Source organism: Salvelinus alpinus, chromosome 31 (genome assembly GCF_045679555.1).
Source record: "Salvelinus alpinus chromosome 31, SLU_Salpinus.1, whole genome shotgun sequence".
Taxonomy (NCBI): domain Eukaryota; kingdom Metazoa; phylum Chordata; class Actinopteri; order Salmoniformes; family Salmonidae; genus Salvelinus; species Salvelinus alpinus.
In genome coordinates, this window is record NC_092116.1 from 35,568,003 (window position 1) to 35,712,181 (window position 144,179).

Below are 144,179 nucleotides of genomic sequence, written 5' to 3' on the forward strand. Positions count from 1 at the left end.
GACATCCCAGTCCCATGACTTTGGGCTTACCTGATGTAATTGAGCAGACATCCCAGTCCCATGACTTTGGGCTGACCTGATGTAATTGAGCAGACATCCCAGTCCCATGACTTTGGGCTGACCTGATGTAATTGAGCAGACATCCCAGTCCCATGACTTTGGGCTTACCTGATGTAATTGAGCAGACATCCCAGTCCCATGACTTTGGGCTTACCTGATGTAATTGAGCAGACATCCCAGTCCCATGACTTTGGGCTTACCTGATGTAATTGAGCAGACATCCCAGTCCCATGACTTTGGGCTTACCTGATGTAATTGAGCAGACATCCCAGTAACATGACTTTGGGCTGACCTGATGTAATTGAGCAGACATCCCAGTCCCATGACTTTGGGCTTACCTGATGTAATTGAGCAGACATCCCAGTCCCATGACTTTGGGCTTACCTGATGTAATTGAGCAGACATCCCAGTCCCATGACTTTGGGCTTACCTGATGTAATTGAGCAGACATCCCAGTCCCATGACTTTGGGCTTACCTGATGTAATTGAGCAGACATCCCAGTCCCATGACTTTGGGCTTACCTGATGTAATTGAGCAGACATCCCAGTCCCATGAACTCAGTCACAATGTAGATGGGCTTCTGGTGGGTACACACTCCATACAGCTGCACCAGCTTAGGATGGGAGAGACGCCTGAGACACACACAATGTGGGGATCTCATGGTTACAAACCATTAGAATGTGTGTGTGTTATATATATATATATATATTCGTCTATCGATGTGTGCTGTCTGTCAGCCCGTGTGTGATGTATTCTACTCACATCATAACCTTGGCTTCCTCTATGAAGTCCTCTTCGTACATGGCTCCCTCTCTGATAGCCTTGATGGCTACCTTGTGCTGAGCTCTCCATTTCCCCAGCCGCACCACCCCAAACTGACCGCTGCCCAGCTCCTTCATGAAGGTCAGCTCACAAGGGTTGATCTCCCACTTCTCTGTATGGAGTAGAGTAGAGTAGGGTAGAGTAGAGTAGAGTAGAGTAGAGTAGAGTAGAGTAGAGTAGAGTAGAGTAGAGTAGTGTAGAGTAGAGTAGAGTAGAGTAGAGTAGAGTAGAGTAGAGTAGGGTAGAGTAGAGTAGGGTAGAGTAGAGTAGAGTTGAGTAGAGTAGAGTAGAGTAGAACAGGTTAGAGTAGAGTAGTGTAGAACAGAGTAGAGTAGAGCAGAGTAGTGTAGAATGGAGTAGAGTAGAACAGGGTAGAGTAGTGTAGAGTAGAGTTGAGTAGAGTAGAACAGGTTAGAGTAGAGTAGTGTAGAGTAGAGTAGAGTAGGGTAGAGTAGGGTAGAGTAGAGTAGGGTAGAGTAGAGTTGAGTAGAGTAGAGTAGAACAGGTTAGAGTAGAGTAGTGTAGAGTAGAGTAGAGTAGAGTAAAGTAGGGTAGAGTAGGGTAGAGTAGAACAGGGTAGAGTAGAGTAGAACAGGGTAGAGTAGGGTAGAGTAGAACAGGGTAGAGTAGAACAGGGTATAGTAGAGTAGAGTAGAGCAGAGTAGAGTAGAGTAGATTAGTGTAGAACAGGTTAGAGTAGAGTAGAACAGGGTAGAGTAGAGTAGAGTAGAACAGGGTAGAGTAGAGTAGTGTAGAACAGGTTAGAGTAGAGTAGTGTAGAACAGAGTAGAGTAGAGCAGAGTAGTGTAGAATGGAGTAGAGTAGAACAGGGTAGAGTAGTGCAGAACAGAGTAGAGTAGTGTAGAACGGAGTAGAGTAGTGTAGAACGGAGTAGAGTAGAACAGGGTAGAGTAGAGTAGAACAGAGTAGAGTAGTGTAGAACGGAGTAGAGTAGAACAGGGTAGTGTAGAGTAGAACAGAGTAGAGTAGAACAGAGTAGAGTAGAACAGAACAGAGTAGAGTAGAACAGAGTAGAGTAGAACAGAGTAGTGTAGAACGGAGTAGAGTAGAACAGAACAGAGTAGAGTAGAACAGAGTAGAGTAGAGTAGAGTAGAACAGAGTAGAGTAGAACAGAGTAGTGTAGAACGGAGTAGAGTAGTGTAGAACAGAGTAGAGTAGAACAGAGTAGAGTAGAACAGAGTAGTGTAGAACGGAGTAGAGTAGAACAGAGTAGAGTAGAACAGAGTAGAGTAGAACAGGGTAGAGTAGAGTAGTGTAGAACGGAGTAGTGTAGAACAGTGTAGAGTAGAGTAGTGTAGAACGGAGTAGAGTAGAACAGTGTAGTGTAGAACAGAGTAGAGTAGAACAGAGTAGTGTAGAACGGAGTAGAGTAGAACAGTGTAGAGTAGAGTAGTGTAGAACGGAGTAGAGTAGAACAGTGTAGTGTAGAACAGAGTAGAGTAGAACAGAGTAGAGTAGAACAGAGTAGAGTAGAACAGAGTAGTGTAGAACAGAACAGAGTAGAGTAGAACAGAGTAGAGTAGAGTAGTGTAGAACGGAGTAGAGTAGAACAGAGTAGAGTAGAACGGAGTAGAGTAGAACAGTGTAGTGTAGAGTAGAGTAGAACAGAGTAGAGTAGAACAGGGTAGTGTAGAACGGAGTAGAGTAGAACAGAGTAGAACAGGGTAGTGTAGAACGGAGTAGAGTAGAACAGTGTAGTGTAGAGTAGAACAGAGTAGAGTAGAACAGGGTAGTGTAGAACGGAGTAGAGTAGAACAGAGTAGAGTAGAACAGAGTAGAGTAGAACAGAGTAGAGTAGAACAGGGTAGTGTAGAACGGAGTAGAGTAGAACAGTGTAGAGTAGTGTAGAACGGAGTAGAGTAGAACAGTGTAGTGTAGAGTAGAGTAGAACAGAGTAGTGTAGAACGGAGTAGAGTAGAGTAGAACAGTGTAGTGTAGAGTAGTGTAGTGTAGAACGGAGTAGAGTAGGTTAGAACAGAGTAGAGTAGAACAGAGTAGAGTAGAACAGAGTAGAACAGGGTGGAGAATGTATAGAACAGGGTAGAGTAGAGTAGGGTAGTGTAGTGTAGAACAGGGTAGAGTAGAGTAGTGTAGAACAGGGTAGAGTAGTGTAGTGTAGAACAGGGTAGAGTAGTGTAGTGTAGTGTAGTGTAGAACAGAGTAGAGTAGAGTAGTGTAGAACAGAGTAGAGTAGGGTAGAACAGGGTAGAGTAGTGTTGAACAGGGTAGAGTAGAGTAGGGTAGAACAGAGTAGAGTAGTGTAGGGTAGAACAGGGTAGAGTAGTGTAGAACAGGGTAGAGTAGAGTAGTGTAGAACAGGGTAGAGTAGAGTAGAACAGGGTAGAGTAGAGTAGAGTAGAACAGGGTAGAGTAGAGTAGAACAGGGTAGAGTAGAGTAGAACAGGGTAGAGTAGAACAGGGTAGAGTAGAACAGGGTAGAGTAGAGTAGAACAGGGTAGAGTAGAGTAGAACAGGGTAGAGTAGAGTAGAACAGGGTAGAGTAGAGTAGTGTAGAACAGGGTAGAGTAGTGTAGAACAGGGTAGAGTAGAGTAGAACAGGGTAGAGTAGAGTAGAGTAGAACAGGGTAGAGTAGAGTAGAACAGGGTAGAGTAGAACAGGGTAGAGTAGAGTAGAACAGGGTAGAGTAGAGTAGAACAGGGTAGAGTAAAGTAGAGTAGAACAGGGTAGAGTATAACAGGGTAGAGTAGAACAGGGTAGAGAACAGGGTAGAGTATAACAGGGTAGAGTAGAGTAGAACAGTAGAGTAGGACAGGGTAGAGTAGAGTAGGACAGGGTAGAGTAGAGTAGAGTAGAGTAGAGTAGAACAGGGTAGAGTAGAGTAGAACAGGGTAGAGTAGAACAGGTTAGAGTAGAGTAGAACAGGGTAGAGTAGAGTAGAGTAGAACAGGTTAGAGTAGAGTAGAACAGGGTAGAGTAGAGTAGAACAGGGTAGAGTAGAGTAGAGTAGAGTAGAACAGGGTAGAGTAGGGTAGAGTAGAGTAGAACAGGGTAGAGTAGAATCTCACCGTAGCTGAAGCCTGCTGTGGATGGAGCCAATCTCTCCTTTCCTACTGGATACCTCAACCTGGCTACCAGACCTGAGAGAGGAGAAAAGGGCGAGAGAGGTGAGAAGGGGGAGAGAAAGAGGAGGCGCGAGAGAGAGGGGCGAGAGAGGAGAGAAGGGCGAGAGAAAGAGGAGACGCAAGTGAGGGGCGAGAGAGGAGAGAAGGGCGAGAGAAAGAGGAGGAGCAAGAGAGAGGGGCGAGAGAGGAGAGAAGGGCGAGAGAAAGAGGAGGCGCAAGAGAGAGGGGCGAGAGAGGAGAGAAGGGCGAGAGAGGAGAGAAGGGCGAGAGAAAGAGGAGGCGCAAGAGAGAGGGGCGAGAGAGGAGAGAAGGGCGAGAGAGGAGAGAAGGGCGAGAGAGGCGAGAGAGGAGAGAAGGGCGAGAGAAAGAGGAGACGCAAGTGAGGGGCGAGAGAGGAGAGAAGGGCGAGAGAAAGAGGAGGGGCAAGAGAGAGGGGCGAGAGAGGAGAGAAGGGCGAGAGAAAGAGGAGGCGCAAGAGAGATGGGCGAGGGAGGAGAGAAGGGCGAGAGAAAGAGGAGGCGCAAGAGAGTGGGGCGAGAGAGGAGAGAAGGGCGAGAGAGCAAGGAGAAAAAGGGCGAGAGAGGAGAGAAGGGAGAGAGAGGAAAGAACGGAGAGAGAAAGAGGAGGCGCAAGAGAGAGGAGAGAAGGGTGAGAGAGCAAGGAGAAAAAGGGCGGCGAGAGAGACTTTGGCAATGTTAACATATGTTTGCCATGCCAATACAGAGCCTTGAATTGAAGTGAAAGAGTGTGTGTGTGTCCCTTGGTACATGTGAATACATGTTGATTGTGTGTGTGTGTGTACTCTACCTGCAGCGTTGTGGTTGTGGTACTCTATGAGGTCAGGTATCAAGGTGAACAGGTGTTTTTCAGCCAGGTAGAACTGTCTGGGGCAGCCTGAGGTCTCCTTGATGTGGTAATGCCTGATCGCTGCACCTCCCTCCCTATGACGTTCACACAACAGTTATACAACGTTCCAATGATCCAAACTTTAAACAATGTTTTTTACTGACACAAGAATTGAAACATGCTGACCTAATAGAACATTTAAACAACGTTATAAACTAAGGAACCCCTTTGATGCGTTACCCTGCTGACTTGGTGTACAGGGAGACGGTGTAGGCCCCTGGCTTACTGGAGTCTCTTACCATGAACCCTCCCTCTTTATCCTGTACAGGGAGACAGAGTTACACACACACTACACACACACACACTACACAGTACACACAACCACTACACACACACACACACTACACAGACACACACACACACACCGCAGACAGTATACACACAACACAGACACACACACACACACCACAGACAGTACACACACCCACACACACATTACACACACCCACACACTACACAGACACACACACACACACCGCAGACAGTATACACACAACACAGACACACACACACACACCACAGACAGTACACACACCCACACACACATTACACACACCCACACACTACACAGACACACACACACACACCGCAGACAGTATACACACAACACAGACACACACACACACACCACAGACAGTACACACACCCACACACACATTACACACACCCACACACTACACAGACACACCCACACACACCGCAGACAGTACACACACAACACAGACACTACACACACACACCGCAGACAGTATACACACAACACAGACACACACACACACACCACAGACAGTACACACACATTACACACACCCACACACTACACAGACACACACACACACACCGCAGACAGTATACACACAACACAGACACACACACACACACCACAGACAGTACACACACCCACACACACATTACACACACCCACACACTACACAGACACACCCACACACACCGCAGACAGTACACACACAACACAGACACTACACACACACACCGCAGACAGTATACACACAACACAGACACACACACCACAGACAGTACACACACCCACACACACATTACACACACCCACACACTACACAGACACACACACACACACCGCAGACAGTATACACACAACACAGACACACACACCACAGACATTACACACACCCACACACTACACAGACACACATTTTTGTTTACTCGCCTCTGTCCTCAGTAGTTCCTCAGCTTTGTTCCGGTTGACGTGTTTACTGTACCAGCTGAAACACACTAATCCATTAGTTCCACTGCAATATAACATTTAAAGCCAGACTCACTAAATTCAAATAAAATCTCAAAATGAATTAAATTGTATAATATACACTAAAAAATGGCCAATAGTTTGTGGACACTTGATCGTCGAACATCTCATTCCAAAATCATGGGCATTAATATGGAGTTGGTCCCCCCTTTGCTGCTATAACAGCCTCCATGATTCTGGGAAGTCATTAATATGGAGTTGGTCCCCCCTTTGCTGCTATAACAGCCTCCACTATTCTGGGAAGTCATTAATATGGAGTTGGTCCCCCCTTTGCTGCTATAACAGCCTCCATGATTCTGGGAAGTCATTAATATGGAGTTGGTCCCCCCTTTGCTGCTATAACAGCCTCCACTATTCTGGGAAGTCATTAATATGGAGTTGGTCCCCCCTTTGCTGCTATAACAGCCTCCATGATTCTGGGAAGTCATTAATATGGAGTTGGTCCCCCCTTTGCTGCTATAACAGCCTCCATGATTCTGGGAAGTCATTAATATGGAGTTGGTCCCCCCTTTGCTGCTATAACAGCCTCCATGATTCTGGGAAGTCATTAATATGGAGTTGGTCCCCCCTTTGCTGCTATAACAGCCTCCACTCTTCAGGGCAGTCATTAATATGGAGTTGGTCCCCCCTTTGCTGCTTTAACAGCCTCCATGATTCTGGGAAGTCATTAATATGGAGTTGGTCCCCCCTTTGCTGCTTTAACAGCCTCCATGATTCTGGGAAGTCATTAATATGGAGTTGGTCCCCCCTTTGCTGCTATAACAGCCTCCATGATTCTGGGAAGTCATTAATATGGAGTTGGTCCCCCCTTTGCTGCTATAACAGCCTCCATGATTCTGGGAAGTCATTAATATGGAGTTGGTCCCCCCTTTGCTGCTATAACAGCCTCCACTCTTCAGGGCAGTCATTAATATGGAGTTGGTCCCCCCTTTGCTGCTTTAACAGCCTCCATGATTCTGGGAAGTCATTAATATGGAGTTGGTCCCCCCTTTGCTGCTTTAACAGCCTCCATGATTCTGGGAAGTCATTAATATGGAGTTGGTCCCCCCTTTGCTGCTATAACAGCCTCCACTCTTCAGGGCAGTCATTAATATGGAGTTGGTCCCCCCTTTGCTGCTTTAACAGCCTCCATGATTCTGGGAAGTCATTAATATGGAGTTGGTCCCCCCTTTGCTGCTTTAACAGCCTCCATGATTCTGGGAAGTCATTAATATGGAGTTGGTCCCCCCTTTGCTGCTATAACAGCCTCCACTATTCTGGGAAGTCATTAATATGGAGTTGGTCCCCCTTTAATGCTATAACAGCCTCCACTCTTCTGGGAAGGCTTTCCACTAGATGATGGAACATTGCTGTGGGGACTTGCTTCCATTCAGCCACAAGAGCATTAGTGAGGTCGGCCACTGATGTTGGGCGATTAGGCCTGGCTCGCAGACGCCGTTCCAATTCAGCCCGAAGGTGACCAGTCAAGTTCTTCCACACCGATCTCGACAAACCATTTCTGTATGGACCTCGCTTTGTGCACTGGGGCATTGTCATGCTGAAACAGGTGACGCGGGTCAGACTTCTCCAGGTAATTATGACACGGGTCAGACTTCTCCAGGTAATTATGACACGGGTCAGACTTCTCCAGGTAATTATGACGCGGGTCAGAGTTCTCCAGTTAATTATGACACGGGTCAGACTTCTCCAGGTAATTATGACACGGGTCAGACTTCTCCAGGTAATTATGACGCGGGTCAGACTTCTCCAGGTAATTATGACACGGGTCAGACTTCTCCAGGTAATTATGACGCGGGTCAGATTTCTCCAGGTAATTATGACGCGGGTCAGACTTCTCCAGGTAATTATGACGCGGGTCAGACTTCTCCAGGTAATTATGACGCTGGTCAGACTTCTCCAGGTAATTATGACGCGGGTCAGAGTTCTCCAGGTAATTATGACGCGGGTCAGACTTCTCCAGGTAATTATGACGCTGGTCAGACTTCTCCAGGTAATTATGACGCGGGTCAGACTTCTCCAGGTAATTATGACGCGGGTCAGACTTCTCCAGGTAATTATGACGCGGGTCAGACTTCTCCAGGTAATTATGACGCTGGTCAGACTTCTCCAGGTAATTATGACGCTGGTCAGACTTCTCCAGGTAATTATGACGCGGGTCAGACTTCTCCAGGTAATTATGACGCTGGTCAGACTTCTCCAGGTAATTATGACACGGGTCAGACTTCTCCAGGTAATTATGACGCGGGTCAGAGTTCTCCAGTTAATTATGACACGGGTCAGACTTCTCCAGGTAATTATGACACGGGTCAGACTTCTCCAGGTAATTATGACGCGGGTCAGACTTCTCCAGGTAATTATGACACGGGTCAGAGTTCTCCAGGTAATTATGACGCGGGTCAGATTTCTCCAGGTAATTATGACGCGGGTCAGACTTCTCCAGGTAATTATGACGCGGGTCAGACTTCTCCAGGTAATTATGACGCTGGTCAGACTTCTCCAGTTAATTATGACGCGGGTCAGAGTTCTCCAGGTAATTATGACGCGGGTCAGACTTCTCCAGGTAATTATGACGCTGGTCAGACTTCTCCAGGTAATTATGACGCGGGTCAGACTTCTCCAGGTAATTATGACGCGGGTCAGATTTCTCCAGGTAATTATGACGCGGGTCAGATTTCTCCAGGTAATTATGATGCCTATTGTCCAATTCTATAGGTTGCTCTGACCTACAGCGTCATCTGAATGTGGGCAACAAAAGTTTAACATTCACCTTCTGCTACCATTTCTGTCAAGCCATCTCTGCCAGCAATACCCAAACTAGGGGTCGCGACCCCATGTGGAGGTCGCTTGCTATGAAGAAAAACCCCCAATAACAAATACATTGTGTTTGTAATGTGGCTAACCTTAAAAATCTAAAATAGAGAGAGTGCACTTAGATCTTGGGAAAAGGCCGCACTTGACCATTTGACGCTTGAATTGTAAGCGCAACAGTCCAGATCGGCCGTTCGAGCTGTCATGTGACCGAATGCTGCACACATTCAGTCAGTACGGAGAAGTTTTGATTCCTGACTCAGAAAGGGAATACCCTGCCATCTCCCTCAGAGCATTAAAACTCGTGGTAACCTTCGCCAGCTCATATTTCTGTGAAGCTGGATTCAGCAGTGCTATCGTCTGCATTAAAACCAAATATCCACCCAGGTTCCATGCGACAGCAGATGAGATGAGCACTATTGACCACACCCCCCTGACTTTGAGACGCTTCGACGGAACACCCATCTCATTAGTGGTGGTGAGATATTGGTGCTTTCGAGACCAAATGGGATCTATGGGGGAAAAAAACTAGGTCAAATCACGAAGTATATAACAATAAAATAAGTGTTATTTAGCTGACAAACGCGTGTGGCAATGGTTCTATTGGCTTCTGGCTCTCCGCCTGTCTGTCTACATCCTTTTTTTAGGATGTAGTCCGCCATAAAACCCACAGAAGAAGAAGGCAGGGCATTCCTCACGCACTACTAGTGCCGCTTTCAAGGAGCGGTACACTAATCCGGACGCTTATAAGAAATCCCGCTATGCCCTCAGACGAACCATCAGACAAGCAAAAAGCGTCAATACAGGATTAAGATGTAATCCTACTACACCAGGCTCTGACGCTCGTCGAATGTGGCAGGGATTGAAAACTATTACGGACTACAAAGGGAAACCCAGCCGCGAGCTGCCCAGTGACGCAAGCCTTTATGCTCGCTTCGAGGCAAGCAACACTAACTGACGGCCTACCGAGGAACAGTGGGTTAACTGCCTTGCTCTTTGGCAGAATGACAGATTTTTACCTTGTTAAATCCCCGAGCTGACAAGCTAAAAATCTGTCGTTCTGCCCCTGAACAAGGTAGTTAACCCACTGTTCCTAGGCCTCTCATTGTAAATAAGAATTAGTTCTTAATTGACTTGCCTAGTTAAATAAAAGTTAAATAAAAACATTTAAAAAATAAAGCATGCATGACAGCACTAGCTCTTCTGGACAACAGTGATAATGCTCTCAGTAGCCGATGTGAGCAAGACCTTTTAAACAGGTCAACATTCACAAGGCCGCGGGGCCAGACGGATTACCAGGACGAATACTCAAAGCATGAGCAAACCAACTGGCAAGTGTCTTCACTGACATTTTCAACCTCTCCCTGACCGAGTCTGTAATACCTACATGTTTCAAGCCGACCACCATAGTCCCTGTGCCCAAGGAAGCGAAGGTAAGCTGCCTAAATGATTACCGACCCTTAGCAGTCACGTCTGTAGCCATGAAATGCTTTGAAAGGCTGGTCATGGCTCACATCAACACCATTAACCCAGCAACCCTAGACCCACTCGAATTTGCATACAGCACCAACAGATCATGTAATCTCCATTGCACTCCACACTGCCCTTTCCCACCTGGACAAAATAACACCTATGTGAGAATGCTATTCATTGACTACAGCTCAGCGTTCAACACCATAGTGCCCACAAAGCTCATCACTAAGGTAAGGACCCTGGGACTAAACACCTCCCTCTGCAACTGGATCCTGGACTTCCTGACGGGCCGCCCCCAGGTGGTAAGGGTAGGCAACAACACGTCTGCAATGCTGATTCTCAACACTGGGGCCCCTCAGGGGTGTGTAGTTAGTCCCCTCCTGTACTCCCTGTTCACCTACGACTGCGTGGCCAACATGACTCCAACACCATCATTAAGTTTGCTGACGACACAAGAGTGGTAGGCCTGATCACCGACAATGATGAGACAGCCTATAGGGAGGAGGTCAGAGACCTGGCCGTGTGGTGCCAGGACAACAACCTCTCCCTCAATGTGAGCAAGACAAAGGAGCTGATCGTGGACAACAGGAAAAGGCGGGCCGAACATGACCCAATTAACATCGACGGGGCTGTAGTGGAACGGTTCGAGAGTTTCAAGTTCCTTGGTGTCCACATCACAAACTATCATGGTCCAAACACACCACAACAGTTGTGAAGAGGGCACGACAACACCTTTTCCACCTCAGGAGACTGAAAAGGCTTCGGCATGGGTCCCCAGATCCTCAAAAAGTTCTAGAGCTGCACCATCGAGAGCATCCTGCCCGGTTGCATCACCGCCTGGTATGACAACAGCTCGGCATCTGACCGTAAGGCGCTACAGAGTGTTGTGCGTACGGCCCAGTACATCATATTTTCTTAACTCTTTCTTGAACTGCACTGTTGGTTAAAGGACTTGTAAGTAAGCATTTCACAGTAAGGTCTACACATGTTGTATTCGGCGCACGTGACAAATAAAGTTTGATTTGAAACCGGTGGTGTAGCTTACTATAGCCCCCCCCCCCCCCCCCAAAAAAAATGTTGTGCACTCAGCCTGGTCTCATAGACCAAACGTAACATAGTAAATGTAAATTCAGGACACTCAAATGAGTATGGTATGTTACGTCTGTAATGGTTACATAAGACAGATGGTTACTTAAGGCAAACATAGAAGTAGGGTGATTGGTCGGGGTGGATGGGTAGGCGTATAACGTCAACGTCTAGCAATCCAAAAAGGTTGAGAATTCGAATCTCATCACCGACAACTTTAACGTTTTAGCTGATTAGAAAATGTTCTACTACTTTTTAGCTACATAGCATGTAAGCTAGCCCTTCCCCTAACCTAGCCTAGCTAACGTTAGTCCCCTAGCTAGAATTCGTAAGCTAGCCCTTCCCCTAACCTAGCCCAGCTAACGTTAGTCACCTAGCTAGAATTCGTAAGCTAGCCCTTCCCCTAACCTAGCCTAGCTAACGTTAGTCACCTAGCTAGAATTCGTAACATATAAGTTTAGCAAATTCTTCACAGTGCGTTTTTTCAAATTCGTAACATATAATACGAATTGTAATTCGTAATATATCATACGTAAATGGGTGATGAACGTCTAGCAACCTAAAGGTCTCAGCACCGACAACTTTAGCATTGTAGCAACTTTTCAATGACATACTACTTGTTTAGCTACTTTGCAACTACTTAGCTTAAATCGTTTAGCTAAAAGTGATAGGAGAAGGGGTTAGCTTACATGCTAACTCCTAAATTTAACCATAACCCCAAGCCTAGCTAACGTTAGCCAGCTAACTAAAGTTAGCCACCTAGCTAGAATTTGTTCAAATTTGTAACATATTGTACATTTTTCATGTACAATATTGTAATTCGTAATATATCATATGAAATGGGTGATGGACATAACAACGCACTAATGCTCTGAGACCAGGTTGACTTATTTGCAAACTTTAATGGAATCATTAGCTGGCTAATTGTTTACGCTTGTTTATCCCATGTGTAACTCTGTGTTGTTTGTGTCGTACTGCTTTGCTTTATCTTGGCCAGGTCGCAGTTGTAAATGAGAACTTGTTCTCAACTGGCCTACCTGGTTAACTTCTCTAGGATAGGGGGCAGCATTTTCACATTTGGATGAAAAGCATACCCAAATTCAACTGCCAGCTACTCATCCCCAGACGATAAGATATGCATATTATAGATTTGGATAGAAAACACTCTGAAGTTTCTAAAACTGTTTGAATCATGTCTGTGAGTATAACAGAACTTATTTAGCAGGCGAAACCCCGAGGACTAACCATTCAGATTTTTTTGTTTTTTTGAGGTCACTCTCTTTTCAATGGGATTTCATTGGGAATCCAGATTTCTAATTGACCTTCTTGCAGTTCCTACCGCTTCCACTGGATGTCAACAGTCTTTAGAAATTGGTTGAGGTTTTTTCCTTTGTGTAATGAAGAAGTACAGCCATCTTGAACGAGGGTCACTTGAAGTGTACTGTTAGATAGAGGCGCGTGACCAGAAAGCTAGCTACAGTTTGTTTTAATCCTGTATTGAACACAGGTCATCTCGTCTTCAATTTTATCGATTATTTACGTAAAAAAATACCTAAAGTTGTATTACAAAAGTAGTTTGAAATGTTTTGGCAAAGTTTACAGGTAACTTTTGAGATATTTTGTAGTCACGTTGCACAAGTTGGAACCAGTGTTTTTCTGGATCAAACGCCAAATAAATTGACATTTTGGATATATATTGACGGAATTAATTGAACAAAAGGACCATTTGTGATGTTTATGGGACATATCGGAGTGCCAACAACAGAAGCTCGTCAAAGGTAAGGCAAGAATTATATTTTTTATTTCTGCGTTTTGTGTCGCGCCTGCAGGGTTGAAATATGCTTCTCTCTCTTTGTTTACTATGGTGTTATCATCAGATAATAGCATCGTTTGCTTTCGCCGAAAAGCCGATTTGAAATCTGACATGTTGGCTGGATTCACAACAAGTGTAGCTTTCATTTGGTGTAATGCATGTGTGATTTCATGAAAGTTTGATTTTTATAGTAATTTATTTGAATTTGGCGCTCTGCATTTTTACTGGCTTTTGGCCAAGTGGGACGTTAGCGTCCCACATATCCCAGAGAAGTTAAATAAAATGTTAAAAAAATTGCTGGCCGCTAGACTATCTAAATTTAGTAATCATGATTGAATTACCGACCGGGGGACCCCTTTAAATTTCAGTCTCACTCAGAAAAATTTAAATCTGCAAACATTTCTCTCCATCCTATGGCAAAATGTGGAGAATTTTAGGAAATGAGTTATAAAATTGCTAAATGTTCTCTTCGCCCAGTGGCAAAATGTAGAATTGCATGAAAGGAACTCTAAAAAAAGAGGGGGGATGCTAAAATGTTTTGCTCGCAATGTTGGTGGTGATGGTTATTAAAGTTTTCATTTAAAAAAGGGTTAAGGTTAGGGTTAGGGTAAGGGTAAGGGTATGGACGTCCCAAGGATCCCTCTTAGCATCTACCCTTGTGCTGATGTAAAAGCAACTGAACGTTCTAAAGGTGTTTCTGTACCATGTTCTAGTATTACTCACGCATACTGTTCCAGGTTCCCCAGTTTTTTATCTGTCACGTAGTTGCTGGGGATGTAGCCTTCCTTCCTGCATTTCAACAAACAAATAAACAAACAAATAAACAAATAAACAAACAAACTCAATAGTAGCGGGCCAGCCATAGAAGAAGAAACGACAAAGATGTGCAATGTGAGAGTCTAAAAAGACAAAGATTATACACCAGGGGCCAAGCTACAGTGAGAGATTATACACCAGGGGCCAAGCTACAGTGAGAGATTATACACCAGGGGCCAAGCTACAGTGAGATTATACACCAGGGGCCAAGCTACAGTGAGATTATACACCAGGGGCCAAGCTACAGTGAGATTATACACCAGGGGCCAAGCTACAGTGAGATTATACACCAGGGGCCAAGCTACAGTGAGATTATACACCACGGGCCAAGCTACAGTGAGATTATACACCAGGGGCCAAGCTACAGTGAGATTATATACCAGGGGCCAAGCTACAGTGAGATTATATACCAGGGGCCAAGCTACAGTGAGATTATACACCAGGGGCCAAGCTACAGTGAGATTATACACCAGGGGCCAAGCTACAGTGAGATTATACACCAGGGGCCAAGCTACAGTGAGATTATATACCAGGGGCCAAGCTACAGTGAGATTATACACCAGGGGCCAAGCTACAGTGAGAGATTATACACCAGGGGCCAAGCTACAGTGAGAGATTATACACCAGGGGCCAAGCTACAGTAAGCACAGGCTCACATACACACCGTACTGACCCGTATATGTTGCGGGCCTTGTACCAGTTGATGTCACATTTTTCCAGTATGACGTATTCTCCTCCCTTGGTCATAGTCAGGTCATGTGGTTCAGGACCATAGAAGTCATACAGAGCTATCACAACCTCCTCGACACCACTACCATCATCGTGGCTGTGGACGGGAGGGGGGGGAGGGGGAGGGGGAGGCCGACGAGACTGGAGGAGCAATGAGAATGAAGGAGGACGAAGGGAGGGACAAAGGGAGGGACAAAGGGAGAGACAAAGGGAGGAGAGAAGGGAGGGACAAATCAAATCAAATTTTATTAGTCACATACACATGGTTAGCAGATGTTAATGCGAGTGTAGCGAAATGCTTGTGCTTCTAGTTCCGACAATGCAGTAATAACCAACAAGTAATCTAACCTAACAATTCCACAACTACTACCTTATACACACACAAGTGTAAAGGGATAAAGAATATGTACATAAAGATATATGAATGAGTGGTGGTACAGAACGGCATAGGCAAGATGCAGTAGATGGTATAGAGTACGGTATATACATATGAGATGAGTACTGTAGGGTATGTAAACATAAAGTGGCATAGTTTAAAGTGGCTAGTGGTACATGTATTACATAAAGATGGCAAGATGCAGTAGATGATATAGAGTACAGTATATACATATGAGATGGGTAATGTAGGGTATGTAAACATTATATTAAGTGGCATTGTTTAAAGTGGCTAGTGGTACATTTTTACATAGTTTCCATCAATTCCCATTTTTAAAGTGGCTGGAGTTGAGTCAGTATGTTGGCAGCGGCCGCTAAATGTTAGTGGTGGCTGTTTAACAGTCTGATGGCCTTGAGATAGAAGCTGTTTTTCAGTCTCTCGGTCCCTGCTTTGATGCACCTGTACTGACCTCGCCTTCTGGATGATAGCGGGGTGAACAGGCAGTGGCTTGGGTGGTTGTTGTCCTTGATGATCTTTATGGCCTTCCTGTGACGTCGGGTGGTGTAGGTGTCCTGGAGGGCAGGTAGTTTGCCCCCGGTGATGCGTTCTGCAGACCTCACTACCCTCTGGAGAGCCTTACGGTTGTGGGCGGAGCAGTTGCCGTACCAGGCGGTGATACAGCCCGACAGGATGCTCTCGATTGTGCATCTGTAGAAGTTTGTGAGTGCTTTTGGTGACAAGCCGAATTTCTTCAGCCTCCTGAGGTTGAAGAGGCGCTGCTGCGCCTTCTTCACGACGCTGTCTGTGTGGGTGGACCAATTCAGTTTGTCCGTGATGTGTACACCGAGGAACTTAAAACTTTCCACCTTCTCCACTACTGACCCGTCGATGTGGATAGGGGGGTGCTCCCTCTGCTGTTTCCTGAAGTCCACAATCATCTCCTTTGTTTTGTTGACGTTGAGTGTGAGGTTATTTTCCTGACACCACACTCCGAGGGCCCTCACCTCCTCCCTGTAGGCCGTCTCGTCGTTGTTGGTAATCAAGCCTACCACTGTAGTGTCATCCGCAAACTTGATGATTGAGTTGGAGGCGTGCATGGCCACGCAGTCGTGGGTGAACAGGGAGTACAGGAGAGGGCTCAGAACGCACCCTTGTGGGGCCCCAGTGTTGAGGATCAGCGGGGTGGAGATGTTGTTACCTACCCTCACCACCTGGGGGCGGCCCGTCAGGAAGTCCAGGACCCAGTTGCACAGGGCGGGGTCGAGACCCAGGGTCTCGAGCTTGATGACGAGTTTGGAGGGTACTATGGTGTTAAATGCTGAGCTGTAATCGATGAACAGCATTCTCACATGGGTATTCCTCTTGTCCAGATGGGTTAGGGCAGTGTGCAGTGTGGTTGCGATTGCGTCGTCTGTGGACCTATTGGGTCGGTAAGCAAATTGGAGTGGGTCTAGGGTGTCCGGTAGGGTGGAGGTGATATGGTCCTTGACTAGTCTCTCAAAGCACTTCATGATGACGGAAGTGAGTGCTACGGGGCGGTAGTCGTTTAGCTCAGTTACCTTAGCTTTCTTGGGAACAGGAACAATGGTGGCCCTCTTGAAGCATGTGGGAACAGCAGACTGGGATAAGGATTGATTGAATATGTCCGTAAACACACCAGCCAGCTGGTCTGCGCATGCTCTGAGGACGCGGCTGGGAATGCCGTCTGGGCCTGCAGCCTTGCGAGGGTTAACACGTTTAAATGTTTTACTCACCTCGGCTGCAGTGAAGAAGAGCCCGCAGGTTTTGGTAGGGGGCCGTGTCAGTGGCACTGTATTGTCCTCAAAGTGGGCAAAAAAGTTGTTTAGCCTGTCTGGGAGCAAGACATCCTGGTCCGCGACGGGGCTGGTTTTCTTTTTGTAATCCGTGATTGACTGTAGACCCCGCCACATACCTCTTGTGTCTGAGCTGTTGAATTGCGACTCGATTTTGTCTCTGTACTGGGACTTAGCCTGTTTGATTGCCTTGCGGAGAGAATAGCTACACTGTTTGTATTCAGTCATGCTTCCGGTCATCTTGCCCTGGTTAAAAGCAGTGGTTCGCGCTTTCAGTTTCACGCGAATGCTGCCGTCAATCCACGGTTTCTGGTTTGGGAATGTTTTAATCGTTGCTGTGGGTACGACATCGTCAATGCACTTCCTAATGAACTCGCTCACCGAATCAGCATATTCGTCAATATTGTTGTTGGACGCAATGCGGAACATATTCCAATCCGCGTGATCGAAGCAGTCTTGAAGCGTGGAATCAGATTGGTCGGACCAGCGTTGAACAGACCTGAGCGCGGGAGCTTGTTGTTTTAGTTTCTGTTTGTAGGCTGGAATCAACAAAATGGAGTCGTGGTCAGCTTTTCCGAAAGGGGGGCGGGGGAGGGCCTTATACAGTGGGGAGAACAAGTATTTGATACACTGACGATTTTGCAGGTTTTCCTACTTACAAAGCATGTAGAGGTCTGTCATTTTTATCATAGGTACACTTCAACTGTGAGAGACGGAATCTAAAACAAAAATCCAGAAAATAACATTGTATGATTTTATAATAATTAATTTGCATTTTATTGCATGACATAAGTATTTGATCACCTACCAACCAGTAAGAATTCCGGCTCTCACAGACCTGTTAGTTTTTCTTTAAGAAGCCCTCCTGTTCTCCACTCATTACCTGTGTTAACTGCACCTGTTTGAACTCGTTACCTGTATAAAAGACACCTGTCCACACACTCAATCAAACAGACTCCAACATCTCCGCAATGGCCAAGACCAGAGAGCTGTGTAAGGACATCAGGGATAAAATTGTAGACCTGCACAAGGCTGGGATGGGCTACAGGACAATAGGCAAGCAGCTTGGTGAGAAGTCAACAACTGTTGGCGCAATTATTAGAAAATGGAAGAAGTTCAAGATGACGGTCAATCACCCTCGGTCTGGGGCTCCATGCAAGATCTCACCTCGTGGGGCATCAATGATCATGAGGAAGGTGAGGGATCAGCCCAGAACTACACGGCAGGACCTGGTCAATGACCTGAAGAGAGCTGGGACCACAGTCTCAAAGAAAACCATTAGTAACACACTACGCCGTCATGGATTAAAATCCTGCAGTGCACGCAAGGTCCCCCTGCTCAAGCCAGCGCATGTCTAGGCCCGTCTGAAGTTTGCCAATGACCATCTGGATGATCCAAAGGAGGAATGGGAGAAGGTCATGTGGTCTGATGAGACAAAAATTGAGCTTTTTGGTCTAAACTCCACTCACCGTGTTTGGAGGAAGAAGAAGGATGAGTACAACCCCAAGAACACCATCCCAACCGTGAAGCATGGAGGTGGAAACATAATTCTTTGGGGATGCTTTTCTGCAAAGGGGACAGGACGACTGCACCGTATTGAGGGGAGGATGGATGGGGCCATGTATCGCGAGATCTTGGCCAACAACGTCCTTCCCTCAGTAAGAGCATTGAAGATGGGTCGTGGCTGGGTCTTCCAGCATGACAACAACCCAAAACACACAGCCAGGGCAACTAAGGAGTGGCTCCGTAAGAAGCATCTCAAGGTCCTGGAGTGGCCTAGCCAGTCTCCAGACCTGAACCCAATAGAAAATCTTTGGAGGGAGCTGAAAGTCCGTATTGCCCAGCGACAGCCCCGAAACCTGAAGGATCTGGAGAAGGTCTGTATGGAGGAGTGGGCCAAAATCCCTGCTGCAGTGTGTGCAAACCTGGTCAAGAACTACAGGAAACGTATGATCTCTGTAATTGCAAACAAAGGTTTCTGTACCAAATATTAAGTTCTGCTTCTCTGATGTATCAAATACTTATGTCATGCAATAAGATGCAAATGAATTACTTAAAAATCATACAATGTGATTTTCTGGATTTTTGTTTTAGATTCCGTCTCTCACAGTTGAAGTGTACCTATGATACAAATTACAGACCTCTACATGCTTTGTAAGTAGGAAAACCTGCAAAATCGGCAGTGTATCAAATACTTGTTCTCCCCACTGTATGCGTCGCGGAAATTAGTATAACAATGATCTAGGGTTTTTCCAGCCCTGGTAGCACAATCGATATGCTGATAGAATTTAGGGAGTTTTGTTTTTAGATTAGCCTTGTTAAAATCCCCAGCTACGATGAATGCAGCCTCAGGGTGTGTGGTTTCCAGTTTACAAAGAGTCAGATAAAGTTCGTTCAGGGCCATCGATGTGTCTGCTTGGGGGGGAATATATACGGCTGTGATTATAATTGAAGAGAATTCTCTTGGTAGATAATGCGGTCGACATTTGATTGTGAGGAGTTCTAGATCAGGTGAACAGAATGACTTGAGTTCCTGTGTGTTGTTATGATGATCACACCACGTCTCGTTAATCATAAGGCATACCCCCCCGCCCCTCTTCTTACCAGAAAGATGTTTGTTTCTGTCGGCGCGATGCATGAAGAAACCAGCTGGCTGCACCGACTCCGTTAGCGTCTCTTGAGTTAGCCATGTTTCCGTGAAGCAGAGCACGTTGCAATCCCTGATGTCTCTCTGGAATGCTACCCGTGCTCGGATTTCATCAACCTTATTGTCAAGAGACTGGACATTGGCGAGTAGTATGCTAGGGAGTGGAGCGCGATGTGCCCGTCTCCGAAGCCTGACCAGGAGACCGCCTCGTTTGCCCCTTTTACGGCGTCGCACAGGGTCGCCGGCTGGGATCAGATCCATTGTATTGGGTGGAAGGCAAAACACTGGATCCGTTTCGGGAAAGTCATATTCCTGGTAGGAACGATGATGAGTTGACGTTAATCGTATATTCAGTAGTTCCTCCCGACTGTATGTAATGAAACCTAAGATTACCTGGGGTACCGATGTAAGAAATAACACATAAAAAAAACAAAATACTGCATATTTTCCAAGGAACGCGAAGCGAGGCGGCCATCTCGTGTCGGCGCCGGATGTAAGGGAGGAGGGAGGAGAGAAGGGAGGGGAGAAGGGAGGAGAGAAGAGAGGGACAAAGGGAGGGTCAAAGGGAGGGACAAAAGGAGGAGAGAAGGGAGGAGAGAAGGGAGGGGAGAAGGGACGAAGGGACGAAAAGGGACATTTGTTAACTTTGTTCTGTTTCTGTTGTATCCAGCTTGTCTGGTTGCTAGGGTATGACTCATTTTTGTTATAGCTTACTATTTGTCGGGTAATATTACAACAGAAATTCTAGAAGGCAGAAGGGCCATTCCATGTCATATCAACAAGCCATGATGTCACCCACCATCTCAGATTGTTCTGAAATCGTTTCTGCCGTTAGCAACAGGTAAGATCAGCATTCCTGTAACATTATTTTGATTAAATTTATAATTAGATCTCTGAGAAATAAAGCGAATTGAATTGCACCTAACATCCAATTTGGACCACAAGTCTTCTTCATAACAATGATTAAGACGTCCAATAAAATGTATCAAAATCCCACCCAGGCCCCCCCCCACACCCACACCCCACGCCAATCCCACCCAGGGACCCCCCCCACGCCAATCCCACCCAGGGACCCCCCCCACACCCCACACCAATCCCACCCAGGGACCCCCCCCCCCACACCCCACGCCAATCCCACCCAGGGACCCCCCCCCCCCCACACCAATCCCACCCAGGGACCCCCCCCCACACCCCATGCCAATCCCACCCAGGGACCCCCCCCCCCCACGCCAATCCCACCCAGGGACCCCCCCCACACACCACGCCAATCCCACCCAGGGACCCCCCCCACACCAATCCCACCCAGGGACCCCCCCCCACACCAATCCCACCCCAACAACCAGTATATAGTATTAATTCTCTATGTCTGGCAGGTAGTATGTTGTTGCTTGGAGTATTGCTTCTTCCTCTTATGTAATATATTCCATCTGAATCTGCTGATGTTTTTATTTTCCCCTGTTCAGAGAAGTTAGCCATTGAAGTCAGTGCATTACTTGTCAGACAGAGAACTGATACTGTATACTGGTTGTTGGGGTGGGATTGGTGTGGGGTGTGGAGGGAGGGAGGGGGGGGGTCCCTGGGTGGTTTTTGATACTTTTATTGGATTCCTCATGTCTTACTAATCGTTAGGAATAATTATCGTTAGGAATAATAATTATAATAATTAATTATTATAATTAATTAATCTATAATTATGGTCCAAATTGGATGTTAGGCACTATATTTATTGAAGTTTATATGAATCATATAAATAAATAAATAAAAATGCCAATTTCGGTGCACTCAATTGGCTTCAATTTAAATTTTAACAAAATAATGTTTCAGGAATGCTAATCGTATCGGTTTCTAACTACAGAAACTATTTCAAAAACAATCTGACATGGTCGGTGTCTTAAACCTCTTTCTTGTGCTTGTTGAGGTGGGATGACTCTGAAGGGTTTGTGTGAGTGAGAGTGAGAGTGAAAGACAGACAGACAGACAGACAGACAGACAGACAGACAGACAGACAGACAGACAGACAGACAGACAGACAGACAGAGAGAGACAGAGAGAGACAGAGAGAGACAGAGAGAGAGAGTGTAAAGAGGAAATGGTAGAGAGAGAGAGAGGGAGGGAGAGAGACAGAGAGAGAGAGACAGAGAGAGAGAGACAGAGAGAGAGAGACAGAGAGAGAGAGACAGAGAGCGAGAGACAGAGGAACTAGACAGACAGTGTTCTTACCCTTCCTGTGACCTCCTCTCCAGGTATGGGAGGAAGAAGTTTCCTCGAAACTGAAAAGAGGAAGAGAATTGTTCTTTCATTATTCAAAGTCAACAGCTACAGAGAACATGTACTCATGAGTGTGAGTGAGTGAGTGAGTGAGTGTGAGAGTGTGTGTATATGTGTATTAGTGATATGTAGGTTGACTCATAACCCAAATGCTTTTGGTCAGAAAAAAGTGAAAGCCGTGCTCTATCTATATATATATATATATTTATATCTATATATATATATATATATATATATATCTCTCTCTCCTTTATTTAACCAGGCAGTCCAGATGAGAACAAGTTCTCATTTACAACTGCGACAATATAAAGCAACGCAGTGCGACACAAACAACAGAGTTACACATGGAATAAACAAACATACAGTCAATAATACAATAGAAAACGTCTATATACAGTGTGTGCAAATGGCGTAAGGAGGTAAGGCAATAAATAGGTCATAGTAGCGAAGTAATTACAATTGAGCAAATTAACACCGGAGATATATATGTGCAGATGATGATGTGCAAGTAGAGATACTGGTGTGTAAAAGAGCAAAAAAGTAAATAAAAACAATATGGGGATGAGGTAGGTAGTTAGTTGGATGGGCTATTTACAGACGGACTGTGTACAGCTGCTGCGATCAGTAAGCTGCTCAGATAGCTGATGCTTAAAGTTAGTGAGGCAGATACAAGTCTCCAACTTCAGCGATTTTTGCAATTCGTTCCAGTCATTGGCAGCAGAGAACTGGAAGGAAAGGTGGCCAAAGGAGGTGTTGGCTTTAGGGCTGACCAGTGAGATATACCTGCTGGAGCGCATGCTACGGGTGGGTGTTGCTATGGTGACAGTAGTCTAATGTTATAGAACAGTAGTCTAGTTGACAGTCACAAGACGAGGACTTCAACACGTCAAAGGAACTGTACTGTTCAGATGGGTTAAATGGAATAGTAGCCTGACTGAACTATGGACACTGACTGTAAGTATATAACCTCTCACATATAATATTAACTCCTGGATACATATGTACATTTTGACTCAGTAACTGCAGAAATATGATTTCTTTCAGCATTTTAAGAGTGGAAGAAACCTGCTCACTGCTCTAGCTGGTATCACTGCTCTTGCTAGCATCACAGGATCACTGATCTAGCTAGCATCACAGGATCGCTGATCTAGCTGGCATCACAGTATCACTGCTCTAGCTAGCATCACAGGATCGCTGATCTAGCTAGCGTCACAGGATCGCTGATCTAGCTGGCATCACAGGATCGCTGATCTAGCTGGCATCACAGTATCACTGCTCTAGCTAGCATCACAGTATCACTGCTCTAGCTAGCATCACAGGATCGCTGATCTAGCTGGCATCACAGTATCACTGCTCTAGCTAGTATCACTGCTCTAGCTAGCATCACAGGATCGCCTATCTAGCTGGCATTACAGTATCACTGCTCTAGCTAGCATCACAGGATCGCTGATCTAGCTGGCATCACAGTATCACTGATCTAGCTAGCATCACAGTATCACTGCTCTAGCTAGCATCACAGGATCGCTGATCTAGCTGGCATCACAGTATCACTGCTCTAGCTAGCATCACAGGATCGCTGATCTAGCTAGCATCACAGGATCGCTGATCTAGCTGGCATCACAGTATCACTGCTCTAGCTAGCATCACAGTATCACTGCTCTAGCTAGCATCACAGGATCGCTGATCTAGCTGGCATCACAGTATCACTGCTCTAGCTAGCATCACAGGATCGCTGATCTAGCTGGTATCACAGTATCACTGATCTAGCTAGCATCACTGCTCTAACTAGCAACACAGGATCACAGCTCTAGCTAGCATCACAGTATCACTGCTCTAGCTAGCATCACAGGATCACTGATCTAGCTAGCATCACAGGATCGCTGATCTAGCTGGCATCACAGTATCACTGCTCTAGCTAGCATCACAGGATCACTGATCTAGCGAGCATCACAGGATCACTGCTCTTGCTAGTATCACAGTATCACTGCTCTTGCTAGTGTCACAGTATCACTGCTCTAGCTAGTATCACTGCTCTAGCTAATATCACAGTATCACTGCTCTAGCTAGTATCACTGCTCTAGCTAATATCACAGTATCACTGCTCTAGCTAGTATCACTGCTCTAGCTAATATCCCAGTATCACTGCTCTAGCTAGTATCACTGATCTTGCTAGCTTCACAGTATCACTGCTCTAGCTAGTATCACTGCTCTAGCTAATATCACAGTATCACTGCTCTAGCTAGTATCACTGCTCTTGATAGTATCACTGCTCTTGATAGTATCACTGCTCTTGATAGTATCACTACTCTTGATAGTATCACAGGATCACTGCTCTTGATAGTATCACTGCTCTTGCTAGTATCACTGCTCTTGCTAGTATCACTGCTCTTGATAGTATCACTGCTCTTGATAGTATCACTGCTCTTGCTAGTATCACTGCTCTTGCTAGTATCACTGCTCTTGCTAGTATCACTGCTCTTGATAGTATCACAGTATCACTGCTCTTGTGGGGGTGCTTTGCTGGTGACACAGTCTGTGATATATTCAGAAATCACTTAATCAGCATGGCTACTAGAGGTCGACATAGCCGATTAATTAGGGCCGATTTCAAGTTTTCATAACAAATCGGTAATCTGCCTTTTTGGATGCCGATTATGGCCGATTACCTTGCAATCCACGAGGAGGCTGCGTGGCAGGCTGACCACCTGTTATGCGAGTTCATTATTAAAAGGACCTTGTGGCTGCAAGGAGCCATGGTAAATTGCTAGCTAGCATTAAACGTATCTTATTATAAAAAAATCAATCTTCACATAATCACTAATTAACCTAGTAATATCATCAACCATGTGTAGTTAACTAGCTTGTCCTGCGTTGCATATAACCAATGCGGTGCCTGTTAATTTATCATCGAATCAGTCTACTTCATCTTCGCCAAACGGGTGATGATTTAACAAAAGCGCATTCGCGAAAAAAGCACAATCGTTGCACGAATGTACCTAACCATAAGCATCAGTGCCTTTCTTAAAATCAATACACAGAAGTATATATTTTTAGTGTATTTTTAAACCTGCATATTTGGTTAAAAGAAATTCATGTTAGTATTAAACTAGGGAAATTGTATCACTTCTCTTGCGGTCAGTGCAAGCAGAGTCAGGGTATATGTAACAGTCTGGGCCGCCTGGCTCGTTGCGAACAGTGAACTAATTTGCCTGAATTTTACATAATTATGACATAACATTGAAGGTTGTACAATGTAACAGCAATATTTAGACTTATGGATGCCACCCGTTCGATAAAATACGGAATGGTTTCGTATTTCAGTGGAAGAATAAACATTTAGTTTTTATTAACATTTGACCATATTAATGACCAAAGGCTCGTATTTCAGTGTGTTATTATATTATAATTAAGTCTGATTTGATAGAGCAGTCTGACTGAGCGGTGGTAGGCAGCAGCAGGCTCGTAAGCATTCATTCAAACAGCACTTTACTGCGTTTGCCAGCAGCCCTTAGCAATGTTTGAGGCACAACGCTGTTTATGACTTCAAGCCTATCAACTCCTGAGATTAGACTGGCAATACTAAAGTGCCTATAAGAACATCTAATAGTCAAAGGTGTATATGAAATACAAATGGTATAGAGAGAAATATTTGACGTGTCATAATTCCTATAACTACAACCTAAAACTTCTTAACTGGGAATATTGAATTTGTGTATTATATTAAGTCAAAATAAAAGTGTTCATTCAGTATTGTTGTAAATGTCATTTTTACAAATACATAAAAAAACAATCAAATAAAATACAATAAAAAAAATAGGCAGATTAAATCAGTATCGGCTTTTTTGGTCCTCCAATAAATCGGTATCAGTATCGGCGTTGAAGAATTATAAATCGGTCGACCTCTAATGGCTACCACAGCATTCTGCAGCGATACGCCATCCCATCTGGTTTGTGCTTAGTGGGACTATCATTTGTTTTTCAACAGGACAATGACGCAACACACCTCCAGGCTGTGTAAGGGCTATTTGACCAAGAAGGAGAGTGATGGAGTGCTGCATCAGATTACCTGGCCTCCACAATCACCCGACCTCAACCTAATTGAGATGGTTTGGGATGAGTAGGATCGCAGAGTGAAGAAAAACAGCCCAAAAGTGCTCAGCATATGTGGGAACTCCTTAAAGTCTGTTGGAAAAGCATTCCAGGTAAAGCTGGTTGAGAGAATGCCAAGAGTGTACAAAGCTGCCACAACGCAAAGGGTGGCTACTTTGAAGAATCTCAAATATATTTGGATTTGTTTAATACTTTTTTGGTTACTAAACTCAGCAAAATAAACATCCTCTCACTGTCAACACAGTGAGAGGATGTTCCACAGACATGTGACTAACAGAAATTGAATAATGTGTCCCTGAACAAAGGGGGGGATCAAAATCAAAAGTAACAGTCAGTATCTGGTGTGGCCACCAGCTGCATTAAGTACTGCAGTGCATCTCCTCCTCATGGACTGCACCAGATTTGCCAGTTCTTGCTGTGAGATGTTACCCCACTCTTCCACCAAGGTACCTGCAAGTTCCTGGACATTTCTGGGGGAAATGGCCCTAGCCCTCATCCTCCGATCCTACAGGTCCCAGACGTGCTCAATGGGATTGAGGCCCGGGCTCTTCGCTGGCCATGGCAGAACACTGACATTACTGTCTTGCAGGAAATCACGCACAGAATGAGCAGTATGGCTGGTGGCATTGTCATGCTGGAGGGTCATGTCAGGATGAGCCTGCAGGAAGGGTACCACATGAGTGAGGAGGATGTCTTCCCTGTAACGCACAGCATTGAGATTGCCTGCAATGACAACAAGCTCAGTCCGATGATGCTGTGACACACCGCCCCAGACCATGACGGACCCTCCACCTGCAAATCGAGCCCGCTCCAGAGTACAGGCCTCGGTGTAACGCTCATTCCTTCAACGATAAAAGCGAATCCGACCATCACCCGTTGAGACAAAACCACGACTCGTCAGTGAAGAGCATTTTTTGCCAGTCCTGTCTGGACCAGCGACGGTGGGTTTGTGCCCATAGGCGACGTTGTTGCCGGTTATATCTGTTGAGGACCTGCCTTACAACAGGCCTAAAAGCCCTCAGTCCAGCCTCTCTCAGCCTATTGTGAACAGTCTGATGGAGGGATTGTGCGTTCCTGGTGTAACTCGGGCAGTTGTTGCTATCCTGTACCTGTCCCACAGGTGTGATGTTCGGATGTACCAATCCTGTGCAGGTGTTGTTACACGTGGTCTGCCACTGCGAGAACGATCAGCTGTCCGTCCTGTCTCCCCGTAGCGCTGTCTTAGGCGTCTCACAGTATGGACATTGCAATTTATTGCTCTGGCCCCATCTGCAGTCCTCATGCCTCCTTGCAGCATACCTAAGGCGCGTTCACGCAGATGAGCAGGGACCCTGGGCATCTTTCTTTTGGTGTTTTTCAGAGTCAGTAGAAAGGCCTTTTTAGTGTCCTAAATTTTCATAACTGTGACCTTAATTGCCTACCGTCTGTAAGCTGTTAGTGTCTTAACGACCGTTCCACAGGTACATGTTCATTCATTGTTTATGGTTCATTGAACAAGCATGGGAAACAGTGTTTAAACCCTTTACAATGAAGATCTGTGAAGTTATTTGGATTTTTACGAATTATCTTTGAAAGACAGGGTCCTGAACACTATCACTGGGTCCTGAAAAAGGGACGTTTCTTTTTTTTGCTCAGTTTACATGATTCCATATGTGTTATTTCATAGTTGTGATGTCTTCACTATTATTCTACAATGTAGAAAATAGTTTTAAAAAATAAAGAAAAACCCTTGAATGAGTATGCGTGTCCAAACTTTTGGCTGGTACTGTATATCTCAAGTGTTTCCATTAGGAAAATGTGGCGCCTGACAACATGATCGGGAAGATTTTAATTGATCAGACATTTGAGAAATGTACCATATGCATTGGGTGCGTGACCTGATTAGGGTCGTCCAACCACAGTCTTCAGAATGACAGAAATCACATTTAGATTATGGTAACTCATATTAAAACATAACATTTATGTAAAGAAGCAGATAATTTTAAAAAATGACATTTTCAAACATTTGCCAAAAAAAATGCAATTTGCAGGGAAAACACCACTCTAAAACAGTGCATCTGGGATAACACCACTCTAAAACAGTGCATCTGGGATAACACCACTCTAAAACAGTGCATCAGGGATAACACCACTCTAAAACAGTGCATCGGGGATAACACCACTCTAAAACAGTGCATCGGGGATAACACCACTCTAAAACAGTGCATCAGGGATAACACCACTCTAAAACAGTGCATCAGGGATAACACCACTCTAAAACAGTGCATCTGGGATAACACCACTCTAAAACAGTGCATCTGGGATAACACCACTCTAAAACAGTGCATCAGGGATAACACCACTCTAAAACAGTGCATCAGGGATAACACCACTCTAAAACAGTGCATCTGGGATAACACCACTCTAAAACAGTGCATCAGGGATAACACCACTCTAAAACAGTGCATCAGGGATAACACCACTCTAAAACAGTGCATCTGGGATAACACCACTCTAAAATAGTGCATCTGGGATAACACCACTCTAAAACAGTGCATCTGGGATAACACCACTCTAAAACAGTGCATCAGGGATAACACCACTCTAAAACAGTGCATCTGGGATAACACCACTCTAAACAGTGCATCTGGGATAACACCACTCTAAAACAGTGCATCGGGGATAACACCACTCTAAAACAGTGCATCTGGGATAACACCACTCTAAAACAGTGCATCTGGGATAACACCACTCTAAACAGTGCATCTGGGATAACACCACTCTAAAACAGTGCATCTGGGATAACACCACTCTAAAACAGTGCATCAGGGATAACACCACTCTAAAACAGTGCATCAGGGATAACACCACTCTAAAACAGTGCATCTGGGATAACACCACTCTAAAACAGTGCATCTGGGATAACACCACTCTAAAACAGTGCATCTGGGATAACACCACTCTAAACAGTGCATCTGGGATAACACCACTCTAAACAGTGCATCTGGGATAACACCACTCTAAAACAGTGCATCGGGGATAACACCACTCTAAAACAGTGCATCGGGGATAACACCACTCTAAAACAGTGCATCTGGGATAACACCACTCTAAAACAGTGCATCAGGGATAACACCACTCTAAAACAGTGCATCAGGGATAACACCACTCTAAAACAGTGCATCGGGGATAACACCACTCTAAAACAGTGCATCAGGGATAACACCACTCTAAAACAGTGCATCAGGGATAACACCACTCTAAAACAGTGCATCAGGGATAACACCACTCTAAAACAGTGCATCTGGGATAACACCACTCTAAAACAGTGCATCAGGGATAACACCACTCTAAAACAGTGCATCAGGGATAACACCACTCTAAAACAGTGCATCTGGGATAACACCACTCTAAAACAGTGCATCAGGGATAACACCACTCTAAAACAGTGCATCAGGGATAACACCACTCTAAAACAGTGCATCTGGGATAACACCACTCTAAAATAGTGCATCTGGGATAACACCACTCTAAAACAGTGCATCTGGGATAACACCACTCTAAAACAGTGCATCAGGGATAACACCACTCTAAAACAGTGCATCTGGGATAACACCACTCTAAACAGTGCATCTGGGATAACACCACTCTAAAACAGTGCATCGGGGATAACACCACTCTAAAACAGTGCATCTGGGATAACACCACTCTAAAACAGTGCATCTGGGATAACACCACTCTAAACAGTGCATCTGGGATAACACCACTCTAAAACAGTGCATCTGGGATAACACCACTCTAAAACAGTGCATCTGGGATAACACCACTCTAAAACAGTGCATCAGGGATAACACCACTCTAAAACAGTGCATCGGGGATAACACCACTCTAAACAGTGCATCTGGGATAACACCACTCTAAACAGTGCATCTGGGATAACACCACTCTAAACAGTGCATCAGGGATAACACCACTCTAAACAGTGCATCTGGGATAACACCACTCTAAAACAGTGCATCTGGGATAACACCACTCTAAAACAGTGCATCTGGGATAACACCACTAAAACAGTGCATCGGGGATAACACCACTCTAAAACAGTGCATCGGGGATAACACCACTCTAAAACAGTGCATCGGGGATAACACCACTCTAAAACAGTGCATCGGGGATAACACCACTCTAAAACAGTGCATCTGGGATAACACCACTCTAAAACAGTGCATCTGGGATAACACCACTCTAAACAGTGCATCTGGGATAACACCACTCTAAAACAGTGCATCGGGGATAACACCACTCTAAAACAGTGCATCGGGGATAACACCACTCTAAAACAGTGCATCTGGGATAACACCACTCTAAAACAGTGCATCTGGGATAACACCACTCTAAAACAGTGCATCTGGGATAACACCACTCTAAAACAGTGCATCTGGGATAACACCACTCTAAACAGTGCATCTGGGATAACACCACTCTAAACAGTGCATCTGGGATAACACCACTCTAAAACAGTGCATCAGGGATAACACCACTCTAAAACAGTGCATCGGGGATAACACCACTCTAAAACAGTGCATCGGGGATAACACCACTCTAAAACAGTGCATCTGGGATAACACCACTCTAAAACAGTGCATCGGGGATAACACCACTCTAAAACAGTGCATCTGGGATAACACCACTCTAAAACAGTGCATCTGGGATAACACCACTCTAAACAGTGCATCTGGGATAACACCACTCTAAAACAGTGCATCGGGGATAACACCACTCTAAAACAGTGCATCGGGGATAACACCACTCTAAAACAGTGCATCTGGGATAACACCACTCTAAAACAGTGCATCTGGGATAACACCACTCTAAAACAGTGCATCGGGGATAACACCACTCTAAACAGTGCATCTGGGATAACACCACTCTAAACAGTGCATCTGGGATAACACCACTCTAAACAGTGCATCAGGGATAACACCACTCTAAAACAGTGCATCTGGGATAACACCACTCTAAAACAGTGCATCAGGGATAACACCACTCTAAAACAGTGCATCAGGGATAACACCACTCTAAAACAGTGCATCAGGGATAACACCACTCTAAAACAGTGCATCGGGGATAACACCACTCTAAAACAGTGCATCTGGGATAACACCACTCTAAAACAGTGCATCGGGGATAACACCACTCTAAAACAGTGCATCAGGGATAACACCACTCTAAACAGTGCATCTGGGATAACACCACTCTAAACAGTGCATCTGGGATAACACCACTCTAAAACAGTGCATCGGGGATAACACCACTCTAAAACAGTGCATCGGGGATAACACCACTCTAAAACAGTGCATCTGGGATAACACCACTCTAAAACAGTGCATCTGGGATAACACCACTCTAAAACAGTGCATCGGGGATAACACCACTCTAAAACAGTGCATCAGGGATAACACCACTCTAAACAGTGCATCTGGGATAACACCACTCTAAACAGTGCATCTGGGATAACACCACTCTAAACAGTGCATCTGGGATAACACCACTCTAAACAGTGCATCAGGGATAACACCACTCTAAAACAGTGCATCGGGGATAACACCACTCTAAAACAGTGCATCGGGGATAACACCACTCTAAAACAGTGCATCTGGGATAACACCACTCTAAAACAGTGCATCGGGGATAACACCACTCTAAAACAGTGCATCGGGGATAACACCACTCTAAAACAGTGCATCTGGGATAACACCACTCTAAAACAGTGCATCTGGGATAACACCACTCTAAAACAGTGCATCTGGGATAACACCACTCTAAAACAGTGCATCGGGGATAACACCACTCTAAAACAGTGCATCTGGGATAACACCACTCTAAAACAGTGCATCTGGGATAACACCACTCTAAAACAGTGCATCTGGGATAACACCACTCTAAAACAGTGCATCTGGGATAACACCACTCTAAAACAGTGCATCGGGGATAACACCACTCTAAACAGTGCATCTGGGATAACACCACTCTAAACAGTGCATCTGGGATAACACCACTCTAAACAGTGCATCTGGGATAACACCACTCTAAACAGTGCATCTGGGATAACACCACTCTAAAACAGTGCATCTGGGATAACACCACTCTAAAACAGTGCATCGGGGAGAACACCACTCTAAAACAGTGCATCGGGGATAACACCACTCTAAAACAGTGCATCGGGGATAACACCACTCTAAAACAGTGCATCGGGGATAACACCACTCTAAAACAGTGCATCGGGGATAACACCACTCTAAAACAGTGCATCTGGGATAACACCACTCTAAAACAGTGCATCTGGGATAACACCACTCTAAAACAGTGCATCTGGGATAACACCACTCTAAAACAGTGCATCTGGGATAACACCACTCTAAAACAGTGCATCTGGGATAACACCACTCTAAACAGTGCATCTGGGATAACACCACTCTAAACAGTGCATCGGGGATAACACCACTCTAAACAGTGCATCGGGGATAACACCACTCTAAACAGTGCATCGGGGATAACACCACTCTAAAACAGTGCATCGGGGATAACACCACTCTAAAACAGTGCATCAGGGATAACACCACTCTAAAACAGTGCATCTGGGATAACACCACTCTAAACAGTGCATCTGGGATAACACCACTCTAAACAGTGCATCTGGGATAACACCACTCTAAAACAGTGCATCTGGGATAACACCACTCTAAAACAGTGCATCTGGGATAACACCACTCTAAAACAGTGTATCAGGGATAACACCACTCTAAAACAGTGCATCGGGGATAACACCACTCTAAAACAGTGCATCGGGGATAACACCACTCTAAAACAGTGCATCGGGGATAACACCACTCTAAAACAGTGCATCGGGGATAACACCACTCTAAAACAGTGCATCTGGGATAACATCACTCTAAAACAGTGCATCTGGGATAACACCACTCTAAAACAGTGCATCTGGGATAACACCACTCTAAAACAGTGCATCGGGGATAACACCACTCTAAAACAGTGCATCGGGGATAACACCACTCTAAACAGTGCATCTGGGATAACACCACTCTAAACAGTGCATCAGGGATAACACCACTCTAAACAGTGCATCAGGGATAACACCACTCTAAACAGTGCATCTGGGATAACACCACTCTAAAACAGTGCATCTGGGATAACACCACTCTAAAACAGTGCATCGGGGATAACACCACTCTAAAACAGTGCATCGGGGATAACACCACTCTAAAACAGTGCATCTGGGATAACACCACTCTAAAACAGTGCATCTTGGATAACACCACTCTAAACAGTGCATCTGGGATAACACCACTCTAAAACAGTGCATCGGGGATAACACCACTCTAAAACAGTGCATCGGGGATAACACCACTCTAAAACAGTGCATCTGGGATAACACCACTCTAAAACAGTGCATCTGGGATAACACCACTCTAAAACAGTGCATCGGGGATAACACCACTCTAAACAGTGCATCTGGGATAACACCACTCTAAACAGTGCATCTGGGATAACACCACTCTAAACAGTGCATCTAGGGATAACACCACTCTAAAACAGTGCATCTGGGATAACACCACTCTAAAACAGTGCATCAGGGATAACACCACTCTAAAACAGTGCATCTGGGATAACACCACTCTAAAACAGTGCATCGGGGATAACACCACTCTAAAACAGTGCATCTGGGATAACACCACTCTAAAACAGTGCATCGGGGATAACACCACTCTAAAACAGTGCATCTGGGATAACACCACTCTAAAACAGTGCATCTGGGATAACACCACTCTAAAACAGTGCATCTGGGATAACACCACTCTAAAACAGTGCATCTGGGATAACACCACTCTAAAACAGTGCATCTGGGATAACACCACTCTAAAACAGTGCATCTGGGATAACACCACTCTAAACAGTGCATCTGGGATAACACCACTCTAAACAGTGCATCTGGGATAACACCACTCTAAAACAGTGCATCGGGGATAACACCACTCTAAAACAGTGCATCGGGGATAACACCACTCTAAAACAGTGCATCGGGGATAACACCACTCTAAAACAGTGCATCAGGGATAACACCACTCTAAAACAGTGCATCTGGGATAACACCACTCTAAAACAGTGCATCTGGGATAACACCACTCTAAACAGTGCATCTGGGATAACACCACTCTAAAACAGTGCATCGGGGATAACACCACTCTAAACAGTGCATCGGGGATAACACCACTCTAAAACAGTGCATCTGGGATAACACCACTCTAAAACAGTGCATCGGGGATAACACCACTCTAAAACAGTGCATCGGGGATAACACCACTCTAAAACAGTGCATCGGGGATAACACCACTCTAAAACAGTGCATCTGGGATAACACCACTCTAAAACAGTGCATCGGGGATAACACCACTCTAAAACAGTGCATCTGGGATAACACCACTCTAAAACAGTGCATCTGGGATAACACCACTCTAAAACAGTGCATCTGGGATAACACCACTCTAAACAGTGCATCTGGGATAACACCACTCTAAACAGTGCATCTGGGATAACACCACTCTAAACAGTGCATCAGGGATAACACCACTCTAAAACAGTGCATCAGGGATAACACCACTCTAAAACAGTGCATCAGGGATAACACCACTCTAAAACAGTGCATCAGGGATAACACCACTCTAAAACAGTGCATCAGGGATAACACCACTCTAAAACAGTGCATCAGGGATAACACCACTCTAAAACAGTGCATCAGGGATAACACCACTCTAAAACAGTGCATCAGGGATAACACCACTCTAAAACAGTGCATCAGGGATAACACCACTCTAAAACAGTGCATCAGGGATAACACCACTCTAAAACAGTGCATCAGGGATAACACCACTCTAAAACAGTGCATCGGGGATAACACCACTCTAAAACAGTGCATCAGGGATAACACCACTCTAAAACAGTGCATCAGGGATAACACCACTCTAAAACAGTGCATCAGGGATAACACCACTCTAAAACAGTGCATCAGGGATAACACCACTCTAAAACAGTGCATCTGGGATAACACCACTCTAAAACAGTGCATCAGGGATAACACCACTCTAAAACAGTGCATCTGGGATAACACCACTCTAAAACAGTGCATCAGGGATAACCCCACTCTAAAACAGTGCATCTGGGATAACAGCACTCTAAAACAGTGCATCAGGGATAACACCACTCTAAAACAGTGCATCAGGGATAACACCACTCTAAAACAGTGCATCAGGGATAACACCACTCTAAAACAGTGCATCTGGGATAACACCACTCTAAAACAGTGCATCTGGGATAACACCACTCTAAAACAGTGCATCAGGGATAACACCACTCTAAAACAGTGCATCAGGGATAACACCACTCTAAAACAGTGCATCTGGGATAACACCACTCTAAAACAGTGCATCGGGGATAACACCACTCTAAAACAGTGCATCAGGGATAACACCACTCTAAAACAGTGCATCTGGGATAACACCACTCTAAAACAGTGCATCAGGGATAACACCACTCTAAAACAGTGCATCGGGGATAACACCACTCTAAAACAGTGCATCAGGGATAACACCACTCTAAAACAGTGCATCAGGGATAACACCACTCTAAAACAGTGCATCAGGGATAACACCACTCTAAAACAGTGCATCAGGGATAACACCACTCTAAAACAGTGCATCTGGGATAACACCACTCTAAAACAGTGCATCTGGGATAACACCACTCTAAAACAGTGCATCAGGGATAACACCACTCTAAAACAGTGCATCTGGGATAACACCACTCTAAACAGTGCATCAGGGATAACACCACTCTAAAACAGTGCATCGGGGATAACACCACTCTAAAACAGTGCATCAGGGATAACACCACTCTAAAACAGTGCATCAGGGATAACACCACTCTAAAACAGTGCATCTGGGAAAACACCACTCTAAAACAGTGCATCGGGGATAACACCACTTCACCAGAAAGCCTTGACTTGATTCCATGGAGGAAGAGGATCAAGAGCTTATTTGAATATTTTTTTAATTTTTTTTGCGGTGGATTGTTTAAAAAAATCACAAGCTCGTAGGCCTTTGCATATTTGGGAAGCCCCCAATTTGATGCAGTACACATTTGTTTAATTTTACCTTTATTTAAATAGGCAAGTCAGATAAGAACAAATTCTTATTTTCAATGACGGCCTACCGGGGAACAGTGGGTTAACTGCCTTGTTCAGGGGCAGAACGACAGATTTTTAAAAAATACAGTCATTCACTGTTCTCAATCTTCGGACTGAAAACGTTGTTTGCAGAGCTGCTACACCTGTGAGAAACAAGTTTTGGTTTATTTCATAACTATCATTTACTAGGAGATTTCCATATTTTCCAAAGTCTTTTTGTTTACAGTGATCCATGCGAGCAATGAACATGTGTCTGTTTTCTCTGATAACGTTGAGGGAGCGCTCGCGCTCACCTGACCACGCATAGAGGTACCTGGCCTGCTGCACGGAAACGTAGGAAAGTGTTATGCAAGGTGTTCGGTGAGGTTGAGGTCAGGGCTCTGTGAAGGCAAGTCAAGTTCTTAAACACTGATCTCGGCAAACCCTTTCTAGTATGGACCTGGCTTTGTGCACGGGGGCTTTGTCATGCTGAAACAGGAAAAGGGCGTTCCCCAAACTGTTACCACAAAGTTGTCACAGAATCGTCTAGAACGTCATTGTATGCTGTATGCTACTGCCAATGTTTGTGTCTATAGAGATTGCATTGCTGTGTGTTCGATTTTATACTCCTGTCAGCAACAGGTGCGACTGAAATAGCCGAAGACACTCATTTGAAAGGGTGTCCAAATACTTCTGGCAATGAGAAGACAGACAGTTTAGATAGGGGATAGATCTTACGGTCTCCAAACAGGTTGTATTCCTCACAGCCCGGGGCCAGTTTCTCTGCCTGACGGCAGCACAGCCACACGCCCTCCATCCAGAACTGAGGATGGAACTTAGCAACGATCACAGAGTTGTCCCTTATCTCTGGAATTACATCCACCACCAACATCAACACACAAGAGAGGAAAAAACATCTGGTTCATCAGATACCTGATAAAACAACATACACCTACCTACAGATGTAGTATCTTAATTTGATCACTCTTTTGTAGCTGACAATTTTCCTTGCACAACACAACTTTTATAGTATTCGAGGTTTAAAAAAGGTTTCTAAAAGCGTTGTGATTTCCACTTTAAAAATGCAGACTTGCTTTGCCCTAACAAAAAAACAAATCGATCAACCCCTACAAAACAATGTCGATTAATGATAATCCACATTATTTTCCTGCTGCAGCAAACTGGCTCAAATAAAGATTCTACATCTGTATGCTGGGACAACAACAGATACAGAGTTTACAGAGTAGGATACAGTAACTAGATGATGTAAAAAAAATGGCTAGTCACTGACCTTCCTTAATGTTTTGGATCCAGATCCTCCTACTCTCATAGCTGGGAGCAAATACATAGAGAGTGCTTGTGTCATACACCACCTGGGGGGGGGGGGGAGAGGCCACCATTAACACTGTACACTAACAGACCACCTGGTAGGGGGGGGGGGGGTCTACCCATCATATTGGCTGTATATGTAACACCACACCTGGAAGGGGTATTTGTTCTGACAGGGTATGACTCCGTCATTCTTCACGATCTCCACACACCTGACTTTCTGCAGGTCGATCGACCCCTTCTTAAACTTCTTCTGTGAACAACGAACAGAGAGACAGAACACGGTGAGGTTTTGGACAGGAGAGAGAGACAGAAGGACAGACCACAGTGAGGTTTTGGACAGGAGAGAGAGACAGAAGGACAGAACACAGTGAGGTTTTGGACAGGAGAGAGACAGAAGGACAGAACACAGTGAGGTTTTGGACAGGAGAGAGACAGAAGGACAGAACACAGTGAGGTTTTGGACAGGAGAGAGAGACAGAAGGACAGAACACAGTGAGGTTTTGGACAGGAGAGAGAGACAGAAGGACAGAACACAGTGAGGTTTTGGACAGGAGAGAGACAGAAGGACAGAACACAGTGAGGTTTTGGACAGGAGAGAGAGACAGAAGGACAGAACACAGTGAGGTTTTGGACAGGAGAGAGAGACAGAAGGACAGAACACAGTGAGGTTTTGGACAGGAGAGAGACAGAAGGACAGAACACAGTGAGGTTTTGGACAGGAGAGAGACAGAAGGACAGAACACAGTGAGGTTTTGGACAGGAGAGAGACAGAAGGACAGAACACAGTGAGGTTTTGGACAGGAGAGAGACAGAAGGACAGAACACAGTGAGGTTTTGGACAGGAGAGAGACAGAAGGACAGAACACAGTGAGGTTTTGGACAGGAGAGAGACAGAAGGACAGAACACGGTGAGGTTTTGGACAACAGAGAGACAGAAGGACAGAACACAGCGAGGTTTTGGACAGGAGAGAGACAGAAGGACAGAACACAGCGAGGTTTTGGACAGGAGAGAGACAGAAGGACAGAACACGGTGAGGTTTTGGACAGGAGAGAAACAGAAGGACAGAACACAGTGAGGTTTTGGACAGGAGAGAGACAGAAGGACAGAACACAGTGAGGTTTTGGACAGGAGAGAGACAGAAGGACAGAACACGGTGAGGTTTTGGACAGGAGAGAGACAGAAGGACAGAACACAGTGAGGTTTTGGACAGGAGAGAGACAGAAGGACAGAACACAGTGAGGTTTTGGACAGGAGAGAGACAGAAGGACAGAACACAGTGAGGTTTTGGACAGGAGAGAGACAGAAGGACAGAACACAGTGAGGTTTTGGACAGGAGAGAGACAGAAGGACAGAACACAGTGAGGTTTTGGACAGGAGAGAGACAGAAGGACAGAACACAGTGAGGTTTTGGACAGGAGAGAGACAGAAGGACAGAACACAGTGAGGTTTTGGACAGGAGAGAGACAGAAGGACAGAACACAGTGAGGTTTTGGACAGGAGAGAGACAGAAGGACAGAACACAGTGAGGTTTTGGACAGGAGAGAGACAGAAGGACAGAACACAGTGAGGTTTTGGACAGGAGAGAGACAGAAGGACAGAACACAGTGAGGTTTTGGACAGGAGAGAAACAGAAGGACAGAACACAGCGAGGTTTTGGACAGGAGAGAAACAGAAGGACAGAACACAGCGAGGTTTTGGACAGGAGAGAGACAGAAGGACAGAACACGGCGAGGTATGTGCATAGCCACACTTGGTAACATTCACACAAGTTATCAAATGGGTCAAAAACACGACATATGTAGAAAAGTAATGGGAAATAAACTAGTTTGACTAACAGGAAATGGGACCAGTCAGACTGGAGACCTAAAGGAAATGGGCCCAGTCAGACAAGAGACCTAAAGGATGTGGGCCCAGTTAGACAGGAGACCTAAAGGATGTGGGCCCAGTTAGACAGGAGACCTAAAGGATGTGGGCCCAGTCAGACAGGAGACCTAAAGGAAATGGGCCCAGTCAGACAAGAGACCTAAAGGATGTGGGCCCAGTTAGACAGGAGACCTAAAGGATGTGGGCCCAGTCAGACAGGAGACCTAAAGGATGTGGGCCCAGTCAGACAGGAGACCTAAAGGAAGTGGGCCCAGTCAGACAAGAGACCTAAAGGATGTGGGCCCAGTTAGACAGGAGACCTAAAGGATGTGGGCCCAGTCAGACTGGAGACCTAAAGGAAATGGGCCCAGTCAGACAGGAGACCTAAAGGAAATGGGCCCAGTCAGACTGGAGACCTAAAGGATGTGGGCCCAGTCAGACTGGAGACCTAAAGGATGTGGGCCCAGTTAGACAGGAGACCTAAAGGATGTGGGCCCAGTCAGACAGGAGACCTAAAGGATGTGGGCCCAGTCAGACAGGAGACCTAAAGGATGTGGGCCCAGTCAGACAGGAGACCTAAAGGAAATGGGCCCAGTCAGACAGGAGACCTAAAGGAAATGGGCCCAGTCAGACAGGAGACCTACAGGAAATGGGCCCAGTCAGACAGGAGACCTACAGGATATGGGCCCAGTCAGACAGGAGACCTACAGAATATGGGCCCAGTCAGACAGGAGACCTAAAGGATATGGAACCAGATATGGGCCCAGTCCATACACCATGCCTCCATCGTACAGGGAACGGTATGTGTCTGCCAGTCTCACCTCAGCTCTGAACTCATAGTATGTGAGCTTGGTCTTGGTGAGGACGAACACTCTCTCCTTGTAGTTCAGCGGCGATGTTAACCTCTTCTGCTGAGACCGCTTGATCAGTGTCTCCTCCAATAGCGTGTCAGCACTCATCTTGGACCCGCCCACTCCCTCCACTCTGCCATCGAATACTGACTGGACCCACCCGGACAGGAGAGGAGAATAGAATACAAGCATATTGTAAAAATGCTACTATACGAAGGTGTTTAATCTGATTGAAAACAACCCCAGGTACTTTGCCCTTTGGTAGGTTGTGATATTAGCTTTGAAGTGATCTGATAATGGTACATTCAGTAGAAGTCCTCTCTCTTTTCTCACTAGATAAATCAATCCTTTACCCTCCTTTATAAAGCACCGCCTTTGGAAAGTTTTCAGACCCCTTGACTTTGTCCACGTTGTTTTTTTTTTAGAAATGTTTGCAAATTTAATCAAATGTACTGAAAATTGAGCTCAGGTGCATCCTGTTTCCATTGATCATCCTTGAGATGTTTCTACAATTTGATTAGAGTTCCACCTGTGGTAAATTCAATTGATTGGACATGATTTGGAAAGGCACACGCCTATATATAAGGTCCCACAGTTGACAGTGAATGTCAGAGCAAAAACCAAGCCATGAGGTCAAAGGAATTGTCCGTAGAGCTCTGAGACAGGATTGTTTCGAGGCACAGATCTGGGGAAGGGTACCAACACATTTCTGCAGCATTGAAGGTCCCCAAGAACGCAGTGGCCTCCATCATTCTTAAATGGAAGAAGTTTGGAACCACCAAGACTCTTCCTAGAGCTGGCCGCCCCGCCAAACTGAGCAATCGGGGGAGAAGGGCCTTGGTCAGTGAGGTGACCAAGAACCTGATGGTCACTCTGACAGAGCTCCAGAGTTCCTGTGTGGAGATGGGAGAACTTTCCAAAAGGACAACCATCTCTGCAGCACTCTACCAATCAGGTCTTTATGGTAGAGTGGCCAGACGGAAGCCACTCCTCAGCGGTAGGGACTGTGTGACTAGTCAGATTCGAGGCAAAGATGAACAGAGCAAAGTACAGAGAGATTGTTGATGAAAACCTGCTCCAGAGCACTCAGGACCTCAGACTGGGGCGACCCTATGCACACAGCCAAGACAACAGTGGAGTGGCTTGAGAGGATCTGCAGAGAAGAATCTGAGAAACTCCCCAAATACAGGTGTGCCAAGCTTGTAGCTTCATACCCAAGAAGACTCTAGGCTGTAATCGCTGCCAAAGGTGCTTCAACAAAGTACTGAGTAAAGGGTCTGAATACTTATGTAAATGTGATATTTCAGTTATTTTTAATTTTTTTATACATTTGCAAACATTTCTGAAAACGTGTTTTTTGCTTTGTCATTTTTGGGTATGGATCAGGATATTAAAAAATATCTATATTATTTTAATCCATTTTAGATTAAAGCTGTAACGTAACAAAATATGGAAAAAGTCTACGGGTCTGAATACTCTGAATGTAATGTACTCTGGCATTAAGCGTCTGAGCAATGAGAGGAAACTGAAATGTTTGTGTCTATCGTGTATTTCCGTTAGCTGATTTTATTTTTATTTTTTATAAAATAAAGAAAAAAAGGCGACCTATAATTAAATTACACCATTTTTTTTGCTCCTATATAGCAAATGGTACGCTTGTATATAGATTGAATGTAGGGCTGTCTCACACAAATGGTACGCTTGTATATAGATTGAATGTAGGGCTGTCTCACACAAATGGTACGCTTGTATATAGATTGAATGTAGGGCTGTCTCACACAAATGGTACGCATGTATGTAGATTGAATGTAGGGCTGTCTCACACTTTGTGCCAGACGTTGTTCAAACTTGGTTTAATTTTTCTGGATGCATTTTTTAAAATATATATATTTTTACTGCTCTAGGGAAATAATTATTCCTTGGATAACCATATTTATTATTATGTATTGATTTCTCCTCATGCGGTGCGCACTGCACAGAACACCAATAAATATCCCAATGTCCCAGGGCAGTGATTGGGGACATTGCCCGTGTAGGGTGCCGTCTTTCGGATGGGATGTTAAACGGGTGTCCTGACTCTCTGTGGTCACTAAAGATCCCATGGTACTTATCGTAAGAGTAGGGGTGTTAACCCCGGTGTCCTGGCTAAATTCCCAATCTGTCCCTCATACCATCACAGTCACCTAATCATCCCCAGTTTACAATCGGCTCATTCATCCCCTCTCCGATGTAACTATTCCCCAGGTTGTTGCTGTCAATGAGAATGTGTTCTCAGTCAACTTACATGGTAAAATAAGGGTAATACATTAAAAAAATATATATGTTTTTTTATGTTTCAATCAATCCCGGGTTGCCAAATGTCATTCATTCATACACACACACCCCCCCACACATCAACAAGCACACAACAGGTGCGTCTGAAACAAAGTTAATCAGTCCCTCAGAGAATACACTGTACTACATGCTGGCCTACTCATGCGTGACAGTGTGTGTAGATCCTTTTAGTTTGTTTTCAGGGGAATGGAACATCCTGTTGGCTTTAAATACATTACACTACATTCTGAAAGTATTCAGACCCCTTGACTTTTTCTACATTTTGTTACATTACAGCCTTGTTCTAAAATGGATTCAATTGTTCCTCTACCCCCTCAAATTTACACACAACAAAACCCCATAATAACAAAGCAAAACTGTACGTTTATTTATTGCTAATTTATATGTTTTTTAAATGAAATCTAATTTACATAAGTATTCAGACCCTTTACTCAGTACTTTGTTGAAGCACCTTTGGCAGCGATTACAGACTCAAGTCTTCTTGGGTCTTTTAGGAACCTTTTGGCAAACTCCCAGCGGGCTGTCATGTGCCTTTAACTGAGGAGTGGTTTCCGTCTGGCCACTCTACCATAAAGGCCTGATTGGTGGAGTGCTGCAGAGATGGTTGTCTTAAAAGCTTCTCCTATCTCCACAGAGGTAAAAGATAAAACATTTATTTTAGTAACTTGTTTCTATTAATTTCTAGCACATCAAGCTAACTTACAGAGTGACCATCGGGGTCTTGGTCACCTCCCTGACCAAGGCCCTTCTCCCCTGATTGCTCAGTTTGGCCGGACAGCCAGCTCTAGGAAGAGTCTTGGTGGTTCCAAACTTCTTCCATTTAAGAATGATGGAGGCCACTGCGTTCCGCAGCTTCGAAGGTCCCCAATAAATGTTTTGGTGCCCTTCCCCAGATCTGTGCTTCGACTCAATCCTGTCTCTGAGCTCTACAGACAGTTCCTTTGAACCTCATGGCTTGGATTTTGCTCTGACATGCTCTGTCAACTGTGGGACCTTATATAGACAGAAACATGTCAACGGAGCTCAATTTCGTGTCTCATCGCAAAGGGTCTGAATACTTATGTAAATAAGGTATTTCAGTTTTGTCTAAAAACCTGTTTTCGCTTTGTCATTATGGGGTATTGTGCGTTCATTGAAGGAAAAATATATGTAATCAATTTTAGAATACGGTTGTAAGGTAATAAAATGTGGGAAACGTGAAGGGGTCTGAATACGTTCAGAATCTGGTGGGCTTTCTGGAATAAGGACAAGCATATATTGTGGTAGAAAGGGCAATAGAGGATTAAAGTAATTTAATTCTCTATTTCTTCGAGGTCACGCGTGTGTGTGCGTGTGGCGCTTTCAGTGTACGGAATCTCCCTCAAACGTCTTTCCTAGTTTCTCTATACTGACCGCTTCTATTTATTTACCCGCACTCCTTTATACAGTCAATTTACAGGGTAGTCCAAAGGCATGTTACTACTTTGTATTTGTGGTACATTTTGACCAAATAAAACATGCTTTACGCGCGGACATAGGCAGTAGGCGACCCGCTGCGATAAGACACGCACTCACACCTGCCGCGGTTGTGATTTCTCTATGGACTTTGAGTAGATCTCCGTAGCCGATTCCGTTCCCTTCCAGACAGAAACCCGGTAGCTAGCCTACATATCTATAATCGCAACTCAGACAAACATTTGTCGGTCGTGTCGACATCTCGTTTATTGCACTGAAAGTAGCCAGTCGTTTCACCCGCAATTTAACTTTCCATGTGATATGATAAAGGAAATGCCCCTTACCTTTGCTTCCGAGAGTGAACTGCTATTCTTCTGACTCACTGACTGTCACTATGTGGCCAGCAGAACCAGGAAGCGACACAGACTGCCCTAGTGTACACTATTTCACGCGGTGCCGCGCGGTGAAACACTACTTCTTATTCATTTTCAATTGAAGGAACGCGGAGAGGACGAGGGACCGTTGGGCGGCGCGGAGGAAGCGATTAAGGTCAACGTTTCCCAACTTTATGCAAATCACCAGCGGCGACCGCTGAGCGATGACCAATCATATCGAGTGGTTTCCATGACGAATTTGACGCAATGCGACCCAAGGTAGGAGACTTTCTTCATCAAAGATGGCGGACAAAAATACTAGGACGTATGCAAATGTAAGTGATTATAACATCATAACAAATCATGTAAAAAAATATACAGTTGAGAGGAATATCTTAGTTAATGTAGAGACAAACGATTATGCATATTTTTTTTCTTCGTAATGTTAATCGACGAAAATCGCTATTTAGCAAGCTAGCTGAGTAGTTAACATTAGCCAGCTAGCTGGTTAGCTTTATGGGTTGTGTGACATGAGTTTGAAATTGTAATTCTGGTTGTTTAATGTTTTAGGGACTCCTAAGAAAACCAGCAAACCAGGCTGTCGTCTTGGGAAACAGTGGATGTAAAGAATCTAGCTTGCATTGCTGATATTTGCCGTGCAATGCAGCTGAAGTAACGTAGCAAGCTAACCATGTTCTTGCTTATTGTGCAGTGGAGGATACAAATGCCTGTATGCCTATGGATGTGTAGCTAGCTATCTAGCCGATCTGTGTATGAACCCTAAAACGTTTGGTATACATATTAGTTCAGAACCTAGCTATGAACCTCAACTATCGTAGCCTGTTGTATCCAATTCAAAACAGTCTGAATGACATTTAATGAAGCCTATGGATTGAGTAGAATATAATATAACTTTGTGCCAAGGATGCAACTCGTAATTACATGTAGTTATTACCATGCACGAGGTCCCCACATTGTAGCCTGTACATTTAATATATTCACTTATCATGTACTCTACCTTGGCAAATAAAGGTGCAGTTTAGGTATGAATGTCTTTGAGATTATTTTTCAGTCATATCCAACACCAAGAGTATCAAACTCCAGTATTTGAATGATGCTGTGTCTGCCTGTATGTATTACAATTATACACTTCAACAGTGTACAAATACTCCTGGTCCTGGAACATCAATGGTTACACATTGTAACTATGCAATAGACTATAAACATGATTTAACTAGTTAAAGGCTGATTTCTAATTCATATATAGAGAAATATAATTGAGGAAAAAAAGTACACTACACTTCCTATGTATCATGTAAATACTCTAAAAAACGGTTCATCTCAATATCTAATTTCCTTCATCTGCATTGATCTGATAAATTAAACTTTATTTGTCACATGCTCCCGAATACAACAGATGTAGACCTTACCATGAAAATATGAATTGGTTTTTAACTGACTTACCTAGTTAAATAAAGGTTCAAAAAAATAATAATCAACAATGCAGTTAAAGAAATAGAGTTAAGAAAATATTTACTAAATAAACGAAAGTTAAAAATAAAAATAAAATAAAAAGTAACATAAGAAAATTACACAACAATAACGATGCTATATACAGGGGGTTACGGTACCGAGTCAATGTGCGGGGGGCATAGGTTATTCGAGGTCATTTGTAAAGTGACTATGCATAGATAATAAACAGCGAGTATCAGCAGTGTAAAAAACAAATGATAGGTGTAGTATTTAATCAAATGAGAGATTTAATTTCAACCAGTAGAGAATGCAGGAAAAAGGAAACCGCACACTACTCTTGATAGTATCACTGATCTTTAATCAGCTTTACGTATCGGCCTCACGGCCTTCGTCAGAGCTTTACGTATCGGCCTCACGGCCTTCGTCAGAGCTTTTGTGACCAGTAGAGAATTCAAAACGCTTTATTGAAAGAAGTTCATTATCCAAGTGTTATAAATACATAATACATGAATTATAAATATTATAATTGTAATATATTATAAATACATTTAGTTTCCATCTCCTGTTTAGAGAGAGAGAGACAGAGAGAGAGAGAGAGAGAGAGAGAGATGCAGGGGTACATCACAAGACAGAAACACTGTAGGGTGTGTGTGTGTGTGTGTGAGGATACATGCAAATCATCCATATAGAAGTGTAGAGATGCGTTGGACTCGAGGGGCTGGTTCCTGTATCTGTGTTGTAAGAAATATTTAACCGTGAACAGCACTGTTGTCATTCCGGTGAGAGCAGGAGCAATAAGGAGAATGTGTCACTGCTACCACAATCACACACGAAGATGGCCTAGGAACAGGTTAAGAGTGGTTTGTGATTTCCTGTCTCTGTCACCGCGACTGCCAACCCTCCATCTCTCTAGTCTGACCACGCACCTGTTTAGTTTCCATCTCCTGTTTAGTTTCCATCTCCTGTTTAGTTTCCATTTAGTTTCCTTCTCTTGTTTAGTTTCCATCTACTGTTTAGTTTCCATTTAGTTTCCTTCTCTTGTTTAGTTTCCATCTACTGTTTAGTTTCCATTTAGTTTCCTTCTCTTGTTCAGTTTCCATTTAGTTTCCATCTACTGTTTAGTTTCCATTTAGTTTCCTTCTCTTGTTCAGTTTCCATTTAGTTTCCATCTCCTGTTCAGTTTCCATCTCCTGTTTAGTTTCCATCTCCTGTTTAGTTTCCATCTACTGTTTAGTTTCCATCTCCTGTTTAGTTTCCATCTACTGTTCAGTTTCCATTTAGTTTCCATCTCCTGTTTAGTTTCCATCTCCTGTTCAGTTTCCATTTAGTTTCCATCTACTGTTTAGTTTCATCTCCTGTTCAGTTTCCATCTCCTGTTTAGTTTCCATCTACTGTTCAGTTTCCATTTAGTTTCCATCTCCTGTTTAGTTTCCATCTCCTGTTCAGTTTCCATTTAGTTTCCATCTACTGTTTAGTTTCATCTCCTGTTCAGTTTCCATCTCCTGTTTAGTTTCCATCTACTGTTCAGTTTCCATTTAGTTTCCATCTCCTGTTTAGTTTCCATCTACTGTTCAGTTTCCATTTAGTTTCCATCTACTGTTTAGTTTCCATTTAGTTTCCTTCTCTTGTTTAGTTTCCATCTACTGTTTAGTTTCCATTTAGTTTCCTTCTCTTGTTTAGTTTCCATCTACTGTTTAGTTTCCATTTAGTTTCCTTCTCCTGTTTAGTTTCCATCTCCTGTTTAGTTTCCATCTCCTGTTTAGTTTACATTTAGTTTCCATCTCCTGTTTAGTTTCCATCTCCTGTTTAGTTTCCATCTACTGTTTAGTTTCCATTTAGTTTCCATCTCTTGTTTAGTTTCCATCTCCTGTTTAGTTTCCATTTAGTATCATTTAGTTTTCATCTCCTGTTTTGACACTGTTTTGTGCTTTGACACTATCCTGTCTCGGTGTTCTACGGACAATTCCTTCTAACCTCATGGCTTGGTTTTTGCTCTGACGTGCACTGTCAACTGTGGGACCTTACATTGGGGAAAAAAAGTATTTAGTCAGCCACCAATTGTGCAAGTTCTCCCACTTAAAAATATGAGAGAGGCCTGTAATTTTCATCATAGGTACACTTCAACTATGACAGACAAAATTAGAAAACAAAATCCAGAAAATCACATTGTAGGATTTTTAATGAATTTATTTGCAAATTATGGTGGAAAATAAGTATTTGGACACCTACAAACAAGCGAGATTTCTGGCTCTCACAGACCTGTAACTTCTTCTTTAAGCGGCTCCTCTGTCCTCCACTCGTTACCTGTATTAATGGCACCTGTTTGAACTTGTTATCAGATAAAAGACACCTGTCCACAACCTCAAACAGTCACACTCCAAACTCCACTATGGCCAAGACCAAAGAGCTGTCAAAGGACACCAGAAACAAAATTGTAGACCTGCACCAGGCTGGTAAGACTGAATCTGCAATAGGTAAGCAGCTTGGTTTGAAGAAATCAACTGTGGGAGCAATTACTAGGAAATGGAAGATATACGAGACCACTGATAATCTCCCTCGATCTGGGGCTCCATGCAAGATCTCACCCCTTACGACCTGAGATAACAGAACCTGGGTGTCGGAGAGAGTGGGAAGCCATGATCTATACCCAGAAAAGGGCCACGTCATGACACCGCATACAAACATGGTCTCTTTTTTTTGCTTTTCTTGAGTAAGGCAGCTCCAAAATGCAGGTGTTTCAGCCTAGCTCAGCGCTTTCTGTGGTGGTGGGGCAGAAAATACCGAGCGAAATATTCTCTAGTTGCGCCGTGATTGGCTCAGTGTTCTGTCACTCATGCGAACAATACGTCACCGCACAATCTACGGGGAGAGCTCAAATATTCAAGCCCCTTGGGTACTGCCATATAGTTACATTAGAAGTGCCCATCCAAGAAGGCTCAAGGTCATTGGCCACAGATAAAAAGACGTCAAATTACGTTATATCTACCGTAGCTTTGATTGGACTGATCATGTCAACATCATACTTTCAAAATATTATCTAGCGAGCTAGACACCAGTCGTCATCATGAATCAAGTCGACAGTTTACTGGCAAATCCTTTTCGATCCTTGTCATATGAAGAGAAATTATAGATAAAACATATCGGTGCTCATCGGTCATTGGACATAAACATTATACAACAAGTTGGAAATCGCAAATTCAACAATGAGTGGTTTGGAAGGAATCAGTGGCTGTAGGTGTTGAAATGCATCACTAACCTGCTATTCAGTGGAGTGGGTGTGTGGTCCATGTCTGGGAATCAATCACTAGCCTGCTATTCAGTGGAGTGGGTGTGTGGTCCATGTCTGGGAATCAATCACTAGCCTGCTATTCAGTGGAGTGGGTGTGTGGTCCAAGTCTGGGAATCAATCCCTAGCCTGCTATTCAGTGGAGTGGGTGTGTGGTCCAAGTCTGGGAATCAATCCCTAGCCTGCTATTCAGTGGAGTGGGTGTGTGGTCCATGTCTGGGAATCAATCCCTAGCCTGCTATTCAGTGGAGAGGATGTGTGGTCCATGTCTGGGAATCAATCCCTAGCCTGCTATTCAGTGGAGTGGGTGTGTGGTCCATGTCTGGGAATCAATCCCTAGCCTGCTATTCAGTGGAGTGGGTCCGTGGTCCATGTCTGGGAATCAATCACTAGCCTGCTATTCAGTGGAGAGGGTGTGTGGTCCAAGTCTGGGAATCAATCACTAGCCTGCTATTCAGTGGAGTGGGTGTGTGGTCCAAGTCTGGGAATCAATCCCTAGCCTGCTATTCAGTGGAGTGGGTGTGTGGTCCAAGTCTGGGAATCAATCACTAGCCTGCTATTCAGTGGAGTGGGTGTGTGGTCCAAGTCTGGGAATCAATCCCTAGCCTGCTATTCAGTGGAGTGGGTGTGTGGTCCAAGTCTGGGAATCAATCCCTAGCCTGCTATTCAGTGGAGTGGGTGTGTGGTCCCAGTCTGGGAATCAATCCCTAGCCTGCTATTCAGTGGAGAGGGTGTGTGGTCCAAGTCTGGGAATCAATCACTATCCTGCTATTCAGTGGAGAGGGTGTGTGGTCCAAGTCTGGGTTTAAGGGTCTCTTTTCCAAGCTTAAAAGAATAAACATTCAACACCATAGGCTAGAAAAGGTTGAATACATTGGCTATGCTGTCAATCCAGCATGACTTCCGCCGTGTTCAAAACAACTGGAAACCCGGGAACAGTTTTCTGTTTTCTAAAGCTTGAATCTGTTACAGAGTGGACTGAGTTTTGTAGACTTTACCCTATGCCAAGTTTCAATGTGCCACAGTTTAAAATGTGCTTTGTTTAGAAAGAGCACTAGTGCGAATTGAGTTATTGTACACAAGCACTTTCCCTAATGGAAATATGCGAATACATGGTAAAACACGCCAATTGGCTCTCGCTAGCTCGTGCTTGGCTCTTGATTAATTGTTTTGCTCAGTATGATTAATTTGCTTCCGAATTGAAATGACAGACTGTGGTCTATCTTGGGTTAGTTATAAAAAATCTTTGCTCATAGTTTATCGAATCCCATTGTGAGACTTTTTTTTTTCCAAGTGGACCCCATTGATTTTGATAGCCATTCTCACTCAGATATGACATTAAGATGGCATAAGTCATTACAAAATGTGTAGAAATGCAGGAGATTAACTTAAAAACGTAAAAAATCCCCCCAAAAGCACAGAGCTGGCCCTGAGTAGAATAGAGTAAAATGTAATAGAAATTCACCAGTATCTGATTGGTTTTGTTAAAGTTGAAAATTACACAAAGGAAAATATCAAAGTAGTTAACTTTTCCTCAAAACCTCCTCATTCACATTCTCAGAGCTCACTACACTGGGCTAGAGAGTAGAGTGATGTTGTTTTTGTGTACACCACCGGAGGTCAGTTGCTACGGGTAACGGCTTTGGTGACACTGGTAATTGTTTTCTAGTTCTCTCATCTCGGATGTCCGGTGCGGCTTTACACCACTGTTTACGTTGATCGTTAAGAGTGATATCGATCTTATAAGGATCTGGGAGTCTTTGTACCGAACATTAGTCCACTAATTGGTCAACAAACCGTTGAAGTTTTTGAAGTCGGCCCGGTGGCTCAGCTGAGTATCCGGAAATTATTTTGGTTCAGAACGTTCACATCAGGAAGTTAGTTCTACTACACGCTATGTATGTGCGCAATCAAACACCTATTGTTTTCATGCAACCATTTGGGCTGTAGACTATGAAATATTTTCTTTCATGCAACAATGTTGAAATGTACAGAACAAGTATTTGGTAAACAATGTTGTTTAGTCTATCTATTCGCAGGTTAGCGTTTTTCGTCCTGGATCTTGTTCTGGAGACAGCTCTGCAGAGTGGTTACTAGCTGACACCAAATCATACCATCTGATTTTAAACCTAACCCTAACCTTAACCACACTGCTAACCCTAATGCCATTTGTTTTTGGGACAATATAGCCATTTTGACATTTGCAGCTGGCCTATCAAAGGGAAAATCGCTCAGTACTGCCTCCAGGACAAGACTCATGACAATAAACGTCAACCTGCTATTTCTTCGTCAGCTGATGTGAGTGTGTGTGTGTGTGTTATATATATATGTATGTATAGTGTGTGTGTATGTCATAGTGTGTGTAGACTAGTGTTTTTTCTATAGAGTGTGTGTTATGGTGTGAGTCTGTTATAGAGTGTGTATTATAGACTTTGTGTGTTGTATTATCAGTGTGTTGTAGCCTAGTGTGTGGGTGCGTGTGTGTGTGTGTGTGTGTGTGTGTGAGTGTCTGTGTCTGTGTTGTAAGATATGCGTGTTGCAGAGTGTGTGTTATAGTATGTGTGTGTGTTATAGAGTGTGTGTTGCAGAGTGTGTGTTATTATAGTGTGTGTCATGGAGAAGTATGAGAACTTGGGTATGGTCGGTGAGGGAAGCTACGGCTCGGTCATGAAGTGTCGCCACAAGGAGAACGGGAGGATCGTGGCCGTTAAGAAGTTTCTGGAGTCAGAGGACGATAAGACAGTCAAGAAGATCGCCTTGAGAGAGATCAAGATGTTGAAGGTAAGGTGGAGTTTAATACAACAGAATCAAATACAACAGAATCAAATACAACAGAATCAAATACAACAAAATGTTATTAGTCACATGCACCGAATATAACAGGTGTAGTAGACCTTACAGTGAAATGCTGAATACAACAGGTGTAGTAGACCTCACAGTGAAATGCTGAATACAACAGGTGTAGTAGACATCACAGTGAAATGCTGAATACAACAGGTGTAGTAGACCTTACAGTGAAATGCTGAATACAACAGGTGTAGTAGACCTCACAGTGAAATGCTGAATACAACAGGTGTAGTAGACCTTACAGTGAAATGCTGAATACAACAGGTGTAGGTAGACCTTACAGTGAAATGCTGAATACAACAGGTGTAGGTAGACCTTACAGTGAAATGCTGAATACAACAGGTGTAGGTAGACCTTACAGTGAAATGCTGAATACAACAGGTGTAGTAGACCTTACAGTGAAATGCTGAATACAACAGGTGTAGTAGACCTCACAGTGAAATGCTGAATACAACAGGTGTAGTAGACCTCACAGTGAAATGCTGAATACAACAGGTGTAGTAGACCTGACAGTGAAATGCTGAATACAACAGGTGTAGTAGACCTGACAGTGAAATGCTGAAAACAACAGGTGTAGTAGACCTTACAGTGAAATGCTGAATACAACAGGTGTAGTAGACCTTACAGTGAAATGCTGAATACAGGTGTAGATAGACCTTACAGTGAAATGCTGAATACAACAGGTGTAGATAGACCTTACAGTGAAATGCTGAATACAACAGGTGTAGATAGACCTTACAGTGAAATGCTGAATACAACAGGTGTAGTAGACCTTACAGTGAAATGCTGAATACAACAGGTGTAGATAGACCTTACAGTGAAATGCTGAATACAACAGGTGTAGATAGACCTTACAGTGAAATGCTGAATACAACAGGTGTAGTAGACCTTACAGTGAAATGCTGAATACAACAGGTGTAGTAGACCTCACAGTGAAATGCTGAATACAACAGGTGTAGGTAGACCTCACAGTGAAATGCTGAATACAACAGGTGTAGTAGACCTTACAGTGAAATGCTGAATACAACAGGTGTAGTAGACCTTACAGTGAAATGCTGAATACAACAGGTGTAGTAGACCTCACAGTGAAATGCTGAATACAACAGGTGTAGTAGACCTTACAGTGAAATGCTGAATACAACAGGTGTAGTAGACCTCACAGTGAAATGCTGAATACAACAGGTGTAGTAGACCTTACAGTGAAATGCTGAATACAACAGGTGTAGTAGACCTCACAGTGAAATGCTGAATACAACAGGTGTAGTAGACCTCACAGTGAAATGCTGAATACAACAGGTGTAGTAGACCTCACAGTGAAATGCTGAATACAACAGGTGTAGTAGACCTCACAGTGAAATGCTGAATACAACAGGTGTAGTAGACCTCACAGTGAAATGCTGAATACAACAGGTGTAGTAGACCTTACAGTGAAATGCTGAATACAACAGGTGTAGTAGACCTTACAGTGAAATGCTGAATACTACAGGTGTAGTAGACCTCACAGTGAAATGCTGAATACAACAGGTGTAGTAGACCTTACAGTGAAATGCTGAATACAACAGGTGTAGTAGACCTCACAGTGAAATGCTGAATACAACAGGTGTAGTAGACCTCACAGTGAAATGCTGAATACAACAGGTGTAGTAGACCTCACAGTGAAATGCTGAATACAACAGGTGTAGTAAACCTTACAGTGAAATGCTGAATATAACAGGTGTAGTAGACCTTACAGTGAAATGCTGAATATAACAGGTGTAGTAGACCTTACAGTGAAATGCTGAATATAACAGGTGTAGTAGACCTTACAGTGAAATGCTGAATATAACAGGTGTAGTAGACCTTACAGTGAAATGCTGAATACAACAGGTGTAGTAGACCTTACAGTGAAATGCTGAATACAACAGGTGTAGTAGACCTCACAGTGAAATGCTGAATACAACAGGTGTAGTAGACATTACAGTGAAATGCTGAATACAACAGGTGTAGTAGACCTCACAGTGAAATGCTGAATACAACAGGTGTAGGTAGACCTTACAGTGAAATGCTGAATACAACAGGTGTAGTAGACCTTACAGTGAAATGCTGAATACAACAGGTGTAGTAGACCTTACAGTGAAATGCTGAATACAACAGGTGTAGTAGACCTTACAGTGAAATGCTGAATACAACAGGTGTAGTAGACCTCACAGTGAAATGCTGAATACAACAGGTGTAGGTAGACCTTACAGTGAAATGCTGAATACAACAGGTGTAGTAGACCTTACAGTGAAATGCTGAATACAACAGGTGTAGTAGACCTTACAGTGAAATGCTGAATACAACAGGTGTAGTAGACCTCACAGTGAAATGCTGAATACAACAGGTGTAGTAGACCTCACAGTGAAATGCTGAATACAACAGGTGTAGTAGACCTTACAGTGAAATGCTGAATACAACAGGTGTAGTAGACCTTACAGTGAAATGCTGACTTACGAGCCCCTAACCGACAATGCAGTTTCAAAAAATACGGATAAGATTAAGAGATAAAAGTAACAAGTAATTAAAGAGGAGCAGTAAAAAATAACAATATATACAGGGGGGTGCCGGGACAGAGTCAATGCGCTCAGCTCTTTTGCTGCCAGTTGCTCTCGGTGTATCCATTATAGCTTAGTGGGTGTAGGTATCGTACAATGCGTCCATATGGCAGAGGGAGACACATTTATAACTAGAGTGGTAGCCTAGTGCGGTGGACTAGTAACCGGAAGGTTGCTAGATCGAATCCCCTGAGCTGACAAGGTAAAAATCTGTCCTTCTGCCCCTGAACAAGGCAGTTAACCCACTGTTCCTAGGCCGTCATTGTAAATAAGAATTTGTTCTTAACTGACTTGCCTGGTTAAATAAAGGTAAAATAACATTTTAAAAAGAAGGAGCCCCATCTGTACTAACCATTCTATCCCATGGAGTCTGTTTTTTGTCGATATAGCTGCGCAGCACACTGAACATCCCCCTGTACCGTTTCATGTTCGAGAATTGTGAGACAGAACAACATGTCCTCGTGAATAGCATCCCCCGACATGTATAGCGAACAAAAGTCGACGCGTGGGAATCTCGGCGCTCACAGCTAACGTCCATTCGGAGAGTAAAAGGTGGGGAGTTTGAGTCGTTCAGTCAGAGTTAGACATCCGTGAAAAATATAGATGAAAACTGTCTTTGTAGATAGTGTGGTCTACAGCTTATCATGAGGTACTCTACCTCAGGTGAGCAGAAACTCGGGACTTCCTTAATATTAGCGATTGCGCACCAGCTGTTGTTGACAGAGACCCCCCCCCCCTCAGTTTACCAGATGCAGCTGTTCTGTCTTGCCGATGTATAGAAAAAAACAGCTAGATTTATATTTTCCGTGTCCTTGTTCAGTCACGACTCTGTGAAACGTAGCATATTCCAGTTCTTCAGATCACGTTGATAGGATAGTCTCCCAACGGAGCTCATCCAGTTTATTTTCCAGTGATTTCACGTTCGTCAATAGAACGGAGGGTAATGACGACTTATCCACTTGCCGTTGCAGTCTCGTTAGATATCCCGCACGGCGACCTCTATAACTCTGCCTCGGCCTCCTCTGAGTGACGGGGATTTGGGAGTTATGTCCTTCGCCTCCGATTTCATGAAATAAAAGTCCTCATCTAAATCGACTGTTTTGATGTCCAGAAGATCAATTCGGACATATGAAATGATGGCCGAAACATTATTTATAAAATAGTTAAGATTAGCGCAAAAAAAACACACAAGATTGTTCAGGAGCCGGTAAAACGGTGGCCATCCCCTCCGGCGCCATTCTCTCACCCGGATCCGCAAGCCACTGTGGCCATAATGAGTTTTTTTGTGACCCCCTCCCCCCATCAAAGTTGCCCATTCCTGACATATACAAATGCTAACTAACTAACCAATCAATCAAAACAACCAATCAATCCATTATTTGTCCCCCCCCCCCCCGTTTCTCCAGCAACTGCGCCATGAGAACCTTGTCAACCTGCTGGAGGTGTGGAAAAAGAGGCGTCGCTGGTACCTGGTGTTTGAGTTCGTAGAACGTACGGTTCTAGATGACCTAGAACAGAGTCCAACGGGACTCGACTACAGCCGCCTAAGAAGATACGTCTACCAGATACTACGGGCTATCTCCTTCTGCCATCAACACAACGTGAGTGGAGTGTGTGTCTGTGTGTGTGTGTGTGTGTGTGTGTCTGTGTGTGTGTGTGTGTGTCTGTGTGTGTGTGTGTGTGTGTGTGTGTGTGTGTGTGTGTGTGTGTGTGTGTGTGTGTGTGTGTGTGTGTGTGTGTGTGTGTGTGTCAGAGGAGGCTGGTAGGAGGAGCTATAGGAGGACGGACTCATTGGAGGACGGGACTTAGTTCCATTTATTCCATTCGACCAAAAATGATTGGAACCCCTGTTTTCAATACTCCAGCACCCCAGAACATAGACAGACAGACAGGAACACAGACAGACAGACAGACAGACAGACAGACAGACAGGAACATAGACAGACTCCCCTTTACGTGGATAACGACACTGAACATTTTCATCTCAAATGTTTTGGGATCTTAGACCGCCATACTAATGTATATATGAATTTATACAGTGCATTCGGAAAGTATTCAGACCCCTTAACTATTTCCACACTTCATATTCCACAAAAAAAACAGGTTTTTCGAAATTTTTGCAAATGTATTAAAAAGTAAAAAACAGAAATACCTTATTTACATAAGTATTCAGACCCTTTGCTATGAGACTCGAAATTGAGCTCCGGTGCATCCTGTTTCCATTGATCATCCTTGTGATGTTTCTACAACTTGGAGTCCACCTGTGGTAAATTCAATTGATTGGACATGATTTGGAAAGGCACACACCTGTCTATATAAGGTCCCACAGTTGTCAGAGCAAAAACCAAGCCATGAGGTCATTTTGTTTGTTGTTTCCTATGTGTTTCCTATATGTTTCATATATGTTTCATATATGTTTCCTTTATATTTCCTATATGTTTCATATATGTTTCATATATGTTTCCTTTATATTTCCTATATGTTTCATATATATTTCATATATATTTCATATATATTTCATATATGTTTCCTTTATATTTCCTATATGTTTCATATATATTTCATATATATTTCATATATATTTCATATATGTTTCCTTTATATTTCCTATATGTTTCATATATATTTCATATATGTTTCCTATATGTATCCTTTTTGTTTTCTCCAGATCATCCATAGGGACATCAAGCCAGAGAACATCCTGGTATCTCAGGGTGGAGTGGTCAAGCTGTGTGACTTCGGGTTCGCCAGGACAATGGCTCCACCAGGAGAGAATTACACGGACTACGTAGCAACACGCTGGTACAGGGCCCCAGAACTACTGGTGGGGGACACCAAGTACGGGAAGTAAGAACAAGACTAGAGACAGAGGGAGGGACGGGGAGAGAGACAGAGAGAGAGACCGAGAGATAGAGAGGAGAGACAGAGAGAGTGAGACAAAGAGAGAGACAGAGAGAGAGAAAGAGAGAGACAGTGGTACGAAAGCCTCCACTGTTATTTGTCTAATACTACTGTGTGTGTGTGTGTGTGTGTGTGTGTGTGTGTGTGTGTGTGTGTGTGTGTGTGTGTGTGGTGGTATGTGTGTGTGGTGGTGTGTGTGTGTGTCTGTGTATGTGGTGGTATGTGTGTGTGGGTTGGTGTGTGTGTGTGTGTGTGGTGGTGTGTGTGTGTGTGTCTGTCTGTGTGTGTGTGTGGTGGTATGTGTGTCTGTGTATGTGTGGTGGTATGTGTGTGTGGGTTGGTGTGTCTGTCTGTGTGTGTGGTGTGTGTGTGTGGGTTGGTGTGTGTGTCTGTGTGTGTGTCTCTGTGTGTGTGTGGTGGTATGTGTGTCTGTGTATGTGTGGTGGTATGTGTGTGTGGGTTGGTGTGTCTGTCTGTGTGTGTGGTGTGTGTGTGTGTGTGTCTGTGTGTGTGTGTGTGTGTGTGTGTGTGTGTGTGTGTGTCTGTCTGTGTGTGTGTGTGTGTCTGTGTGTGTGTCTGTGTGTGTGTCTCTGTGTGTGTGTGTGTGTCTGTGTGTGTGTGTAGGGCGGTAGATGTGTGGGCTGCAGGCTGTCTCTTCGTAGAGATGTTGACAGGAGAACCCCTGTTTCCTGGAGACTCTGACATCGACCAGTTATACCACATCATCAGGTGCTTTGGTGAGGACAGTACACACACACACACACACACACACACACACACACACACACACACACACACACACACACACACACACACACACACACACACACACACGGAGCAATGATTAATTTATTAATATTTTAATGAATTATTAATGAATTTTGCTACTTGTTTATTTTGTTTGTTACCAAGGCAACCTGACCCCTCGCCACCAGGAGTTGTTCTATAAGAACCCAGTGTTTTCAGGAGTCAGTCTACCGGAGGTGACAGAGACAGAGCCTCTACAACAACGCTATCCTAAACTGTCCACAACTACTACAGACCTTACGCAGGTGCACACATCTCCCCCCCCCCCCCCCCTCGGACAGAGCCTCTACAACAACGCTATCCTAAACTGTCCACAACTACTACAGACCTTACGCAGGTGCACACATCTCCCCCCCCCCCCCCCCTCAGACAGAGCCTCTACAACACTACCGCCAGGATGTGGTTCACTCCTTTATCAACATTCATGAACTGTTACCCAGTGCTTTTCTACACCACAGAGACATACTATCTCCTCTAAAAGTACTGTAGCCTTTCAGTAACTAACTATCTCCTCCTAAAGTACTGTAGCCTTTCAGTAACTAACTCTCTCCTCCTAAAGTACTGTAGCCTTTCAGTAACTAACTCTCTATCTCCTCCTAAAGTACTGTAGCCTTTCAGTAACTAACTCTCTCCTCCTAAAGTACTGTAGCCTGTCAGTAACTAACTCTCTCCTCCTAAAGCACTGTAGCCTTTCAGTAACTAACTCTCTCTATCTCCTCCTAAAGTACTGTAGCCTGTCAGTAACTAACTATCTCCTACTAAAGTACTGTAGCCTTTCAGTAACTAACTATCTCCTACTAAAGTACTGTAGCCTTTCAGTAACTAACTCTCTCCTCCTAAAGTACTGTAGCCTTTCAGTAACTAACTCTCTCCTCCTAAAGTACTGTAGCCTTTCAGTAACTAACTCTCTCCTCCTAAAGTACTGTAGCCTTTCAGTAACTAACTCTCTCCTCCTAAAGTACTGTAGCCTTTCAGTAACTAACTCTCTCTATCTCCTCCTAAAGTACTGTAGCCTGTCAGTAACTAACTCTCTCCTCCTAAAGTACTGTAGCCTTTCAGTAACTAACTCTCTCCTCCTAAAGTACTGTAGCCTGTCAGTAACTAACTCTCTCCTCCTAAAGTACTGTAGCCTTTCAGTAACTAACTCTCTCCTCCTAAAGTACTGTAGCCTTTCAGTAACTAACTCTCTCCTCCTAAAGTACTGTAGCCTGTCAGTAACTAACTCTCTCCTCCTAAAGTACTGTAGCCTTTCAGTAACTAACTCTCTCCTCCTAAAGTACTGTAGCCTGTCAGTAACTAACTATCTCCTCCTAAAGTACTGTAGCCTGTCAGTAACTAACTCTCTCCTCCTAAAGTACTATAGCCTGTCAGTAACTAACTCTCTCCTCCTAAAGTACTGTAGCCTTTCAGTAACTAACTCTCTCCTCCTAAAGTACTGTAGCCTTTCAGTAACTAACTCTCTCCTCCTAAAGTACTGTAGCCTTTCAGTAACTAACTCTCTCCTCCTAAAGTACTGTAGCCTGTCAGTAACTAACTCTCTCTATCTCCTCCTAAAGTACTGTAGCCTGTCAGTAACTAACTATCTCCTCCTAAAGTACTGTAGCCTGTCAGTAACTAACTCTCTCCTCCTAAAGTACTGTAGCCTTTCAGTAACTAACTCTCTCCTCCTAAAGTACTGTAGCCTTTCAGTAACTAACTCTCTCCTCCTAAAGTACTGTAGCCTGTCAGTAACTAACTCTCTCTATCTCCTCCTAAAGTACTGTAGCCTTTCAGTAACTAACTATCTCCTCCTAAAGTACTGTAGCCTGTCAGTAACTAACTCTCTCCTCCTAAAGTACTGTAGCCTTTCAGTAACTAACTCTCTATCTCCTCCTAAAGTACTATAGCCTGTCAGTAACTAACTCTCTCCTCCTAAAGTACTGTAGCCTTTCAGTAACTAACTCTCTATCTCCTCCTAAAGTACTATAGCCTGTCAGTAACTAACTCTCTCCTCCTAAAGTACTGTAGCCTTTCAGTAACTAACTCTCTCCTAAAGTACTGTAGCCTTTTAGTAACTAACTCTCTCCTCCTAAAGTACTGTAGCCTTTCAGTAACTAACTCTCTCCTCCTAAAGTACTGTAGCCTGTCAGTAACTAACTCTCTCCTCCTAAAGTACTGTAGCCTGTCAGTAACTAACTCTCTCCTCCTAAAGTACTGTAGCCTTTCAGTAACTAACTCTCTCCTAAAGTACTGTAGCCTTTCAGTAACTAACTCTCTCCTCCTAAAGTACTGTAGCCTGTCAGTAACTAACTCTCTCCTCCTAAAGTACTGTAGCCTGTCAGTAACTAACTCTCTCTATCTCCTCCTAAAGTACTATAGCCTGTCAGTAACTAACTCTCTCCTCCTAAAGTACTGTAGCCTTTCAGTAACTAACTCTCTCCTCCTAAAGTACTGTAGCCTTTCAGTAACTAACTCTCTCCTCCTAAAGTACTGTAGCCTGTCAGTAACTAACTCTCTCCTCCTAAAGTACTGTAGCCTTTCAGTAACTAACTCTCTCCTCCTAAAGTACTGTAGCCTGTCAGTAACTAACTCTCTCCTCCTAAAGTACTGTAGCCTGTCAGTAACTAACTCTCTCTATCTCCTCCTAAAGTACTATAGCCTGTCAGTAACTAACTCTCTCCTCCTAAAGTACTGTAGCCTTTCAGTAACTAACTCTCTCCTCCTAAAGTACTGTAGCCTTTCAGTAACTAACTCTCTCCTCCTAAAGTACTGTAGCCTGTCAGTAACTAACTCTCTCCTCCTAAAGTACTGTAGCCTTTCAGTAACTAACTCTCTCCTCCTAAAGTACTGTAGCCTGTCAGTAACTAACTCTCTCCTCCTAAAGTACTATAGCCTGTCAGTAACTAACTCTCTCCTCCTAAAGTACTGTAGCCTGTCAGTAACTAACTCTCTCCTCCTAAAGTACTGTAGCCTGTCAGTAACTAACTCTCTCCTCCTAAAGTACTGTAGCCTGTCAGTAACTAACTCTCTCCTCCTAAAGTACTGTAGCCTTTCAGTAACTAACTCTCTCCTCCTAAAGTACTGTAGCCTTTCAGTAACTAACTCTCTCCTCCTAAAGTACTATAGCCTGTCAGTAACTAACTCTCTCCTCCTAAAGTACTGTAGCCTGTCAGTAACTAACTCTCTCCTCCTAAAGTACTGTAGCCTTTCAGTAACTAACTCTCTCTATCTCCTCCTAAAGTACTGTAGCCTTTCAGTAACTAACTCTCTCCTCCTAAAGTACTGTAGCCTGTCAGTAACTAACTCTCTCCTCCTAAAGTACTGTAGCCTGTCAGTAACTAACTCTCTCCTCCTAAAGTACTGTAGCCTGTCAGTAACTAACTCTCTCCTCCTAAAGTACTGTAGCCTTTCAGTAACTAACTCTCTCCTCCTAAAGTACTGTAGCCTGTCAGTAACTAACTCTCTCTATCTCCTCCTAAAGTACTGTAGCCTGTCAGTAACTAACTCTCTCCTCCTAAAGTACTGTAGCCTTTCAGTAACTAACTCTCTCCTCCTAAAGTACTGTAGCCTGTCAGTAACTAACTCTCTCTATCTCCTCCTAAAGTACTGTAGCCTTTCAGTAACTAACTATCTCCTCCTAAAGTACTGTAGCCTTTCAGTAACTAACTCTCTCCTCCTAAAGTACTATAGCCTGTCAGTAACTAACTCTCTCCTCCTAAAGTACTGTAGCCTTTCAGTAACTAACTCTCTCCTCCTAAAGTACTGTAGCCTGTCAGTAACTAACTCTCTCCTCCTAAAGTACTGTAGCCTTTCAGTAACTAACTCTCTCCTCCTAAAGTACTGTAGCCTTTCAGTAACTAACTCTCTCCTCCTAAAGTACTGTAGCCTGTCAGTAACTAACTATCTCCTCCTAAAGTACTGTAGCCTGTCAGTAACTAACTCTCTCCTCCTAAAGTACTGTAGCCTTTAAGTAACTAACTCTCTCTATCTCCTCCTAAAGTACTGTAGCCTTTCAGTAACTAACTCTCTCCTCCTAAAGTACTGTAGCCTTTCAGTAACTAACTATCTCCTCCTAAAGTACTGTAGCCTTTCAGTAACTAACTCTCTCCTCCTAAAGTACTGTAGCCTTTCAGTAACTAACTATCTCCTCCTAAAGTACTGTAGCCTTTCAGTAACTAACTATCTCCTCCTAAAGTACTGTAGCCTTTCAGTAACTAACTCTCTCTATCTTCTCTTAAAGTACTGTAGCCTTTCAGTAACTAACTCTCTCTATCTTCTCCTAAAGTACTGTAGCCTGTCAGTAACTAACTCTCTCCTCCTAAAGTACTGTAGCCTGTCAGTAACTAACTCTCTATCTCCTCCTAAAGTACTGTAGCCTTTCAGTAACTAACTCTCTCCTCCTAAAGTACTGTAGCCTGTCAGTAACTAACTCTCTCCTCCTAAAGTACTGTAGCCTTTCAGTAACTAACTCTCTCCTCCTAAAGTACTGTAGCCTGTCAGTAACTAACTCTCTATCTCCTCCTAAAGTACTGTAGCCTTTCAGTAACTAACTATCTCCTCCTAAAGTACTGTAGCCTTTCAGTAACTAACTCTCTCCTCCTAAAGTACTGTAGCCTTTCAGTAACTAACTCTCTCCTCCTAAAGTACTGTAGCCTGTCAGTAACTAACTCTCTATCTCCTCCTAAAGTACTGTAGCCTTTCAGTAACTAACTATCTCCTCCTAAAGTACTGTAGCCTTTCAGTAACTAACTCTCTCCTCCTAAAGTACTGTAGCCTTTCAGTAACTAACTCTCTCCTCCTAAAGTACTGTAGCCTTTCAGTAACTAACTCTCTCCTCCTAAAGTACTGTAGCCTTTCAGTAACTAACTCTCTCCTCCTAAAGTACTGTAGCCTGTCAGTAACTAACTATCTCCTCCTAAAGTACTGTAGCCTGTCAGTAACTAACTCTCTCCTCCTAAAGTACTGTAGCCTTTCAGTAACTAACTCTCTCCTCCTAAAGTACTGTAGCCTTTCAGTAACTAACTCTCTCCTCCTAAAGTACTGTAGCCTTTCAGTAACTAACTCTCTCCTCCTAAAGTACTGTAGCCTGTCAGTAACTAACTCTCTCTATCTCCTCCTAAAGTACTGTAGCCTGTCAGTAACTAACTATCTCCTCCTAAAGTACTGTAGCCTGTCAGTAACTAACTCTCTCCTCCTAAAGTACTGTAGCCTTTCAGTAACTAACTCTCTCCTCCTAAAGTACTGTAGCCTGTCAGTAACTAACTCATCTCCTCCTAAAGTACTGTAGCCTTTCAGTAACTAACTCTCTCCTCCTAAAGTACTGTAGCCTTTCAGTAACTAACTCTCTCTATCTCCTCCTAAAGTACTGTAGCCTTTCAGTAACTAACTCTCTCCTCCTAAAGTACTGTAGCCTGTCAGTAACTAACTCTCTCCTCCTAAAGTACTGTAGCCTGTCAGTAACTAACTCTCTCCTCCTAAAGTACTGTAGCCTTTCAGTAACTAACTCTCTCCTCCTAAAGTACTGTAGCCTGTCAGTAACTAACTCTCTCCTCCTAAAGTACTGTAGCCTGTCAGTAACTAACTCTCTCCTCCTAAAGTACTGTAGCCTGTCAGTAACTAACTCTCTCCTCCTAAAGTACTGTAGCCTTTCAGTAACTAACGCTCTCCTCCTAAAGTACTGTAGCCTGTCAGTAACTAACTCTCTCTTCCTAAAGTACTGTAGCCTTTCAGTAACTAACTCTCTCTATCTCCTCCTAAAGTACTGTAGCCTTTCAGTAACTCTCTATCTCCTCCTAAAGTACTGTAGCCTTTCAGTAACTAACTCTCTCTATCTCCTCCTAAAGTACTGTAGCCTTTCAGTAACTAACTCTCTCCTCCTAAAGTACTATAGCCTGTCAGTAACTAACTCTCTCCTCCTAAAGTACTGTAGCCTGTCAGTAACTAACTCTCTCCTCCTAAAGTACTGTAGCCTTTCAGTAACTAACTCTCTCTATCTCCTCCTAAAGTACTGTAGCCTTTCAGTAACTAACTCTCTCCTCCTAAAGTACTGTAGCCTGTCAGTAACTAACTCTCTCCTCCTAAAGTACTGTAGCCTTTCAGTAACTAACTCTCTCTATCTCCTCCTAAAGTACTGTAGCCTTTCAGTAACTCTCTATCTCCTCCTAAAGTACTGTAGCCTTTCAGTAACTAACTCTCTCCTCCTAAAGTACTATAGCCTGTCAGTAACTAACTCTCTCCTCCTAAAGTACTGTAGCCTGTCAGTAACTAACTCTCTCCTCCTAAAGTACTGTAGCCTTTCAGTAACTAACTCTCTCTATCTCCTCCTAAAGTACTGTAGCCTTTCAGTAACTAACTCTCTCCTCCTAAAGTACTGTAGCCTGTCAGCAACTAACTCTCTCCTCCTAAAGTACTGTAGCCTGTCAGTAACTAACTCTCTCCTCCTAAAGTACTGTAGCCTTTCAGTAACTAACTCTCTCCTCCTAAAGTACTGTAGCCTGTCAGTAACTAACTCTCTCCTCCTAAAGTACTGTAGCCTGGCAGTAACTAACTCTCTCCTCCTAAAGTACTGTAGCCTTTCAGTAACTAACTCTCTCCTCCTAAAGTACTGTAGCCTGTCAGTAACTAACTCTCTCCTCCTAAAGTACTGTAGCCTGTCAGTAACTAACTCTCTCCTCCTAAAGTACTGTAGCCTTTCAGTAACTAACTCTCTCCTCCTAAAGTACTATAGCCTGTCAGTAACTAACTCTCTCTATCTCCTCCTAAAGTACTGTAGCCTGTCAGTAACTAACTATCTCCTCCTAAAGTACTGTAGCCTTTCAGTAACTAACTCTCTCCTCCTAAAGTACTATAGCCTGTCAGTAACTAACTCTCTCCTCCTAAAGTACTGTAGCCTTTCAGTAACTAACTCTCTCCTCCTAAAGTACTGTAGCCTTTCAGTAACTAACTCTCTCCTCCTAAAGTACTGTAGCCTTTCAGTAACTAACTCTCTCCTCCTAAAGTACTGTAGCCTTTCAGTAACTAACTCTCTCCTCCTAAAGTACTGTAGCCTGTCAGTAACTAACTCTCTCCTCCTAAAGTACTGTAGCCTTTCAGTAACTAACTCTCTCCTCCTAAAGTACTGTAGCCTTTCAGTAACTAACTCTCTCCTCCTAAAGTACTGTAGCCTTTCAGTAACTAACTCTCTCCTCCTAAAGTACTGTAGCCTTTCAGTAACTAACTCTCTCCTCCTAAAGTACTGTAGCCTTTCAGTAACTAACTCTCTCCTCCTAAAGTACTGTAGCCTTTCAGTAACTAACTCTCTCCTCCTAAAGTACTATAGCCTGTCAGTAACTAACGCTCTCCTCCTAAAGTACTGTAGCCTTTCAGTAACTAACTCTCTCCTCCTAAAGTACTGTAGCCTGTCAGTAACTAACTCTCTCCTCCTAATGTACTGTAGCCTGTCAGTAACTAACTCTCTCCTCCTAAAGTACTGTAGCCTGTCAGTAACTAACTCTCTCCTCCTAAAGTACTGTAGCCTTTCAGTAACTAACTCTCTACGACTCCCTCTCCCCAACCCCCTCTTTCTCTCTCTCTCTCTATCCCTCCATCTCTCTGTTCTCCTACCAGAGGTGTCTCCAGATGGATCCAGACAGGAGGTCACAGTGTTCTGATCTGCTGCAGCACCAACTCTTCACTAACGATGGCTTCCACCTCAGGTAACACACACCTGGAAACACACACACACGGTCACACACACACCTGGTCACACACACACTCCTGGTAATACACACACCTGGTCACACATACTCCTGGTAACACACACACACCTGGTAACACACACACACCTGGTAACACACACACACCTGGTAACACACACACACACACACACCTGGTAACACACACACACACACCTGGTAACACACACACACACCTGGTAACACACACACACCTGGTAACACACACACACACCTGGTAACACACACACACACACCTGGTAACACACACACACACCTGGTAACACACACACACCTGGTAACACACACCTGGTAACACACACCTGGTAACACACACACCTACCTGGTCACACACTCCTGGTAATATACACACCTGGTAACACACACACTCCTGGTACTCCTGGTAACACACACACACACACACCTGGTCACTCGCACACACCTGGTCACACACACATTTGAGTTGTATTATCTATTAAAGATTTAGGTTAAAAAAAAGTATTTGACTGGCTGTGTTGAACTGTGCAATAACAAAGTGTACTTTTTCAGGTTTGTCCAGGAGTTGAATGCTAAGATCCAGAAGGATCAGAAAGGGAACTCTCCCCTTCCCAAGATGAACAAGATGACCAAGAAAGACAAGGAGGAAGTAGAGGAGAGGACTGGGAAGTACAAGGTCAGACACACACACACACATGGGAGGTAGACACACACACACACACACATGGGAGGTAGACACACACACACACACACACATGGGAGGTAGACACACACACACACACGGGAGGTAGACACACACACACACACACAGGTGGGCACACGCATGCACACACACACCAGTGTTAATTTAGTCAACAATAACAACTATGACGAAAAATACTCGTCAATTTTGTATTTTTCCTGACTAAAACTATAACAATAATAAGACGAGACGCCCTGAAAAGATGCAAACTATTAGAAAATTACTTTTCATTTTAGTCTGACGAAAATATGACAATTACAGAATTCCACGTGAGACTAATGGACAACTAATTTGACATGAAGCTCCTTGTCGTGCAAATGCCCATTGTGGTTGCTTTTTTTTCCTGTGAGAAAAAACAAATGCTATTTGTTAATTATTAGGAGTGCAGTGATACTTATAATAATAAATAGTTCTTAAAATCAAAGTAATAATGTAAGAATGCTGTTTGTCAACTAGCTCATCACTGAGCTGTTGTTGTGTCTGTACTTTATCATTTTGTTCAGTACACAGTACCAGTCAAAAGGTTGGACACACTTACTCATTCCAGGGTTTTTCTTTATTTGTAGTATTTTCTACATTGTAGAATAATAGTGAAGACACTGCACTGTTGGAGCCAGAAACACAAGCATTTAGCCTGGTATCACTGTTGGAGCTAGAAACACAAGCATTTAGCCTGGTATCACTGTTGGAGCTAGAAACACAAGCATTTAGCTAGATATCACTGCACTGTTGGAGCTAGAAACACAAGCATTTAGCTAGGTATCACTGCACTGTTGGAGCTAGAAACACAAGCATTTAGCTAGGTATTAGTGTTGGAGCTAGAAACACAAGCATTTAGCTAGGTATCACTGTTGGAGCTAGAAACACAAGCATTTAGCTAGGTATTAGTGTTGGAGCTAGAAACACAAGCATTTAGTTAGGTATCACTGTTGGAGCTAGAAACACAAGCATTTAGCTAGGTATTAGTGTTGGAGCTAGAAACACAAGCATTTAGCTAGGTATTAGTGTTGGAGCTAGAAACACAAGCATTTAGCTGGGTATTACTGCACTGTTGGAGCTAGAAACACAAGCATTTAGCTAGGTATCACTGTACTGTTGGAGCTAGAAACACAAGCATTTAGCTGGGTATTACTGTACTGTTGGAGATAGAAACACAAGCATTTAGTTAGATATTACTGCACTGTTGGAGCTAGGAACACAAGCATTTAGTTAGATATTACTGCACTGTTGGAGCTAGGAACACAAGCATTTAGTTAGATACTACTGTACTGTTGGAGCTAGAAACACAAGCATTTAGTTAGATATTACTGCACTGTTGGAGCTAGGAACACAAGCATTTATCTAGATATTACTGCACTGTTGGAGCTAGGAACACAAGCATTTAGCTAGGTATTACTGCACTGTTGGAGCTAGAAACACAAGCATTTAGTTAGATATTACTGCACTGTTGGAGCTAGGAACACAAGCATTTATCTAGATATTACTGCACTGTTGGAGCTAGGAACACAAGCATTTAGCTAGGTATTACTGCACTGTTGGAGCTAGAAACACAAGCATTTAGCTAGATATCACTGCACTGTTGGAGCTAGAAACACAAGCATTTAGCTAGATATTACTGTACTGTTGGAGCTAGAAACACAAGCATTTAGTTAGATATTACTGCACTGTTGGAGCTAGGAACACAAGCATTTAGTTAGATACTACTGTACTGTTGGAGCTAGAAACACAAGCATTTAGTTAGATATTACTGCACTGTTGGAGCTAGAAACACAAGCATTTAGTTAGATATTACTGCACTGTTGGAGCTAGGAACACAAGCATTTAGTTAGATATTACTGCACTGTTGGAGCTAGGAACACAAGCATTTAGTTAGATATTACTGCACTGTTGGAGCTAGGAACACAAGCATTTAGTTAGATACTACTGTACTGTTGGAGCTAGAAACACAAGCATTTAGCTAGGTATTAGTGTTGGAGCTAGAAACACAAGCATTTAGCTAGGTATCACTGTTGGAGCTAGAAACACAAGCATTTAGCTAGGTATTAGTGTTGGAGCTAGAAACACAAGCATTTAGTTAGGTATCACTGTTGGAGCTAGAAACACAAGCATTTAGCTAGGTATTAGTGTTGGAGCTAGAAACACAAGCATTTAGCTAGGTATTAGTGTTGGAGCTAGAAACACAAGCATTTAGCTAGGTATTACTGCACTGTTGGAGCTAGAAACACAAGCATTTAGCTAGGTATCACTGTACTGTTGGAGCTAGAAACACAAGCATTTAGCTGGGTATTACTGTACTGTTGGAGATAGAAACACAAGCATTTAGTTAGATATTACTGCACTGTTGGAGCTAGGAACACAAGCATTTAGTTAGATACTACTGTACTGTTGGAGCTAGAAACACAAGCATTTAGTTAGATACTACTGTACTGTTGGAGCTAGAAACACAAGCATTTAGTTAGATATTACTGCACTGTTGGAGCTAGGAACACAAGCATTTATCTAGATTATACTGCACTGTTGGAGCTAGGAACACAAGCATTTAGCTAGGTATTACTGCACTGTTGGAGCTAGAAACACAAGCATTTAGTTAGATATTACTGCACTGTTGGAGCTAGGAACACAAGCATTTATCTAGATATTACTGCACTGTTGGAGCTAGGAACACAAGCATTTAGCTAGGTATTACTGCACTGTTGGAGCTAGAAACACAAGCATTTAGCTAGATATCACTGCACTGTTGGAGCTAGAAACACAAGCATTTAGCTAGATATTACTGTACTGTTGGAGCTAGAAACACAAGCATTTAGTTAGATATTACTGCACTGTTGGAGCTAGGAACACAAGCATTTAGTTAGATACTACTGTACTGTTGGAGCTAGAAACACAAGCATTTAGTTAGATATTACTGCACTGTTGGAGCTAGAAACACAAGCATTTAGTTAGATATTACTGCACTGTTGGAGCTAGGAACACAAGCATTTAGTTAGATATTACTGCACTGTTGGAGCTAGGAACACAAGCATTTAGTTAGATATTACTGCACTGTTGGAGCTAGGAACACAAGCATTTAGTTAGATACTACTGTACTGTTGGAGCTAGAAACACAAGCATTTAGTTAGATATTACTGCACTGTTGGAGCTAGGAACACAAGCATTTAGTTAGATATTACTGCACTGTTGGAGCTAGGAACACAAGCATTTAGTTAGATACTACTGTACTGTTGGAGCTAGAAACACAAGCATTTAGTTAGATACTACTGTACTGTTGGAGCTAGAAACACAAGCATTTAGTTAGATATTACTGCACTGTTGGAGCTAGGAACACAAGCATTTATCTAGATATTACTGCACTGTTGGAGCTAGGAACACAAGCATTTAGCTAGGTATTACTGCACTGTTGGAGCTAGAAACACAAGCATTTAGTTAGATATTACTGCACTGTTGGAGCTAGGAACACAAGCATTTAGTTAGATATTACTGTACTGTTGGAGCTAGAAACACAAGCATTTAGCTAGGTATCACTGTTGGAGTTCGAAACACAAGCATTTAGCTAGGTATCACTGTACTGTTGGAGCTAGAAACACAAGCATTTAGCTAGGTATTACTGTTGGAGCTAGAAACACAAGCATTTAGCTAGGTATTACTGCACTGTTGGAGCTAGGAACATAAGCATTTAGTTAGATACTACTGTACTGTTGGAGCTAGAAACACAAGCATTTAGTTAGGTATTACTGCACTGTTGGAGCTAGGAACACAAGCATTTAGTTTGATATTACTGCACTGTTGGAGCTAGGAACACAAGCATTTAGTTAGATACTACTGTACTGTTGGAGCTAGAAACACAAGCATTTAGTTAGATATTACTGCACTGTTGGAGCTAGGAACACAAGCATTTAGTTAGATATTACTGCACTGTTGGAGCTAGGAACACAAGCATTTAGTTAGATATTACTGCACTGTTGGAGCTAGGAACACAAGCATTTAGTTAGATATTACTGCACTGTTGGAGCTAGGAACACAAGCTTTTATTTAGATACTACTGTACTGTTGGAGCTAGAAACACAAGCATTTAGTTAGATACTACTGTACTGTTGGAGCTAGAAACACAAGCATTTAGTTAGATATTACTGCACTGTTGGAGCTTGGAACACAAGCATTTATCTAGATATTACTGCACTGTTGGAGCTAGGAACACAAGCATTTAGCTAGGTATTACTGCACTGTTGGAGCTAGAAACACAAGCATTTAGCTAGGTATTACTGCACTGTTGGAGCTAGAAACACAAGCATTTAGTTAGATATTACTGCACTGTTGGAGCTAGGAACACAAGCATTTATCTAGATATTACTGCACTGTTGGAGCTAGAAACACAAGCATTTAGCTAGATATCACTGCACTGTTGGAGCTAGAAACACAAGCATTTAGCTAGATATTACTGTACTGTTGGAGCTAGAAACACAAGCATTTAGTTAGATATTACTGTACTGTTGGAGCTAGAAACACAAGCATTTAGTTAGATATTACTGTACTGTTGGAGCTAGAAACACAAGCATTTAGTTAGATATTACTGCACTGTTGGAGCTAGGAACACAAGCATTTAGTTAGATATTACTGTACTGTTGGAGCTAGAAACACAAGCATTTAGCTAGGTATCACTGTTGGAGCTAGAAACACAAGCATTTAGCTAGATATTACTGTACTGTTGGAGCTAGAAACACAAGCATTTAGTTAGATATTACTGTACTGTTGGAGTTAGAAACACAAGCATTTAGTTAGATACTACTGTACTGTTGGAGCTAGAAACACAAGCATTTAGTTAGATATTACTGCACTGTTGGAGCTAGGAACACAAGCATTTAGTTAGATATTACTGCACTGTTGGAGCTAGGAACACAAGCATTTAGTTAGATATTACTGCACTGTTGGAGCTAGGAACACAAGCATTTAGTTAGATACTACTGTACTGTTGGAGCTAGAAACACAAGCATTTAGTTAGATATTACTGCACTGTTGGAGCTAGGAACACAAGCATTTAGTTAGATATTACTGCACTGTTGGAGCTAGGAACACAAGCATTTAGTTAGATACTACTGTACTGTTGGAGCTAGAAACACAAGCATTTAGTTAGATACTACTGTACTGTTGGAGCTAGAAACACAAGCATTTAGTTAGATATTACTGCACTGTTGGAGCTAGGAACACAAGCATTTATCTAGATATTACTGCACTGTTGGAGCTAGGAACACAAGCATTTAGCTAGGTATTACTGCACTGTTGGAGCTAGAAACACAAGCATTTAGTTAGATATTACTGCACTGTTGGAGCTAGGAACACAAGCATTTATCTAGATATTACTGCACTGTTGGAGCTAGGAACACAAGCATTTAGCTAGGTATTACTGCACTGTTGGAGCTAGAAACACAAGCATTTAGCTAGATATCACTGCACTGTTGGAGCTAGAAACACAAGCATTTAGCTAGATATTACTGTACTGTTGGAGCTAGAAACACAAGCATTTAGTTAGATATTACTGTACTGTTGGAGCTAGAAACACAAGCATTTAGTTAGATATTACTGCACTGTTGGAGCTAGGAACACAAGCATTTAGTTAGATATTACTGTACTGTTGGAGCTAGAAACACAAGCATTTAGCTAGGTATCACTGTTGGAGCTCGAAACACAAGCATTTAGCTAGGTATCACTGTACTGTTGGAGCTAGAAACACAAGCATTTAGCTAGGTATTACTGTTGGAGCTAGAAACACAAGCATTTAGCTAGGTATTACTGCACTGTTGGAGCTAGGAACATAAGCATTTAGTTAGATACTACTGTACTGTTGGAGCTAGAAACACAAGCATTTAGTTAGGTATTACTGCACTGTTGGAGCTAGGAACACAAGCATTTAGTTTGATATTACTGCACTGTTGGAGCTAGGAACACAAGCATTTAGTTAGATACTACTGTACTGTTGGAGCTAGAAACACAAGCATTTAGTTAGATATTACTGCACTGTTGGAGCTAGGAACACAAGCATTTAGTTAGATATTACTGCACTGTTGAAGCTAGGAACACAAGCATTTAGTTAGATATTACTGCACTGTTGGAGCTAGGAACACAAGCATTTAGTTAGATATTACTGCACTGTTGGAGCTAGGAACACAAGCTTTTATTTAGATACTACTGTACTGTTGGAGCTAGAAACACAAGCATTTAGTTAGATACTACTGTACTGTTGGAGCTAGAAACACAAGCATTTAGTTAGATATTACTGCACTGTTGGAGCTTGGAACACAAGCATTTATCTAGATATTACTGCACTGTTGGAGCTAGGAACACAAGCATTTAGCTAGGTATTACTGCACTGTTGGAGCTAGAAACACAAGCATTTAGCTAGGTATTACTGCACTGTTGGAGCTAGAAACACAAACATTTAGTTAGATATTACTGCACTGTTGGAGCTAGGAACACAAGCATTTATCTAGATATTACTGCACTGTTGGAGCTAGGAACACAAGCATTTAGCTAGGTATTACTGCACTGTTGGAGCTAGAAACACAAGCATTTAGCTAGATATCACTGCACTGTTGGAGCTAGAAACACAAGCATTTAGCTAGATATTACTGTACTGTTGGAGCTAGAAACACAAGCATTTAGTTAGATATTACTGTACTGTTGGAGCTAGAAACACAAGCATTTAGTTATATATTACTGCACTGTTGGAGCTAGGAACACAAGCATTTAGTTAGATATTACTGTACTGTTGGAGCTAGAAACACAAGCATTTAGCTAGGTATCACTGTTGGAGCTCGAAACACAAGCATTTAGCTAGGTATCACTGTACTGTTGGAGCTAGAAACACAAGCATTTAGCTAGATATTACTGTACTGTTGGAGCTAGAAACACAAGCATTTAGTTAGATATTACTGTACTGTTGGAGTTAGAAACACAAGCATTTAGTTAGATACTACTGTACTGTTGGAGCTAGAAACACAAGCATTTAGTTAGGTATTACTGCACTGTTGGAGCTAGGAACACAAGCATTTAGTTTGATATTACTGCACTGTTGGAGCTAGGAACACAAGCATTTAGTTAGATATTACTGCACTGTTGGAGCTAGGAACACAAGCATTTAGTTAGATACTACTGTACTGTTGGAGCTAGAAACACAAGCATTTAGTTAGATATTACTGCACTGTTGGAGCTAGGAACACAAGCATTTAGTTAGATATTACTGCACTGTTGGAGCTAGGAACACAAGCATTTAGTTAGATACTACTGCATTTAGTTAGATACTACTGTACTGTTGGAGCTAGAAACACAAGCATTTAGTTAGATACTACTGTACTGTTGGAGCTAGAAACACAAGCATTTAGTTAGATATTACTGCACTGTTGGAGCTAGGAACACAAGCATTTATCTAGATATTACTGCACTGTTGGAGCTAGGAACACAAGCATTTAGCTAGGTATTACTGCACTGTTGGAGCTAGAAACACAAGCATTTAGTTAGATATTACTGCACTGTTGGAGCTAGGAACACAAGCATTTATCTAGATATTACTGCACTGTTGGAGCTAGGAACACAAGCATTTAGCTAGGTATTACTGCACTGTTGGAGCTAGAAACACAAGCATTTAGCTAGATATCACTGCACTGTTGGAGCTAGAAACACAAGCATTTAGCTAGGTATTACTGTACTGTTGGAGCTAGAAACACAAGCATTTAGTTAGATATTACTGTACTGTTGGAGCTAGAAACACAAGCATTTAGTTAGATATTACTGCACTGTTGGAGCTAGGAACACAAGCATTTAGTTAGATATTACTGTACTGTTGGAGCTAGAAACACAAGCATTTAGCTAGGTATCACTGTTGGAGCTCGAAACACAAGCATTTAGCTAGGTATCACTGTACTGTTGGAGCTAGAAACACAAGCATTTAGCTAGGTATTACTGTTGGAGCTAGAAACACAAGCATTTAGCTAGGTATTACTGCACTGTTGGAGCTAGGAACATAAGCATTTAGTTAGATACTACTGTACTGTTGGAGCTAGAAACACAAGCATTTAGTTAGGTATTACTGCACTGTTGGAGCTAGGAACACAAGCATTTAGTTTGATATTACTGCACTGTTGGAGCTAGGAACACAAGCATTTAGTTAGATACTACTGTACTGTTGGAGCTAGAAACACAAGCATTTAGTTAGATATTACTGCACTGTTGGAGCTAGGAACACAAGCATTTAGTTAGATATTACTGCACTGTTGGAGCTAGGAACACAAGCATTTAGTTAGATATTACTGCACTGTTGGAGCTAGGAACACAAGCATTTAGTTAGATATTACTGCACTGTTGGAGCTAGGAACACAAGCTTTTATTTAGATACTACTGTACTGTTGGAGCTAGAAACACAAGCATTTAGTTAGATACTACTGTACTGTTGGAGCTAGAAACACAAGCATTTAGTTAGATATTACTGCACTGTTGGAGCTTGGAACACAAGCATTTATCTAGATATTACTGCACTGTTGGAGCTAGGAAAACAAGCATTTAGCTAGGTATTACTGCACTGTTGGAGCTAGAAACACAAGCATTTAGCTAGGTATTACTGCACTGTTGGAGCTAGAAACACAAGCATTTAGTTAGATATTACTGCACTGTTGGAGCTAGGAACACAAGCATTTATCTAGATATTACTGCACTGTTGGAGCTAGGAACACAAGCATTTAGCTAGGTATTACTGCACTGTTGGAGCTAGAAACACAAGCATTTAGCTAGATATCACTGCACTGTTGGAGCTAGAAACACAAGCATTTAGCTAGATATTACTGTACTGTTGGAGCTAGAAACACAAGCATTTAGTTAGATATTACTGTACTGTTGGAGCTAGAAACACAAGCATTTAGTTAGATATTACTGCACTGTTGGAGCTAGGAACACAAGCATTTAGTTAGATATTACTGTACTGTTGGAGCTAGAAACACAAGCATTTAGCTAGGTATCACTGTTGGAGCTCAAAACACAAGCATTTAGCTAGGTATCACTGTACTGTTGGAGCTAGAAACACAAGCATTTAGCTAGGTATTACTGTTGGAGCTAGAAACACAAGCATTTAGCTAGGTATTACTGCACTGTTGGAGCTAGGAACATAAGCATTTAGTTAGATACTACTGTACTGTTGGAGCTAGAAACACAAGCATTTAGTTAGGTATTACTGCACTGTTGGAGCTAGGAACACAAGCATTTAGTTTGATATTACTGCACTGTTGGAGCTAGGAACACAAGCATTTAGTTAGATACTACTGTACTGTTGGAGCTAGAAACACAAGCATTTAGTTAGATATTACTGCACTGTTGGAGCTAGGAACACAAGCATTTAGTTAGATATTACTGCACTGTTGGAGCTAGGAACACAAGCATTTAGTTAGATATTACTGCACTGTTGGAGCTAGGAACACAAGCATTTAGTTAGATATTACTGCACTGTTGGAGCTAGGAACACAAGCTTTTATTTAGATACTACTGTACTGTTGGAGCTAGAAACACAAGCATTTAGTTAGATACTACTGTACTGTTGGAGCTAGAAACACAAGCATTTAGTTAGATATTACTGCACTGTTGGAGCTTGGAACACAAGCATTTATCTAGATATTACTGCACTGTTGGAGCTAGGAAAACAAGCATTTAGCTAGGTATTACTGCACTGTTGGAGCTAGAAACACAAGCATTTAGCTAGGTATTACTGCACTGTTGGAGCTAGAAACACAAGCATTTAGTTAGATATTACTGCACTGTTGGAGCTAGGAACACAAGCATTTATCTAGATATTACTGCACTGTTGGAGCTAGGAACACAAGCATTTAGCTAGGTATTACTGCACTGTTGGAGCTAGAAACACAAGCATTTAGCTAGATATCACTGCACTGTTGGAGCTAGAAACACAAGCATTTAGCTAGATATTACTGTACTGTTGGAGCTAGAAACACAAGCATTTAGTTAGATATTACTGTACTGTTGGAGCTAGAAACACAAGCATTTAGTTAGATATTACTGCACTGTTGGAGCTAGGAACACAAGCATTTAGTTAGATATTACTGTACTGTTGGAGCTAGAAACACAAGCATTTAGCTAGGTATCACTGTTGGAGCTCGAAACACAAGCATTTAGCTAGGTATCACTGTACTGTTGGAGCTAGAAACACAAGCATTTAGCTAGGTATTACTGTTGGAGCTAGAAACACAAGCATTTAGCTAGGTATTACTGCACTGTTGGAGCTAGGAACATAAGCATTTAGTTAGATACTACTGTACTGTTGGAGCTAGAAACACAAGCATTTAGTTAGGTATTACTGCACTGTTGGAGCTAGGAACACAAGCATTTAGTTTGATATTACTGCACTGTTGGAGCTAGGAACACAAGCATTTAGTTAGATACTACTGTACTGTTGGAGCTAGAAACACAAGCATTTAGTTAGATATTACTGCACTGTTGGAGCTAGGAACACAAGCATTTAGTTAGATATTACTGCACTGTTGGAGCTAGGAACACAAGCATTTAGTTAGATATTACTGCACTGTTGGAGCTAGGAACACAAGCATTTAGTTAGATATTACTGCACTGTTGGAGCTAGGAACACAAGCTTTTATTTAGATACTACTGTACTGTTGGAGCTAGAAACACAAGCATTTAGTTAGATACTACTGTACTGTTGGAGCTAGAAACACAAGCATTTAGTTAGATATTACTGCACTGTTGGAGCTTGGAACACAAGCATTTATCTAGATATTACTGCACTGTTGGAGCTAGGAACACAAGCATTTAGCTAGGTATTACTGCACTGTTGGAGCTAGAAACACAAGCATTTAGCTAGGTATTACTGCACTGTTGGAGCTAGAAACACAAGCATTTAGTTAGATATTACTGTACTGTTGGAGCTAGAAACACAAGCATTTAGTTAGATATTACTGTACTGTTGGAGCTAGAAACACAAGCATTTAGTTAGATATTACTGCACTGTTGGAGCTAGGAACACAAGCATTTAGTTAGATATTACTGTACTGTTGGAGCTAGAAACACAAGCATTTAGCTAGGTATCACTGTTGGAGCTAGAAACACAAGCATTTAGCTAGATATTACTGTACTGTTGGAGCTAGAAACACAAGCATTTAGTTAGATATTACTGTACTGTTGGAGCTAGAAACACAAGCATTTAGTTAGATACTACTGTACTGTTGGAGCTAGAAACACAAGCATTTAGCTAGGTATTACTGTTGGAGCTAGAAACACAAGCATTTAGTTAGGTATTACTGCACTGTTGGAGCTAGAAACACAAGCATTTATCTAGATATTACTGCACTGTTGGAGCTAGGAACACAAGCATTTAGTTAGATATTACTGCACTGTTGGAGCTAGGAACACAAGCATTTAGTTAGATACTACTGTACTGTTGGAGCTAGAAACACAAGCATTTAGTTAGATATTACTGCACTGTTGGAGCTAGAAACACAAGCATTTAGTTAGATATTACTGCACTGTTGGAGCTAGGAACACAAGCATTTAGTTAGATATTACTGCACTGTTGGAGCTAGGAACACAAGCATTTAGTTAGATATTACTGCACTGTTGGAGCTAGAAACACAAGCTTTTATTTAGATACTACTGTACTGTTGGAGCTAGGAACACAAGCATTTATCTAGATATTACTGCATGGTTGGAGCTAGGAACACAAGCATTTAGCTAGGTATTACTGCACTGTTGGAGCTAGAAACACAAGCATTTAGTTAGATATTACTGCACTGTTGGAGCTAGAAACACAAGCATTTAGTTAGATATTACTGCACTGTTGGAGCTAGGAACACAAGCATTTAGTTAGATATTACTGCACTGTTGGAGCTAGAAACACAAGCATTTGGGGGTGTCTTGCTAGTTGCCTGTGATTTCCACCTTTTGTCTATTCCATTTGCACGGCAGCATGTGGAAATCGTTGTCAATCGGTGTTGCTTCCTAGGTGGACAGTTTGATTTCACGGAGGTGTGATTGACTTGGAGTTGCGTTGTGTTGTTTGAGTGTTCCCTTTATTTTTTTGAGCAGTGTATATTTGTTTGCCTTCACCTCCCTTATCTCACCTCACTTGCTCACATTGTATATAGACTTATTTTTACTTATATTACTGTTGTGACCAATGAATGTGATTTTATTTCGACATTTATTTATACTTCTGCCATTTTAATAATATCAAGGATGTCCCAGTTATTTATGTTCAGGACACCAGAGCTGTAAATTGTTTAACCTGTAGCCAAGGCTTTATAGGCCAAATGGTTAATAATGGCTGCCATTGGTTACAGACTGTCAGAATATCAATGTTTCCAGCTAAGGTATACGAGGGGATAGTAGGCCTAGTTGGACAAGGTTAGCTGTGCACATGATGAAAGTTGAAGGTAAATATTCATTGTTTAATGAAAAAAAATCACTTTTACGTGACTAAAATGAGTGACTAAAACAAGAAAAAAGATCCAGAGTTTTAATCAACTGATAATAATTAAAACTAGACTAAAATTGTCCAGAGTTTTAGTGGACTGATAATTACTAAAACTAACGAAGGATGAAATGACTAATATGACTAAAACAGCTGCCAAAATAACACAGAAACATACTCTCAACCTCTCCTCTCCTCTCACTCTGCCCTCTCCTCCTCTCCTCTCACCCTGCCCTCTCCTCCTCTCCTCTCACCCTGCCCTCTCCTCCTCTCCTCTCACCCTGCCCTCTCCTCCTCTCCTCTAACCCTCTCATCTAACCCTGCCCTCTCCTCCTCTCCTCTAACCCTCTCCTCTAACCCTGCCCTCTCCTCCTCTCCTCTAACCCTCTCCTCTAACCCTGCCCTCTCCTCCTCTCCTCTAACCCTCTCATCTAACCCTGCCCTCTCCTCCTCTCCTCTAACCCTCTCCTCTAACCCTGCCCTCTCCTCCTCTCCTCTAACCCTCTCATCTAACCCTGCCCTCTCCTCCTCTCCTCTAACCCTCTCATCTAACCCTGCCCTCTCATCTCCTCTCATCTAACCCTGCCCTCTCCTCTCCTCTCATCTAACCCTCTCATCTAACCCTGCCCTCTCCTACTCTCCTCTAACCCTCTCCTCTAACCCTGCCCTCTCCTCCTCTCCTCTAACCCTCTCATCTAACCCTGCCCTCTCCTCCTCTCCTCTAACCCTCTCATCTAACCCTGCCCTCTCATCTCCTCTCATCTAACCCTGCCCTCTCCTCTCCTCTCCTCTAACCCTCTCATCTAACCCTGCCCTCTCCTACTCTCCTCTAACCCTCTCATCTAACCCTGCCCTCTCCTCTCCTCTAACCCTGCCCTAACCCTGCCCTCTCCCCCTCCCCTCTCCCCTCCCCTCCTCTCCAGGACTCCAGCAGTACAACAGTCAAAGGGACCGTCACCAAACCAGACGTCACCAAACTCTCTAAAGCTCCAACCACCACAGAGTCTAAACCCCGAGACCCGGACAAGACAATAGAGTCAACCACTACTATGACCACTACTGCAGCTGTTAAACCCGAGAAGGCTGACTGGAGCACAGAGACCCATGCAGTCACGGTCCACCACGGTCGAACCACCACCGTGTACGTTCAGTTTCAGCATTATTAGCGGTTATTTAAAAAATATATATTATAATAATCTTAATTACTTTTCTGTTACGTTAAAAAAAGACCTACATCTTGAATGAATTGTAGACCATTTTCTTGAGTCCCAAATGGTACCCTATTATTGGTCAAAAGAAGAGTCCTGTAAGCCTGGTCTATAGTAGTGTACTATATAGGGAATAGGGCTCTGGTCTATAGTGGTGCACTATATAGGGAATAGGGTCCTGGTCTATAGTAGTGCACTATATAGGGAATAGGGCTCTGGTCTAAAGTAGTGTACTATATAGGGAATAGGGCCCTGGTCTATAGTAGTGTACTATATAGGGAATAGGGCCCTGGTCTATAGTAGTGTACTATATAGGGAATAGGGCCCTGGTCTAAAGTAGTGCACTATATAGGGAATAGGGCCCTGGTCTAAAGTAGTGCACTATATAGGGAATAGGGCCCTGGTCTATAGTAGTGTACTATATAGGGAATAGGGTGCCATTTTGGATAAATATTACATCTGTTTTGTTTAGGAGTCTGAGCAACACTATCGCCATCAAACCCAGAGCGGAAGAACCAGAGAGGACCGTAGAGGACCACGATCCAACCGTAGGACCAACCCAGGACCAACCTCTACCCCTCATCCCTCCCCTCGCACTCACCTTCACACAGACACCTTCACATAACCTACTGGCTGTCGTCACCCACGGCAACCTGGGCGGAGTTGGGGTGGGGCCTCACCCCGGAACACTCGGTCTGAGGTACAGAACTACAGCTCCCATAATGCATCACACTGAGAATGTTGGACCAGGGTTGAAGAAAAAAACACTTGTTTTTTTTGTTTGTTATTATTTGTTTGTCCTCTCTAGGGTTATAGACAAGGCTTAGACCTAGATTCAATCAGATAGCAGACACACGCATAGTGGATGTTTTGGCGATGTTCGAGGTGGAACTGCGTTGGAGCTGTCAAATCGGTGAGCAGCTGCTCTTATGATCATTGTCACGAAACCACACCCACCCCACTGGCGTTAGAAGTGCAGAATGAGGCCTCCCGAGTGGCGCAGTGGTCCAAGGCACTGCAGTGCCACTAGAGATTCTATATATGCTATATAGAAATAATGACGCTCAAATTGAAAAATCATGAAAGTAAATAAAAGGATTTGTATCAGCCTGATGGAGGTGGTGTAGATTACATCACAGTGCTCCAAGATGGAAACAAGGCAGCCTGGGATGTCTGTTAATGCGACTCCAGCCAATGGCAACGTCCGCTTTAGCCACTTGTGGATTTGACAGCTCCCAATGCAGTTCCACCGCCAACACAACTGCTATGCGGATCTGATTGTATCTAGAGATCTTGGCTAAAGCAGATCTGATTGTAGCGAGAGATCTTGGCTAAAGCAGATCTGATTGTAGCGAGAGATCTTGGCTAAAGCAGATCTGATTGTATCTAGAGATCTTAGCTAAACGAGCCCTAGAGAGTTGGTGACTGTGTGTTTATGTGTTTGTCTGTCTGTCGTCTCTAGGTCAATAGACAAGTCTAAAAGACATGTAAACATTTTCAACAGAATCTCACAGCAATCTCTCTCCAGTCATTTCACTGGCAATCTGATGGCTCAGGTAAGGGTGTGTTTGTGTGTGTGTGTGTGTGTGTGTGTGTGTCTGCTCTTCCACAAGATAGTAGACATTAAACCACTCCTCTGTCTGTCTATATCATCTAACCACTCCTCTGTCTGTCTATATCATCTAACCACTCCTCTGTCTGTCTATATCATCTAACCACTCCTCTAACCACTCCTCTGTCTGTCTATATCGTCTAACCACTCCTCTGTCTGTCTATATCATCTAACCACTCCTCTGTCTGTCTATATCGTCTAACCACTCCTCTGTCTGTCTATATCATCTAACCACTCCTCTGTCTGTCTATATCATCTAACCACTCCTCTGTCTGTCTATATCATCTAACCACTCCTCTGTTGGTTATCATTCTCTCTTCTCTCCTCTCTTCTTCTCTCTGTCCTCTGCAGATGATATCAGAGAAGAGTGTGATCCACGAGCGTTCCTTCCTGTCCGACCGCGAGCGTATTGCTACGGTTGGGAAGAGGAAACCAGACATTCTCTTCCCTGAACTAAGAACCTCTCTGCTGCCTGAGATACGAGGGGCTGAAGGTACGCTCTGTGCACACACACACACACTTGCTTTGTGGATTATATTGACCAGGTCCCCTTGTGTCTTCCAGGTAAACAGACTAAACCCACCAGGACCAGAAGAAGGAGAGACACATCCCCTCTATAGCCACAATGGACCACACCACTACAATACACTACAACACACTACAATACACATCCCCTCTATAGCCACAATGGACCACACCACTACACCACACTACAATACACACCACTACAACACTACAATACACATCCCCTATATAGCTACACTACAATACACACCACAACAACACATACACACTACACACCAACACACTACAACACACACACACACTACAACACACACCATAGCCGATACACACACACACTTTACAACACACACACACCACAGCCGATACACACACACACACTACAAAGGACCCACACCACAGCCGATACACACACACACTTTACAAAGGACCCACAGTATGACGGATACACACCGTCATTGTAAATAATAATTTGTTCTTAACTGACGTGCCTCGTTAAATAAAGGTTAAAATAAAAAATATAAAAAAACACTCAAACAGACCACTTACCCAGAGCCTTTACCCAGAGCCTTTAACCAGAGCCTTTAACCAGAGCCTTTAACCAGAGCCTTTACCCAGAGACTTTACCCAGAGCCTTTAACCAGAGCCTTTAACCAGAGCCTTTACCCAGAGCCTTTAACCAGAGCCTTTACCCAGAGACTTTAACCAGAGACTTTAACCAGAGCCTTTAACCAGAGCTTTTAACCAGAGACTTTAACCAGTCACAACAGCGGTGTATTTTATGATTAATTAATTTAATTTTGATAGATATTTTGATAGTTGATACATATACTAATGTTATATTTGTCATATAATTACAATATTATCTATCCAATAAATGTGTTTTGTAAATGAGACAATGTATGTGCTTCTGAATATGTCCAGCGTCCATACCATATAGAATTGGAATGTATAGAGCGGGCGTCCTCATTCAAGTCTGTGATGGCATAATGGCGACCATTGAGAGTGTAACCATAGAAGCAAAGCAGGAAGTAAAAGCAGGAAGTGTACCCATCAATATGTGCTGTGATTTGTTGAATGAACTCAACTGACATTTAAAAAAAAATACATTCCACAGCATGAGCCACAGCAATTAGCATAATTTGAATAAACATTCTACATTGCCATGGAAGTTATTGCATCACAATACCAGGGATCCTTCCGATTGGCTGAGAGAACAGTCTGTGTCCAGGCAAAAGCCAATGATCAGGGAGTCTGAAACCATTGTGCAAGTTGTAACTGGACAAAGCTGGACTGCAATTGGACAAAAGTTAGGGGGAAGTTCAACTTTGGGAAGGGATGGTTGAGGGGGTGACCAACGGTTTTGGTAAATAGTGGTTGTTTAACATTGTCGTTCTGGTTGTGGTCTTAGCTTTGAGATGTTGGGGGGGTTCACAGGTGACTCCTCTACAGGGTGGTGGTGGTGTGGTTAGGGGGTATGACTCCTCCACAGGGTGGTGGTGTGGTTAGGGGGTATGACTCCTCCACAGGGTGGTGGTGTGGTAGGGGGTATGACTACTCCACAGGGTGGTGGTGTGGTTAGGGGGTATGACTCCTCCACAGGGTGGTGGTGTGGTAGGGGGTATGACTCCTCCACAGGGTGGTGGTGTGGTAGGGGGTATGACTACTCCACAGGGTGGTGGTGTGGTTAGGGGGTATGACTCCTCCACAGGGTGGTGGTGGTGTGGTTAGGGGGTATGACTCCTCAACAGGGTGGTGGTGGTGGTGTGGTTAGGGGGTATGACTCCTCAACAGGGTGGTGGTGGTGGTGTGGTTAGGGGGTATGACTCCTCAACAGGGTGGTGGTGGTGGTGTGGTTAGGGGGTATGACTCCTCAACAGGGTGGTGGTGTGGTTAGGGGGTATGACTCCTACACAGGGTGGTGGTGGTGGTGTGGTTAGGGGGTATGACTCCTCCACAGGGTGGTGGTGTGGTTAGGGGGTATGACTCCTCAACAGGGTGGTGGTGGTTAGGGGGTATGACTCCTCCACAGGGTGGTGGTGTGGTTAGGGGGTATGACTCCTCCACAGGGTGGTGGTGTGGTGAGGGGGTATGACTCCTCCACAGGGTGGTGGTGTGGTGAGGGGGTATGACTCCTACACAGGGTGGTGGTGGTTAGGGGGTATGACTACTCCACAGGGTGGTGGTGTGGTGAGGGGGTATGACTACTCCACAGGGTGGTGGTGGTGGTGGTTAGGGGGTATGACTCCTACACAGGGTGGTGGTGGTGGTATGACTCCTACACAGGGTGGTGGTGGTGTGGTTAGGGGGTATGACTCCTCCACAGGGTGGTGGTGGTTAGGGGGTATGACTCCTCTACAGGGTGGTGGTGGTGTGGTTAGGGGGTATGACTCCTCTACAGGGTGGTGGTGTGGTTAGGGGGTATGACTCCTCTACAGGGAGGGGAGGAGGGAGAGGGGACACTTAACGTATACAACAGTAGCCACTTTAGTGTGTGTGTAGTGTTCCTAAGCGTCTGTTGTCCTCCATGCGATCTCTCTCTCTCCTCTTGCCTCAACGCCGACTAGCAACCCAGAGGAACAGGGTTCCAAACACACACAACCTGATATGCTTACGCTGTGTTGCCATGGACACAAGCCTTAGTCTTTTCATCTGAGGGAATGTTGTGTGTGTGTGTGTTGATACTAAAATATACACAGGAGAGGAAATAGAACAAGTACAAAGTTGATATTACAATTTATTATTTTTGTTTTGCATAATTATCATTGTTATACTGTTCATCACAGGTGGCTGGTGGGGAGGATTGGCTCATAGTTTTGGCATGGGAACAGAATTAAGGGATTGGTAGCAAACACGTGGTGTCCATGTGACTGATGCCATTATTATGCACCGCCCTCCCCTCACCAGCCTCCTGTGCTGTCGATCACGTGTTAGTGTAGAAGTGTTTAAACGGAGTGTTCAAAACGCTAATAGAAACGATGTCTAGGACTGTGTCCTAAACAGCACCCTAGTCCCTTTATAGTAAACTTCTTGTGTCCAGAGTCCTGGGGCCCTGTTCAACAGTAGGGAACAGGGTACCGATTGGGACTCACCTAGGACTACTGCATAAGTATTTAGTATCTGTGTTTACACAGCACCAAATCATCAATATATTTGGTATCAATACACGTTGTGTTGCATCGATAAAACAAATTGCACATCATAAAAAAACAAATGGTTCAAAAATAAATCACAGACATCTTGAGAGATGATTTAAACATCTGTAGATGAGACACATTTGGTGGAGAAATCATTCAATTTATTGGTTTGGCACAATAGTTGTTGGATGATGACCTCTGACCTCTCATGCCTAATTTCACCTTCCGCTTCAATCAAACTTTTGCTCCCTTAACAAGTGTTCTGCGGACACTGACATTTCAGTGGACGTTGGATATTGCAGCATTTCGTTTGAGCGGACAAAGGGGACGGAACAGGAACAGGAAGGTGTACAATAGGCTTAACCTGTGACCCCTGAGCTCTATGTGAACTTCTTGATGAAACGTAGTTTGAGGTACGCGATCGCCAGGAAGATTACGGTCATGATCGCCAGGGCAACGTGATTCTGCCACAGCCCCCACGTGGTGTAGTCGATCCCCTGGTTCTTCAGAAAGTCTTCCCCCGTGCACCTGGACACAGGATAGAAAGGTTCCTACCTCAGAAACAAACACCTCAATTGTGGAGAAACTCACTGAGAGACAGATCTCCCTTGTAAAATAACTCTCCTGACATCAATAGATAATTTAAAAAAGGTATAGTGGGACATTATCACTTACGTCATACCAGGGGGCAAGGTGCCGTTGAGGGGAATGTCTCCACAGAACTGCAGACCTACAAACTCATTAATCTGGAGAGCTGTTAGTCCGTACCGAGGGATGCTGAGGTACTGAAACCAGGCTAGCCAATCAACAATACTGGGCAGGTTCACCAACAGGCCTGAGAAGATCTGATAGGGGAGGGGAGAGGGAGGGGAGAGGGAGAGGGAAGGGAGGAGAGGAGAGGAGAGGAGAGGAGAGGAGAGGAGAGGAGAGGAGAGGAGAGGAGATTTTAGGAGGGGATGGGAAGAGGGGATGGGAAGAGGAGGGAGGAGGGGATGGGAAGAGGAGGGAGGAGGGGATGGGAAAGAGGGAGGAGGGGATGGGAAGATGAGGGGGAGAGGAGGAGAGAGAAGAGGGAGGGGAGGGGAGTGAAGAGGAGGGGAGTGGAGAGAAGAGGAGGGGAGGGGAAGGGAGGAGGGGAGGGGAGGGAGGAGGGGAGGGGAGGGGAGTGAAGAGGAGGGGAGTGGAGAGAAGAGGAGGGGAGGGGAAGGGAGGAGGGGAGGGGAGGAGAGGAGAGGATATTTAGAATATGTGGACAACTACAAATACCTAGGTGTCTGGTTAGACTGTAAACTCTCCTTCCAGACTCACATCAAACATCTCCAATCCAAAGTCAAATCTAGAATTGGCTTCCTATTCCGCAACAAAGCATCCTTTACTCATGCTGCCAAACATACCCTTGTAAAACTGACCATCCTACCAATCCTCGACTTCGGTGATGTCATTTACAAAATAGCCTCCAAAACCCTACTCAATAAATTGTATGCAGTCTATCACAGTGCCATCCGTTTTGTCACCAAAGCCCCATATACTACCCACCACTGCGACCTGTACACTCTCGTTGGCTGGCCCTCGCTTCATACTCGTCGCCAAACCCACTGGTTCCAGGTCATCTACAAGACCCTGCTAGGTAAAGTCCCCCCTTATCTCAGCTCGCTGGTCACCATAGCAGCACCTACCTGTAGCACGCGCTCCAGCAGGTATATCTCTCTAGTCACCCCCAAAACCAATTCCTCCTTTGGACGCCTCTCCTTCCAGTTCTCTGCTGCCAATGACTGGAACGAACTACAAAAATCTCTGAAACTGGAAACACTTATCTCCCTCACTAGCTTTAAGCACCAGCTGTCAGAGCAGCTCATAGATTACTGCACCTGTACATAGCCCATCTATAATTTAGCCCAAACAACTACCTCTTTACCTACTGTATTTATTTATTTATTTATTTATTTTGCTCCTTTGCACCCCATTATTTCTGTCTCTACTTTGCGCTTTCTTCCACTGCAAACCAACCATTCCAGTGTTTTTAGTTTTTATTTTACTTGCTGTGTTGTATTCACTTCGCCTCCATGGCCTTTTTATAATTTTATTTATTTATACATATATTTGTTTGCCTTCATCTCCCTTATCTCACCTCACTTGCTCACATTGTATGTAGACTTATTTTTTTTCACTGTATTATTGACTATATGTTTGTTTTACTCCATGTGTAACTATGTGTTGTTGTATGTGTCGAACTGCTTTGCTTTATCTTGGCCAGGTCGCAATTGTAAATGAGAACGTGTTCTCAACTAGCCTACCTGGTTAAATAAAGGTTAAATAAAATAAAATAAATAAAAAAGGGAGCGAAGAGTAGATTTTAGGAGGGGAGGGGTGAGGAGAGGATGGGAAGATGAGGAGGGGGAGAATGGGAAGAGGAGAGGAAGAGGGGAGAGAACAGGAGGGGAGGAGAAGGAGAGCAACATACATTTTCATGTTTATAATCATCTCATATTAGTGTGTGTGTGTGTGTGTGTGTGTGTGTGTGTGTGTGTGTGTGTGATTTAGTCTCTCTCTCACCATCATGAAGACGAAGGATATGGTCATGAAGATGTTGGCGATCGCCACAACACTCTGGTCAGCTGAAATAGCCATGGTCATTGCAGTAGCTGTATAGGCTACCAGAGCTACGGTCAACATGAACAGGAAGAAGGCCTCCACTGTAGCTTTATACCCTGGAGAATATAGAAATGTAATACTAGATCAGAACAGAATAATATAATACCAGATCAGAACAGAAATATACCAGATCAGAACAGAAATACTAGATCAGACCATATAAATATTATACTAGATCAGAACAGAGTAATATAATACCAAATCAGACCATATACCTTGGCTCATTCATTCCCCCTCCTCTCCCCTAACTATTCCCCAGGTCGTTCTGTAAATTCAACGGCTCAGACACGAGACGTATGTGGCAGGGTCAACAGACAATCACGAACGGATTGGGGCGGCAGGTAGCCTAGTGGTTAGAGCGTTGGACTAGTAACCGAAAGGTTGCTAGATCAAATACTTGAGCTGACAAAGTTAAAATCTGTCTTTCTGCCTCTGAACAAGGCAGTTAACCCCACTGTTCCTAGGCCGTCATTGAAAATAATAATTTGTTCTTAACTGACTTGCCGAGTTAAATAAAAGGTCAAATAAAATAAAAAATTATAAAAAGGAAAAGGACAGGCTGAACACCTTCGCTTGCTATGAGGATGATACAGTGCCACCGCCCCTATTAAGGACTGTGGGCTCTCCTCTGTGGCCGACGTGAGTAAGACACTTAAGCGTGTTAATCCTCGCAAGGCTGCCGGTCCAGACGGCATCCCAAGCCGCGTCCTCAGAGCATGCGCAGACCAGCTGGCTGGTGTGTTTACGGACAAATTCAATCAATCCCTGTCCCAACATGCTTCAAAGATGGCCACCAGTGTCCCTGTACCTAAGAAAGCAAAGGTAATTGAACTAAATGACTATCGCCCCGTAGCACTCACCTGTCATCATGAAGTGCTTTGAGAGACTAGTCAAGAAGCATATCATCTCCACCTTACACCCTAGACCCAATTTTCTTATCGCTCCTACAGGTCCACAGACGATGCAATCGCCACCACACTGCACACTGCCATATTCCATCAGGACAAGAGGAATACCTATGTAAGAATGCTGTTCATTGACTACAGCTCAGCATTCAACACCATAGTACCCTCCAAGCTCATCGTTAAGCTCGGGGCCCTGGGTCTGAACCCCAACCTGTGCAACTGGGTCCTGGACTTCCTGACGGGTCATCCTCAGGTGGTGAAAGGTAGGAAACAACACCCCGTCTTCGCTGATCCTCACCACTGGGGCCCCACAAGGGTGTGTTCTCAGCCCCCTCCTTTACTCCCTGTTCACCCATGACTGCGTGGCCGAGCACACCTCCAACTCAATCATCAAGTTTTGCAGACAACACAACAGTAGTAGCACTCACTTCTGCCATCAATTCTACTTGCTCACATGCAATCAAAACAATTTAATTAATGACCTACGATTACCCTACCAACGGGACAATAAGAACTGTAATATCTTATGTTTCACCGAGTCGTGGCTGAACGACGACCCGGATAATATAGAGCTGGAGGGATTTTCAATGCACCGGCAGAACAGAGAAGCTACTTCTGGTATATTATATATATCTATTCACCACCACAGACCGATACTGGCACTAAGATTGCACTCAACCAAATCAAAAAAAGGCCTAAGCAAACAAGAAAATGCTCACCCAGAAGCTGCGCTCCTAGTGGCCGGGGACTTTAATGCGGGCAAATCAGTTTCACCCCCCCAAAAAAATTCTAGACCACCTTTGACTCACTCAATACGGAAGTGGTCCGATGACGTGGATGCTAAGCTACAGAACTGTTTTGCTAGCACAGACTGGAATATGTTCCAGGATTCATCCAATGGCATTGAGGAGTACACCATCTCAGTCACCAGCTTTATCAATAAGTGCATCGACGACGTCGTCCCCACAGTGACCGTATGTACATATCCCAACCAGAAGTCATGGATTTGAGGCAACATCTGCATCGAGCTAAAGGCTAGAGCTGCAGGTGTCAAGGAGCGGGAGACTAATCCAGATGCCAATAAGAAATCCCGCTATACCCTCAGACGAACCATCAAACAAGCAAAGCGTCAATACAGGATTAAGATTCAATCCTACTACACCAGGCTCTGACGCTCGTCGGATGTGGCAGAGCTTGAAAACTATTACGGACTACAAAGGGAAACCCAGACGCGAGCTGCCCAGTGACGTGAGCCTACCAGACGAGCTAAATGCCCTTTATGCTCGCTTTGAGGCAAGCAACACTGAAGCATACACGAGAGCACCAGCTGTTCTGGATGACTGTGTGATAACGCTCTCGGGAGCCGATGTAAGCGAGACCTTTAAACAGGTCAACATTCACAAAGCTGCAGGGCCAGACGGATTACCAGGACTTGTACTCAAAGCATACGCGCACCAACTGTCAAGTGTCTTCACTGACATGTTCAACCTCTCCCTGACCGAGTCTGTAATACCAACATGTTTCAAGCCGACCACCATAGTCCCTGTGCCCAAATAAGCAAAGGTAACCTGCCTAAATGATTACCGCCCTGTAGCACTCACGTCGGGAGCCATGAAGTGCTTTGAAAGGCTGGTCATGGCTCACATCAACACCATCCTCCCGGATAACCTAGACCCACTGCAATTCGCATACCGCCCCAACGGATCCACAGACGGCGCAATCTCAATCGCACTCCACACTGCTCTTTCCCACCTGGACAAAAGGAACACCTATGTGAGAATGATGTTCATTGACTACAGCTCAGCGTTCAACACCATAGTGCCCACGAAGCTCATCACTAAGCTAAGGACCCTGGGACTAAACACCCTCTGCAACTGGATCCTGGACTTCCTAACAGCCCCCCCCCCCCCCCCCCAGGTGGTAAGGGTAGGCAACAACATGTCTGCCACGCTGATCATCAAATGCTGGGGCTTCTGGGGTGTGTACTTAGTCCCCTCCTGTACTCCTCGTTTACCTACGACTGTGTGGCCAACATGACTCCAACACCATCATTAAGTTTGCTGACGACACAAGAGTGGTAGGCCTGATCACCGACAATGATGAGACGGCCTATAGTGAGGAGGTCAGAGAACTGGCAGTGTGGTGCCAGGACAACAACCTCTCCCTCAATGTGAGCAAGACAAAGGAGCTGATTGTGAACTACAGGAAAAGGCTGGCCGAACAGGCCCCCAATTAACATCAACTGGGCTGTAGTGGAGCAGGTCGAGAGTTTCAAATTCCTTGATGTCCACATCACCAACGATCTATCATGGTCCAAACACACCAAGACAGTAGTGAAGAGGGCATGACCATTTACATTGACCCCCTCCCTTCCATTTGTTTTGTACACTGCTGCTACTCGCTGTTTTATCTATGCGTAGTCACTTCACCCCTACCTACATGTACAAATTACCTCAACTAACCTGTACCCCGGCACACTGACTCGGTACCGGTACCCCTTGTATATAGCCTCGTTATTGTGTTACTTATTAATTAAAAAATGTGTTTGTTTATTTGGTAAATATTTTCTTAACTCTTCTTGAACATCACTGTTGTTTAAGGGCTTGTAAGTTTCATTTCACGGTAAGGTCTACACTATTCGGCGCATGTGACAAAAATAATGATTAGATTTATTAGGCTTGATTACCAACAACGATGAGACAGCCTACAGGGATGAGGTGAGGGATCTGGGAGTGTGGTACCAGAAAAATAACCTCTCACTCAAAGTCAACAAAACTAAGGAGATGATTGTGGACATCAGGAAACAGCAGAGGGAGCACCCGCCTATCCACATCGTCGGGACAGCCGTGGAAAGCTTCAAGTTCCTTGGCGTACACATCACAAACTGAAATGGTCCACCCACACAGACAGTGTGGTGAAGAAGGCGCAACAGCACCTCTTCAACCTCAGGAGGCTAAAGAAATTTGGCTTAACACCTAAAACCCTCACAAACTTTTACAGATGCACAATTGAGAGCATCCTGTCGGGCTGTATCACTGCCTGGTACGGCAACTGCACCACCCACAACTGCAGGGCTCTCCAGAGGGTGGTGAGGTCTGCACAACGCATTACCGGGGGCAAACTTCCCGCCCTCCTGGACACCTACAGCACCCAATGCAATAGGAAGGCCAAAAAGATCATCAAGGACAACAACCACCCAAGCCACTGCCTGTTCACCCCGCTATCATCCAGAAGGCGAGGTCAGTACAGGTGCATCAAAGCGGGGACCGAGAGACTGATAAACAGCTTCTATCTCAAGGCCATCAGACTGATGTGTATATATATATTCTTAATCCATTTCTTACTTAGATTTACGTGTATTTTGGGTATATGTTGTGAAACTGTTAGATTTTACTGCACTGTCGGAGCTAGAAGCACAAGCATTTCGCTACACACGCAATAACATCTGATAAACACGTGTATGTGACCAATAAAATGTGATTTTATGTGAATAAATGAGAATGTGTTCTCAGTCAACTTACCTGGTAAAATAAGGGTTAAATAAAAACATTATACTAGATCAGAACATAGAAATAAAATACTAGATCAGAATATAGAAATTAAATACCAGATCAGAACAGAGTAATATAATACTAGATCAGAACAGAGAAATTAAATACCAGATCAGAACAGAATAATATAATACTAGATCAGAACATAGAAATGAAATACTAGATCAGAACATAGAAATATAATACTAGATCAGAACACAGTCACACACTCTAGAATTATGTGTGTGTGTAGGGTCTACCCAGCGATCATGGTTTAGTGTTCACTGTGTCTACGTGGGTGGAGGGTCTACCCACCGATCATGAAGTAAGCCACACAGCTGAAAAAGATGGCAGGGAGCGTCCTTAAGGTGATGATGTCACTGAGTATCTTACACAGGAAGTAGACTGATACTCTGTAGTAACCGCTGATGTATTCATGACTGGAGATGGAGGAGCGAGGGAGAGAGAGCGAGAGAGAGAGAGAGTTAGACTGATACTCTGTAGTAACCGCTGATGTACTTACTCATGACTGGAGATGGAGAGGAGTGAAAAATGGCTGTGTTTTTCTGTGGCTATGTACTGACCTAATATAAATCGCAAGGTGTGCTTTCGCCGTAAATCCTTTTTGAAATCAGACATGTTGGCTGGATTCACAACAAGTGTAGCTTTAATTTGGTGTCTTTCATGTGTGATTTCATGAAAGTTTGATTTTTATAGTAATTTATTTGAATTTGGCACTCTGCATTTTTACTGGCTTTTGGCCAAGTGGGACGTTAGCGTCCCACATATCCCAGAGAAGTTAAAGGTAACAGATCTCAGTGTTGCCTCTAGTGGAAACCTGCTTAAAGGTAACAGATCTCAGTGTTGCCCCTAGTGGAAACCTGCTTAAAGGTAACAGATCTCAGTGTTGCCTCTAGTGGAAACCTGCTTAAAGGTAACAGATCTCAGTGTTGCCCCTAGTGGAAACCTGCTTAAAGGTAACAGATCTCAGTGTTGCCCCTAGTGGAAACCTGCTTAAAGGTAACAGATCTCAGTGTTGCCCCTAGTGGAAACCTGCTTAAAGGTAACAGATCTCAGTGTTGCCCCTAGTGGAAACCTGCTGAAAGATAACAGGGCTCAGTGTTGCCCCTAGTGGAAACCTGCTTCAAGGTAACAGGGCTCAGTGTTGCCCCTAGTGGAAACCTGCTTAAAGGTAACAGATCTCAGTGTTGCCCCTAGTGGAAACCTGCTTAAAGGTAACAGATCTCAGTGTTGCCCCTAGTGGAAACCTGCTTAAAGGTAACAGATCTCAGTGTTGCCCCTAGTGGAAACCTGCTTAAAGGTAACAGATCTCAGTGTTGCCCCTAGTGGAAACCTGCTTAAAGGTAACAGATCTCAGTGTTGCCCCTAGTGGAAACCTGCCTAAAGGTAACAGGGCTCAGTGTTGCCCCTAGTGGCCGGTTACCACGTCATCTCCTGATGTCCTCAGACATGGATGGATGTCGAATACTGACTTGTATCATGGGTGACCTGGCTGTGTGTGTGTGTGTGTGTGTGTGTGTGTGTGTGTGTGTGTGTGTGTGTGTGTGTGTGTGTGTGTGTGTGTGTGTGTGTGACTCACATGAACAGTTTTCTCTCAGTGATGAAGAGCTCAGCAGAAGACAGGGAACTGAAACACTGATTGGTGGTGATGAAGAATAGAGCACCCATCCTGGTAGAGACAACACACACACACATTAAACACACAAATATTCAACACACACATTGAAACACACACACACTCATACACGTTCAACACACACATAAACACGTTAAATACACAAACATGTTCACACACACACGTTAAACACACGCACTGTGGAACATATACAACAACAATTCCTGCTTAGAGCTGTTGTGGTGACGGTATTACCTCCGAACTGGCAGTCACATGACTCATGACCGTTGTCAAATTCTACATGACTGTTGAGTCACAGTAATCTCCTCTTGTGCACTCTTATACCCAACTCGCTAACGATCATCAGGTCCTTATGGCCTGGTACTCAGGGCTCTATTGTCCCTCCATCAGGTCCTTATGGCCTGGTACTCAGGGCTCTATTGTCCCTCCATCAGGTCCTTATGGCCTGGTACTCAGGGCTCTATTGTCCCTCCATCAGGTCCTTATGGCCTGGTACTCAGGGCTCTATTGTCCCTCCATCAGGTCCTTATGGCCTGGTACTCAGGGCTCTATTGTCCCTCCATCAGGTCCTTATGGCCTGGTACTCAGGGCTCTATTGTCCCTCCATCAGGTCCTTATGGCCTGGTACTCAGGGCTCTATTGTCCCTCCATCAGGTCCTTATGGCCTGGTACTCAGGGCTCTATTGTCCCTCCATCAGGTCCTTATGGCCTGGTACTCAGGGCTCTATTGTCCCTCCATCAGGTCCTTATGGCCTGGTACTCAGGGCTCTATTGTCCCTCCATCAGGTCCTTATGGCCTGGTACTCAGGGCTCTATTGTCCCTCCATCAGGTCCTTATGGCCTGGTACTCAGGGCTCTATTGTCCCTCCATCAGGTCCTTATGGCCTGGTACTCAGGGCTCTATTGTCCCTCCATCAGGTCATAATGGCCTGGTACTCAGGGCTCTATTGTCCCTCCATCAGGTCATAATGACCTGGTACTCAGGGCTCTATTGTCCCTCCATCAGGTCATAATGGCCTGGTACTCAGGGCTCTATTGTCCCTCCATCAGGTCATAATGACCTGGTACTCAGGGCTCTATTGTCCCTCCATCAGGTCCTTATGGCCTGGTACTCAGGGCTCTATTGTCCCTCCATCAGGTCCTTATGGCCTGGTACTCAGGGCTCTATTGTCCCTCCATCGGGTCCTAATGGCCTGGTACTCAGGGCTCTATTGTCCCTCCATCGGGTCCTAATGGCCTGGTACTCAGGGCTCTATTGTCCCTCCATCGGGTCCTTATGACCTGGTACTCAGGGCTCTATTGTCCCTCCATCGGGTCCTTATGGCCTGGTACTCAGGGCTCTATTGTCCCTCCATCGGGTCCTTATGGCCTGGTACTCAGGGCTCTATTGTCCCTCCATCAGGTCCTTATGGCCTGGTACTCAGGGCTCTATTGTCCCTCCATCAGGTCCTTATGGCCTGGTACTCAGGGCTCTATTGTCCCGCAAAAAAAAGTATTTAAAAAAAAAAAAAGAATAATGATTGTGCAGTTATACAATACATAGCCTACCGAATTTGTATTTGATTTTGAATAGCTTAATTATAGTGCATTTTCATAACTAATAAGATGACATATTACCTTTAGCTACTGTGAGTATTCATCCCCTCTCTCCTTCATTCCTTTCTCCAGTGCGCAGAGAGAGGGGCTGTAAACACTTTAATTAAATAGCTTTCGTTTTGAAAACATGTTACTATCGATGTTCCCAAACAGATTTCACTTGGTTTCGCAAATGAGGCACTGGGTAGCTGCAGGAAAAGGGTTGGAGAGCCCATGGTATACAGAATTTGGACGGAATATCACTTGTTGCGCAGCGAAATGACCGGAGTAGTCTACCTGACGTCAGTGGGGGGAAAAAAATAAACTAATAAGTGACCTCCATTCCAGCGCATACTGATGACACGTATTTGTCTTGCCTCTGTTCCTGCCCATTTGATAAAATGGGCCATTCTAAAATCGAAACTAATTTGACATATTAGTAAATACAAGATTAAATTCAGAATAGTTTGATGGGTGAAAATATGATCACTTGATGAGAGAATAGCGGCGCGTGTGTGTGTGTGCAGCCTGACAACGAGGAACGAAGAGCAACCTTTGTTTTTGCGACTCTCGGGAACATCAATATCCTATAGTCGCATCATGCTGCCCATATACGTTTTGCTTTCTGAAGGCATTCTAAGGTTTGTATCATTCACAAAATAAAGTTGACTAAAAAACCTCTAAAACCGGGGTCGAGCACCTGTTTCAAATCATCACTTTTACGCTCAACATAGTCACTTTATATGCGCTCGCTCCCGAATGGGAAAAATATCCTTTCAATTTTATTCTTCATACTATATAATCCTGTAATATAAAATAATGGCACGGGACTTATACGCATATCTAGTCAGCTAAATGAACAAGTCTACAGTCTATATCATAGCCAGATAATATACAGTATCTAGTCTGATAAATGAACAAGCCTACAGTCTATAACATGGAGCATAGCCAGATAACATACAGTAGACCAACTCATATTCTGTTCTTCTGAAATACATTTTCTTCATATCATACTGTTTCTTTAGAACTAAAATAAATAGTGGATTTAAATGTAGATGTTCCATCATCAGCCTGGAGATTCTAAACGTGTTTATGTTAATTAACGGTCAGTTACCATGAGACAGGCAGACTTTTGCAAGACAATAACCAGCTGGCCGCCACAGCCCTATCCCTGCTGGGGCCACCTATAAGAAAAAGGTCGCTATGGAAGAGAGAGTCTGCTAAATGGCATGTATTACTGTATTAAAAACACACATACACACACACCTGTTAAACACACACACACTAAAACATACACACAGACCTGTTCTGTAAGCCACTCTGGTCATTCTTCACTCCAAAGAATATTGCCCCAACGATGAGGGCCAGGAAAACAGTCACTCCAATCTGGGAGAGATAGAGAGATAGAGAGATAGATAGTTAGTAGATAGATTATGTTAATAGTTAGTTAGGTAGGTAGGTAGGTAGGTGGGTAGGTAGGTCAGTCTGTGTGTGTATTTAACATCTGTGTATCAGTCGGTCTATCAGTCTATTATTTTATGTGTGTGTTGGTCGGTGTGTGTGTTTTTAACGTGTTTGTGTCAGTCGGTCTGTTGGTCGGTGTGTTTTTAACATGTTTGTGTCAGTCGGTCTGTTGGTCGGTGTGTGTGTTTTTAACGTGTGAGTATATCGGTCGGTCAACAGACATGGTTCTTTCTGTGAAACAGAATCTTATATATATATTTGACACTGAGTGGACTAAACATTAAGAACACCTTCCTAATATTGAGTTGCACCCCCCTCTTGCCCTCAGAACAGCCTCAGTTGGTCGGGTCATGGACTCTACATGGTGTCGAGAGCGTTCCACATGGATGCTGGTCCACGTCGACTCCAGTGCTTCCCCACAGTTGGCTGGATGTCCATTGGCCATCCACTAACCAATATGACGCCACTGTGGAAAGTGGAGACTGACGAACACGATGGTGTTCTCCGTTCTGCTCTACGACCCCCACAAGTGTCACATGACTCGACTAAATGTAACCCATACAAATAAATAGAAGTATGGATATATATATATATAGATATAGAGATATTAACCCTTAATCTGATGGTAACCCATACAAATGAATAGAAGTATGGATATATATATATATATATAGAGATATTAACCCTTAATCTGATGGTAACCCATACAAATGAATAGAAGTATATATATATATATATATAGAGATATTAACCCTTAATCTGATGGTAACCCATACAAATGAATGTAAGTAGTTTTGTGCCAACAAAAATAAGGGGTTAAATATGTGAAACAAGAAATACATATATACACACTGCTATGAGGGCAGATGAGTCTCATAGCAGTGTGTATGCTGCCTTCAAATGCTCCCTGGAATCTCTTATTTCCCAGTTGTGAGGTCATAAATATATATATATACATTAAACCTTATATATATATATACACAGTACCAGTCAAAAGTTTGGACACACCTACCCATTCAAGGGTTTTTCTTTATTTTTACTATTTTCTACATTGTAGAATAATAGTGAAGACGTCAAAACTATGAAAAAACACAAATCAAAATATATAGTACTGTGTATATATATATATATATGTATCTTTCCTGAGCTTTCTTATATACTACATGATCAAAAGTATGTGGACACCTGCTCCTCAAACATCTCATTCCATTAATATGGAGTTGATCCCCCCTTGGCTGCTATAACAGCCTCCACTCTTCTGGGAAGGCATTAATATGGAGTTGGTCCCCCTTGGCTGCTATAACAGCCTCCACTCTTCTGGGAAGGCATTAATATGGAGTTGGTCCCTCCTTTGCTGCTATAACAGCCTCCACTATTCTGGGAAGGCTTTCCACTAGATGTTGGAACATTGCTGAGGGGACTTGCTTCCATTCAGCCACAAGAGCATTAGTGAGGTTGGGCACTGATTTTAGGCGATTAGGCCTGGCTTGAAGTCGGCGTTGCAATTCATCCCAAAGGTGTTAGATGGGGTTGAGGTCAGGCCTCTGTGCAGACCAGTCAAGTTATTCCACAATGATCTCAACAAACCATTTCTGTATGGACCTGGCTTTGTGCACTGGAGCATTGTCATGCTGAAACAGGAAAGGGAATTCCCCAAACTGTTGCCACAAAGTTGAAAGCACAGAATCATCTAGCATGTCATTGTATGCTGTAGCGTTAAGATTTCCCTTCACTGGAACTAAGGGGCCGAACCATGAAAAACAGCCCCAGACCATTATTCCTCCTCCACCAAACTTTACAGTTCGCTCTATTCCCCCCCAGACACACAGAGAGACGCAGACACACACCTGAGCGAAGGATGTCTGAGGGTTGAGGATGAGGTTAGTAAAGGTTCTCTTCAGGACCCATCTGAACTGAGTAGAGAAGGAGGTGTTGTACGTGATGGTCCGAGAGGGAGTCTTCACACTGGAGAACAACAAGAAGATTGTCCATTAACTTGCAGAGAACAGACAGACAGACAGACAGACAGACAGACAGACAGACAGACAGACAGACAGACAGACAGACAGACACCATAGAGAGATACCATAGAGAGATACCATAGAGAGAGAGAGAAATAGACAGAGAGAGAGTGTTATTACCTGTACTCTCTGTTCATGGTGATGCGTTCTAACTGGGCCTTGGTCTCTCCATAGAACTGACTCCCCCGGTACTCCTGGACCAGATGGTCCTCGATGTTCTGCCTGGAACTGGTTACCCTGTCTGGGTCCGAGTCTGGGGGAGGGGGGGGGTTGGAGAAGACGGAAGGGGAAGGGATAGAGGTGCCAGAACAGAGGTAAATGGAGGGTAAACAAAGTTAGGGAGGGAGAATATGAAGATACAAAATATGTATTCCATTGGATGACCTGACTGATCCCGCCCACTGACTCTGCTCCTTAGCCAATCAGAACTCACCATCTGCTTCCTTTATCTTGTCGTGGGCGATTGCGGTAGAATCTCCATTGATCACATCCAGGAAGAAGTCAGCCGGGTTGTTGTGGGGTTCACAAGTGTACCCTGGGTAATGATGACAGTTATAAATACATTGTTTATAGATACAGATAAGGTTGAAACATTGATACACTGAATGTATCTGAAATGCATCTCATCTTCGTAACCTCTAAAGAGAGACAATAGAATGATGGATATAATACCTGTTTAGTAACTCTAGACATTTCATAACCTGGTTTGCCAGCAGAGAGCTGAGACTACACTGTCTGGTTAGCAGGAGGAGTGTGAATTAGAAATCACTAGAAACGTGACATTTGTAATGACTTAGTCTCACCGATGTTAGAGAAGTAGTCCAGAGCCCTCTGAGCGGGGCCGTGGTAAACCTGTTTACCGCTAACCAGCAGAGTCAGACTGTCAAACAGACGGTAGATGGAATAACGAGGCTGGTGGATGGACAGGATGATGGTACGGCCATGACTAGACATCCTGATAGAGAGAGAGGAGGAGGTTAGTGTTACAATACCCAGACTACAACACCCAGACTACAACACCCAGACTACAACACCCAGACTACAACACCCAGACTACAATACCCAGACTACAATACCCAGACTACAACACCATGACTAGACATCCTGATAGAGAGAGAGGAGGAGGTTAGTGTTACAATACCCAGACTACAACACCCAGACTACAACACCCAGACTACAATACCCAGACTACAATACCCAGACTACAATACCCAGACTACAATACCCAGACTACAACACCATGACTAGACATCCTGATAGAGAGAGAGGAGGAGGTTAGTGTTACAATACCCAGACTGCAACACCCAGACTGCAACACCCAGACTGCAACACCCAGACTGCAACACCCAGACTGCAACACCCAGACTGCAACACCCAGACTGCAACACCCAGTATTAGCACTACAATACCCAGACTAACCCCCAGCATTAGCACTACAATACCCAGACTAACCCCCCAGTATTAGCACTACAATACCCAGACTGCGACACCCAGACTACAATACCCAGACTAACCCCCCAGTATTAGCACTACAATACCCAGACTACAATACCCAGACTGCAATATCCAGACTGCAACATCCAGACTACAACACCCAGACTACAACACCCAGACTACAACACCCAGACTACAACACCCAGTATTAGCACTACAATACCCAGACTAACCCCCCAGTATTAGCACTACAATACCCAGACTGCGACACCCAGACTACAATACCCAGACTAACCCCCCAGTATTAGCACTACAATACCCAGACTGCAATATCCAGACTACAACACCCAGACTACAACACCCAGTATTAGCACTACAATACCCAGACTAACCCCCAGCATTAGCACTACAATACCCAGACTAACCCTCCAGTATTAGCACTACAATACCCAGACTAACCCCCAGCATTAGCACTACAATACCCAGACTAACCCCCAGCATTAGCACTACAATACCCAGACTAACCCCCAGCATTAGCACTACAATACCCAGACTACAATACCCAGACTAACCCCCCAATATTAGCACTACAATACCCAGACTGACCCCCCCAGTATTAGCACTACAATACCCAGACTACAATACCCAGACTACAATACCCAGACTAACCCCCCCCAATATTAGCACTACAATACCCAGACTACCCCCCCCAGTATTAGAACTACAATATTAGAACTACAATACCCAGGTTCTACCTCCTGAGCAGTAGTAGTACAGAGTTAGCTGTGCTAGCGTCCAGGCCGGTTGTTGGTTCATCCAGAAAGGGGACTACAATACCCAGACTAACCCTACAATATTAGAACTACAATACCCAGACGAACACCACACTATTAGAACTACAATACCCAGACTAACCCTACAATATTAGAACTACAATACCCAGACTAACCCTACAATATTAGAACTACAATACCCAGGTTCTACCTCCTGAGCAGTAGTAGTACAGAGTTAGCTGTGCTAGCGTCCAGGCCGGTTGTTGGTTCATCCAGAAAGGGGACTACAATACCCAGACTAACCCTACAATATTAGAACTACAATACCCAGACGAACACCACACTATTAGAACTACAATACCCAGACTAACCCTACAATATTAGAACTACAATACCCAGACTAACCCTACAATATTAGAACTACAATACCCAGGTTCTACCTCCTGAGCAGTAGTAGTACAGAGTTAGCTGTGCTAGCGTCCAGGCCGGTTGTTGGTTCATCCAGAAAGGGGACTACAATACCCAGACTAACCCTACAATATTAGAACTACAATACCCAGACGAACACCACACTATTAGAACTACAATACCCAGACTAACCCTACAATATTAGAACTACAATACCCAGACTAATCCTACAATATTAGAACTACAATACCCAGGTTCTACCTCTTGAGCAGATGTAGTACAGAGTTAGCTGTGCTAGCGTCCAGGCCGGTGGTGGGTTCATCCAGAAAGAGAACAGGAGGGTCGATGATCAGTTCCATACCGATGTTTGTCCTCTTCCTTTCCCCTCCTGATATACCCCTGATCAACTGGGTACCAACCTGGAGACAGAAGACACACATTCATAGTCACACACTCTCTCTGTCCTCTCCCCCCCATCCCCCTCCACACACCCGTCCACACTGACCCGTGAGTCTGCTACTTTAGTGAGGCCCAGTTCTGTGATGAGTCGGTTGACTTTGTCCTCCTTCTCCTTCTGGCTGACGGAGGACGGGAGACGCAACGCAGCAGAGAAACGGAAGTTCTCCCTCACAGTCAGAGTCCCCATCACCACATCATCCTGACGGGGGGTGGGGAGGTACAGCGCGAGAGAAAGAGGGGGGGGGAAGAGAGAGAGAGAGGGGGGGGGGGAGAGAAGACCAGACACTCGTAACTATAGTCTGGTCACTGGTGTGTGTCTGTGTGTGTGTGTGTGTGTGAGTGTGTGTGTGTGTCAGTGTGCAGTCCTCTACCTGGACCACATATCCTGAGAGACATTTGAAGTTGGGAGGTTGAGGAGCTCCGTCTATCAACACCTCTCCAGCCAGACCTGCTGGGTCCTTCCTGGCTGCCAGCACATCCAGAAACCTGCACACAACACAATCTTTACACAACTATAATACATACTTTTTTTAAACAACCACATCACAACCATTAGACATAATGTTAGTTCACAAAGTTCTATGAGAGTCCCAGGTTTGTCTGAATCAACTGAAATGTCACTTACGATGACTTCCCGCTTCCTGTGGCCCCCATGATAGCGTTCAGCCCTGGTTTCATCAGACCGCTTTAGAGAAACAAACATCTGTTAGTGCTGAGCTGGACAACAAATCTGATGCCCCAGCAGATGTCCTCCGAGAGAACGGTTGGCAGTTGATAAAACAGTAACGCCAAAATTACAATCAAATAAAAAAAAATCAAATCAAATCAAATGTATTTATATAGCCCTTCGTACATCAGCTGACATCTCAAAGTGCTGTACAGAAACCCAGCCTAAAACCCCCAAACAGCAAGCAATGCAGGTGTAGAAGCACGGTGGCTAGGAAAAACTCCCTAGAAAGGCAGGAACCTAGGAAGAAACCTAGAGAGGAACCAGGCTATGAGGGGTGGCCAGTCCTCTTCTGGCTGTGCCGGGTGGAGATTATAACAGAACATGGCCAAGATGTTCAAATGTTAATAGATGACCAGCATGGTCAAATACTAATATTCACAGTAATTACTCCCGTCGAAATAAAACCATTCAATATACTTCACCAAGGTGCATGACTTATCCACCCGGGATCATTATTTAACTGTTTTAAATAGCTGTGGGTTGTTGGAAAAGTACAAGTGTGTAAGTCTATGTCTATTTGGAAAGCCCGCGATTTAGGTATTGCTCGTGGCAATAGGTCAATCTGATTGAGTTGATACGGTCAGTGAAAAGGGTTTACAATATGTGAAGATAATGTATCTTGAGTATAGTCTACAATGTTGAAACAAGAAGAAAGGGGGAGGGGTGTTTGGTGAAGATATGGGGTAATCTCTTTCCCAGAATGCATGCACTCAGCTGTCTTCAACCAATTCTTGTGCATTCATTGTTTCATTGTGTGAATTGTTTGCTCTTTAATTGCTTAATTTTTTATCAAGTCTCCATTACATATGTCACCAGTAGGCCTAGTAAATGTTAATCCCCGTCATTTGCATTGATTTATGTTAATACATGCATTTAAATTACAGTAATTTACCGTTCTCATTCATTAATTTCTGTTAATACATGCATTTAAATTACAGTAATTTACCGTTCTCATTCATTAATTTCTGTTAATACATGCATTTAAATTAGTAATTTACCGGTTCTCATTCTCGGACCGGTAACGTTGTTTGCGATGTTCACAACCTGCTACACTTGTGAGAAACATTTTTTTTTATTTCATAACCATTACGAGTTTTGTCATTTTTTTCCCCCCATTGTCTTTTGTTTGGAGTGCTCCATGTGTTGCAATGAGCATGTGTCTGGTTTCCTTTGTCCTGATAAAGTTGGTAGCCCGTGCACCTGAGCACGCACAGAAGTACCTCAGGAGGCTGAAGAAATTCGGCTTGTCACATAAAGCACTCACAAACTTCTACAGATGCACAATCGAGAGCATCCTGTCGGGCTGTATCACCGCCTGGTACGGCAACTGCTCCGCCCACAACCGTAAGGCTCTCCAGAGGGTAGTGAGGTCTGCAGAACGCATCACCAGGGGCAAACTACCTGCCCTCCAGGACACCTACACCACCCGATGTCACAGGAAGGCCATAAAGATCATCAAGGACAACAACCACCCAAGCCACTGCCTGTTCACCCCGCTATCATCCAGAAGGCGAGGTCAGTACAGGTGCATCAAAGCAGGGACCGAGAGACTGAAAAACAGCTTCTATCTCAAGGCCATCAGACTGTTAAACAGCCACCACTAACATTTAGCGGCCGCTGCCAACATACTGACTCAACTCCAGCCACTTTAAAAATGGGAATTGATGGAAATTATGTAAAAATGTACCACTAGCCACTTTAAACAATGCCACTTAATATAATGTTTACATACCCTACATTACCCATCTCATATGTATATACTGTACTCTATATCATCTACTGCATCTTGCCATCTTTATGTAATACATGTACCACTAGCCACTTTAAACTATGCCACTTTATGTTTACACACCCTACAGTACTCATCTCATATGTATATACCGTACTCTATACCATCTACTGCATCTGCCATGCCGTTCTGTACCACCACTCATTCATATATCTTTATGTACATATTCTTTATCCCTTTACACTTGTGTGTGTGTGTAAGGTAGTAGTTGTGGAATTGTTAGGTTAGATTACTTGTTGGTTATTACTGCATTGTCGGAACTAGAAGCACAAGCATTTCGCTACACTCGCATTAACATCTGCTAACCATGTGTATGTGACTAATAAAATTTTATTTGATTTGAAGTAGCCCTACCTACCTTCATGCAGGCAGAGTCATATTACTCTGGGCTCATGCTACTCCGACCACTTCAGATTATCCATCACGTTTAACTTTTTCAGGAGTAGGGCCATTTGAGGATTTTATTCGACAAGTGATGAAATACACATTATTATTTATTTATGTTTTTAAACAAAGAAATGTGATATATTTCACCTCCAAAAGTCATCGAATTTGCTACGTCATAAAAACGCTCAAATTTGTGACAGTCTCTGCGATCCTATAGCTATCAAACAGATTCTCCGATGCTATAAATGCTTTGGCAGTGTTTTTTTCCCCCGTAGTTGCAGTCCACCCCAATTGAAAAGCTCACATTCACTTCAATAACATTTGATCTAGACTACCAACATGTAATATAAACATGCAAAAAATAATAATACAGGATACCTTTACAAAATGTCACTGCTGTTAAAACACAGTACAACGGTTGTTTAAATGAATGATATATCCGGTAGCTTGCTGTTGGTTTCTAATGGTAGTCTTGTCTGTGTTAGCTAGCTAGCTAATTGTACTGTTTATTGTGCTGCACATTTTCTTCTGGTTTCACTGAAGGCCGTTTTCTATCATTACAACATTTGTTTTCAGAATTTAACAAAACAACAATAATAAAAAAGGTCTTTGTCTTTTATTTCCATAATTTACTACAATCCACCAGGATTTACAAAAAAAACTATTTTTAAATGGCATTTATTGTGATCAATAATATTTCACCTGAATTTGACCCTGGAAATATGACTATTATATTTGTCCTTAAAGCTTTTAAGCAATCAACATAATGCCGTGCAGCAATTGTATTTTAATTTCAGTAGCTAAATAAGGAGGTAGGCATATCAGTTTCAGCTAAAGCAACGGAATATTTTGTGCTTCACTACTCCGTACAGTAGGTGGTGGCAGTATGTAACGGATGTGAAATGGCTAGCTAGTTAGCGGGTACGCGCTACTAGCGTTTCAATCAGTTACGTCACTTGCTCTGAAACCTAGAAGTAGTGTTGCACCTTGCTCTGCAAGGGCCGCGGCTTTTGTGGAGCGATAGGTAACGACGCTTCGTGGGTGACTGTTGTTGATGTGTGCAGAGGGTCCCTGGTTCGCGCCCGTGTCGGGGCGAGGGGACGTACTAAAGTTATACTGTTACATTAGTACATCAATAGGTGCCATAAAACCTTATAGAAGAAGATGTTCTAGTTAACATTTACATTTAAGTCATTTAGCAGACGCTCTTATCCAGAGCGACTTACAAATTGGTGCTTTCACCTTATGATATCCAGTGGAACAACCACTTTACAATAGTGCATCTAACTCTTTTAAGGGGGGGGGGGGGGGGGGGGTTAGAAGGATTACTTTATCCTGTCCTAGGTATTCCTTAAAGAGGTGGGGTTTCAGGTGTCTCCGGAAGGTGGTGATTGACTCCGCTGACCTGGCGTCGTGAGGGAGTTTGTTCCACCATTGGGGTGCCAGAGCAGCGAACAGTTTTGACTGGGCTGAGCGGGAACTGTACTTCCTCAGAGGTAGGGAGGCGAGCAGGCCAGAGGTGGATGAACGCAGTGCCCTTGTTTGGGTGTAGGGCCTGATCAGAGCCTGAAGGTACGGAGGTGCCGTTCCCCTCACAGCTCCGTAGGCAAGCACCATGGTCTTCTAGCGGATGCGAGCTTCAACTGGAAGCCAGTGGAGAGAGCGGAGGAGCGGGGTGACGTGAGAGAACTTGGGAAGGTTGAACACCAAACGGGCTGCGGCGTTCTGGATGAGTTGTAGGCGTTTAATGGCACAGGCAGGGAGCCCAGCCAACAGCGAGTTGCAGTAATCCAGACGGGAGATGACAAGTGCCTGGTTAAAACTTGGATTAGAATCTGTGCCTCACGCGCAGGCAGCCTGCTCGAGCGCATTCCTCAATATTCCATACTGCAGTTGGGACAGAGTGCCTGGTAAACTACACAACAGCACTGCTGAAAAACAACGACAGTTGCTCACACAATTTATTTTGAAAAGATTTGACTGCTAAACGGTTAGTCCCTGTTCTCCTTCATTCTCGTTTTACTTTGGTAAGTAGTGGCAGATTGTTGGGGAGAAGAACATCAAGGAAAGATTTGCTAGCTAATTTAGCTGCGTAATTTTAGCGGGGTAATTTTAGCTAGCTAGCTTAGCAGGGTAATTTTAGCTAGCTAGCTTAGCTGGGTAATTTTAGCTAGCTAGCTTAGCAGGGTAATTTTAGCTAGCTAGCTTAGCAGGGTAATTTTAGCTAGCTAGCTTAGCAGGGTAATTTTAGCTAGCTAGCTAACGTTAGCTCTCTGGCTAATCCTCCATGGACATGGTACATTTATATTTGTATCTGTTGTAGGCGTTGGTGTTAGCTAGCTACAATTTAGATTTATGTTTAGTAAATTATAGTGTGAGAGAAAGTGAGATGATTACAATAACTTCAGAAAACATTGTCATTTCAATGTTGTCATGCTAACTATGTGTGTATCTGTGTGTGAGAGATAGTGAGATGGTACATGAATAAGACCATAAACTAGGCTAATTCTTGAAACGTGTACCCCCCCCCCAATGGATGTGAAGATTTTCTTGATTCAGGAGATCTTTGTGTATTTTGTATATGACAATACCATACACGTTGCCTATCCCTGCTCCCCCTCAAAACTCATTCTGACATTACAATTCTTGATCCTCTGTTTTTTTGCAGGACTTTTCTAGCTTGGATGGAAGGTCGGAACAAAGGGAAGGATTAGAGAAGTTATCCAGCCTGCTGACTAAGAAAGTAAATAGACTATGCTTTGCATGTCTAGCTCTCTCAGTCTGTCTGCCTGACTGCCAGATTGCAGAGGGGCAACATAGTCAACGTACTTTCTAGCCTTAGGTAACGGTTAAATCATGATTCGTCGCCGTCTTTACAGTTCCTGAAACACGTCAATGGTCTGATGCATGGCCTCTACAGCAGCGCTTGGCAACCCACTCAGTTACCAGTGACCTATTCTGACACATTAAATCCCTACTCATTGACAGCAAGTTGTGTGCAAAATGTTGGATGTTTGATACTCTGATCGTCAATGTGTATAGATTCCTACTAACCAGCTTGGTAAGAGTTAGGTTTGTACTAGCTATGCTGATGATCATGAATGTTTTTTCTCTGTATTCCCCAGGATACATGCCATTTCAGCTGTCCATGATTGTCTGATCTTACACTCTTAGAAAAAAAGGTGGTACAGTATTCTAGAACCTAAAGAACCCTTTTTCGTTCCAGGTAGAATTATCTTGGGTTCCATGTAGAACCCTTTCCACAGAGGGTTCTACATGGAACCCAAAACGGTTCTACCTGGAACCAAAAAAAGGTTGCCCGATGGGGACAGCCGGAACACCGCTTTGGAAGCCTTTTCTCTCAGAGTGTAGTGTAAGTAGATCCAATTGAAATAGCACCTCTTCTAGTAACATATCAACTTGAAATAGCACCTCTTCTAGTAACATATCAACTTGAAATAGCACCTCTTCTAGTAACATATCAACTTGAAATAGCACCGCTTCTAAAAATATAAGATTGTAAAGCAAATCAAATCCTATTTTAACTCAGCTTTTTTTTTTCCAAGTGCAAAACCATTGTGTCCTGATTCAACAGAATGTAAAGTTTCTCCCATTTCTCTCTAGCTCTTTCTCCCTGTCGCTCACTCAACCACGTGAGCAATTGCAGAGGAAGATAGTTGACAATTACACCCATTTACAACAATGTTTGTTGCAGGTTTCACATGACAGACATAACTTTTGAACAATAATATTTTATTATCTCTTTATTGCCTCTTTACTCACACTTACATTTTTGCATTTAACCTCTGTCCGGGACAATGTCCTCAGGATTATGGAGCTTTATATGGACATTAGAGATAATATAAGACAAAATCTGGGAAACCAGGCCTGGTACTCATAGCTGACTTTGAAAAGGCTTTTGATAAAGTATGGCTGGAATTTATATATAAATGCCTGGACTATTTAACATTTGGAGAATCTCTTATATAAATGGGTTAAAGTTATGTATAGTAACCCTAGGTGTAAAATAGTAAATAAAATGGCTACTTCTCAGAAAGTATTACACTGTCAAGAGGAGTAAAACAAGGTTGTCCACTATCAGCATATATATTTATTATGGCCATCGAAATGTGATCTAACAATAATATCAGGGCTTAAAAACAACAACAAAAAAGGCGTCATTGTACGCTGACGATTCATGTTTTCTTTAAAATCCGCAATTTGGCTTCCTGCACACTCAGAGGATCTCGATATTTTTTCTAAGCTCTCTGAATTAAAATCTAATTTTTTTATTTTATCGAAGTGTACTATATTACATATTGGATCACACAAAAAAATACAACTTTTACATTACCGTGTAGTTCACCAATAGAAATGGACTGACGGGGATGTGGACATACTCGGTAAACATATCCCGAAATAAACAAATGATCTCACTGCAATACATTTTAATAGAAAGTTAGCCAAATTAGATGTCCTTTCTATGGTAGCAAAAGTGTAACACCTGTCTATTTGTGGAAAAATTGCCCTGATTAAATATTTATTCATATCCCAGTTTACCTATTTATTTATGGCCCTGTCTACGACTTGTTTTTTACATTATATTATAAAATTATAAAAATATTCCACTTTTTTTGGAGTGGCAAGCCAGACAAAATTAAACATTATATAATGAATTTGGAGGGCAGAAATGATTCAATATTAAAGCATTAGACCTCTCATTAAAGGCTTCAGTCATACAAAAGCTATACATAAAGCAAAACGGGTTTTCTAGCAGATTAGCATGTTCAATAACGGCCTTTTTCCCTTTATTCAGATTACAATCTCTCACTTCCGGTTATTTGAAAACGTAATTATCTCCAAAATATAGTTATTTTTAAAACAAGCAATATAAAGCTGGTTGCAATTTCAGTTTAATCCACCAGAAAATACAGGACAAATATTGTAGTTAAACTCAAAAATATGAATTGATTAAAAACAAACATTGTTTTTAGATTACCGTTTCTAAAAAATTTATACTTTTTGTAAATTATATCATAAATAGGACTGGTGGAATTATGTAAAAAAAAAATATGGAAATGTCTGCTCTATCCAAAATTACAATCAAATGATTGCCGCATTACATGAAAAATTGAGGAGGAAAGAGGAGAAGGTAAGGAACTTGTCTGTTGGCATTAAAGACCAGAATTGTCTAAAGTAAATTGTGATAAATTTAAAAAAAGAATACCAGTTTCATTTAAGGACCAACACGTTGTACAGCTGCGCCATACAGGAGATTTTCGATGTACCGATTCCATGGCAACATGGAACTGATGCACAAAACAACGCCGGATTCAAAACTTTTAGATTTTCCAATTATTATGCAACCGATTAAATTTTATACATACATACATACATACATATATATATATATATATATATATATGGGAGATACAACATCCCAGCACTGCAGATTTTGCTGCGAACAGACAGAATCATTAGATCACTTGTTTTGGTACTGTTCATATGTAGTTTGTTTTTGGTCGCAAGTTCAGGAATGGCAAACAAAAAAAAAATGCAACATTTACTAGGAGCTACAGTAACGCTGCAAATAGCAATACTGGGTGATTTGAAAAGTCTACGTATACCGTTCAATATTATAATAAGACTTATCAAATGTGTTTAACTTTAATTTACAATCTGTAGAAACTATGAGAATAGAAAGGTTCAGAACTTTTGTGAAACATTCACAGAACAGTTGGAAAATATGGAAATTAGAAAACTGGATGGTGTTCAGAGATAGATGGGAGGGGTTAAGGGGAGCTGAAGGACGGGACTGGATGGTGTTCAGAGATAGATGGGAGGGGTTGAGGGGAGCTGAAGGACGGGACTGGATGGTGTTCAGAGATAGATGGGAGGGGTTGAGGGGAGCTGAAGAACGGGACTGGATGGTGGTCAGAGATAGATGGGAGAAGTTGAGGGGAGCTGAAGAACGGGACTGGATGGTGGTCAGAGATAGATGGGAGGGGTTGAGGGGAGCTGAAGGACGGGACTGGATGGTGTTCAGAGATAGATGGGAGGGGTTGAGGGGAGCTGAAGGATGGGACTGGATGGTCTTCAGAGATAGATGGGAGGGGTTGAGGGGACTGGATGGTGTTAGGAGATAGATGGGAGAGGTTGAGGGGAGCTGAAGGACAGGACTGGTTGGTGTTCAGAGATAGATGGGAGGGGTTGAGGTAGCTGAAGGATGGGACTGGTTGGTGTTCAGAGATAGATGGGAGGGGTTGAGTAGAGCTGAAGGATGGGACGGGACGGCCTTCAGAGATAGATGGGAGAGGTTGAGGTAGGGAGTGTATAATGAGGTATGTCAGGTGATGTTGCTGTAGGTAGGGAGTGTATAATGAGGTATGTCAGGTGATGTTGCTGTAGGTAGGGAGTGTATAATGGGGTATATCAGGTGATGTCGCTGTAGGTAGGGAGTGTATAATGGGGTATGTCAGGTGATGTTCACCTCTCACACACACACGCTATAGTTAATAATTACACACAGCTCCTCAACAAGAAAAAAAGCGGCTGGTTATATGACTATGTAATGCCTACTGTAAACACACAGACTGCTCTCTCTTATGCAACACACAAACACACCTGATCACTCAGGTGAGGGGTCAACACCTACAGCACCTAGAGTTTCTAAAATGGAATCCACCTGTGGGAAATTCAATGAATTGGACATAATTTGGAAAGGTCCAACAGTTGACCGAGCATGTCAGATCAAAACCAAGCCATGAGGTCGAAGAAATTGTCCTTAAAGCTCTGAGACAGGATTGTGTCGAGACACAGATCTGGGGAAGGGTGCCAAAACATTTCTCCAGCACTCAAGGTCCCCAAGAACAGTGGCCTCTTCTTAAATTAAACAAGTTTGGAACCACTCAGATTTTTCGTACAACTGTCCGCCCGGCCAAACTGAGCAATCGGGGTAGAAGGGCCTTGATCAGGGAGGTGACCAAGAACCCGATGGTCACTCTGACAGAGCTCCAGAGTTCCTCTATGGAGATGGGAGAACCTTCCAGAAGTACAACCATGTCGGTAGCATTCCACCAATCAGGTCTTTACGGTAGAGTGGTTGACGGAAGCCACTCCTCAAGAAAAGGCACATCACAGCTCGCTTGGAGTTTGCCAAAAGGCACCTAAAGACTCTCAGACCATGAAAAACAAGATTCTCTGGTCTGATGAAACCAAGATTTAACTCTTTGGCCTGAACGCCAAGCATCACATCTGGAGGAAACCTGGCACCATCCCTACGGTGAAGCATGGTGGTGGCAGAATCATGCTGCTGGGACTGGGAGACTAGTCAGGACCTCAGAATGGGGCGAAGGTTCACCTTCCAACAGGACAACAACCCTAAGCACACAGCCAAGACAACGCAGGAGTGGCTTCGGGACAAGTCTCTGAATGTCCTTGAGTGGCCCAGCCAGAGCCCGGACTTGAACCCGATCAATCTCTGGAGAGACCTGAAAATAGCTGTGTAGCAACACTCCCCATCCAACCTGACAGAGCTTGAGAGGATCTGCAGAGAAGAATGGGATAAACTCCCCAAATACAGGTTTTCCAAGTTTGTAGCGTCATACCCAAGAAGACTCGAGGCTGTAATCGCTGCCAAAGGTGCTTCAACAAAGTACTGAGTAAATGGTCGGGAATACTTACATAAATGTGATATTTCTAAGAACCTGTTTTTGATTTGTCATTATGGGCTATTGTGATGTCATTATGGGGTATTGTGATGTCATTATGGGGTATTGTGTGTAGATTGATGAGGGGGAAATAAGTCTGTAATGTAACAAAATATGGAAAATTCAAGAGGTCTGAATAATTTCTGGAGGCTCTGTTTAAATTATTCTCGTATCTTTCCACACGCTCTCCTCCTCTCAACTTCTTTCCTTCCCTTCCCTGGTGGACTTCAGCTGTCTGTGACCTGGCGAGAAAAAACATTTCCAAGCCAAACCTTCATATCATAACCACTAATCGATACACACAGCCTACATCGTTGTCACGTCAAAGTCAACATAGACACTAAACTGAACGTGTTAGTAAACCCGCTACAATTATGCAGTACAGGTCACAGTCAGCAGCAAGCAGTTTATCAGATACGCTGGCGGGCCCCGGTGGCAATACATTTATAAAACTAAAAGCTTACCTTGACTTGGAAGAGTTCCAGTGTCGGATAGCCATAGCCAGCTAGGTAACATAGCATCCTTCTTTGTTTGATCCGGCTGTTTGAGTAGGCTAAACTAGCTAGCGTCATTTGACACTAGCTAAGCAAGTGAAAACATTTTTTTACTATGAAATATAGCTAGCTTTCTCACTCTCTCGCTCTTTTGCTTCTCCTTAAATTTTGGGAAAAAAATTATTCAAAACTGTTAAACTATTGTCTTTCTCAACTACTCAACACATTTGATGCAATGCAGTGCTAGTAGCTGTAGGTTATGCTTTCAGTACTAGATTCATTCTCTGATCCTTTGATAGATTGGAGGACGCCCTTCAGAAGTTGTCATAATTACTGTGTAAGTCTATGGAAGGGGGTGAGAATCATTAGCCTCCTAAGTTTTGTATTGAAGTCAATGTACCCAGAAGAGGCCAGAAGAGGACGGAAGCTAGCTGTCCTCCGGCTACACCTACAGAGTGCTGTTGAGGCTACTGTAGACCTTCATTGCAAAACAGTGTGTTTCTATCAAGTATTTGGTGATGTGAATATATTTAGTATAGTTTTATCTAAAGTTTTATTACTGTAATTGTAACATCCTAGGTGATCCGCTGGGAGACACGCCTACTCCCATCTCCCATGGTGATCCACTGGGAGACACGCCTACTCCCAGCTCCCATGGTGATCCGCTGGGAGACACGCCTACTCCCAGCTCCCATGGTGATCCACTGGGAGACACGCCTACTCCCAGCTCCCATGGTGATCCACTGGGAGACACGCCTACTCCCAGCTCCCATGGTGATCCACTGGGAGACACGCCTACTCCCAGCTCCCATGGTGATCCACTGGGAGACACGCCTACTCCCAGCTCCCATGGTGATCCGCTGGGAGACACGCCTACTCCCAGCTCCCATGGTGATCCACTGGGAGACACGCCTACTCCCAGCTCCCATGGTGATCCACTGGGAGACACGCCTACTCCCAGCTCCCATGGTGACCCACTGGGAGACACGCCTACTCCCCCTCTCGACGTGACTCCCAGTGGATCAACATGGGAAATTGTTTGTTGTTACATGTTGAAAGTAATTTCCTTATATAACATAATGGACTTATGAAAGCAGGGGGTTTCAGGATAGTATTGGCCCATGACCCCAGCGTGTGTGTGTATAAGTGTGTATAAGTGTGTGTGTGTGTGTGTATATAAGTGTGTATAAGTGTGTGTGTGTGTGTGTATAAGTGTGTATAGGTGTGTGTGTGTGTATAAGTGTGTGTGTGTGTATAAGTGTGTATAAGTGTGTGTGTGTGTGTGTATAAGTGTGTATAAGTGTGTATAAGTGTATGTGTGTGTCCTCCTGCTGAGCCTCTGAACCAGTCCCTTTCCTTCCTCTGATTCAATAGGTATTATTTAGGAAATGTCTGGGTTTAATATTATTTAGGGTAGTGTGTGTGTGTCTCCTCCTGCTGGTCTCCTGAACCTAGAACCTGCTTCCTTCCTCTGATACAGAAGGTAATATTTAGAGTCATGCGTTTGATCTGAGTGGTCTTTTATGTTATCATGTACGTCCCCTCCTCCCCTGGTGGATTCGCTTCACACACACAGGAGCACAACAGATATGTTTAGTCATTTAACAGACACTCTTATCTAGAGCCACTTAAGAGTTAGTTTACATTTCAACCATAGAATTCTAGTCTCCCCATTATAATAGGATCATTATAATGGGATCAGAAAGCATTATCTCAGACTGATATGGTTCCTCGGTAAAGACTACAGTCTATAGTAGACTGATATGGTTCCTCGGTAAAGACTACAGTCTATAGTAGACTGATATGGTTCCTCGGTAAAGGCTGTCGCGTATAGTAGACTGATGTGGTTTGTCTGTAAGGACTACAGCCTATAGTAAATTGATATGGTAGGGATGGTATACAGAAGATAGCCCTATTTGGTAAAAGACCAAGTCCATATTATAGCAAGAACAGCTCAAATAAGCAAAGAGAAATGACAGTCCATCATTACTTTAAGACATGAAGGTCAGTCAATCCGGAAAATTTCAAGAACTTTCAACGTTTCTTCAAGTACAGTCGCAAAAACCATCAAGCGCTATGATGAAACTGGCTCTCATGAGGACCGCCACAGGAAAGAAAGACCCAGAGTTACCTCTGCTGCACAGGATAAGTTCCTTAGAGATACCAGCCTCAGAAATTGCAGCCCAAATAAATGCTTCAGAGTTCAAGTAACAGACACATCTCAACATCAACTGTTCAGATGAGACCGCAAGAATCAGGCCTTCATGGTCAAATTACTGCAAAGAAACCACTACTAAAGGACACCAATAATAAGAAGAGACTTGCTTGGTCCAAGAAACAAGAGCAATAGACATTAGACTGGTGGAAATCTGTCCTTTGGTCTGATGAGTCCAAATTTGAGATTTTAGATTCCAACCGCTGTGTCTTTGTGAGATGCAGAGTAGGTGAACGGATGTTCTCCACATGTGGTTTTCCCACCGTGAAGCATGGAGGAGGAGGTGTGGGGGTGCTTTGTTGGCGACACTGTCAGGGATTTATTTAGAAATCAAGGCACACTTAACCAGCATGGCTACCACAGCATTCTGCAGCGATACACCATCCCATCTGGTTTGGGCTTAGTGGGACTATCATTTGTTTTTCAACAGGACAAAGACCCAAAACACACCTCCCAGGCTGTGTAAGGGCTATTTGGCCAAGAAGGAGAGTGATGGAGTGCTGCATCAGATGACCTGGCCTCCACAATCACCTGACCTCAACCCATTTGAGATGGTTTGGGATGAGTTGGACAGCAAAGTGAAGGAAAAGCAGCCAAATGCTCAGCATATGTGGGAACTCCTTCAAGACTATTGGAAAAGCATTCCTCATGAAGCTGATTGAGAGAATGCCAAGAGTATGAAAAGCTGTCATCAAGGCAAAGGGTGGCAACTTTGAAGAATCAAAAAAAAAAAAAAAAAAAATGTAGTAACCAAAAAAGTGTTTATGATTCCATGTGTTATTTCATAGTTTTGATGTTTTCACTATTATTCTACAATGTAGAAAATATTAAAAATAAAGAAAATCCCTTGAATGAGTAGGTGTGTTCAAACTTTTGACTGGTACTGTATATTATATAGATATATATAGGAGAGAGATATATATAGGCCTGATTAAATCTCAACAACAGTGTCTAGTCGACTTACTTCAGATCTATGAGAATGTCTTTGGTGGTAGTCTTCCTCTTGATACACAGACAGCCGGTCCTCTGCGTCACCTTATAGTGGATGTTATGGAAACTAACGGTTGAACCTTGAAGGGACTTGACAGCATCAATAGACTCATATTTAGGAGTCCCGTTAGTTCCGGTGTCCTCAATCATCTGGCTGCTGTACTGCTCCGACATTCTGACGGTGCTCTCCTATTAGGGAAATGATAGACAGTCTTGAAGGAGTTCCAACATATGCTGAGCACTTGCTCTCCTATTAGGGAAATGATAGGGACATGTCTGTCTGAAATGAGACAGCGAGGTAGCCTGTGGGAATAATTACAGGGACATGTCTGTCAGAAATTAGACAGCGAGGTAGCCTGTGGGAATAATTACAGGGACATGTCTGTCTGAAATGAGACAGCGAGGTAGCCTGTGGGAATAATTACAGGGACATGTCTGTCAGAAATGAGACATCGAGGTAGCCTGTGGGAATAATTACAGGGACATGTCTGTCAGAAATGAGACATCGAGGTAGCCTGTGGGAATAATTACAGGGACATGTCTGTCTGAAATGAGACAGCGAGGTAGCCTGTGGGAATAATTATGACGGGTTCATTTGGCTGGTGCCTTTCTGCTAAGGTAAAGTGATATCATGTAAACATTGCCTATTGCTCTCTACCGTTCCCATCTTTAAGTTAAACAACTGTAGCATTAATTCACATTAATTCAATATCGTTAGAAACAAACATTTTCAGGGCCAATAATTGTTCAATCAAAAATAGGCTGCATATTTAGTGTCACTTACCCCGCGCTTGTAATGGAAAGTTGACGCTAAACTACTAACGTTACTCTGTGTCAATTTATGTAATCCTCCTTGCGGTGGACTTAGAACTGTGTGTTGTCTAACCTAGCTGGAGAGCTATGTATGCACTGTTGTGTCTTCAGCACGTTTTGTAGTTTTACAGCCCTGCGGTGCGGTCAGTTTGATAAGAGGAAACCGCTACATAACAGAAGGACAGCTGCTTGATCAGCGGCAGGATATTTTACGTCCCAAATGGCGCCCTATTGCCTACACAGTGTAAACCACAATATGCTGTCAATGCTCAATTTTTTGTTGTTGAGGAAACCTGTTTTACTTAATATATCTGAGTACAGTTACTAAAAGTGATTTTGTAGTCATTACTCAAACTGATAAGCTTTTTTTGTACAAATGTGAACATTTTGAATAACGCCCCGCCTCCAATATAATTTCCCCACGGCTGAATTTATTAGTGACAGAAGCTAGATTTCCATCCAATTGGCGAAAGATTTCCATGTGAATATTCTGCAGTCCGGCATAAAGAAACGTAGCATTTCCAACAAATGGATTTACCGCTGATGGAAATCAGTGCGTGATGACGTATACACACAACATGTACGTTTTTTTTTTACTTAAGCTTTGACGTAGTAAATAAAAAACAATCTAAAGTTCAACGTTTTGAAATTCTAATATCCATCATCATGTCGCCAGAATAAGACCCTCTATATTTATTGGAAAGGAGAATCAAGATCACTGTGCACTTTCACCCCTCTGTGAAGTTCATCATTATTTATTTGATATGTATGTAGCCGATCAAACTATAGTGAGAGGACCACACACAGTATCATCCCGTGACTCGAAGTTTACTTCGATATGATGGTTATTATATAAATATTTGCGCACAAAGGCCTTTCCGATACAATTTCTCCCATAATTAATTTTACTAACACATCCCACCATGTTGAATAAACAAATTATCTGTTGGCATTTATAAAATTGTACCTGAAACTTCCTGTTTTCATCACAGCTGTTGTGATTGTTTTTTAAAAATACAGTATGACTTTACTTCCATAGAAACTGTGGATGGAAACGTGGTTAGAGACAAGGTGGTTGATTTCGTTCATGTTCAGTCCTGTGGTCTTCACCAAGTGAGTTGTTATTTTTAAGCTTAACCTAATACGGTGGCATGAAACTCATGGTTTACAGGCCACATCAGGCCTGCAAGTAGGGTTGCAAAATTCCATTAACTTTCCCAGATCTTTCAAAAATCCTGGTTGAAGGATTTCCATTTACCTTCCAAACTGGATATTATGAGGGAAAAATTGGAAATTTCCCAGAATTTTGCAACCCTTCCTGCAAGTCAAAGTGGCTTGCAAAGTGATATGTAATTCCTATTTGAATCCAGCCAAGAGTTAGGATATCCAACCGTGTACATTTTTATTATTATTAACCACAAACTGCATTCAGAATGACTGCCAGGGTTAGGAACAGTATGAGGAGACTACCATTTAAACAACAACAAATTATTGGATTAGTTTAGAAAAAAGTATGTTATTTATCTTTGTGTGGCATTAGATTTATCAATCAATCATTCAATGTACATGCAAAAACACAGATATTAAAAACAATCCCCCCCCAAATGTACCTACAGTAGAGCATGCTGGGTAAAAAGTTAATTTGTAATCATAAAATGAAATTGTTTTAGTTTATGTGACTTCTCATTTAGTTTTAAGTCAGTACCACAAACATTTTGAAGTAATAATTACTTTTCATTTACTTTGAGTTAAATTTTCTAAAAGTATTTAAGTTAAAAATGCCTTGGGGTTTATATTTCTGACCAGGGCCCATGTAGGGAATGTGGTGCCATTTTGAATTTAACCATGGCTGTTGGTTTATGACCGGAACACATGTACTCACCTCTGGCTGGCTGTAAAATGGGATTGAATAATTCCCTTTTATAGCGATGGTTTTGTAACAAGAAATATAGGTTATGTTTCTTAACTACACGCGTTGTTGACCTAACGCCCTGGCCCAGTGCTACCTTAAATAAGGGTTACACCTTATTACACACACACACAGTGACACCTGTTTATGGCAGGCATGACCTCTCACACAAAATCCCATTGTGTGTGTGGCCGTGCAGCACTAGGTTCTCTTATACAATGTCAAATGTTGTACAGGTGTTATCTGGCAGGTAGTCTGTATCAGGAGAGTTTGTTCAAAGTACTAAGGGCGTGGACGGGCTCTTCCTTTTGTTAACTACCTATCTGAAGGTGTATCCTAAATTGTATTCTATTCCCTATGTAGTGCACTACTACTGATCAGGGCCCATTGGCATTATATTCCCTATGTAGTACACTACTTTTGTCCAGGGCCCACAGGGTTTTTCCATGGCCAAAGGAAGGGCCCAACATTGTAAAGTACAGTTACACAACCACAATACGTCTCTCTAACATTGAGCCACTAGAGGGTGATATCTATCTATCTATCTATCTCACCACCAGAGAAAGAGAGAGTGCTATCTGTCTGTCCGTCCGTCTGTCCGTCTATCGAACTCACCACCAGCGAAAGAGATAGTGAGAGAGATAGACAGAGAGACAAAGATAAAGAGCTATACAGTATGTACAATTACCAGTCAAAAGTTTGGACACACCTACTCATTCCAGGGTTTTTCTTTATTTTTACTATTTTCTACATTGTAGAATATTAGTGAAGACATCAAAACTATGAAATAACACATATGGAATCATGTGGTAACCAAAAAAGTGTTAAACAAATCGTAATATTTTTTATATTTGAGATTCTTCAAAGTAGCCACCTTTTGCCTTGATGACAGATTGGCTAACTCTTGGCATTCTCTCAACCAGCTTCACATTGAATGTATTTCCAACAGTCTTGAAGGAGTTCCCACATATGCTGAGCACTTGTTGGCTGCTTTTCCTTCACTCTGCGGTCTAACTCATTCCAAACCATCTCAAATGGTTTGAGGTCGGGTGATTGTGGAGGCCAGGTCATCTGATGCAGCACTCAATCACTCTCCTCATTGGTCAAATAGCCCTTACACAGCCTGGAGGTGTGTTGGGTCATTGTCCTGTTGAAAAACAAATGATAGCCCAACTAAGCGCAAACCAGATGGGATGGCGTATTGCAGCAGAATGCTGTGGTAGCCATGCTGGGTAAGTGTGCCTTGAATTCTAAATAAATCACTGACAGTGTCACCAGCAAAGCACCCCCACAACGTGGTACCTTCAGGCGTTTGGAAATTGCTCCTAAGGATGAACCAGACTTGTGGAGGCCTATAAAAAAATCTGAGGTCTTGGCTGATTTCTTTTGATTTTCCCATGATGTCAAGCAAGAGGCACTGAGTTGGAAGGTAGGCCTTGAAATATATCCACAGGTACACCTCATATTGACTCAAATTATGTCAATTAGCCTATGAGAAGCTTCTAAAGACATGACAAAATTTTCTGGAATTTTACAAGCTGTTTAAAGGCACAGTCAACTTAGGGTATGTAAACTTCTGACCCACTGGAATTGTGAATTATAAGTGAAATAATCTGTTTGTAAACAATTGTCGGAAAAATGACTTGTGTCATGCACAAAGTAGATTTCCTAACCCACTTGCCAAAACTATAGTTTGTTAACAAGAAATTTGTGGAGTGGTTGAAAAACAAGTTTTAATGACTCCAACCTAAGTGTATGTAAACTTCCGACTTCAACTGTAGTATTGTTTTTCTCTCAGTATGCTTTGTTCATCTGTATGGTTTCATTATTAAACTCACCTTCTCCACCTGACTCCCGGCGTATTATGTTACAGATGGAAACACTATCTTCCAGACGTAACTTCATCCTCTCCTTTTCCTGTCCAAGCCCTGGATACGCGGCCGTTGGGATCCATGACGCACATCACAGCACCACTCCCCCTCACCGTGGAACCCATGCACCAGGAAAGCCTTCCCTTCCTCATCATCACTGCAGACGTACACAAAGTCATCCTCGGCCTCCCAGGCTCCAACTTCATAACCACACCATCTCCTGGTCGAGGATAAGAATCACCGCCTGAGGACCAGGATAACGGAGGACCTGTTGTCCCGCACCATGTGGTTCCACGTCGATGGAAAGCCCTGTGAGTGTCCTCCAGCCCATCAGTCTGTCCTTCCGTATCGTTGGCCCCGTGTTTTGGGACATGTGGACATCCCCAAGGCTCTGGAGAGGGAACCTGCTCCTGCTACCTGCCCCCCAGAGCACATCTACATCCTCACGGGCTGAGAGATTGGTTGTTGACCTGGGCACACACACCCCTCACCACTTGACACCCAGGTATCACCCGCACCATCCAATCCCTCTCCGATAAGTACTGGTACCCCACCTTGGCGCAGGACATCGCCCGCTAAGTCAACTCCTGTTCAGTATGTGCCCAAACCAAATCCTCCCAGTACGCTCCAGCAGGGAAACTACTTCCCCTTCCCGTGCCTCAGCTGCCTTGGTCACATCTGTCCATAGACTTTGTAACTGATATCCCCCTTTCTGATGGTTTTACCACTACACTGTTAGGTCCCTCCTGGACTCCCAACGTCAGCTCCAGTACCTGGTGGACTGGGATGGGTTTGGCATCTGGTCATCATTACATACACCTGGTCATCATTTTCTCTATGATTACCCCCCATTTATTTAGCCCTCAGTTGACATCAGTCATTATTTATTTCCGTTCTTGCCGAGTTAAATTCTTACTTACAATGACGGCCTAGGAACAGAACGACAGATTTCACCTTGTCAACTCTGGGATTCGATCAAGCAACCTTTCAGTTACTGGCCCAACGCTCTAACCACTAGGCTGCCTGCCGCCCCATTAGGTAGTATTGTTTTTCACTCAGTACGCTTCTCATGTTTGTTCATCTGTATGGTTTCATTATTCAACTCACCTTCTGCACCTGCTTCCTGACTCCCGGCGTATTATGTTACAACAGCAGCAAGATTTGTGAACTGTTGCCTCAAGAAAATTGTAAATACAACCCATATTTAAGTTTATTTATTTTCCCTTTTGTACTTTACCTATTTGCACATCATTGCAACGCTGTATATGGACATAATATGACATGAAATGTCTTTATTCCTTTGGAACTTTTGTGAGTGTAATGTTTACTCTTAATTTGTTATTGTTTATTTCACTTTTGTTTATTATCTATTTCAGTTGCGTTGGCAATGTAAAGATGTTTCCCATGCCAATAAAGCCCATTGAATTAAGAGCGAGGGAGGGTTAGAGAGAGGGGGGGGGGCGTAGAGAGATGGAGGGTCAGAGAGAGCGAGAAAGGTAGAGAGAGAGAGACCAGTGGCATTGATGTTACAAAACCAGATTAATCATAGTTAACTTGGTCTAGTTCTAGTCCCATTATAGTCTTCATATGTACTTGGTCCAGCTCTAGTCCCATTATAGTCTTCATATGTACTTGGTCCAGTTCTAGTCCCATTATAGTCTTCATATGTACTTGGTCCAGTTCTAGTCCCATTATAGTCTTCATATGTACTTGGTCCAGCTCTAGTCCCATTATAGTCTTCATATGTACTTGGTCCAGCTCTAGTCCCATTATAGTCTTCATATGTACTTGGTCCAGCTCTAGTCCCATTATAGTCTTCATATGTACTTGGTCCAGCTCTAGTCCCATTATAGTCTTCATATGTACTTGGTCCAGTTCTAGTCCCATTATAGTCTTCATATGTACTTGGTCCAGTTCTAGTCCCATTATAGTCTTCATATGTACTTGGTCCAGTTCTAGTCCCATTATAGTCTTCATATGTACTTGGTCCAGTTCTAGTCCCATTATAGTCTTCATATGTACTTGGTCCAGCTCTAGTCCCATTATAGTCTTCATATGTACTTGGTCCAGTTCTAGTCCCATTATAGTCTTCATATGTACTTGGTCCAGTTCTAGTCCCATTATAGTCTTCATATGTACTTGGTCCAGTTCTAGTCCCATTATAGTCTTCATATGTACTTGGTCCAGTTCTAGTCCCATTATAGTCTTCATATGTACTTGGTCCAGTTCTAGTCCCATTATAGTCTTCATATGTACTTGGTCCAGTTCTAGTCCCATTATAGTCTTCATATGTACTTGGTCCAGTTCTAGTCCCATTATAGTCTTCATATGTACTTGGTCCAGTTCTAGTCCCATTATAGTCTTCATATGTACTTGGTCCAGCTCTAGTCCCATTATAGTCTTCATATGTACTTGGTCCAGCTCTAGTCCCATTATAGTCTTCATATGTACTTGGTCCAGTTCTAGTCCCATTATAGTCTTCATATGTACTTGGTCCAGTTCTAGTCCCATTAGTCTTCATATGTACTTGGTTCAGCTCTAGTCCTATTATAGTCTTCATATGTACTTGGTCCAGTTCTAGTCCCATTATAGTCTTCATATGTACTTGGTCCAGGTCTAGTCCCATTATAGTCTTCATATGTACTTGGTCCAGTTCTAGTCCCATTAGTCTTCATATGTACTTGGTTCAGTTCTAGTCCCATTATAGTCTTCATATGTACTTGGTCCAGTTCTAGTCCCATTATAGTCTTCATATGTACTTGGTCCAGTTCTAGTCCCATTATAGTCTTCATATGTACTTGGTCCAGCTCTAGTCCCATTATAGTCTTCATATGTACTTGGTCCAGCTCTAGTCCCATTATAGTCTTCATATGTACTTGGTCCAGTTCTAGTCCCATTATAGTCTTCATATGTACTTGGTCCAGTTCTAGTCCCATTATAGTCTTCATATGTACTTGGTCCAGTTCTAGTCCCATTATAGTCTTCATATGTACTTGGTCCAGTTCTAGTCCCATTATAGTCTTCATATGTACTTGGTCCAGCTCTAGTCACATTATAATCTTCATATGTACTTGGTCCAGTTCTAGTCCCATTATAGTCTTCATATGTACTTGGTCCAGTTCTAGTCCCATTATAGTCTTCATATGTACTTGGTCCAGTTCTAGTCCCATTATAGTCTTCATATGTACTTGGTCCAGTTCTAGTCACATTATAGTCTTCATATGTACTTGGTCCAGTTCTAGTCACATTATAGTCTTCATATGTACTTGGTCCAGTTCTAGTCCCATTATAGTCTTCATATGTACTTGGTCCAGCTCTAGTCCCATTATAGTCTTCATATGTACTTGGTCCAGTTCTAGTCCCATTATAGTCTTCATATGTACTTGGTCCAGTTCTTGTCCCATTATAGTCTTCATATGTACTTGGTCCAGTTCTAGTCCCATTATAGTCTTCATATGTACTTGGTCCAGTTCTAGTCCCATTATAGTCTTCATATGTACTTGGTCCAGCTCTAGTCCCATTATAGTCTTCATATGTACTTGGTCCAGTTCTAGTCCCATTATAGTCTTCATATGTACTTGGTCCAGTTCTTGTCCCATTATAGTCTTCATATGTACTTGGTCCAGTTCTAGTCCCATTATAGTCTTCATATGTACTTGGTCCAGTTCTAGTCCCATTATAGTCTTCATATGTACTTGGTCCAGTTCTAGTCCCATTATAGTCTTCATATGTACTTGGTCCAGTTCTAGTCCCATTATAGTCTTCATATGTACTTGGTCCAGCTCTAGTCCCATTATAGTCTTCATATGTACTTGTTCCAGTTCTAGTCCCATTATAGTCTTCATATGTACTTGGTCCAGTTCTAGTCCCATTATAGTCTTCATATGTACTTGGTACAGTTCTAGTCCCATTATAGTCTTCATATGTACTTGGTCCAGCTCTAGTCCCATTATAGTCTTCATATGTACTTGGTCCAGTTCTAGTCCCATTATAGTCTTCATATGTACTTGGTCCAGTTCTAGTCCCATTATAGTCTTCATATGTACTTGGTCCAGTTCTAGTCCCATTATAGTCTTCAGATGTACTTGGTCCAGTTCTAGTCCCATTATAGTCTTCATATGTACTTGGTCCAGTTCTAGTCCCATTATAGTCTTCATATGTACTTGGTCCAGTTCTAGTCCCATTATTTTTTTTTATTTTTTTATTTAACCTTTATTTAACCAGGTAGGCAAATTGAGAACACGTTCTCATTTACAATTGCGACCTGGCCAAGATAAAGCAAAGCAGTTCGACACATACAACAACACATAGTTACACATGGAGTAAAACAAACATATAGTCAATAATACAGTGAAAAAAAAAAATAAGTCTATATACAATGTGAGCAAGTGAGGTGAGATAAGGGAGGTGAAGGCAAACAAATATATGTATAAATAAATAAAAATATAAAAGGCCATGGAGGCGAAGTGAGTACAACACAGCAAGTAAAATAAAAACTAAAAAAAACAATGGAATGGTTGGTTTGCAGTGGAAGAAAGTGCAAAGTAGAGACAGAAATAATGGGGTGCAAAGGAGCAAAATAAATTAATAAATAAATACAGTAGGTAAAGAGGTAGTTGTTTGGGCTAAATTGTAGATGGGTTATGTACAGGTGCAGTAATCTATGAGCTGCTCTGACAGCTGGTGCTTAAAGCTAGTGAGGGAGATAGGTGTTTCCAGTTTCAGAGATTTTTGTAGTTCGTTCCAGTCATTGGCAGCAGAGAACTGGAAGGAGAGGCGTCCAAAGGAAGAATTGGTTTTGGGGGTGACTAGAGAGATATACCTGCTGGAGCGCGTGCTACAGGTAGGTGCTGCTATGGTGACCAGCGAGCTGAGATAAGGGGGGACTTTACCTAGCAGGGTCTTGTAGATGACCTGGAACCAGTGGGTTTGGCGACGAGTATAAAGCGAGGGCCAGCCAACGAGAGTGTACAGGTCGCAGTGGTGGGTAGTATATGGGGCTTTGGTGACAAAACGGATGGCACTGTGATAGACTGCATCCAATTTATTGAGTAGGGTTTTGGAGGCTATTTTGTAAATGACATCACCGAAGTCGAGGATTGGTAGGATGGTCAGTTTTACAAGGGTATGTTTGGCAGCATGAGTAAAGGATGCTTTGTTGCGGAATAGGAAGCCAATTCTAGATTTGACTTTGGATTGGAGATGTTTGATGTGAGTCTGGAAGGAGAGTTTACAGTCTAACCAGACACCTAGGTATTTGTAGGTGTCCACATATTCTAAGTCAGAGCCGTCCAAAGTAGTGATGTTGGACAGGCGGGCAGGAGCAGGAGCATTATAGTCTTCACATGTACTTGGTCCAGTTCTAGTCCCATTATAGTCTTCATATGTACTTGGTCCAGTTCTAGTCCCATTATAGTCTTCATATGTACTTGGTCCAGTTCTAGTCCCATTATAGTCTTCATATGTACTTGGTCCAGTTCTAGTCCCATTATAGTCTTCATATGTACTTGGTCCAGTTCTAGTCCCATTATAGTCTTCATATGTACTTGTTCCAGTTCTAGTCCCATTATAGTCTTCATATGTACTTGGTCCAGCTCTAGTCCCATTATAGTCTTCATATGTACTTGGTCCAGTTCTAGTCCCATTATAGTCTTCATATGTACTTGGTCCAGTTCTAGTCCCATTATAGTCTTCATATGTACTTGGTCCAGTTCTAGTCCCATTATAGTCTTCATATGTACTTGGTCCAGTTCTAGTCCCATTATAGTCTTCATATGTACTTGGTCCAGCTCTAGTCCCATTATAGTCTTCATATGTACTTGGTCCAGTTCTAGTCCCATTATAGTCTTCATATGTACTTGTTCCAGTTCTAGTCCCATTATAGTCTTCATATGTACTTGGTCCAGTTCTAGTCCCATTATAGTCTTCATATGTACTTGGTCCAGTTCTAGTCCCATTATAGTCTTCATATGTACTTGGTCCAGTTCTAGTCACATTATAGTCTTCATATGTACTTGGTCCAGTTCTAGTCCCATTATAGTCTTCATATGTACTTGGTCCAGTTCTAGTCCCATTATTATTATTTTTTTTTTATTTAACCTTTATTTAACCAGGTAGGCAAATTGAGAACACGTTCTCATTTACAATTGCGACCTGGCCAAGATAAAGCAAAGCAGTTCGACACATACAACAACACATAGTTACACATGGAGTAAAACAAACATATAGTCAATAATACAGTGAAAAAAATAAATAAGTCTATATACAATGTGAGCAAGTGAGGTGAGATAAGGGAGGTGAAGGCAAACAAATATATGTATAAATAAATAAAAATATAAAAGGCCATGGAGGCGAAGTGAGTACAACACAGCAAGTAAAATAAAAACTAAAAAAAAAAACAATGGAATGGTTGGTTTGCAGTGGAAGAAAGTGCAAAGTAGAGACAGAAATAATGGGGTGCAAAGGAGCAAAATAAATTAATAAATAAATACAGTAGGTAAAGAGGTAGTTGTTTGGGCTAAATTGTAGATGGGTTATGTACAGGTGCAGTAATCTATGAGCTGCTCTGACAGCTGGTGCTTAAAGCTAGTGAGGGAGATAGGTGTTTCCAGTTTCAGAGATTTTTGTAGTTCGTTCCAGTCATTGGCAGCAGAGAACTGGAAGGAGAGGCGTCCAAAGGAAGAATTGGTTTTGGGGGTGACTAGAGAGATATACCTGCTGGAGCGCGTGCTACAGGTAGGTGCTGCTATGGTGATCAGCGAGCTGAGATAAGGGGGGACTTTACCTAGCAGGGTCTTGTAGATGACCTGGAACCAGTGGGTTTGGCGACGAGTATAAAGCGAGGGCCAGCCAACGAGAGTGTACAGGTCGCAGTGGTGGGTAGTATATGGGGCTTTGGTGACAAAACGGATGGCACTGTGATAGACTGCATCCAATTTATTGAGTAGGGTTTTGGAGGCTATTTTGTAAATGACATCACCGAAGTCGAGGATTGGTAGGATGGTCAGTTTTACAAGGGTATGTTTGGCAGCATGAGTAAAGGATGCTTTGTTGCGGAATAGGAAGCCAATTCTAGATTTGACTTTGGATTGGAGATGTTTGATGTGAGTCTGGAAGGAGAGTTTACAGTCTAACCAGACACCTAGGTATTTGTAGGTGTCCACATATTCTAAGTCAGAGCCGTCCAAAGTAGTGATGTTGGACAGGCGGGCAGGAGCAGGAGCATTATAGTCCCATATTATAGTCCCATTATAGTCTTCATATGTACTTGGTCCAGTTCTAGTCCCATTATAGTCTTCATATGTACTTGGTCCAGTTCTAGTCCCATTATAGTCTTCATATGTACTTGGTCCAGTTCTAGTCCCATTATAGTCTTCATATGTACTTGGTCCAGTTCTAGTCCCATTATAGTCTTCATATGTACTTGTTCCAGTTCTAGTCCCATTATAGTCTTCATATGTACTTGGTCCAGCTCTAGTCCCATTATAGTCTTCATATGTACTTGGTCCAGTTCTAGTCCCATTATAGTCTTCATATGTACTTGGTCCAGTTCTAGTCCCATTATAGTCTTCATATGTACTTGGTCCAGTTCTAGTCCCATTATAGTCTTCATATGTACTTGGTCCAGTTCTAGTCCCATTATAGTCTTCATATGTACTTGGTCCAGCTCTAGTCCCATTATAGTCTTCATATGTACTTGGTCCAGTTCTAGTCCCATTATAGTCTTCATATGTACTTGTTCCAGTTCTAGTCCCATTATAGTCTTCATATGTACTTGGTCCAGTTCTAGTCCCATTATAGTCTTCATATGTACTTGGTCCAGTTCTAGTCCCATTATAGTCTTCATATGTACTTGGTCCAGTTCTAGTCACATTATAGTCTTCATATGTACTTGGTCCAGTTCTAGTCCCATTATAGTCTTCATATGTACTTGGTCCAGTTCTAGTCCCATTATAATCTTTCTAAATGTTAAATCTTTAATGTTACTCTACATTGACCTTAGTCCTCCCACCCTCCTGAGTTTAGAAAGTTTGCGTTAGCCAGACCTGGACCATTTCCCATTATGAAACCACTGCTGTGTTTGGTTGTTGGAGAGAGACCAGGCATACATAACATTCACCATTCCCCAACACCCCACTTTAAGTAAATACTTGGCACACACACCGTCCCCATCCGCCCTTCCTCAGGTATGAACTTGGTCCAGCTCCAGCCGTATTCATGGACTTCCTTCCTCAGTTCCAGAAAACGAAGAACTAAACATAGACTGCACAGCTTTTGTGTTATGAGAACATTTGCCGTGACCTAACAAACGTTCTGGGAACTTTCATAGAACCACTTTTGGTTTGCTGAGAAAATATTTCTGGTATTTCTGTGGTTTTACCTGGAAACGTAATGAGATCTTTTGGAGAATGCTCTGTCGTGATTGTTACAGATGTTTTGCACAACATTTTTGTGAATGTAAGGATAAAATGTAACAATAAAAATAGTTACTTATCAAAAACATTTTGACGGTATAGCACAGGAGGTTGGTGGCACCTTAATTGGGGAGGACGGGCTCATGGTAAAGGTTGGAGTGGAATAGTATCCACCTAACACATGGTTTCCAGGTGGGTTTTAATTTTTTTTATTTACATTTTTTATTTCACCTTTATTTAACCAGGTAGGCTAAAAACATAGTTTTTTAGGTTTGTTATCATCCTAATGTTAGATAAAATCCTAACTAGAACTTAATGGGAATTTTAGCTAATGTTCCGGGAATGTTCCCGGTTTGCTGGGTATCAGTCTTCCTAAAGGCTTCCGCATGCTTCGGTTTAGCTAAACGCGGCTAGGCAAACCGAACGAGTGTGCTCGCATATGCCCTTGAAAGACCTTCGTTTTAAAAATTTGAAAAAAAGCGGCACCAGTACTGTTTGTCCATCTTGAGACCCTGTAGCCAGTATACGCTTAACTCACAAGATAACTCACGAAATCTGTCATTGGTTTTTGACATTTTTGCCGAGGAGATCTTAGTCGCAGAATTTTACATCTAAAAAATTTTTTTATGAAAACTATAGTCGAAATGACAACAAACACTTAATTGAATAATCCCTACTGTTGACCAATGACTGACGAAATGGTGTGTAGACTTCAGATTGCCTCCAGAAAATGTTCTGTGTGCACGAACAGCCGAAAAAACCCTAGCCAGAGACCACAACGTACCAAAATTTTTTTATGTCAATGGTGTCATGATATATGTAGATGCCTTTAGTTCCTCAGATACTATACAGCAGTGGAGGCTGCTGAGGGGAGGACAGCTCATTTAGGGGCGACAGGTAGCCTAGCGGTTAACGCCTTTGGCTAGTAACTGAAAGGTTGCTGGCTCGAATCCCAGAGCTGACAAGGTGAAAATCTGTGGTTCTGCCCCTGAGCAAGGCAGTTAACCCCACTGTTCCCTGGGAGCTTCACAATAACAACACCGGGGCAGCTCTAGCAGGACAGAAGTTTAACAAACTGAATTGTTTGAAAGGTGGCATCCTATGACGGTGCCACATTGAAAGAAATTGAGCTCTTCAGTAAGGACATTCTACTGCCAATGTTTGTCTATGGAGATTGCATGGCTGTGTGCTGGATTTTATACAACATGTCAGCAATAGGTTTGGCTGAAATAGCCGAATCCACAAATTTGAAGGGGTGTCTACATACTTTTGTGCATATATAGTGTATGTTGAAGAGTTTGTGGCTCAAGATTTATCCCTGTCTCACCCCCGGTGTGTGTTTTTTGGCCATTTTAACTGTTTGTGTTCATGGATTTTATAATGACATATGCAACACCTCTTTCCATCAATTTGTATAGCAGACCCTCGTGCCAAATTTAATTTAAAAGCTTTTTTTGAAAATCAACAAACATGAGAAGGCTTTGCTTTTGTTTTGTTTTGTTTGTCAATTAGGGTATGCAGGGTGTATACGTGGTCTGTTGTACATTAGTTTGGTAAAAAGCCAATTTGACATTTGCTCAGGACATTGCTTTCACTGAGGGAATGTAGGAGTCTGTTGTCGCAGCAGACTAAGGCACTGCATCTCACTACAGACACCCTGGTTCGATTCCAGGTTGTATCACAACCGGCCGTGATTAGGAGTCCCATAGGGCGGCGCACAGTTGGCCCTCCATTGTCCGGCTTTGCCCGGTGTAGGCCGTCATGGTAAATAAGAATTTATTTTTAACTGACTTGCCTCGTTAAATAAAAGTTAAATAAATAATGATACAAATTCTTAACTTCTCTTAACACCTCTCTCATAATCTCTCTATACCTTCTCTCTCTATCCCTTTCCTGTTCTCTCTCTATTCTCTCTCTTTCTGTCCTGCTCTCCCCCTCTCTCTCTCTCTCTCTCCCTTCTCTCTCTTCCTTTCCTGCTCTCTCTCCCTTCTTTCTCTTTCACCTGTGTGTGTGTGTGTGTGTGTGTGTGTGTGTGTGGTGTGTGGTGTGTGGTGTGTGGTGTGTGGTGTGTGTGTGTGTGTGTGTGTGTGTGTGTGTGTGTATGTGTGTGTGTGTGTGTGTGTATGTGTGTTGATACACAGGAGAGGAAATAGAACAAGTACAAAGTTGATATTATGTTTTATTTGCATAATTAACATTTTTATACTGTTCATCACAGGTGGCTGGTGGTACCTTAATTGGGGAGGTAGGGCTCATATTTATGGCAGGAACGGAATTAAGGGATTGGTATCAAACACGTGGTTTCCATGTGACTGATTCCATTCCAGCCATTATTATGCACCGCCCTCCCCTCACCAGCCTCCTGTGCTGTAGATAGTGTACAAAACGTAAATAGAAACAATGTCTAGGACTGTGTCCTAAACGGCAACCTAGCCCCTTTGTAGTGAACTACTTGTGTCCAGAGTCCTAGGGGCCCTGTTCAACCGTAGGGAACTACTTGTGTCCAGAGTCCTAGGGGCCCTGTTCAACAGTAGGGAACTACTTGTGTCCAGAGTCCTAGGGGCCCTGTTCAACAGTAGTGAACTACTTGTGTCCAGAGTCCTAGGGGCCCTGTTCAACAGTAGGGAACTACTTGTGTCCAGAGTCCTAGGGGCCCTGTTCAACTGTAGGGAACTACTTGTGTCCAGAGTCCTGGGGCCCTGTTCAACAGTAGGGAACTACTTGTGTCCAGAGTCCTGGGGCCCTGTTCAACTGTAGGGAACTACTTGTGTCCAGAGTCCTAGGGGCCCTGTTCAACAGTAGTGAACTACTTGTGTCTAGAGTCCTAGGGGCCCTGTTCAACAGTAGGGAACTACTTGTGTCTAGAGTCCTAGGGGCCCTGTTCAACAGTAGGGAACTACTTGTGTCCAGAGTCCTGGGGCCCTGTTCAACTGTAGGGAACTACTTGTGTCCAGAGTCCTAGGGGCCCTGTTCAACAGTAGTGAACTACTTGTGTCCAGAGTCCTGGGGCCCTGTTCAACTGTAGGGAACTACTTGTGTCCAGAGTCCTAGGGGCCCTGTTCAACAGTAGGTAACTACTTGTGTCCAGAGTCCTAGGGGCCCTGTTCAACAGTAGTGAACAGGGTACCGTTTGGGACTCACACAGGACTACTGCCTAAGTATTTAGTATCTGTGTTTACACAGCACCAAATCATCAATATATTTGGTATCAATACACGTTGTGTTGCATCGATAAAACGTTGAACAAATTGCACGTCATAAAAAACATAAATGGCTCAAAAATAATCACACAGACATCTTGAGACATGATTTAAACATCTGTAGATAAGACACATTGGTGGAGAAATCATTAAATACCAGAAATAAAAAAACAGAAATACCAGGATGCTGAGAGACTCAAGAGATTTAAAAAATTCACTGAGTTCACCCCATTTAGTTTGTTCTACATAGATCAGTGTTTTATTCTGTAATGTAATCAACATTATAGCAGACCCCTTTTCAATGCAACAAATTGATTAAGTCTGTGATTTTGTTGTAGGCAGAGCACAACGGGATAGAATTCTATTGACATGGAGCTCACGTCTTTCAATCACCCTCGAGACACTTTTCAGATCAAAGTGCATTTCCGTGCGCAAAATCAAAAGCTGTTATGTGATTTACTCCATTGGTTTTGTTGGTAGGCCTACATGATGCTCAAATAGCCACAATAGCCTGTTTGCTACTGTCTAAAACTGTACGGGTACAGCCTCAGTGTACAGCCTCAGTGTTCAGCCTCAGTGTTCAGCCTCAGTGTTCACTGGAAACGTGCGCCGGAAGTTGCACAGAATTCTCACAACTTTCAAGTTTCCGCTCACTAGACCTGAAATTTGCTCAGGAACATTGCACCTGACCTCTAAATACCTAATTTCAACATCCGCTTCAATCGAACATCCGCATCTGCGCACCTCCCTTGAAAAGTGTCCTTCGGACGCTGACATTTCAGAGTCCACGCTGACATTTCAGAGTCCACGCTGACATTTCAGAGTCCACGCTGACATTTCAGAGTCCACGCTGACATTTCAGAGTCCACGCTGTCATTTCAGAGTCCACGCTGACATTTCAGAGTCCACGCTGACATTTCAGAGTCCACGCTGACATTTCAGAGTCCACGCTGACATTTCAGAGTCCACGCTGTCATTTCAGAGTCCACGCTGACATTTCAGAGTCCACGCTGACATTTCAGAGTCCACGCTGACATTTCAGAGTCCACGCTGTCATTTCAGAGTCCACGCTGACATTTCAGAGTCCACGCTGACATTTCAGAGTCCACGCTGACATTTCAGAGTCCACGCTGACATTTCAGGGTCCACGCTGACATTTCAGAGTCCACGCTGACATTTCAGAGTCCACGCTGACATTTCAGAGTCCACGCTGACATTTCAGAGTCCACGCTGACATTTCAGAGTCCACGCTGACATTTCAGAGTCCACGCTGACATTTCAGGGTCCACGCTGACATTTCAGAGTCCACGCTGACAGAAGTGGAAGTTGGATATTGCAGCATTTCGTTTGAGCGGACAAAGGGGACGGCACGGAATAGGAAGGTGTACAATAGGTTTAACCTGTGACCCCTGACCTCTATGTGAACTTCTTGGTGAAACGTAGTTTGAGGTATGCGATCGCCAGGAAGATTACGGTCATGATCGCCAGGGCAACGTGATTCTGCCACAGCCCCCACGTGGTGTAGTCGATCCCCTGGTTCTTCAGAAAGTCTTCCCCCGTGCATCTGGACACAGGATAGAAAGGTTCCTACCTCAGAAACAAACACCTCAATTGTGGAGAAACTCACTGAGAGACAGATCTCCCTTGTAAAATAACTCTCCTGACATCAATGGATAATTTAAAAAAGGTATAGTGGGACATTATCACTTACGTCATACCAGGGGGCAAGGTGCCGTTGAGGGGAATGTCTCCACAGAGCTGCAGACCTACAAACTCATTAATCTGGAGAGCTGTTAGTCCGTACCGAGGGATGCTGAGGTACTGGAACCAGGCTAGCCAATCAACAATACTGGGCAGGTTCACCAACAGGCCTGAGAAGATCTGATAGGGGAGGGGAGAGGAGAGGAGGGGAGGAGAGGAGAGGAGAGGAGATGAGAGGGGAGGGGAGGGGAGTAAAGAGGAGGGGAGGGGAGAGAAGAGGAGGGGAAGGGAGGGGAGGAGGGGAGGGAGGGAAAGAGGGGGGGGAGGGGAGAGAGGAGGAGGGGAGGGGAGGGGAGGAGGGGAGGGGAGTAAAGAGGGAGGGGAGGGGAGTGAAGAGGAGGGGAGTAAAGAGGAGGGGAGGGGAGAGAAGAGGAGGGGAAGGGAGGGGAGGAGGGGAGGGGAGTAAAGAGGGAGGGGAGGGGAGAGAGAAGAGGGAGGGGAGGGGAGTGAAGTGGAGAGAAGAGGGGGGGAAGGGAGGGGTGGAGAGAAGAGGAGGGGAAGGGAGCGAAGAGGAGATTTTAGGAGGGGAGGGGAAGAGGAGGGAGGAGGGGATGGGAAGATGAGGGGGAGAGGAGGAGAGAGAAGAGGGAGGGGAGGGGAGTGAAGAGGGGGAGAGGAGAGGAGGAGAGAGAAGAGGGAGGGGAGGGGAGTGAAGAGGAGGGGAGTGGAGAGAAGAGGGGAAGGGAGGGGTGGAGAGAAGGGGAGGGGAAGGGAGCGAAGAGGAGATTTTAGGAGGGGAGGGGAAGAGGGGTGAGGAGAGGATGGGAAGACGAGGAGGGGGAGAGGAGAGAGAAGAGGGAGGGGAGTGAAGAGGAGAGGAGTGGAGAGAAGAGGGAGGGGAGAGAAGTGGAGGGGAGGGGAGAGACGAGGGAGGGGAGAGAAGTGGAGGGGGAGGGGAGTGAAGAGGAGGGGAGTGGAGAGAAGAGGGGAGGGGAGGGGAGTGAAGAGGAGGGGAGTGGAGAGAAGAGGATGGAGGGGAGGGGAGTGGGAGGAGAGGAGGGAAGGGGAAGAGGAGGGGAGTGGGAATGGGAGGAGAGGAGGGGAGGGGAGGGGAGGGGAGGGGAGGGGAGGGGAGGGAGGGGAGTGGGAGGTGGGGCGAAGAAGAGGGAAGGGGAAGAGGAGGGGAGGGGAGTGGGAATGGGAGGAGAGGAGGGGGAGGGAGGGGAGGGGAGTGGGAGGTGGGGGGAAGAAGAGGAGAGCAACATAATGTTTGATGTTTATAATCATCTCATATTAGTGTGTGTGTGTGTGTGTGTGTGTGTGTGTGTGTGTGTGTGTGTGTGTGTGTGTGTGTGTGTGTGTGTGTGTGTGTGTGTGTGTGTGTGTGTGTGTGTGTGTGTGTGTCTCAATTCAATTCAAAGGGGCTTCATTGGCATGGGAAACACATGCTAACATTGCCAAAACAAGTTAAGGAAACAATCACAAATGATTTAGTCTCTCTCTCACCATCATGAAGACGAAGGATATGGTCATGAAGATGTTGGCGATCGCCACAACACTCTGGTCAGCTGAAATAGCCATGGTCATTGCAGTAGCTGTATAGGCTACCAGAGCTACGGTCAACATGAACAGGAAGAAGGCCTCCACTGTAGCTTTAAACCCTGGAGAATATAGAAACAGAACAGAAATATACTAGATCAGAACAGAAATATACTAGATCAGACTATATAAATATTATACTAGATCAGAACAGAAATATACTAGATCAGACCATATACATATTATACTAGATCAGAACAGAAATATACTAGATCAGACCATATAAATATACTAGATCAGAACAGAAATATACTAGATCAGACCAGAAATATACTAGATCAGACCATATACATATTATACTAGATCAAAACAGAAATATACTAGATCAGACCATATAAATATTATACTAGATCAGAACAGAAATATACTAGATCAGACCAGAAATATACTAGATCAGAACAGAAATATACTAGATCAGACCATATACAGTGGGGAGAACAAGTATTTGATACACTGCCGATTTTGCAGGTTTTCCTACTTACAAAGCATGTAGAGGTCTGTAATTTTTATCATAGGTACACTTCAACTGTGAGAGACGGAATCTAAAACAAAAATCCAGAAAATCACATTGTATGATTTTTAAATAATTAATTTGCATTTTATTGCATGACATAAGTATTTGATACATCAGAAAAGCAGAACTTAATATTTGGTACAGAAACCTTTGTTTGCAATTACAGAGATCATATGTTTCCTGTAGTTCTTGACCAGGTTTGCACACACTGCAGCAGGGATTTTGGCCCACTCCTCCATACAGACCTTCTCCAGATCCTTCAGGTTTCGGGGCTGTCGCTGGGCAATACGGACTTTCAGCTCCCTCCAAAGATTTTCTATTGGGTTCAGGTCTGGAGACTGGCTAGGCCACTCCAGGACCTTGAGATGCTTCTTACGGAGCCACTCCTTAGTTGCCCTGGCTGTGTCTTTCAGGTCGTTGTCATGCTGGAAGACCCAGCCACGACCCATCTTCAATGCTCTTACTGAGGGAAGGAGGTTGTTGGCCAAGATCTCGTGATACATGGCCCCATCCATCCTCCCCTCAATACGGTGCAGTCATCCTGTCCCCTTTGCAGAAAAGCATCCCCAAAGAATGATGTTTCCACCTCCATGCTTCACGGTTGGGATGGTGTTCTTGGGGTTGTACTCATCCTTCTTCTTCCTCCAAACATGGCGAGTGGAGTTTAGACCAAAAAGCTCTATTTTTGTCTCATCAGACCACATGACCTTCTCCCATTCCTCCTCTGGATCATCCAGATGGTCATTGGCAAACTTCAGACGGGCCTGGACATGCGCTGGCTTGAGCAGGGGGACCTTGCGTGCGCTGCAGGATTTTAATCCATGACGGCGTAGTGTGTTACTAATGGTTTTCTTTGAGACTGTGGTCCCAGCTCTCTTCAGGTCATTGACCAGGTACTGCCGTGTAGTTCTGGGCTGATCCCTCACCTTCCTCATGATCATTGATGCCCCACGAGGTGAGATCTTGCATGGAGCCCCAGGCCGAGGGTGATTGACCGTCATCTTGAACTTCTTCCATTTTCTAATAATTGCGCCAACAGTTGTTGCCTTCTCACCAAGCTGCTTGCCTATTGTCCTGTAGCCCATCCCAGCCTTGTGCAGGTCTACAATTTTATCCCTGATGTCCTTACACAGCTCTCTGGTCTTGGCCATTGTGGAGAGGTTGGAGTCTGTTTGATTGAGTGTGTGGACAGGTGTCTTTTATACAGGTAACGAGTTCAAACAGGTGCAGTTAATACAGGTAATGAGTGGAGAACAGGAGGGCTTCTTAAAGAAAACCTAACAGGTCTGTGAGAGCCGGAATTCTTACTGGTTGGTAGGTGATCAAATACTTATGTCATGCAATAAAATGCAAATTAATTACTTAAAAATCATACAATGTAATTTTCTGGATTTTTGTTTTAGATTCCGTTTCTCACAGTTGAAGTGTACCTATGATAAAAATTACAGACCTCTACATGCTTTGTAAGTAGGAAAACCTGCAAAATCGGCAGTGTATCAAATACTTGTTCTCCCCACTGTACATATTATACTAGATCAGACCAGAAATATACTAGATCAGACCAGAAATATACTAGATCAGAACAGAAATATACTAGATCAGACCATATACATATTATACTAGATCAGACCAGAAATATACTAGATCAGACCAGAAATATACTAGATCAGACCAGAAATATACTAGATCAGAACAGAAATATACTAGATCAGAACAGAAATATACTAGATCAGACTATATACATATTATACTAGATCAGACCAGAAATATACTAGATCAGCCCATATACATATTATACTAGATCAGAACAGAGAAGAGTAATACTAGATTACAACATAGAAATATAATACTAGAGCAGAACATAGAAATATAACACTAGATGAGAACTGAAAAATAATACTAGATCAGAACAGATAAATATAGTAAATTACCAGAACAGAGAAATATAATACTAGATGGAAAATGAAAATATATTATGAGATTGGAACAGAGAAATATAATACTAGATTAGAACATAGAAATACAATACTAGATGAGAACTGAAATATAACACTAGACGAGAACTGAAATATAACACTAGATTAGAACATAGAAATACAATGCTAGATCAGAACACAGAAATACAATACTAGATCACAACACAGAAATACAATGCTAGATCAGAAGACAGAAATATAATACTAGATCAGAACATAGAACTACAACACTAGAAAACAATATAGAAATATAATACTAGATCATGAACTGTTGTAGCTTAAAACCTGAAGAGACAGAGAACATAGAAATATTATACTAGAAAATATGTGACATGACAATGACTAATGATGTGTGTGTGTGTGTGTGTGTGTGTGTGTGTGTGTGTGTGTGTGTGTGTGTGTGTGTGTGTGAAGGGTCTACCCAGTGATCATGGGTTAGTGTTCACTGTGTCTACGTGGGTGGAGGGTCTACCCAGCGATCATGGGTTAGTGTTCACTGTGTCTACGTGGGTGGAGGGTCTACCCAGCGATCATGGGTTAGTGTTCACTGTGTCTACGTGGGTGGAGGGTCTACCCAGCGATCATGGGTTAGTGTTCACTGTGTCTACGTGGGTGGAGGGTCTACCCAGTGATCATGGGTTAGTGTTCACTGTGTCTACGTGGGTGGAGGGTCTACCCAGCGATCATGGGTTAGTGTTAGTGTTCACTGTGTCTATGTGGGTGGAGGGTCTACCAACCGATCATGAAGTAAGCCACACAGCTGAAGAAGATGGCAGGGAGCGTCCTTAAGGTGATGATTTCACTGAGTAACTTACACAGGAAGTAGACTGATACTCTGTAGTAACCGCTGATGTACTCATGACTGGAGATGGAGAGGAGAGAGGGAGAGAGAGAGAGAGAGAGAGAGAGAGAGAGAGAGAGGGAGAGAGAGAGAGAGCGTTAGACTGATACTCTGTAGTAACCGCTGATGTACTCATGACTGGAGATGGAGATGGAGAGAGGGAGAGGGAGAGAATGAGAGAATGAGAGAGGGAGAGGGAGAGAATGAGAGACAGAGAGAGACAGAGACAGAGACAGATAGAGAGACAGAGAGAGACAGAGACAGAGACAGAGAGAGACAGAGATAGAGACAGAGAGACAGAGACAGAGACAGAAAGAGAGACAGAGACAGAGACAGAAAGAGAGACAGAGACAGAGACAGATAGAGAGACAGAGAGAGACAGAGACAGAGACAGAGAGAGACAGAGACAGAGACAGAGATAGAGACAGAGACAGAGACAGAGACAGAGACAGAGACAGAGACAGAGACAGAGAGAGAGAGAGAGAGAGAGAGAGAGAGAGAGAGAGAGAGAGAGAAAGAGAGAGACAGAGACAGAGAGACAGATAGAGAGAGAGGGAGAGGAAGAGAGAGAGAGTTAGACTGATACTCTGTAGTAACCGCTGATGTACTCATGATTGGAGATGCTTACATGATATGTTGTGTGTGTGTGTGTGTGTGTGTGTGTGTGTGTGTGTGTGTGTGTGTGTGTGTGTGTGTGTGTGTGTGTGTGTGTGTGTGTGTGTGTGTGTGTGTGTGTGTGTGTGTTACTCACATGAACAGTTTTCTCTCAGTGATGAAGAGCTCAGCAGAAGACACGGAACTGAAACACTGATTGGTGGTGATGAAGAATAGAGCACCCATCCTGGTAGAGACAACACACACACACACACACACACACACACACACACACACACACACACACACACACACACACACACACACACACACACACACACACACACACACACACACACACACACACACACATGGATCACATACACGTACATTTGATTCCTCCTAGGACCACCCATATGATTCCTCCTAGGACCACCCATATGATTCCTATTAGGACCACCCATACGATTCCTGTTAGGACCACCCATTAGGACCACCCATACGATTCTGTTAGGACCACCCATATGATTCCTGTTAGGACCAACCATTAGGACCACCCATACGATTCTGTTAGGACCACCCATATGATTCCTGTTAGGACCACCCATACGATTCCTGTTAGGACCACCCATACGATTCCTGTTAGGACCAACCATATGATTCCTGTTAGGACCACCCATATGATTCCTATTAGGACCACCCATATAATTCCTGTTAGGACCACCCATATGATTCCTGTTAGGACCACCCATACGATTCCTGTTAGGACCACCCATATGATTCCTGTTAGGACCACCCATATGATTCCTGTTAGGACCACCCATACGATTCCTGTTAGGACCACCCATATGATTCCTGTTAGGACCACCCATATGATTCCTGTTAGGACCACCCATATGATTCCTATTAGGACCACCCATATGATTCCCATTAGGACCACCCATACGATTCCTGTTAGGACCACCCATACGATTCCTGTTAGGACCACCCATACGATTCCTGTTAGGACCACCCATACGATTCCTGTTAGGACGACCCATATGCTTCCCGTTAGGACCACCCACATGATTCCTATTAGGACCACCCATATGATTCCTGTTAGGACCACCCATATGATTCCTGTTAGGACCACCCATATGATTCCTATTAGGACCACCCATACGATTCCTGTTAGGACCACCCATACGATTCCTGTTAGGACCACCCATACGATTCCTGTTAGGACCACCCATATGATTCCTGTTAGGACCACCCATATGATTCCTATTAGGACCACCCATATGATTCCTGTTAGGACCACCCATATGATTCCTATTAGGACCACCCATATGATTCCCATTAGGACCACCCATACGATTCCTGTTAGGACCACCCATACGATTCCTGTTAGGACGACCCATATGCTTCCCATTAGGACCACCCATATGATTCCTGTTAGGACCACCCATATGATTCCTGTTAGGACCACCCATATGATTCCTGTTAGGACCACCCATATGATTCCTGTTAGGACCACCCATACGATCCCTGTTAGGACCACCCATATGATTCCTGTTAGGACCACCCATATGATTCCTGTTAGGACCACCCATACGATTCCTGTTAGGACCACCCATATGATTCCTGTTAGGACCACCCATACGATCCCTGTTAGGACGGCAGGTAGCCTAGTGGTTAAAGGTTGCAAGATCAAATCCCTGAGCTGACAAGGTTAAAATCTGTCGTTCTGCCCCTGAACAAGGCAGTTAACCCACTGTTCCTCGGCCGTCATCGTAAATAAGATTTTGTTCTTAACTGACTTGCCTAGTTAAATAAAGGTGAAAAAAATAAAAAATAAATAAAATAAAAATCTTGGGTAGGCTTTCAGCCTAAATTGCTTGTTTGAAATGATTAAATGTTCTTTCTTTCTACATTTTCTATATGTTTCAATCTGGTTACTGCAGAAATGCACAACATTTGCCATCATTCTGTTTTGAATGTGTTTTTTAACAGTTTTGGAAACAGTGTGTTAGCATTTGAAAACATGTGCAGCAAATATAGAGTTTGGCAGGTGGTGGAGTATGAATGAGAAAAGAGGTCATGGATTTCATGAATGCATTTTGTGTGAAAGCAATGAAAAAGGATTCACAGATTGGTCCACATACCCTTCTGTTTAGCTGACTGTGTGAAGAGTTTTTACAATGTGACTTCAGTTTTGACTATTTATTTTTACCATTATTTAACTACGCAAGTCAGTTAAGAGCAAATTAGTATTTTCAATGACGGCCTAGGAACAGTGGGGTTAACTGCCTTGTTCAGGGGCGGAACGACAGATTTGTACCTTGTCGGCTCGGGGATTTGAACTTGCAACCTTTCGGTTACTAGTCCAACGCTCTAACCACTAGGCTACCCTGCCGCCCCCCAATGCATGTTAGCAATTGAAAAAAAAACTGTAATATATTATATTAAACACACACGTTTAACACATACACACACACCTGTTAAAACACACACACATAAGAACATACACACAGACCTGTTAAACACACACACATAAAAACATACACACCTGTTCTGTAAGCCACTCTGGTCATTCTTCACTCCAAAGAATATTGCCCCAACGATGAGGGCCAGGAATATAGTCACTCCAATCTGGATTAGATAGATATATATATATAGAGAGAGAGAGAGACAGAGAGACAGAGACAGAGAGATTATGTTAATAGTTAGGTAGGTAGGTGGGTAGGTAGGTGGGTAGTCAGAATATTGCCCCAACGATGAGGGCCAGGAATACAGTCACTCCAATCTGGATTAGAGAGATATATATATATAGAGAGAGATAGACAAGGAGAGAGACAGAGAGACAGGTAGACAGGTAGACAGGTAGACAGGTAGACAGGTAGACAGGTAGATAGATAGATAGATAGATAGATAGATAGATAGATAGATAGATAGATAGATAGATAGATAGATAGATAGATAGATAGATAGATAGATAGATAGATAGATAGATAGATAGATAGATAGATAGGAGAGCTTCCACAGACCAACAAAGAATTTGAAAACAAATACAATTTTGATAAACTCCCATATCTACTGGGTGAAATACCACAGTGTTCCATCACAGCAGTAAGATGTGTGATCTGTTGCCACAAGAAAAGGGCAACCAGTGAAGAACAAACACCATTGTAAATACAACCCACACACAGACACACACAGCAACACACAGACACACACAGCAACACACCTGAGCGAAGGATGTCTGAGGGTTGAGGATGAGGTTAGTAAAGGTTCTCTTCAGGACCCATCTGAACTGAGTAGAGAAGGAGGTGTTGTACGTGATGGTCCGAGAGGGAGTCTTCACACTGGAGAACAACAAGAAGATTGTCCATTAACTTGCAGAGAACGAACACAGACAGACGGACGGACGGACGGACGGACGGACGGACGGACGGACAGACAGACAGACAGACAGACAGACAGACAGACAGACAGACAGACAGACAGACAGACAGACAGACAGACAGACAGACAGACAGACACCATAGAGAGAGAGAGAGAGAGAAATAGACAGAGAGAGAGAGAGAGACAGAGAGAGAGCGAGTGTGTGTGTGTTATTACCTGTACTCTCTGTTCATGGTGATGCGTTCTAACTGGGCCTTGGTCTCTCCATAGAACTGACTCCCCCGGTACTCCTGGACCAGATGGTCCTCGATGTTCTGCCTGGAACTGGGTACCCTGTCTGGGTCCGAGTCTGAGGGAGGGGGGGGGGGGGGGGGTTGGAGA

At 43.4% G+C, this 144,179-nt stretch overlaps 4 protein-coding genes and 1 long non-coding RNA gene across 8 annotated transcripts in view; 2 read left to right on the forward strand and 3 right to left on the reverse strand.

The window, feature by feature from the left end:
• Positions 1-44,687, reverse strand: part of LOC139561121 (tyrosine-protein kinase Tec-like) — a 55,365-nt gene extending 10,678 nt beyond the window's left edge. Inside the window, exons 1-14 of the mRNA XM_071378002.1 lie at positions 44,493-44,687; positions 40,351-40,530; positions 37,814-37,915; positions 37,625-37,706; positions 37,072-37,200; positions 21,963-22,012; positions 14,850-15,046; positions 14,084-14,149; positions 6,085-6,139; positions 5,076-5,155; positions 4,797-4,930; positions 3,933-4,004; positions 824-995; positions 583-693 (exon numbers count right to left, since the gene is read on the reverse strand). Of these exons, the coding sequence (XP_071234103.1) occupies positions 583-693; positions 824-995; positions 3,933-4,004; positions 4,797-4,930; positions 5,076-5,155; positions 6,085-6,139; positions 14,084-14,149; positions 14,850-15,046; positions 21,963-22,012; positions 37,072-37,200; positions 37,625-37,706; positions 37,814-37,915; positions 40,351-40,488 (1,388 nt within the window). The 5' untranslated portion in view covers positions 40,489-40,530; positions 44,493-44,687. The remainder of the gene's footprint in view (positions 1-582; positions 694-823; positions 996-3,932; positions 4,005-4,796; positions 4,931-5,075; positions 5,156-6,084; positions 6,140-14,083; positions 14,150-14,849; positions 15,047-21,962; positions 22,013-37,071; positions 37,201-37,624; positions 37,707-37,813; positions 37,916-40,350; positions 40,531-44,492) is intronic.
• A 50-nt stretch (positions 44,688-44,737) lies between these two features.
• Positions 44,738-45,568, forward strand: LOC139561122 (uncharacterized). The gene is made up of 2 exons (XR_011672062.1): positions 44,738-44,857; positions 45,093-45,568. It is a non-coding gene; the product is annotated as an uncharacterized lncRNA (long non-coding RNA).
• Positions 45,569-50,887: 5,319 nt separating this feature from the next.
• On the forward strand, positions 50,888-83,549 carry LOC139561351 (cyclin-dependent kinase-like 4). 4 transcript variants are annotated; one of them, XM_071378378.1, is made up of 12 exons: positions 50,888-52,062; positions 56,108-56,302; positions 57,370-57,548; positions 58,227-58,339; positions 58,515-58,654; positions 65,994-66,082; positions 66,650-66,773; positions 80,235-80,452; positions 80,992-81,219; positions 82,024-82,075; positions 82,483-82,624; positions 82,696-83,549. In XM_071378378.1, the coding sequence occupies exons 1-12, from the start codon at positions 51,895-51,897 to the stop codon at positions 82,749-82,751; spliced, it is 1,704 nt and encodes a 567-aa protein (XP_071234479.1). In that variant the 5' UTR covers positions 50,888-51,894; the 3' UTR covers positions 82,752-83,549. The 4 variants fall into 4 exon arrangements, with proteins under 4 accessions (XP_071234479.1, XP_071234480.1, XP_071234478.1 ...); XM_071378379.1 differs by having other exon boundaries at positions 57,370-57,503; positions 81,982-82,075; XM_071378377.1 differs by having other exon boundaries at positions 50,889-52,062; positions 81,982-82,075.
• Positions 83,550-85,372: 1,823 nt separating this feature from the next.
• On the reverse strand, positions 85,373-118,013 carry LOC139561267 (broad substrate specificity ATP-binding cassette transporter ABCG2-like). The gene is made up of 16 exons (XM_071378250.1): positions 117,767-118,013; positions 116,957-117,171; positions 103,294-103,353; positions 103,040-103,154; positions 102,715-102,867; positions 102,471-102,628; positions 100,398-100,549; positions 100,028-100,129; positions 99,715-99,847; positions 99,421-99,538; positions 97,413-97,495; positions 94,478-94,567; positions 93,193-93,317; positions 88,344-88,498; positions 86,466-86,635; positions 85,373-86,318 (listed from the first exon to the last, which is right to left on the reverse strand). The coding sequence occupies exons 2-16, from the start codon at positions 117,154-117,156 to the stop codon at positions 86,171-86,173; spliced, it is 1,962 nt and encodes a 653-aa protein (XP_071234351.1). The 5' UTR covers positions 117,157-117,171; positions 117,767-118,013; the 3' UTR covers positions 85,373-86,170.
• Positions 118,014-132,151: 14,138 nt separating this feature from the next.
• LOC139561400 (broad substrate specificity ATP-binding cassette transporter ABCG2-like) overlaps positions 132,152-144,179 on the reverse strand; it is a 27,820-nt gene continuing 15,792 nt past the window's right edge. Inside the window, exons 8-15 of the mRNA XM_071378458.1 lie at positions 144,015-144,147; positions 143,641-143,758; positions 142,963-143,045; positions 140,572-140,661; positions 139,717-139,841; positions 136,397-136,551; positions 134,901-135,070; positions 132,152-134,753 (exon numbers count right to left, since the gene is read on the reverse strand). Of these exons, the coding sequence (XP_071234559.1) occupies positions 134,606-134,753; positions 134,901-135,070; positions 136,397-136,551; positions 139,717-139,841; positions 140,572-140,661; positions 142,963-143,045; positions 143,641-143,758; positions 144,015-144,147 (1,022 nt within the window). The 3' untranslated portion in view covers positions 132,152-134,605. The remainder of the gene's footprint in view (positions 134,754-134,900; positions 135,071-136,396; positions 136,552-139,716; positions 139,842-140,571; positions 140,662-142,962; positions 143,046-143,640; positions 143,759-144,014; positions 144,148-144,179) is intronic.

What these genes read in the sequence shown, in the direction of transcription:
- LOC139561351 (XM_071378377.1), top strand. Translation starts at nt 51,895, where the DNA reads ATGGAGAAGTATGAGAACTTGGGTATGGTCGGTGAGGGAAGCTACGGC. An exon ending in CTACTACAGACCTTACGCAG is followed by an intron (nt 58,655 to 65,993) that starts GTGCACACATCT and finishes TTCTCCTACCAG; the next exon opens with AGGTGTCTCCAGATGGATCC. An exon ending in AACGATGGCTTCCACCTCAG is followed by an intron (nt 66,083 to 66,649) that starts GTAACACACACC and finishes GTACTTTTTCAG; the next exon opens with GTTTGTCCAGGAGTTGAATG.
- LOC139561267 (XM_071378250.1), bottom strand. Translation starts at nt 117,156, where the DNA reads ATGTCGGAGCAGTACAGCAGCCAGATGATTGAGGACACCGGAACTAAC. An exon ending in CTCAGACATCCTTCGCTCAG is followed by an intron (nt 97,496 to 99,420) that starts GTGTGTGTCTGC and finishes TATCTCTCCCAG; the next exon opens with ATTGGAGTGACTGTTTTCCT. An exon ending in TATCCTTCGTCTTCATGATG is followed by an intron (nt 86,636 to 88,343) that starts GTGAGAGAGAGA and finishes CTCCCCTATCAG; the next exon opens with ATCTTCTCAGGCCTGTTGGT.